The 144,179-nt window shown below is 40.1% G+C and overlaps 2 protein-coding genes across 4 annotated transcripts; one reads left to right on the top strand and one right to left on the bottom strand.

Moving 5' to 3' along the window:
* Positions 1-6,678: 6,678 nt before the first annotated feature.
* On the bottom strand, positions 6,679-49,249 carry SS18 (SS18 subunit of BAF chromatin remodeling complex). 3 transcript variants are annotated; one of them, XM_056484563.1, is made up of 11 exons: positions 48,891-49,249; positions 45,326-45,402; positions 43,981-44,065; positions 33,011-33,164; positions 26,559-26,780; positions 17,520-17,687; positions 16,721-16,825; positions 14,449-14,541; positions 13,598-13,720; positions 10,875-11,008; positions 6,679-8,758 (listed from the first exon to the last, which is right to left on the bottom strand). In XM_056484563.1, the coding sequence occupies exons 1-11, from the start codon at positions 48,957-48,959 to the stop codon at positions 8,732-8,734; spliced, it is 1,257 nt and encodes a 418-aa protein (XP_056340538.1). In that variant the 5' UTR covers positions 48,960-49,249; the 3' UTR covers positions 6,679-8,731. The 3 variants fall into 3 exon arrangements, with proteins under 3 accessions (XP_056340538.1, XP_056340539.1, XP_056340540.1); XM_056484564.1 differs by lacking the exon at positions 14,449-14,541; XM_056484565.1 differs by lacking the exons at positions 14,449-14,541; positions 16,721-16,825 and having other exon boundaries at positions 48,891-49,087.
* An 18,489-nt stretch (positions 49,250-67,738) lies between these two features.
* TAF4B (TATA-box binding protein associated factor 4b) lies at positions 67,739-138,618 on the top strand. Its single transcript, XM_056485466.1, is given in 16 exon segments — positions 67,739-68,176; positions 82,224-82,372; positions 83,098-83,202; positions 87,365-87,532; positions 87,636-87,758; positions 89,861-89,950; positions 93,064-93,642; positions 98,401-98,530; positions 99,115-99,247; positions 104,671-104,676; positions 104,803-104,939; positions 107,540-107,670; positions 112,060-112,185; positions 113,134-113,190; positions 125,764-125,883; positions 136,703-138,618. Coding segments are annotated over 16 exon segments (2,460 nt in total). The 5' UTR covers positions 67,739-67,935; the 3' UTR covers positions 136,868-138,618.
* Positions 138,619-144,179: the final 5,561 nt, after the last annotated feature.

The raw sequence follows: 144,179 nt of genomic DNA, 5'->3' as shown, positions 1-144,179 counted from the left end.
CAGGCTGGAGCACTTGCTGCTTGAGAGGAGGTCGTGGGCACAGGGCTTGTCCAGCTGAGATGGGATGGTTTGGGATGGGACCTAGAAGCATGTATAAAGGTAGGTTAGCAACAGACCAAGCCAGGAATGTCATGGCAGTGCCTGGTTGGAGAGCAAGCAACAACAGACATGAGCTGAAGCATAAGAGGTTCAGACTTGCTAAAAGAAGAAATACTTCACATGGCGGAGGAAAGTCAGTAAGAGGAACACAGTTCCAGGGAGGTTGTGCAGTATCTGTTCTCAGAAGATGGTCAGCCTGATCTGAACCTGATCTTTGAGCAGGAGGGTTGGATTAGAGATCTCCTTAGGTCCCTTCCAAAGTGTATCAGTTTATTATTTGACTTGTTGCCTTCTGAGAATGTCATCAGTCATCAAAATTGTTGTAAACTATCAAATTCTCCACCTTTCCCATCTGTATTGGCACCGGTGCTACAAGCCCTCCCTTGTCCTTGCAAGTCTCCTGGGTTACATTAAGGAACCCTTTATGATTATTGGTGTTGCTAAGTTTCACCATCTGTTCCTCCTCCTAAGCTTTCTATTGCCTCCTTTTACTAAAACTTTTTTTTTTTTTTTTTTTTTTGCTTTGAGAGCATACATAGTTTTCAGGTTCATCAGTGTGCAGTATGGTGGATAAATGGAATATTTTCATGACCCTATGCCACAACTGTGGCACAACTTCCTAGAGCACACTTAGGGAGCCACTCTCCTTGGATATTTATTTATCTGGAGAAAAGAGGAGCAGTGGTCCCTCCCACTATCAGGATCTTCTTGTGCAGAAGATGGTGGAAAGAAGAGGGGCCCAGTTTGAGACAGTGAGGTCAGACAGTAACATCTGTGAAAATCTACGAATCCTCATATAAAAGGAGTAGCAAACTCTTCTTGTTGACGGAATCACAGGTGCTCACATCACTAGAAACTGAGGATTCAGTGTTGCGAAAGGTTCCACACCTTACAGATTTTGCCCGGCAAAATTTTCCAAGGCAGATTTTGTTGTCCATCTTCCTTGCAGTAGACCTTCCCACTCCTAAATAATCAGTCAGTGAGCAACAGAACCAAATCTCTTGGGCACCCTTTCCCTCACATGCACTGCTGCTTGGAAGATGCTGTGATCTTTTAGAAACTAAGAGAGAAATTCACTAGAGATCTTCACCCAAAGGCTCCCAAATATAGTGTAAGTTCCACTAATCCACAGCTATCTCTTGGACTCAGAGCCTACTCACAGCAATGGAGAAAGCAGTCTCAAAACACACACCATGTCACAGATATCCCCCAGTTATCTTCAGCAGCACTTTTGCCTTTGCATCTTTGTCAGGAGAGTCTTGTCTGTTCACTTCTAGAAGATGAGCATGGTCAAAAGGTAAGCTGTTGTGGCTTACAACAACAAACAGATGGCCAACAAGGTTCCACTATGAGAAACAGCAGCAAAAAGGAAAGCTTCATAATATTCATCTCTATATACAAGCTGTCTGCACTACTGATGCCATAACATAGGGTAGGCTACAAGTTACAGAGTGACTTGTTCAACCTGTTCCAAAGACACTACCACACACTCACCAGCACCACAGCACGCTGCAGCATCCTCCTGCAACAACTCTCAGTGAAAAGCAGGCAGCCCAAAAGGTGCTTGGACCCACGAGCTCACTCTCACCAAACAGCTGATACAAGCTGGACGTGCAGCCAAGAGCCAAGTGACCAGCTGCTGTCAGTGGTCACTTAAACAGTGATAATGGGGCACAGTATCAAGAAATCCTTGACAGCTGGTCACCTCTATCGTGCTTGGCCTGCAGATCTCAGGTCTGCCACATTTTAAACTCCAGATTTCTGAACAGTAAAAAGAACTACTGAAGCAGTCAAATCAATTAGTCTCAAGTTCCTTGTCAGAGGAGTGAGTCTCATGTAAGACTCCTGCTTTTCTGCCTTCCTCTTTTGCAGCCAGGAGCCAGAAAGCATGAATCAATGTGAAACTGATGGGCAAATAACACAGGCAACTTAGAACTAAGCTTCTGAGGCAGTAGAGTATCAGTGCTGTCTTTACAGCAAGACCACAGCAACAGCTGTAACAAGCACCAATGAACACAGGCTCCATTACACGTTAGCATGTACACAGGTGCTTGTAGCCATGACAGATATCCTCGTACTCACCACACATCTATTTTGGTCCTAAAATCCACCTCTTGCCATCCACCAAAAACTCAGGGGGATACACAGAAACCTTCATGCTGCCTCAGGTTTGCCACATCCCTACCTTTTCTGAGCCTACATGGGCACTGAAGCAGGCAATAAATACTAAGCCAGTGTCATTCTAGCAAATATCTCATCATACTCAGATGGGCAGGATTTCTGTGCTTATGAAATCAGAAACTTTGGAGTTTACAGGCAGAACCCTTCTTACACACCAGTAAGCTTCTAAAGAAGGCATTCCATGATAGAAGGCAAACATTTTTTGCCAAGCTGGAAACAGTGTTGTGAGCAGATAGATATAGTTATCTAGGTGCTCAAATAAAAGCGACCTCGTTGGGGTAAAAAAAAAAAAACAAAAAGACAAAAAAAAAAAACCAAAACAACAACAACAACAACAAAACAACCAAAAAAACCCCAAAAGACAGAGATTCTGATTAACCTTTGAGACTGCATCAACTTGCCAAAAAACTATCTTAACAAGTAAGGCCATAATTAACATTTAGAAATAAACTCTTTAAGAGCTGTGGTGATTGTTTACACTGTAGCCCTGTGGAAAGAAAGTCTAAAGGCTCTGGGCTGAGAAAAGCTACTTGCAGAAAAATATCAGTGTGGGAACATAATACCAGAGACCAAAAATTCTTGACTTGAAATTTGCTAAAAGCGTCAGGAAGTCCAATTGATGGACCTTAATTTCATAAAAACAAAATGTGTTTCTACCAAGCCTGCCCTTGCAAATGGCATTTTTCTGTAAAAGTATCTGTAATGAACCTGTGTCAAGATGCCAGCGCACTTCTGGCAACACCAACTGCAGCAGGTGATTAGAATTTATGCTGTGTAAAATTAACTTTGAGATAAAATGAAAATTATGAACCAAAATGCAAAAGCATTCATATGGCAATTCACTTGCACCATTTGTTTAAAAAGTGCCAAGGCAAGTGAAAATAATGCAGTGCCCTGAAGAGTTTACAGACTATTGGGTCTGGCTATTCCAGCAGCTTCCTTTCCAGCCCCACAGTCCCTTCCACAGCTCTTCCCACCAAAAACCCAAGGTGTACCTATGTGAAGCCACTGATATACTGAACTACCTTCATTTCCTAAGACCAACAGGTGAATAATTAAGAGAAAATTAGAAAACTTTATCTACAGAAAACAGAAAAGTCTCTAGTAAAATCATTGGATCTCAAGCAGGGGAAAACAGACATTCTGCTGGACTAGACAGAATTTTTCCTGAAAAATTATGTCATGGAAAGCTTAAGAGAATGAAAGTACCCAGATAGCATCTTGCAAGACTGAAATACAAGTATTTCACTATTCACGTTATTTTGGAGCTATATTTCACCATAGCAAAACAAACAAACAAACAAACAAACAAACAAACAAAAAAAACCACCTTTCTGAATAGAACATTGCTACCAAAGTTCAGCTCCAGTTTGATTCTGGAACATACACCAAGTCTAATTCCAGGTATTACAGAGTGGCATGCTAAATGTGACAGTTTTACTCCCAACATTTACTATCAAGGCACCAACAGAAAAATACATTCTACATTCTAGAATGCAGCTTATTTCATAAAGCTGTGAAACATGAGATTTTAATATTCTTTCAAATTAAGCTTTTCATCTGCCCTAATTTAACTGTTCATGTGAAATGAGGTTGTAGCAGAGTGGGCTTTTCTCCCAAATAAGAGGTGATAGCACAAGAGCTCTATTCTCCCCTCACCAATTTATCAAATTGCACATGGGGAGATTGGATAAAGTTTCTCTTCCAAAAGGGTTGTCAAGCATTGGAACAAGCTGCTCAGTGAAGTGGTGGAGTTGGCATCCCTGGAGGTATTTAATAGAAGTGACACTTGGGGACATGGGCTACTGGTAGACTTGACTGTGCTGGCCTAATGGTTGCACTCACTGGTCTTAAAGGTCTTTTCCAACCAAACCAATTTTACATTATTGTACATCTATCCAATTCATTTTTTAATCCTACTAAACCCATGGGATTGAGTCTGCAGTTCTGCATGCTGTAAGAAGCATTTTATCAATTTCAAAGGTGTTGATTTTAATTTTCATCACGTTGTCTGTATCCTTACAAAAATTACACTGTTATTTACTGCTGGTTTACACATACTGACATTTGAAATAATGCCAAACATGCTTGGCCATTTGTTACCCACTTACCTTTCACCTGAGCTTTTTGATGTGGGAGAGACAAGGTTGACCACAGTAACTCTGAACTGAAAAAACCTCTTTGTCAGCATTATGGTATTTCATCAGGCATTCCTCAGCACAGCTTTTTGACTATTTTGGTAGCCCTATGACTCCTGACACCCACTGAACAGAACTTTTCCTGTGTTAGCTGCTGGACTACTCCTGACAGCTGAATAGCTGAGTAAAAAGGAGTAAAAAGGCATGAGTAAAAAGGAAGTACCTCACTCAGTACAGTATTTGTAAACATCAGTAATTTAAGTTCTGCTATGTATGTTCAATTGTATTTCTAGTTTTAAGTCCTGCATAATGTAAGTAGCACCACTTCTACCTCATGTTGCTATCAAAATACCTATTCTTTTCTCCACTTTATTTTTAAGTGTTAATCAGTGATCCCTAGAGAGCTCCAGCATAATTTCCTACCAATCTCCATGTCTTGTGACACTTGTCATTTATTCCTCTTCTCCCTTTGCTGTCTTGTCCCGTTCCTAGTGCTTCAGTCAACCTTACTCCATGCTTTATTTTTAGAACAGTAGGTTCTCAGAGAAATTTAGGCTTTGTGAATATAAAGATCAATTCCATCAAACTGTGCTTGAGTTGCTACTATAATTCTACCAGACTCAGGGTAAGCTTTTATTGTCTTTTTTTTATTTTAATTTAACTTAGGTTGTTTTTTAACTTACTACTTTATCCAGGTATCTATCTGCTCTTGTCCAAAGGTTTGTTTGACTTCATTTCACTCTTAGGCTTGTTTTATGATACAGCAATTGTTGTTCATGTAGGGAAAACCTGCTACTTTTTTCTTTAACTTCTTCAGGGCTTCTGGCAGATCTCCACCTAGACTTGCTGAAGTAACAATTTCTCTTTTGTAAATTTAAGTATTCTTTTTTTGAATCTAAAGTCTGACTTTTTTTATCACATTGTAGTCTTTCAGCATCCTCTGTGGCGAAAACTGTAGAAATGCAACAATATTTTTGCACTTAAGTCCTTGCCCCTCTTTAATCAGGGGCATTTCCTCAAAAAACCAAACAAAAAAACCAAAAAAAACAAAAAAAAAAAAAAAACAAAAAAAAAAAACAAAAAAAAAAAAAAAAAACAAAAAAAAAAAACCACTAATTACTTTGTACATTTTAGATAATTTAGGTATGAAAATGAAAGTGTGTCTTTTGCAAAATGATACATTTACTCTGCCTATAAAGCAGGACATTTGCTTCCTTATGGCCAACATTGTAAAGTCAATTTCAACTGAAACAGGGAGCCAGCTTCTCCCTTCAGCAAGTCATTCACAGAGCAGAAAAGGAAATAAAAGTCTGAATAGAGAAAAATACAACGGCAAAAATCATAACCCTATGATAACTAAAAGTCACTGAATGCATTAACCCCTCCTCTTTACTCTTCTAACATTTTTATCATTTCTGCTCCTCTATTTGACTTGCTGTGTCAGTCCCCCTCTTGTTTTTTATATTCTGAATGTAAAACACCAGTTGCAACACTTTTTTTACTAGTTTCCTGTTGGTTGGATTTTATTTAATAAGGAAGACTTACTAAAATGAACCTTGTATCTTGCCATTTCCTCCTGGTCCTGTCATGCACTCCTGCTTCTTCTTTTGTTCAGGGAATGCACGTTCCTTTTTAATATATAGTTTTAGTAGAAATACTTCTGCATGGAGCTATCTCCTCTCAAGTTGTTCTTTTGGCATAGTATCAGAGGAATAAGGTAATTTTTGTCACCACCAATTAAAAAGTTTTACGAAACAGGACTGTTATAAAACAATTAAACCTTGCAAATGCAGTAGTCTCTAGGAGGGAAACCCTGGAGGAAATTCTGCTTATTAAAACTGCAATTTTAGTTTCCATTAAAAAGGAGAATAAGACAACAGAAGATGGGTTGGCAAGACAAATTATTTCTTAATGTCAGTTGAGCCTATTTGAAATGAGATAACATATCTACACCAGGTTGGGTTCAACACATTTTTGCCTCGTCAACTCATTTATCTAATTCAGTCATCTTGATTATAGCCTCATGGACCTTCATTTTCAGAGGAAGAATTTCTTAACAAACAACCTACACAACATGCTGATTACTGAACAGTTAATTCTAATTAACTTGGCTATGGCAAGAGAATTTTGATAAAGTCCTAGACTGCAAATAAGGTTTGGTTATTCTGGCCAAACGTCTATAAAATCAAAACCCACAGCAGAGTCTCCAGATGAGACATCAGAGTGATATGGATCTAATTTAAAGAAACAAATGAGAAAATTAAAATCACAAATAATTTATTCTTCCGTTAGAATTGATGGAGTACAGTTTTAAATAGCAATGAAGTACACAGTGGTGGAAAATTGGCACAGAACCTACAGCTTTTAATTCATAATAATGTTCCTCATGCCATATCTGTTCAAACCTTGATGTGTATTTTCTATTGACTTTAAGAAAACTGTTTTCCCTTTAAAAAGGATGCACAAATTGAAAATCTTGTCTTCCATATATAATGTCATACTATGAACACATTTTTTTCTCCCTGAACATTGATTGCGAACTGAAAAAAACCCAAAATATTATTTTCCTCCTGGATTAATTTTAAGTTTTATAATTTATAGAAGTTCCCAGGGATTCTTGAATGCATATATGTCTGCAGAACAGAATATCCATTTATTTAATCTGATGCACAGTTGCAGGGCTGTTTCAAAACCAATTTTTTTATGTACTATTGTTATTGATCAAGGTGCTGCCTCTCTCTCTCACATGCAACACTATAAGCATTAATGCAGTTCAAAACAAAATTTGGCATTTGCCTCACCAACAGGTGTTATACTTGATGCTGTAAAATATCCCCTTGGCCTCATGTTAATCAGTAAGAAAAATGGGCACAAACAAAAATGCCCCTTTTCTGAAGTTACCAACTGCCAGTTAGGAAAGCTGTCCTGGTTCCGGCCAGGACAGGGTTAATTCCTGCAGTAGCCAGGAGGGGACACCTCGTTTTCCAGGGACCCTTCCAGGCTGTGCAGCATGGAGTGGAACTGGGCTCTTCCTGGTGAGCAATCAACGCGTGTGAAGCCTTCGCCTCTTTCTCACACCCTCTGGCACTGGCATTGTTGCTGCTACTTTCGTTTTCTTATTTCATTGCTGTTTCCAGTAAATTGTTTTCTCAAGCCATGATCTTTACCTTTTGTGCCTCTGATTCTCCTCTCCAGCCTGCCACAAGGGAAGGGGAGGGAGAGTGGGGAGCAAGCGAGCGGCACGTGGTTTGGAGTGTCAGCGGGAAGACTAAAATTGGGGAATATCATTCCTAAACCACAACAAAAGTTTAGATAGATTTTACAAAGTCCTCTAGGCTATTTTGATACATACAAATTATTCAACTAATGGTTAAAATACACTTATACAATACAGTCCTGTTCTCCATATTCTTTTTCAAGTTCTTTGCATATTCAAGCCAAGTAAAATTAACACTTGTCATTTTCTTTGTTATTGCAATTATTAAGAAGGATTACAGCTTGCTTATGCAAAGCTCTGACAAAACACTTGAGAAATAAAACCCAAACATTTATCTTGTTACCCAAAAAATGTTGCAGAAAATTGTCAAACTATGTTAGAAACAATTTTTACAAAACCGCTTCACTCAGAAAAATTGGAAAGCTTAAAAAATTCATCTTTGCACAAGACTATATTACACTGTCTTTAATTATGTTCCCATTTAGGTAACTGGGATTCTCAATCTTTGTATGTGAACCCGTCAGTGACAGAATGCTCTCCATCTTTTCACTGTTATCTTTATTGTACACCATTTCAAGACTAATACAATCAAGCATTTACCATGCCCCTACCCATTTTTAACAGTAGATTTGCTATCCTGCCCAGCGAGTAGTGTACTGTCTTGCATATTCACCACATGAAAAACATAATATACAAAATATTGCTGCTGTAAAAAGTGTGCATTTCCCCTTTCCCCCTACAAAAAAAATCTGTGGAAAAAATATTAAATTCCCATAACCTTCATAAACGTACAAAGCTGTTCGCACCTCTCAGTCTGTAACAGTATATTTGACATACAGTTCTCAACTAACTGCAAATTGTTGTGTCACAGATTTTCTGTCCAATATTGCCATCTAGAGTAGAGATGTGAAACTAGTTTCTGAGAATCTACAGTCTTTAACAATTAACCCATAAAGACTGTATACCATAAAACAGCCACAAGATTTTTCCAAAATCTAGATGGAATGGGAGGTTCTCATCTCGGGAAGATGTCCACAGTGCTGAGGAGACAATATGGCTGCAAATAAATTTTGCCTACTGGAATGTGAGTACTTTTTCACTGTTGATAATTTCCATATTGACCCTAAAAAAAAATTCAAAATACATAATTAGACCACAAGGCATATTTTCCTACATTTAAAGCTGTAATTGGAAGACCATCCAAATAAACTGTGATAGTAAAAGGTGGAAACAAGTAAAAGTAAATTATATACTGATACGAGTAACTAGTGTAGTTTCATCTCACTAAAAATACTATGTGCTTTAATGCAGAAGTAAGATCAGAGACATGAATTTAAGGCCAGGAACCTAATTTGGTCAAAAGAGTATACCTTTACATTCAACAGGCTGCTGTGAAATTAGCAGAACATCATCAAAAAACACAGGATGGGGATTACTTCCCACTTATCTTTGAAATTTATTTCTAGAAGTCAAGGTGACCTAAATTCAAAGTAATTTATGAAAATAACCATGACACAGAGGCATCTAAAATTATTAATCTATCAAGCATTACAGAATAATGGTACATGTATTTAAAAACCAAGGCACATCCCAGTGAACATGAAGAACTAGTCTACGGGAGGCAACTATTCCAAAGATCTGATACACAGAATTACCACCCTTGTTGATATTCTCTACTTCTTTTAAATTTCATGTACTGCAGAGGTGGGCAGAGGTGAGAGGATAAATGCTATAAGCTTACCATGACCCTTCACCACAGGGTTCAAGGCTTGCAGAAAGAAAGACTGTACTAGAAGTGAACATGCTCCAAACTGATCCTGCCACCATTCCATGTAAAGTACTACCACAAGGCAGCATTTTACATTTTAGTTTTATGTTGCAATGTCAGTTATGTTCCATTATAATGTAACAATCAGTCATGAAGAAGAGTTTCACAACAGCTGCCAGATGAGAATTTAAGCAGCACAATTCCTAAGGGAATGGCCAGAATGAAAGAGAGGTCTTCTATAATCGAGTTTCTCAGTGGAATTCAAGACTGCACAAACCGGAGGAGCACAGCCTATCAGCAAAGATTATCCACTTCTACTGTAAGGAAATCTGGAAAAAACTCAGCAAACTGTGATTAAGTTTGCTTGACCCTATGCTGGCCACAAGCAAAGAATTCTCCTGTAGCTTACTGTTTTCAGAGGAAGCTACTGGTTCAGTACATAAACACTTTATCTGTTAAATAATTAAAAGTAACTGCATCTCTAAACTACCACACTGAGAGTTTGCTCCTTCTTCCTTGTCTTCTCTAATTTCTGTAGAAAGCAACCCAACTGTTCTTTAAAACTGTGGGCAATTCTCACTTCCTCAGAAAAGTTTTTCTTGAAAGTCCAACTGATCTTCTACTGACATAGCAGAATTTTAGTTAAACATCAGAACCTCCACTTTATCATTTAGTAACCTTGACGTTATTGATACCAAGGAAAGTAATAGTGTACATTAGTGACATTTCTGAATGATTTATAGAGAAAAGTTTGGATTTTTACAAGTTAGTACCTCTTATAGGAACAAAACCTGTTTCATTGTTTAATTTTAAGCTTTTTACACGAGCCCTTCACTACAACTCCAACCTCAAGTTTTGGTGCTAATTGTTTGCTTGTTTTAATCTTGTCTTAGCAGTGACAGGAATGAAGCAGTTGATTTTCAAGTCACTTCTTTCCCATGTTCACTGCCCCCTTATACTGCTCAGAGAAAATCTGTGCAAAAACAGGTTTCATGTCTCCCCATAAGCTCTGCAGCCGAAGGACCTCAGCTGCACGCCTGAGGTGCTTTTGCAGCTGAAGAGGAAGATTTTGATTAGGATTTGTGTTTGTGGAAAATAAATTCAACCACTTCTACTGCAAAGAAGTAATGAAAAATGATCCACCATGAGATTTAGAAATCTCATCTTTCATATTAGTCATTCACCATAAGGCTATGAAACACATCACCTTAATTTTTAACATCCAAAAATACTGCTGGGAAGACCTCACTTTGCCAAATTGCATTAAAATTTAGCAAACTCAGGAGAGAATGACTAATCGCAATTCCATACAAATGACTCTTGGTAACTCACTAAGAAATAAACTCCATGAGAACTGTACGTACATACCTGAAAGACTATGTCCTAAAATTCATTAGTTTAAATGTCCAGAATCTGAGATTATCAAATGAGAGTGTAAGAATCACAACTTTCTCATCAAATGAAAGAATACCTGGTCATATCCATAAGGCCTCTGCTGTGGTGGTTGTGGTGGCCCAGGCTGTGTGGGTCTGTAGCCCCCATACTGCTGTCCTTGTCCTTGTGGATAATTGGGATACTGAGGCCCTGGACCACTTTGGGAAGGACCTGGGAATCATTAAATGGAAAAAAAAAAAAAAAAAGAAAAAGAAAGTGCTTAAGATGTTGGAAAGAAGAGAACAGGAAAAACACTGAATTTTACAGCTAACCAGGACTAAGAAACAGCACTACTGTGCAATTAGGTCTTTTGAGTGGCCCACCCCCTCCCCCTGGAAAGCACCTTTGCTGCCAGGGCCTGTGCTCCAACCAGAGAAACATTTACTTTTATTTACATATTCATGATCTAATATCAATGCATATAGCTCCACATAGGTCACAGGACAGAGAAGAACAAGGCAAGAAATGACAGACATGAGCCCTTTCCAGGATTTGGAAGGCAGTCCCCTCATGTATGCTGCTTCAGTTCCAGAATTTTCTAATGCCAAGAGCAGCCAGATAATCAGCTTTGTTTAACATTTGGTCTTTCTGAAGAGACCAGCAGTACTGTGCTGCCAGAAAGTGAAGTCTCACACCAGCAGACAATCCCAGACAGGGTGTCAGGCAAGCAAGTTATGTATGTATAAAATGTGAGATGTGACAAGCAGTAAAAGCTACTGTGAGATGTAAAAAGCACCCTCTACTCCATACTCCTTTGGTAATATTAACTTTCCAGAAAAAGGCTAGGAAAAAACCCAAAACTTGGACTCCAGTCTTTTTTGTCTGTAAAAGAAGTAGCTCTTTTGCAAGTATAACTTTCTGTTACTATTCACAGGGCCTTGGCCTGTCTAGCACTGGAAGCTGCATGTTACCACCATTAGGCACCGCAGCCATGTTCCAAACAAAAACATCTCCACCCCCTCCAGCACAGGGAGAGATGTACTCTGTATTTCAGTGGCACTCTCTATGAATCCTTTGCAGTGGATCTGTTAGCTTTTTCAACACCACCCCTTAAAAACTTTCAGAGCTGAAGATTTACAGCTCTTCAGAAGTGCTTTTTTTTAAACAAACCAACACTATTTTTCTCCTCAGAAGAAACAGATGTGTTTTAGCAATTGTGATTCAGTGCTACAGAGGGCTAGTTTTAGCTACAGACATTGGATATTAAGATGACATCAGCTGGTACCTCCTTCAGTAATTCTGGATCTATAAGACAGTGAAAAGAGGAAAACCTCTATAAGCTATTATCATTCTCCTCAGGCCTCAAATCCCCTTGAACTATGCAGTTTCAGCTTTCCACAGTGAAATAAAACCTTAAAGATTGATGACTGAGATATTGATTTATTTGTGAAAATTAGAAAACAATTAAATATTAAATTGAGCAAGAATACGACATCCTAGAAGTGCTGTGTTCATCTGACAAATGAGCATGGGTTTATTTATTCATGGTAGTTCTTTATAGCTGAATTCTAAATATTCATTGACACATTTCACAGAAAAAAATGGAACTTCAGTAACAATTTCTGCTAAAAAACAGAAACTGAAAAATATGTTATTCTGTTTTACAAATTATGTTGAGTAAGCGGCTCCAAAAGATTTCCTAATCCCTTCTTATAGTATTTCTTAACCTAAACTTTCAGAATAAATCAGATTATATTTCTTTACTTACAAAGTTAATCTACATGGACCTCCACTCTGATCTTCAGTCTGTTCCTATATAATGTTTAGCAGAATGCAGGTACAAGTACTACTTTAAAACTATCAATTCAGCCATAACCTCCAGAAGTCGAACACTTGGTAAATCTCAGTGGATCCTTTAAAAACTTAACTCTGTCTCAGCATAACTGGATTACATGTGAATCTGGCATTTATCTACATGGCAAACAAATTACCCATGCATTTCCACACATACACGATGCTGAAAGCTTTAGCATTGAAGCCTGCAAAAGAACTGAAAGCTAAAATACATGTAATTCATGGAATTTCAGAGATTCCTTCTTCTGTCATAAATATACATGACTTTATAGGTATGCAAGCAAGTAAAACTTAAAGAGCAGTAGTTGCAGTATGCTCTTCTGACATGAAGTTTTTTAGAACTAATGCAGCAAAATTACATTCTACTGCTTTAAGTTTCTTTTTTGGGAGTTCTTCCTTGAATCCAGGGACTTGTGGCAGAGGATTTCTCATTTCTACTGTTTATCAGAAGGTCTGGACTACTAGTGCAAATTTTTAAGGCACAGTTTCTTTAAAGCTGCACTGTCAATGCTTACAGTCATTTCTCTACTAATCAGTACAAGAATTTGAAAAGAATGATTCATATATATTGAATGAATTTTTAAACCAGTTTTTAAAAGACTGGTTTAATTGGCAAATCCACAGATGAAACGGGTTCTTTGTCATCTTTGTGAGTGCATTCATCTACAGAAGACAGAAAAGAGCAGAATCTTTCTGGGTCCTTCTAAATTACAGACACCCATTCCAATGCTGTTTAGTCACCTTCTGTTTTCTGTGCTACCACACTCTCCTAGACAGCCAACAGATCTAATTCCCAAAAGATGCTGCCTTCTACATTTTCTTGTCTGACCCCAGTGAAACTGCAGGCACAGAGCTGTTCTGTGCAAGCCTGGCCTCAGGACACAGTCAAACAGGGATGGTGTAACACACAACAAGGGTCTCTCTCAGTCCTTTCTGTGACAGCTGTCTGTGTCCTCAGGTTCTTACCATAACCCTGCTGTTGTCCTGGATAGCCTTGTTGGCCGGGATATTGCTGCTGTTGTGGTGGATAACCCTGCTGTTGGGGTGGTCCTTGATATGCATCTTGCTGCTGACCATATTGTGAGTTTCCTGTAAGATCATTGCAAGAAAGCAAAAACTCATAAAGATACCTATTTTATCATTTTTTTCCTTCTAAGATGCACAGCCAACAACACAAGAACAAAATGAAAATGCAATATTGATTTCAAAAACTGAACAAAACAAAGAAAACTCAAACCAAACAGAAGGAACTCGGCCAAACAAACTGCAGTTAAAGCCAATTTTGCAAAGTTGAACTGCAGCATTTTCAGCATCTCTGCCAAACGAGCATTACATTTACTGGAACATCACAGTCATAAGATCATGACTATGCTAAATAAAATAAAAAAAAAAAAAAAGACGAAATTAAGGACAGCTACAAGAGCACAGACTAGCTACACAAGATCAGCAAGCTGTTTCCTAACGGCACTATAATTTTACAAAATATATACACACACAAAAAGATATACAACTGAACCAACAAATTTATGTTAAAATAAAAATTTCCATTGAGGTAAAAAAAAAAAAAAAATTCTCTAGAGTGTTTTAGTCATTTTACTGTTGTTAGAATGGCAAATTGTGGTTATATATTTTAGGTGTTTGCAAGAAATTATTCTGAAGGCTTCAGGTTCCCTGCCATTTCCAAGACAGCCAGCAACTAGTATTCTACGAGAGCTTTGCATGGGTATAAGTTGTGTTGTGCAAGAGTCTCTGTTCCCGTTGAGGGTGGGGGAGGAAAGGGAATGTATGTGCGTATGTGTGTGAAGGTATATAGATACCTCCTTCGTAGTAATGTTGTGAGGAATCCTCATAAGGCCTATCGTAGCCTTGTTCAGGATACGACGGTTGCTGATAACCGTAATCATTATGACCTACATCAATTCGACAAGAGACAGGAAGAAACGTTAATGGCCTCTGAGTGAAAACCCTAAAAATATTTCATTTCTCAGAAAAATGAAAAAAAAAAAAAAAAAATTTCAACTGGATATACATGAAAAAGAATTTTCAATTGTATTAGCCAAAGACTTATTAATATGATTTTCTTTTATATTGAATTAACATGTGACAGGGGGAAAAAAAAAAACTTAATGCAGTAGCTCTAGAAACATCACAGCAAGGGATGGTCTTAACCTTCCGATAATCCTTGTTGGGGGAGTGGGGGGGGAAGTACTTCATCTTTCACTCAAAAAAAAAATGAAAGCATTTAGGCCTTTCACATGTAAATAACCTGAATTAAATTAGAATGAACAAAGAAAGCAATTATCATACTTTGTCTAACACCTGTTCTGCTGATCTCCAATTCAAAAGCATATGCTAAAAGCAGTGTGAAATATAACAAATAAAGCTCAATGAAGTTATGAACCATCATCTACATTAAATTCTGTTTTTGAATGACAGAAATCTAACACTCTCAATGTTTTCCCTACAAACAGAATTCCTACTCAAAGTCTTAAGAAAACTCTTCCTCTTATATTCCAGTCCTGAGCAGATTCATTACAAACAAACCTTTCTATTCAGATACTATAGGCATCTCTGATTAAGAAAACAATACATGCAGTAAGCACCCCACCTGTTGTTGGTTTTAGTACACATATATTTTGTCTTACAGATGATCAAAATATATCTTATTGCTACCTTGGTCAAGAATACGTGCCAAAACTTTGTTTACATTCGAAATTAAATAATATAAATTTGGAATAAAAATTTTAGATACAGTAAGGAAAGGAGGAAACAGTTCTGATACTCAGTGGTTTTGTTATCAGGTCTGCAACTGTACAATACATCACTGACTGAATCTTACATTCATACATAAAACCATCAAAACAAGTCTTAAAATATGTTCCTTGTATTATACGTAAGAGTAATAATGAGGCAATGATAAAGGTGACTGTTTAGAAGGAATAGATCTTAGAAGTAATCCGTGCTGCCACAGAGCTGTTGATAGTAACATAAAACTGCCCTTACTAGAGTAAATTAACAATTTAGTGTTCATGTGTGTACATAAATGTTCCAAAATTAAAGCTGAATAATTACCAGTTAACGCAACTTGTAAAATAACGCTGCACACACACCTCCAGAAACTAACACATTTAAGCTTATACAGATATAGCTTGATGTATTTTAAAATCAATTTGATGGAAATTAAATTCAAATAATTGACTTGCATCCCTTTACTTGTTATGAGTAGCTGCTTTGGCAATGACACAGCTTTGCTTTGTATACATTTTTTAAACATTAACATCTACCACATTTCTTGAGCTTCATAAGATACCATTAAGTTGCACACATGGTTATCACAGTAGTCAGGAGTCGGCATCTTTGCTCTCTCAGTCTCGGCTCAGCCTGAAAACAAGTTCATTTCAACTTTCTAACTTATAATACAATCCAATAGTCTTCAGCACTCCGTAGTACAAAAGGTAGGAGGACAGATTTTTGAAATTCAAAGTTTCAGTCTTGTCTTAAAAGCACTGAGGGGACATCTAAAGAGGATTCACATTTCCAGTATACTCAGGGCAGGGACCACTTTATTCCTATATATATGTTAAACTGAAGGCCCATACCACATCAGCAATAACACATTTGTGCGACTTACATGTAAACAAAACACTAAGTTAAAAAAGTATTTACAGAAAAAACTCACATCTTTTTAGCAAGTTTTTTCAGTTCAGTAAAATTCTTAATAAAAGGATATCGCCCCCTCTCTTATTGATAATAAAGTTATGACTGTTTAAATTCATCTCAATTATATTAGATATGCTAAGGAACTCTCCATTCTTTGAGAGAAACCAATTATTTCCATTGTTTTGAAATACTAAAACTGTCATTAAGAGTTTCAAATGGGAATTACACAAATTACATGTTTTAAGTTGTAAATTTAACTAGTCATAGTAACTTAAACTGTAGTAACAATTCTGAATTTGGAAAGTTTTGTAAATGTGAGGTATGATATCCAATTACTATTCTTGCCTCATCCCCTAATTTTGGGCATATGACTACATGAGTATTGGGCAGGTATAGAAAATGGGAAAGTTAACATTTATGAGAGATTACCATCAGGGTAATATTGCTGGTTCATGCCTTCTGGAGGACCTTGTCCACCATGACTGTATTGGTCCCCATAATAGTCTTCCTGGCCTGAGTACTGCTGTGGTGGGCCTGAAAAACCACAACCAGTCAATACGTAAATAACTTGTTTTCTCTGTTATAAAGCCTGCTAATTTCTGATTTTAGTATGAGAAATATTTCTCAAATGTATTCCCCACCCATATTTGTTGCATTACAGACAATGTATGTAATTTTAAAAAAATAAGTAAATGTATCTATCTACATATACAAACACACAGTTGTTTGGCTGCGACTATATATATCAAAATTCAGTTTTGAGCTCATTTTAGGAATATGTGTATAACAGACTAGGGTGTTAAAAATAAAATTATTCCGTGTTGGAAAGGACTAAAAAGAAAAAAGAGAACCAGTATCGTGGAACATAGTTCCTTTTTTGTAATTGAATGAGTTCAGAACCAAGTAGGTATTGTGTTCCTTTTCTGTACCTATCATTTAAATATCAAAACAAAACTCAGAATCAGCTTATCTGAGATGCATAATTTCAGAATGCATAATCTCAGAAAGAAACAAAAGAAAAAGAAAACAAACTTGTATTCACACTTCATGGTGATAGCAATAATCTCTTGCTGCAAGAACCACCCTTAAAAAGGGTAACAAAAAGAGTGTGCAAACAAAGTCTGTCACCAAATGACTTGACAGAAATTTGGTGTAAGCAAGAAAGTGATGTAAAATGGTTTTAAACATGGTTATTTAAAAATGTAAAAATACTGAAGTGAATTCCTACCTTGCTGTGGTGGTCTGTAGGGAGGAATCTGTCTCTGCCCCATCATGTGATTTCCTTGGTTCACTTGGCCCATCATGCCCATCGGTGGCTGCTGCCCCTGGTAATGCTGGCCACCTGCCTGTGGCATGTTGTATTGCTGGGAGGGAGGCTGCTGGTGCATCATTGGACCTGCAAAAGGAGAAGCAGAAAAAATGTCAAATATGCAAAAATGATTTGTGATTAAACTTTCACAAAAGAACGTTGAAAACCTAACCTTTAAAAATGGACCAAAAAAGGCTCTGTATATCCACCGCTCTGATAAGGGTTTGCTGTTTCTGGACCTATGCTAATGTAGGTGAACAATCCAGTAACCAAACTACAAAAGAGAAGTCAGCCTAAATAAGGTTGCTTTTTAGCTGATTTTTCTTAAAACCATAGGTATTAGTTTACACATACACAAAGATAATTGAAACACTTTTACAATTTTTTTGTTTTAAAAAATATCTTCAAAAAAATTGTGGGTGAAAACCTGATAGTGAAACCTTGGTAAGTGATAGAAAAATTATTTAATGTTTGTGATCTCCTTAGAGCACAGTTTCAATACACACATAGTTGCTGTCATATTCCATCAACAAACCACTAAGCTGTTATCACAAAATCAACAATTTTATTTAGCCTGTAAAGGCAAATCACGAGAATCAGACAGGCAATTATACAACAGGCATATATAGAAGACCCACAGAACACAGGCTCTGCCTGACACTGAACAGTCCCTAACAGTCTGTAACAAAAAACATCTTTCACAGCAAGTTGCACCAGGTTTCTATGAACCACAGGAAGAGACCAGGACGGATCAAGTACTGTCCATGTTTTATCAACTGACAAAATCTGATTAAGGCTGTACTTGGAGAAATGCAAATTTCAGTAATGAATACAGACCGTTAAAGAGCACCCTACTGACACCACACAGCAATGAAAACGATGATTACACCATTTCATTATATGAGATTGCAGGTTAGACTGATGCAACATTTAACAAAGAACAGCCTCTGTGCCTCCTCGTAGTACCACTTCAGAAAAGAGTTAGTCCAGTAACAAAAACATGAGGAGAAAGCTGTGACAAGGAGCTAAACTTTTTTAAACAACTGATTTTTGTAATGTATTAATTCAAACCACTTTACACATACTGCCCAGTCTATAATGGTGAAACCCAAAGACAACAAATAACTAGCAGTCTCACTAAAAAAAAATTAAAACAAACCATGACATCAAACATCAAACTAGCAGAGTCACTCCTAAGTGTCATCCAAGGAGCAAATGGAAAATACCACCTACTTTCGGTATGTTTAGATTTTTCCATTCCATTTAGTATTTTTAAATAAGCAGGTGCTGAAACACAAGCAGAAAGTCCTGTATGAAACTACAGTACTGGAAAAATGCCTAGATACAATCAAGTGACAATGGATTTATACAAGCAAAGGAATATGTAGTCATTTAGATCCTGTCTGTGCAGAGTTATGAGGGGAAGTTAAGACATATTAATTAATGGTATGAATTCAAAGTGCATTAGTTAAATCCCATAAAAAACCCTGTGTCAGATCTCTTCTTGAGAAGTAAAGTGGTCTAAGCTTTATTTTCCTCTAAAGATAAAACACTGGCCACTCTTAAGAAGATCCAGTTATGCTTCTATCCTTCAGTATGGCAAGCTTTGGTGTCCCAACTTTAAAGTTAAAAAAAAGGGTTAAAGATGTACTTATTTTAGTTATTGGCAAAATACATTTCCTTTTTTGATCTTCTAAACAAGCAGGTAATTTCGATTATTCCATTTCACTGCTCCTCTGTTTGGAGCTACTAAGAAACATTAGGCAGTCTTGAAAAAAAAAAAAAAAAGAAACTTGTTGCCATAATATTCCTAGATCTCAAGAAAGCTTGTTAATTAACAATATTAATATTAGTCACAATACAATGTGATAAAATGTGTTGGGTCCCCATGGTGCAATGTAGAGATTTTCTGTTTGCTTTTTAAATTAGAACTTCATTAACGCTTTGTAGAGCCACAATGAGAATTCACTACCCTGTATTAGGCTGTGTGTTGTGCTCATAGCAGACGGCCTGGCTTCCTTCCAGTTTGGTTCTTCTTATTAAGAAGATACCATGGTCTCTACTGCCTCATGGAACATAACTATTTTATGCAGCAGTTTTGAGGGATGAGGGAACTTTCAATTTATTCTTCCATTTGAAAAATCTAGCCTAGGAAAAAGCTACATTTATTCATCGTGTAATACTTAATATGACATAAAATCCCAAAACATAATAAAAATCTTAAGATTATTAATTCATTATCTACTTGAACAAGGACAAACTTGAGAAGCGGGCCCAAGAGAAGCTCATGAAGTTCAACAAGTCCAAGTGCAAGGTGCAGCACCTGGGTTGGGGGAAACCCAGACATGAGTTCAGAGTGGGAAACTCACTGAGAGCAGCACTGAGAAGAACATGAGGGTATGCATTGATGAAAAGCTTGGTCTAATCTGACAATGTGGGCTTGCAGGCCAAAAAACAACTGTATGCTGGACTGCATGAAAAAACATGGCCAGAAGGTCAAGAGAGGTGATTTTGCCCCTCTACTCTGCTCTGGTGAGATCCCACCCAGAGTGCTGTATCCAGCTCCAGGGTGTCCAGCATAGGAAAGACACAGACCTGCTGGAGCGAGTCTAGAGGAAGGCCACAAGGATTATCAGAGGGAGAGAGCACCTCTCCTATAAGGAAACACTGAGAGAACATGGAGAAGAGAAAGCTCCAGGGAGACCTCACTGCAGCCTTCCAGTATTTTGAGAGGGCTTTATAAAAGGGAGGGAGATGGACTTTTTATACAGGCAGATAGTGGCAGGACAAGGGGCAATGGTTTTAAGTAAGAGGGTAGGTATAGATTGGATAGTAGGAGGAAATTCTTCACTGTGAGGGTGGTGAGGCACTGGAAGAGGTTGCCCAAAGAAGTTGTGAATGCCCCATGTCTGGATGCGTTCAAGACCAGGATGGATGAGGCTCTGAGAAACCTGGGCTAGTTGTAGCACAGGCAGGGAGGCTGGAACTATATGATCCTTCATGTCCCTTCCCACCCAAGCCATTCAATGATTCTATAATGTTTTCTAGTATTTGTGGCATATATTTTTACAAGCACCCTAAAACACAGTTCTTGAATCTCCAATCAGGTAACAACAAATTACATTTGGTGGAAGCCACAATCTCTTCCAGACCTGGAGGTAAGACTAGCATATATAAAGCTCACACAACTGAGCTGCAAGAGAATGCTCATTGCTTTCAAAAACTCTCCATAGAAACCCTGTTTTTTGTGAGTTTCTAGAATTATTTAATCCAGAGAGGACAAAGCATCTTGTTTGTACACAGTTCAAAATGCATCAAAAGAAAAACTGTGCTAATATTATCTCTGCAAAATATGCAAGCACAGAATTTAACTGGCCTACATTATCAAGAACACACATTTTTGTTTAGTAGGTGTAGGCAACTTTGAGCAGTTACAGAAAAAAAATAACTTCTGCTACAGCCACTATCTCCTAAGGAGGCCTCATGTAGAAGGAAAAAAAGGTACGTGGATTATGGACTACTACCTGATCTTCTTGTAAGTACAGTGACACAGCAGAGATCTCCTGACAAGAAAGGACTTTTGGAAACTGACAATCTAGTCTTCACACAGGTAAGATAGAAAGAAACAGAAATACAAGCTGAAAGTAGGTCCCAGATAAAGCTTACAAATCTGAGACCAGAAGTGCAGAGGATGAAAGAGCTGCAGAAAAGTTTAGTGGTTTAAAAACATCTCCTTAGCATCGTCCCTTATGCTGAACTCAGACACTGGTGGTAATAGCTATGAGAAGACAAGAATAACCACTGATGTGGTTGAACCTTTTGAAGAAGCAGAAAAGTGAGGAGCCACACTCACAAATGAACTGGTGACTCTGCTGTTCTGACTGAAGAGGTGGGTATGACCAAAAAGCAAGAGAACAAGCTATTGATTCTTCAGTCTTCTAAACTATACTGGTTGTGTTGCCCAGGGGTCTATTCTTTAGGCATTTCACAATGCACACCTGCGTAGATGAAGCAACTGGATATCCATACCTAGAGTATCAGAAAAGCCCACCATTCCAGACCTACCATGGTCAATGTCATCACTGTGTCTACTGCTACAAAAATAACAAAATATAGATCACTGCAGCATTCTCAGCAAAACTTTTTTGCTGTTTTTCCATAATTAAAAAAAAAAAAAAAGCTTGTTTTTTCAATTATGGTTTTAAGCCTTGTGAGAGCTATCTCAGGAACTATAATGTAGAGTCAATTTAACTTGACAAACACTACAATTCAGATGTGCTTAGTCAAATGAGCCACCATCCGAAAGATGTTTTAACATCAGGAGCAGTTTAAACATTATCTCAAAAGACTTTGAGGATACAAAACTTTTGCTACTCCTAATGTATGATAAAGGCTGCAAACTGAAGACAGTAGACACTTCTCCACACTTTATTACTCCACAAACTTCTCATCTCAAAGTGAACCATAATTTCAGGTATGATTTAAAAAAACTAGAACATAAAATGTCATACAAAAAATTCCTTAGTTACCAACCTTGCCTTTCATATTTTACCCTAGGGAAAGAAGATGAAAGCACAAGCTCTGTGGCAGCTGTTTATATCTTTTGTTTTTTCATAACAACTACAGTGTCTTCCACAGTCGGACATCCTACACAATGCGGCTATAGCACGATGGTGTTTCAGAACATGGAGGCAATTTTATTTCTCTTTTAGTAGGTTAGATTTTAAAAAAAAATGAGACTGTCCGGCATTTTCCATAACATCTTGACTACTGTAAGCAGTCAAGGTACTGAAACCTAACAGTCTCAGCTTACATGGGAGTGAACAGATGGCAAGACATTCATAACAGGCAGTAAAACTCAGAAATCACTTTATCCTGGTCTGCCATACCCCAAATATGTTTATATTTTAGCTAACATTGGATGTTCCTATCTTTACATTCCATTCTATGTGCACAACAAAAGAACCAGAAGCTGCATCTGCCTCATCTCTACTCTTTCCATATCTTCATATTTGCTCATAAGTGAAAGAGGTCTGAAATGGAATTTTTCCAAGGTTATATAAATGAAACTATCATTTAAAAATTTCAGCACCAGATTTGACAACTGGTCTCCAAATTACCAACTCAACATGACACTGTCCTGTAGGAGCCACCTGAAAACTAGTTCCCTTCCCTTACCACAGGCAACATATAATGCTCATTCAACAGAGACTGAGAGTTTGGCAACTTTGTGTCAAGCTCTTCTAGCAAGGGAATGGAATCCCAGCAAAAGGATCTGACAAATAAGAAACACAGTCTGTGGGATGGCCACATATAACAAACAGAGTTTCTTAAATGACCAAGCTACAATTTCTTGGTTCTTACTTGTGAGATGTATTAATTTTACTATTAAATATTATTCCCTGAGTGTGAAAGATTTGTTCAACATAAAAAAAAAGAGGAATTTCCATGCAAGTTTCAGGTTTCAGAAAAATCATGCTTACATCTCCCCTCTGAAAAGTCAAAAACTGGTAACACTTGAAATTTTTTTTCAATACACAAGAAGAAATGCACCCACAAGAACATAGTTTCTTCCAATTCATTCAGTCCCTTCTGCCTTCTATCTTTTTCAAAAAGGTAGCCAATACTCCTTGCAGATGTCCCAGGCTGCTATATTAACTTTTCAATTATATCATCTACAGAATCTTCCACTTAGAACATTTTCTGCTTTTTCAGTCCAAAATTACTAGAATTCATTTTTTAAAATGGACTGACTATATAAAATCAATTCCCTGAAAACTTTGCTTCTCATTTAAAGTATTCCTCGGGACAGCATTTTGTAATAGCGCAAATCAATAATGAGTAGAGAGTGGATAAAGGAAGTAAATCCAGCAAACAGTTCTGTTACTATGCATTTTATTTCTTAATTAGTACTTTTTCCTTTTTTTCTTGCTAACATCATCTGCTTCACAAGGTGTATATACAGCAAGATGTTTTGGTAGCAAGTGCACATAAAGAGGTTATGCTCAAGCATAACCCAAGTGTTAGAGCAAACCTTTCTGAGTGTTATGGTGGTTTTATCTATTATATATGCTTTTTTTTTTTTTCCCCTAGAAGTATTGGCTTCATTCAGTACATGGTAGGTATTACTCACTGAAAAATTATTTCAGTATCTTGTTTCTTCCTAATAGATGCCTAGTCAAACACTGAAGACAGTATTAATTTATTCATAGGTTTTCTTATGGCACCCATAAGTAATTTGTCCAAATCTTCATAATGAATATACTTTCACAACTCTCCTGTGAAATCAGATGATATTATAATCTTACCACCAGATTTATTCCTCTACAGATGAGTAATCCATATAGAGAAAGACTAAGATCAAAAACATCTACTAATTTTTAACAGCCAACTTGAGATGCTAAGACCTCATCTTGCAGAATATTTAGCATTATATTTAGCTAGTGATGTTATTAACTGACAGATGTAGTAGGATCTCTCATTTTCAGTATGGATCACTCCTGTAAGACAAAGAAACAAAGCATACTTAAGGGTTCACAAATGTGTCCTGACAACAACACTGAGGTTCAGAAATTTTGGTTCACTTCTGTTCCTGAATTGTTGCACATGTGACTGGTTAAGAAATCTTAGAGTCACAATCCATTTATTCTCCTTTTGTTAAACTGCACTGAGTGCATTTCCTAGCAGCTCATTCTTGTTTCTTCACTTAGGTGAGAAGCCTGGAGTGGTCATGCCTGGCTGACACCTCTGCCCAGCCAACTTGGGCTTGGCTACCCACCTCTAAATTTCTCACAGATTACTCTGCTGTTCTATACCTAGCTGTCTTGGAGTCACAAGAGAGTAAAGATATAAAAACACTTCCTCTAATTCATCATCAAACTTCAATACATATGTAACAACTAAGAGTAGAAAATGGAGGAAATGCACTAAGCAGACCTGACTGGGAATAATCTTAGATCAAAATAACAAACAAGCTCATCTACAGACTTAAGACTTCCTCTCTCAAAGATATTTGGAACAGTATTTTCATTTAACAGCAAACAGAATTTGTTTGCATAATAGACAACTTTCAAAGCCTTGCTCTAAAGAAAGGGGCACCTGCACTTCTACATTTATAAATGAAGTGCTCTGTTTACTAATGTTTTTGTGAGACATTGAAACATTCTAAAGAATAAAATTTTTCACCCTACTGCCCTCTGCTTCTGTGAAACCTCTGCAAAAACCAGAACCAGCCTTGATGCAGACACTTGGAAAGGAAAAAGTCTCAGCCTAAAGGGTCAAAATTTGGCAGAATTAGTTACACAATGTGAAAGCTTGCTGTGGCCCTAATGGAAATGGTACCATTGTTCTAACTAAACATTTTGCTCTTGTTCTTGAACTTATTTGGTAATACTGTTTTATTCACTATTCCCCGAAGTCACTTCAGTACCATTATTTGATCAGAACAGAAACCTTTTAAGTCCCATTTCTGCTTGGTTTATAATGACCAATTTTCAAGTTTGACAGAGTACTGAAAACACAACAGGGGAATATTATGAGGAAGAATAAATAATGTTACTTTGAGATGGAATCATCTCCAAAATTTTAGGCCAGTCACAGAAAATTGTTTTTCTGTGGAGTGACTTGCTAGATGGCTCCCTCACACATACTCCTACATAATTATTCTTAACTCTGCAACTAAAAAATTTGAACTGAAATGGGATAGGGTTTTTACACAGCATCTTACAACATTCACAAAATTGCTACACTATGTATTGTCCAGCATAGAGAGATAACTTGCCAGTTCAGAGAGACAGTCAAAAATATTCCCACTTACGATTTCCTCTGCCATGTGCCTATCTTTTGTTTCTTCCACTGATATACTTTAAGAAAAACGCTATTAATAATGTGGATGTTGAAGGCCTCAGATTCCTGCTTTCTCTACTGGTAAGAAAAGTGCAGAAACAGCTTCTCTTGTCATGACTTTTTTTTTTAGCCTCTCATTAAGTTAGTCTTTCGTCTGTTTTGCACCTTTCTGTAACCATCAGTATGACCTGGTCTGTCTGTACACCTCAGGAACAGATGGCATCTACATATAAAAAAGTGGAGCTTTGGTTTGTCATATGTTTTCTAGCAGGTGCTATGTACAGATCCAATCCAGTAACAGACCTAACAGGTAAGCTTAAAATAGTGATCTGACTTGTAAAGCACCTCTATAAGAATATGCAGTACATATATACAGCTTAATAATTTGGTGTGCTGTTACTCTAATGCACATTTTAATTCCATAATGTCCTCACACTTAAACAAGGACATCAAAACACCAATGGAGATATCTTAGATACAAAACTGGTTTTGATTTTTACTATATATACAAGGACATCTCATGAAAAGAGAAGACAGTACTGGAACTGAATTTTGATTCTCTAAGACTAAATAGACATTCCATGCATACAGCAGAAAACAAAGACTAACTAGGTATAACAATCTGAGGGCTGTATGACTTTACTTTTTCAATTTAACCAAGAGACTTAAAAGAAGAGATTTCTTCAAGCAACTTGAATAACAATAACACTTAGCTAGAAGTGTAAAGTTTGAAAAAGACAAACAGTAGTTTCAGCTTATAACTGATAAAAGTAGATTCATTCCCAGATTCTCACATAATACCTGAAAATATTCAGTGTCTGCAAATCAACAAAGTCACACATACATGGGAGAAAAGAGATGTAGAATCCTCCAAACATAGGTAAAGAATATTCACAGGATATTCTGAGATGATCCTTCCATAAGGATGATTGAGTCCATGTGTTAGGTAAATAGCCCTCAGGGTGACTGAAGTCACAACCTTTGTGCTCTTAGCACAATACTCTAACCAACTGAGCAAATCTCAGGGTACAAATACATTTAGAAAAGGAAATCTACAAGATAAGACCTCTAAAAAAATCTGCACCCAAGATGTTTTCCTTTTACCTCACTTACCTTGGTTTGGTTGCATATTCATGTTTGGTCTGGGCCCATAGTTGCCCATTGGCTGACCCTGGCTCATTGTCATCTGATTCTGCACTGGCATGCTCTGTGATGATGGCACTGAGTGATTATAGCCACCCATGGACCCATGGCTACTTGAAGGCATATTCATGGAACTGTTCGTCATATTGAGTTGGTTAGGTCCAGGTCCTTGCATAGGCATATGGTTGGGTCCTTCAGAAAGAAAAACAGGGAAAAAGGTTGTACATTAAGCAGCATAAAAGCAAGTGAAAATAGTCATAGTGAATCACAAAACTGAACAGAAGTCATTAAACACAATTACATGAAGATACATTTAAAATACAGTTTGCATTATCACATAGCTAATCTTTTATCCATACTCTACACAAAACTAATCTTTTTAGTACTTGCATAACACAGCATGAATTTAATTCTGAATGGCACAAGACCAGTGTAACAGACAGCTTGGAAACTCCATCAAAGCTGTAATTGTTACAATGGCTGTAACATTTCTGTGTATTCAAACAACCCATGCTAGATAATTTTTTGAAACTAACAATTATTATTATTTTAAATGCAAGCAGTATTAACATGGCATAATTACATAGAATCACAGAAACACTTTGTTCGGAAAAGACCACTAAGATTGTCAAGTGCAACAGCAAATTTAACACTGCCAAGTCCACCACTAAATGCTAACTTAGACTAACTTTTATTCAAAGGATTATACAGTTAACCATAGAAGAAAGAGGTGACAGGCACTGACTGCATGGATCACTGATATAACAGCAAAGGCTTTTATAGAAAACCTGTGAGCCAAACTGATTCTTCTACAGAGCTGCTTTAATGCCCCTGTAGATAAAAATCCAACCAAAAGTTGTTCATGACAAGAAGACAACTCCTGAGTTTATCTCCTGAGATGAGAATGAGAACTAATCTTTGTGGTAAGATCAAGACTTTTTTTTTATACTTCAATCATGACTTTTTTATAAGAATGACATGTAAATGGAAAGCATTTAGTGACCAATGTTAGTAAACACATCACCTTTCTGTGCATACGTAAAAGAACAACCTTCGAAATCAGAGAAAGGTGTGAAAAAAGAAACAAAGGGAAAACATTACAATGTGCTGCATATTTTCTACTAGCAAATAAGGTGGAAAATCTCAACACAACAGAAAATCAATGCTTTTGATTTCTGATGGACCTAGCATTGCAGTGATTCAGATAGTATTAAACAACGTAGAATAAAAATTGCTGGCGAATTATTTAACATTTTTTATCATATACTATATAGCCAATATTCTGCGACTGTATTTGCAGATTACTGGAGTGGGGAATGATGACTTGATTATCAGTTCAACTTGTGAAGATGCAAAGGAAAAGCAACTTGTTCATACAACCACGAGCCAACAACATCTTTTCACCTTTTATTTCCCTTCTTCCTGACAACAAAGGTTGAATTTGGATTATTCTCTGAATTCAAGCTACTCTCAATGGGTATTTTAAAAAGTATGACATTACAATACTACCTGGGCAGTTTACTCATTACTTTAGGTAGAACAGGTGAACATCTATTAGAACTAAATTTAGTAAGAGGTGGGACTAGATATAATTATGACAAGTAAAAAAAGTAGATTAAATGCATGGATTATGCCCATGACAAGCACCACAGGAAGACCTCATGAAAATATGTACAACCAGAGGACATGACAGACCAGGTCAACTATAAACAAGGCAAATGTGGATATTGGTGCAGGTTTCACCAAGAAGATGCTGCTGTTGCTAAACATGCCACAGGTTTTTAGTTAAGCTACAAAGTCTAAGAAGAGGAATCTAAAGGAAACTGCACTAGTAGAGCTGTAGGAAGGTACTGATTTGTTTACATATTTCCCAGTGAAAATTTTAAAAAAACACACAGACACACACAGACACATACACATGCACACACACTCTCCTCTGCCTTCAGAAGTAAACAGCTCCTAAGTCCCTGGCTAATGAAAAAAAACTGCACTAATCTACAGTAGAATGAAGGCAGAAGCAAGGACACAGCTGCACACAAGGTCACAGAGACAATACTAACTGACTGAAACAAAAAGATGCAGAAGAAAAAGATAGCAATGATAAATGAACATGGCTACTAAAGCCAAAGTGAAGAAACAGAGAATAAGTTTAAAAACGTGTTTATCCTCTTGCCCTTTTTAAGACACCTTACTGAAATAAACACAAATCTACTTTGTCAAGGAAAGTGTAAAAGCTGAAAAAGATTATCAAACATGCAGTTCACCGTTCCTGCAAATCAAGGTGAGCAGAGATTGCTGAAATGTACAAAGGCAGGTCCACCAACAAACAAAGAAAAAGTAGTTCAGTGAATAGGATTATGCCCACAAGAGTACTACAAATGCCCATACTGCCCCTCTTCAACTCAGCACTGCCTAATCCTGTAATAATGAGAACATGCAGACAGTTTAATTATGAAAAAGTGAGCTTGTCTCTAACCATGAGCTCAGTCATGAATGTGCTCTTAGGTGAAGTAAAGCTTCCTACTGTAGTGCCAAGAAACTATTGCAGAGAAGCTAGAAGACTACTTTCCTAATGAAAGGAAGGAATACACAGGGCTAGTGTCAGTTAGAGCCTGGGAGTGGTTCTGTTTCTTTCTGATTAAAGGAAGACATTGTCAATGACAGATTTTTGAGTTAGGCAAGCACACAGGGGAGCAAGTTTTAAAAACTAGTAATGTAAGAAGCAAAATCAGGAAGGCAAAAATCATTGCAAGAGGTAACTTGAAAAAATAAAAAAAAACTTCTCTAAAAGGCTGGTTTACACATCATGTTTGGGGTAGCACTAAAACAGCAGAGAACACTCATAAGAAAAGCTGTCATATGAAATGCAAGGTGCATTTTTTATTTTCTGTGGTCAAAATCTGGGGGTTTGTTAGTGAGAAGCTAGAAAACAAAGACAGAGAAAAAGCTAAGACCACAGGATCAAAAACCTCGCAAATGAAAATTAATAAAACCACACTTTACATATAATTTTTTTTAGTTTGTCAAAACACTTCATGGAGTTCCCTTGCATATAAGGACAAAAAAATTGATTTTTTTTTTATATGGATAAATGAAATAGGAAGAAGAGAATATGAATGAACTGTGAGTGAATTAATGAGGCATGAAGTATGTATCTCCACTTTAAAATAACCACTTTAAATGCTGTACTTAGATATATATACTTATAATTAGATTCGTGTTATAATGAAGTTAGCAGAGTAACTATCTATCCTGAGTATAAACAGAAGCACTTTTTCCTCTTAACCACCTATGCACAGCACCTTACCTCCAAGAAGCTGTAATACAGACTAAATACATTTGAGACTACATTTGCAGACAGGAAGAAGATTCTGAGAGAACTTATTTGGAACACACAAACACCTGTGTTGTGGTTTAGAAATGCTATTCCCCCATTTACCATTTCCACTAAAACACTCCAAACCACACACCACTTTGCTTGCTCCCCTGTATCCCCTTTCCTGTGCTGGGCTGGAGAAGAGAACCAAAGGCACAAAAAGTAAAGATTACAAGTTGAGGTAAGAACAATTTACTGGAAACAGCAATGAAACAAGAAAAAGAACAGTAACAGCAACAGTATTAGTAACAGTGCACAAGATGCACAGGATTCACAGGTAATTGCTCACCACCCAGAACCAACAATATCCTGCAGGTCAGAATAACCTCCAGCTCTATTGCCTTCTCCTGCCTACTGCAAAAATTAACCTTGTTCTGGCTGGAACCAGGACAACTTGTTATTTAGGAAGGTCACCTACCAGTGCCTCGACAAAGGTCAGAGACCCCTACAGCTAGTCTTACATTTCAACTTTTTACATGTGAGAAAACAACCTCAAGAAATCAGGAAGACAACTTGCCTCCAGCACATCTTAGTTCATCATCTCCTTCCAAATCCAGATCACTCTTACTTTCCATCACATAAACTCAGTCAAAGTAACTCTTCAGACAGCAATTTTTTTCAGCTAAAAATCACAACCTGTCACAGGTACAGATAACACTCAAGTGCATCACCAGCTGAAGAAGGTTTGTCATGACTGTCATGACTGGCAAGAGAACACAGACACATATTTGTCAGGGGATGCAATTAAGGACCTCAGCAGCACTCAGGTTCTGTATTAACCAGGACATAGGTACAAGAAAAATCATGCTTTGCCCTTCAGGCAATGGGACAGATCTATAGCAGAACTTTAAAATTACTCATGGCCTGATGATCACTAGGCAGTTCTTCTAATCCTCTCGTCAACCCTTCTCATCTGGCCATACTCAGGTCTGTGGAAGCCCCTGCTCAGGTAATACCTGAAATCCTTAGCTGGCATATTTAAGAGCCTGCATTTTATTTTTTCCAGGCTGGTCAACTGATGTCAGACTTGGATTCTCTCAGTTTAAGATTAGTGACTTTACTCCTTTTGTCAGATCATCTCTACAGATATTTAAGATTTTGTATCTGGTTTTCAGAGTAAGGGCCCTAAAACCAGAAAGCAAATGCATACACTGCAGAAATTATTAGAAATACATCTCTGTGAAATAGAGAAAGGCCCACAAGCAGGTAAACTAACATACACTTGAAAAGATATGTGTAATTCAGCTTAACAAGATGATTCTGTTTCCCTTTTTCCAATGCCTACCTGTGAAAGGATTTTAGCATGCCTTTCTGATATTAAGAGATGCCCTCATCCTAAGCTGTTTATCTTTACATCCTCAGAGAAAACTTCAAACTGAGAGAGAAAGAACAGACATTCAAGAAAGGGAATATGTTGCAGGAAAGGCTAAATTAAAGCTTAGTTGGAAACTGTATTTAAGTATCTGTCTAGGTGAATACCAAAACAAAGCTATTTACCTTTCACATATTTTCCTAAGAGCTCTTTTCTTATTCTATCTAATTACAAAATATGTATGTTTAAGAAGTGACTTTTCTCCCCCGTGGCTCTGCGGTGAAGTCATTATGCTCACAATTGTGACTCAGTAATCCTTCTCCTTGGAAAAGATCACTACAATAACAATAATATGATTACACTTGAGGGTCAAAGAGACTGATTTTTGAGAGGCAATGCTACTCTCCATGGGAACTGATGGATTTTAGATGGATAAAGGACACCATAATCAGACTATCTCTGCCCTACTTAGGGAGCAGCATATATTGCTCTTTACACTTCCAAATGCAGACCATGACCAACATGTATGATGAAACTAACTTCTCTAGATCTTTTATTGCACTTCTTACACATGGCCTCTGGAGGCTATTCAAGCTACTCTTTCAGAAAAAAACGCAATTATCAGGTCCATTTTATCAAGATTTGCACAGAAATTAGAGACTACAGCACTTGTCATATTTTTTGTTTTGTATTAAGTTTTGTATAGTTATTACTGTGTTTGCTGTCAGGAAGGTTATCCTCAATACCAGTGAGAGATGAATTTTCAAAGATCCTCTGACAGTAGTTCCCTTTCTTGAAAGTATGAATACCTTGAGGAGCTTTTGTATGAAAAGTTCCTCCATAACAAAAAAAAAAAAAAAAAAAAAAAAAAAAAAAAAAGGGAGGGATTCTGAACAAAAGCAATCCTGGGAATGCAATTTTAAGCTGAAAGCCATTTCACATGAAATAGACAGTATGATTTTACAAGTGGAAATTCAGGAAAATAGCCTCTATATAAAGAAGCGTGCTCTTCCATTGCCTACTCTACTCTGATCCGACTGCTAAAGGGAATAGTTACCCAGAAGCCAGTATTGGTAGGTACAATGTGGAATTTTATCATCCCCTTTCTCTGCTTTCTTTTTGTCTTCCCAAGTACTTTTTTTTTTATTACAAAACAGGATGGCATAGAAACTGCCTTAAAATTTACACCTAGAACAATAATCTGGAGGCCATTTCTTTACAAATCCCTTACGATCCCTTACATCTTCAATAATAAAGAACACAGGAGATTAGTGGAAGCTGTATAAAAGCAATCCTTTTTTCTTTCAAACATTTACCCAAATCAGAAACAGCCTCTTTCATATGTATCTATTTTATTATTATCTAATTATTTAGCTACAATGATTTCACATTATCTTTTTATGGAAGGATTTGTGTTCGCTCAGCCACAGGCCAATACCTTTCCCCAGTAAGCCCTCTAAAGCCAGCTGTACTGCATGGTTTCAAACAGACTAAATTTAGCCAGTTCTGTTCATCAGAGGAATGCTGTGTGTCAGCTACATCAAAGCCCAAGGGCAGCCTGATAAACACTGAATACAGGTCACGTAGCTCTGTAGCTAACAAACTCTAAGAGAGCTTGTACTCGGGGGCATTCAAAGCAGTTTTGTCATCAACAATCTAGTATCCCTTGAGCCCCCATGTCGTTTCAGTTGCCAGGCAACGCTGGTGTTAATGTCTTAGAGGAGAAAAACTTACCAGGCATCTGGCCGTTCATCTGGTTCTGCATGTGTGGTGCAGGAGGGCCCCCACCTACCATACCATCTGAAGACATGTTGTGCGAGCGCGGCGGTGGGGGAGGGCCGCTCTGACTCATCCCGCCCGGACCCATAGGCATATTCTGTGTGGGTGGCTGAAAGGAGACACTTTAGTCAAACACCAGAAGCAGTTAGTCTGACAAATATATTATATGTACATACGGTACAGCACTTGCCTATATTGTTCAACGGCGTATGAAAGAAAGTGCTGAAACACATTTCTTTCTATATCTGATACGTTTAACTCCTCCCAACATTAATTCTGGCAAAATGTTTAACATTTTAATCAATTTTACATGAAGTATTACATGCAGACAACATCACAGCACCTTTGAGCACCACTTTAAAATAAAAAAGAACACAAATCAATGCCTCATTAAAAAATTACATCTGAACAGTTTATGACTGCTGAAGTCACTCCCTCACACACACACACAAAAGCTTTCATTCAACAGAGAAATAAGTCTTCACATCAACAATTTGTTGCTGTTAACAGACCTTGCACTGGGACAGAACAGGTACAACATGAGATGAAAGGCTCTGAATGCTCATAGACCAGCAAAAAATTTGCACCTGGGTGTGGTAAAATGCAAGCGATCTCTTCCCCACTCTCCCCCAAAGCGATGAAGGCCTAGTTCATAATTCTGTGCCAAACACCCCCTACAGACTGGAAGCACATTAGTGCTGGCCTCCAAAGGTCCAGAGACAGCTGCCTAGAAAGGATGTTTTTGGCAAATTTCCTAATGAAATTGTGAGGAAAATAACTGAATAACCTTGAGAGTTCAGAGAGGGAGAGCAAGAAAAACAATAAATACAAGGGGGAATTTACTGGTAGGTTCTACTCATGGCAATGTAAGGAGACACAGACACTGCTAGTAGCCAGCTTTGTTTTCCTACTAAAAACACCTGTGAGACTCCACGATCCTCCTCACATACCTTAGCCAAGCACTTTCAGGGGAGTAAAAACCATCTCAGTGAGAGCAAATTCCTGGCTCTCTGGCTTTTGAGGACTCTGTCTACAGGTTATAACTATTCATGAAAAACCCTCCCCATGAGACAACCACGTGTGTGTTTTCCAACATGCCTCATCACAGACAGAACCAAGCAGGTGAACCCTAAACTCCAGCCCAGTTCCCGCTTATGCCTACACTATTCATGAGGTTCATAAAGACAAAATAAAACACAGTAGTAAAGAGTAAGGCTTTCCCAGTGAGTCTAAAAACTAAGAACACACAAAAAGGTACCACCCAATAGGAGCTTCTGGATATGGAAACAGCCCAAAGACCTGTGCGAATCCATATCAGAGTCTTGAAAATAATGCAAGAAAAAGGTTCAAGCTGCCAAAAAAATTCAATCTTCCATTAAAAGAAACTATCCTATCATATGACTAGAAGGCAGACAAACACTGTACCTCTATTTATAAAAAAAGCAGTAGGACCAATTCTAGGAATTATGGACCTGTGAGCCTTGTTCTCAGAGCTACAGGTAAAATGATGAAAATAATTAAATATCATAAAATTCCAAGAGTGATAAAGCTGAGTTAGTAAAGTGTCAATATAGTCAAGTCAAACATTTCCAATTTACTAGAAATTTTCAAAAACATAAATTAAAACACCTATAGCTGCATAATTAACAAAAACTTCGCAACACAAAGCCTTTTGGAGCAATATACTATCCAGTGGCACTGATCAGAAACTGCCCAAAGGGAAGTTCATGAAGTTCAAAGAGTAAAGGAACATACAGAGGTCTCCTGAAAATATTTTAGCAAATGTAAACGTGTGCAGCTGCAGCAACACTACTGAAAATGTGGAAGAAAGAATAAGCAGAAAGTGTCAAATGATGTGAATAAATATATGGCAATTACACTGAACTGTAAACCACTTTCTTCGAAAGAGGAAGCTCCTACTGCCATTAATCCAAAAAAACTAACAAACAAAAAAGAATTGACCACAATCCAGACAGTTCGGTGGGGAAAAAAACCCAAACCAAAACAAAAAACCCAACAAAAGGAACAGAAAATTCAAAACCTCATAAAATCTATTCATAATACCTGTGGTCACTTTCTGATTATCCTCAGTAATATCCAAAGTGAGGTAGAATTTTAAAGAAAAAAATGCCAATGTATTTGATACCACAATACACATTCAATTCGGGCAAAGTAATCTCGAAAAGATACTGAAAAAATAGAAGGATTCTAAAGAGAGACAATCAGTGATTAAAAACTTTGAATGCTTGCACCTGAAACAGCAAAAAGGGCAATTTTTTTTTTTTTTTTTTTTGCATATAAAGGAATATAACATAAGAGGATATGACAGAAATACAATTGAATGTATGATACATACAAAAAGTAGATCATCCAATTTATGGCTTAACAAGAAAGAAAACCTCAAGAGAATAGTCAGCAAATTGAGGAATAACACTAAACATATAAGACACCCTATAAATCACATAAACCTGAGGTATTCATCAACACAGTACGCTAGAACTAAGTTTAAATAAGATTAAGAGATAATTACACATACATATATGCAATATAAACAGTTACATAGGATATTATAAAGGATATTTTAAAACAATATTACAAGCCTTTTTGTCAGATCATAAACCAATCACTACCTGATAGCAATTAAAATGAAATGTCTCCTGCAGATATAATTATTCCCCAGTGAAATTCCTCCAGAGTATTTTTCTAGTGGATGCAGACAGAACAAAACAAGAAAAAATTGTTTTTAAATGGCAACTTCCCGATTTCTATTGGACTTTATCCAGACTTTTACAGATAACAAACTTCTTTAAATTAACTTTAATGTAAAAACCCTGCAACAACAAAAAACCCCATTCAGCTACATAAACTAAATTATTTAACCTTTTCAGTTCTTTACAGAAGTTAAGAAAATTGACTATCCCCAGGAACACGCACTACATATAGAAAAGACTTTATAAAATGCAAAATGATCAAACAGTATTCAAAAGAAACAATCCACCCTTTGTGAAAGAAAACCCAAAATGAACCCTAGCCATTAAGCCTAATATATGAAGGGTAAAATTATGTCCTAACATAGTTAGGGAGGAAAGGAAAGGCTACTTCTTATTCTGCTGGATGTGTGACAAAAATCACTGCTGATTTTATTCCAATTATGTAATAGAAAATACATATTTCACTATCAGTAAAAAGTAAATTAAAGACTTAGAAAATCTTAGATATAGCTTCACTTGCTAAACACTAACTTCTGGCTCATTTCCCCAAACACACAGATTACACATATAGCTGCTAAGAGCATTTAAAATTTATCAGAGCATGAAAAAAAATAATTATAAGCTATTTAGTGAAACTCTGGAAATCTGAACTGGAAAAAGACTGAAATTGACCCAACAGTTGTGACAAGAAAAAGAGACAAGAAAAAAAAAAATTAAATTTTAACTGACAACCTCCGGAAAACAAAATCTGCTAAATCCAACTGTTATTTGAAAGCATGCATTAAAGACAACAGCTACATTGCACTTTTTAGAGGATTTTCTTTTAATTAATAAAATAATCAAATGCAAGACCCAACAATAAAATCTCCTAGGGTGGAAATGTGCACCTGAAGATGGTAAGATTTTTCTAACCGCCACCAGCAGGTTCAAAGATTTGTTTATGGAACATCAATTTTTATAAAAACTGAGGTTGAATAACAGCTCAGTCAGAAAAAAAGAAAAAAAAAAAAAAGGCAAAAAAACAGGAAATACTATTAAGCACATTAAAACACAATACAACTAGCAATAGATATTTAAACTAAACTATCAGAAGTACAGTTTTCTTGAAATTCCCTCAGAATAACAATGAAAAGCTACAGGAAATGCAAACATAAGCAGCCTTTTTTTCTTTCCAAGAGAAGCCCTAACTCAGGATTTAATCAACAATCTTTGTTTTGAATTCTAAATACCATTTTCTGCAAAGCAAAACACCCCTTCCCAGGGGGTACTCTGCCCTGCTCATATCACATTGCTAATATCATAGGACCTGTCCCAGTCTCAGAGAGCTGTACTCTGTTGATAGGTGCTGACGGCACCTGTGGAGTACTTACTGAGGTGTCAGACTGAGAAATAAGATTGTAAAGGAATATGGTTTTGAGACTTGAAAGAGCAGAGATTTAATTGGGTTACAACTCCTCTTCTGCAGAGTACAGGGTATTCCAGTACTGAGTACCTTAAATGAAAAAATATACACCCTATATCAATTCTCAGCTAGTGTAGTATTCGGGGGTAGGAAGGATTTCTACAGGAAAAGCATTTACAATCATGTCTAAATAGTGAAGTTAATTATAAATGTAATTTGTGCTCTCACCGTTGGATTACCTGTTGTGATGCTCAGAGTAAGGAATTCTAAGCTTAGAATGACAACCAGTTTATACATCTCGATTTACATCAATATTTTCAAAAATCAGATAAATTTTGACTTAATATTTGAACAAATGTCAAAATAGTGCATAATGTAACGCTTAAACATTCTATTTAAAGAAGAAATTGGAATCTTTAATTGTTTCAAATTGAGTATGTCACTGCATAAAAATGTTTCATTGTCCCAATATTCTTTAACAAACAAAATTTAACCCTAAAATATCTGATGTCCTCTTAGCAATAGCTACTCTGATACTTAAAAAAATAATCCCCCAAAAATTCTTTGGGGGGCTTTAGGAAAACTAGAAGTTATTTAAATCAGAAATTAAAAACTGTATTAATTCATATGGGTTTATTATAAGTGACCATGAATAAGTTAATTGTGGATGTTAACTCAGGGATTGCTGAATTATAGAAACTAGACAACTTCTGAGGTGTTCTATAACTCCCCCATAAAATGCAGCTCCTATCTGTCCTCAGAATCTTTGTGTTCCACGGCCCTTGCCTCTTTTGCTTTTAAGAAGGTTTAATGTTTGGTCTGATATTTACAGGTTTTGCTTGTATTTAGTAGCCCAAGAGAAAAAAAAAAAACACGTCTGTTCTAGGTAAAAGGCTTTATGTAAATTCAACTAAAGCAGAAAGAATCCTGCAGAACCCTCACAGCAAGGCATTTAGAAAAGAGCAAAACCATACAGACTCTGCACCTACATTAGCAAACTACTTGGTACAGCTCTCAGTAAACTGCCCACAGTTGAAAAGGTATTTATTATGCAGATACTGCACTACAGAGAGGCAAATCACATCTTTGAGTATGAAAGAATTACACTTTAGAGCACACTCCTCATTCAAACTGCCAGTGATTTTTACTGATTTCTAAATCAGCCACAGAAGTTCACAGGCAATAGAAGTAGTTTTTTGTGTACAGTGCACTAGCTCCCCATGTGGACACACCTGATTAACAATACATGCAAAGTAGCTTACAGAACTCAGAGCAACCCTCTGCTTTAAAGTGGTAGCTAGTGGGGTCTGAATTCACTCCTAACATCTATCAACTTGAATGCCTATACTAATTTTTTTTCTTGGTGTAGTTGCTGGGTTAAGAAGCTCCCTCCGTGACTCTCCATTTCCCACAGCATCCGTTCAGTTGTGCCAACACAGCCATCTTTCTCTCTTTTATAAGATCTTAAGAAATTATTACATTTTTTTCAAAACTACTTAACATTTAATCAAAGCAATTATTCTTCAAAATCCAAGCTCCAGTAATGACTAATACCTCCCTTGCCTCTTGACAGGAAACATTCGACCTTCCTTCTGCTCTGTTCTCTATTAATTCAGTCTACAAGTAGTTGAACTTGAACTGGGCACGGACTTGTATTCTGAAAGGCTAATGCAGAACTATGCACCATACTGCACATACCAGAAACAGGTTTTCTGCTATGCTGCTATCTGTCCTGATTTCTGCTAGGATAGAGTTGATTTTCTTCTTAGTAACCAGTGCAGCACTGGGTTTTGGATTCAGTAGAATAAGGCTGATAATACACTGATATTTTGGTTGCTGCTAAGCAGTGCTTACTCTAAGGTCAAAGATTTTTTGGTATCCCAGGCTCTGCCAGCAAGGTGTGTAAGAAGCCAGGAGGGAGCACAGCCAGGACAGCAGATCCACAGTGGCCAAAGGGATAATCCACACCACAGAGCATCAAACTCAGGCTGGGCACTGGTCTGTGGTTTTGCTGCCTCACTCTTCATTGTAATTATGATCTTCCTGTAGTATTTTATTTCAATTATTAAACTGTTCTTATTTCAACCCATACGATTCACCTTTTTTTCTGATTCTCCTGCCCAGCCCACAGGAAGGGGAAGGAAGGTGTGAGGGGTGACCAAGCAGCTGCATGGTACTTAGTTGCCAGCTGGGTTGATAGTTGAAAGCTATCAAACTTTCCCAGGCATTTGGTACAGAACTGGACAAGAATCTCATTAATTTAGGATTCCTCTCATCATCAGTAACAGAAGTTTTATTTCAAAATTTTATTTTGAAGTGTGAAAACTGAGCCATACTTTCATTCTCGTGATGCCACCTTGTTTTTTTTCAAGAAAAACCAAGTCAAGGTAACTCAACATATATTTTAGACAAGTTTTATGTTCAAAGTAAAGGTTACTAAAAAAAAAAAAAAAAAAAAAAAGAGTGCACAGCTCAGTTCTTAAGCCTTCAATTTTTTTCTACAACCACATCACAACTACATTAAAACCATAGATTGAACATTACCCCTTTGAAAAATAAAGTGTTCAAATTTATGAGTTTTCATTGTTTGAGTGAAACCATGCTTATATTGAAGATTCCTACTTAGCCTGCAGAGCCCCACAGCTTAGAACATTAAACATCATTACTAACACTTCATGAAAGCTTGTTTCAAGTTATTTTTTGGAAGTATTTTATTATTTTGTGTACTGGCAGTAGCTGTCTTCTGGGGTTTTTTTGTATTAGTTTGGTTTGTTGTGGTTTGGGTTTTTCCTATCTCTTGAAGTAATTGCTTTGGAAATAACCAGCATTTCAATGCTTGTTGATATTAGGTGTTTATCAAAAGCAATCATTATCTTACAGAGAAGTATTTTGTAACTAAAGTGTTATGGACATCTCTCTAATCTGTGTGACAAGTGTGGGAACAGCACAAAATAAAGGATTTCACAAGCCCTACAAAAAGCTTTCTTTTTGAAAGAAATAACTCAAGAAAAAAAAGACCTTTTTTTTTTTTTTTTTTTTTTTTTTTTATTTCTGTAAGTAGAAAGTTGATTAGTAACTTTTCCAATATTATGAAATTTAGAAAAACTATTTAATGCACTATCCAGATTCTTCTACGACTTGGATACAGTAAGTTTTCTTGGAAGTCATTACACATACAGACTGTAACTTAGTACTGGAAGAAACTGGCACTTTCAACATAAAAGAAAGCTCTATGTTACACAAGTGAGTAATAATCAGAAGCACTTATTTTCAACACCTCCCTGAAAGACACACTGAAATCCCATGCTCTGCATGCTGACAGAATGTAAGTAAGGAAAACTGAAAAAAAAAAAAAAATCACTTCCTATACTAAGAAAAAACAAAACAAAAAAACAACCCACCTCAAAAAAAAAAAAAAAAAAAAGAACCAAAAAAACAAAAAAAAACCACTAACAAAAACCCACAAACAAATGTTCCCAAGTAATTCCTGCAGACCTCAATATCCACCCATTATAATATGGAAAGTTTCCCCCTGCACACTAAAAAAAGTGATGATCATGGGTTATTTCCTTAAAAATATTTGGCAAAATGAAGACATATAAGAGACGGAAGATGTCCAAGAACAAAAGCTGAGGGTTTTTTATTCAGTAATCTTCAGTGATTTTTTAAGGGCACTAAACACTTCAGAAAACAAAAAAATACAAGTCAAGGAGGATAAGATGCTTGTTCTGCAGTTTGAAGTTTCATGTGTTTAGAAACACACACATAACACCTCACCACTACTTTAATTGCATCTTTGCTCTCTATAGTTCAAGGACATCCGTATCGGCTGTAGCCTCCCTCAAAAGCAGCACCAGTGAAAAAAATCACAAGAAAGTAAGTGTTGTGCTCCTCATGGTGCAAAAACCTTTTCTGGGAAGGTAGCTTTTCTCATAAGGTGATGGTAAAGAGACTCTTGACTGTGATCCAAGAAAGAGAATATCTGCCACAACTCAGAAAAAGAGAACAAAAAGTTGCATCAGTTCACACATGAACTTAGTCACTGCTCTTATCCAGCTGGGAAGACACCACATAACAGCCCTGTTCTTAGTAACGCTGCTGTTCACACAGCTGAGAAAAGACTGGTTGACTCAAGAACCTTGCACTTTGTCTTTTACTGTGAAAGAAGTCGTCTTACCCCAAAAGTAACAATTTAGTACTCTAGCAAGGCATAAAGACCACAGGAGCTTTGTTATGACACTGAATTTTCAAAGTTTTCCTAGTTCCCTTCACCCAGACCCTGCAGTGCTTGCTTCACTTGTTTCACCTTTCTGCACTTCCAGATCCCAGTTATATAAACATTTCCCTGCACAGCACCATTGGGTCACTATGCTTTTTGTTCCTAAGGCAATACCAGAGTTTCAGAAACGACATCAGTCATTTTGTTAGAACAGTGAATTTTGAAAGACAAGGGAAAAGGCACAACAGCCGACTACAAGCATTTTTCCTAACCATATAAAGCATTAAGTGAGAGGAATATTGCTAGAGGACAAAATGAAATTCTCATAAGCTTAGAATAATTTTTGCTTGTATTAAAATTTTCAACCTGGTCACTTATGTCTTTTGCTAAGTGTGAATGATACCTGAACAGGAGCATTCTCTTTCCAACCTCACTTTAACAAGTAACTATTACTTTTTATTAAATGCTTTAGAACTTGTGAAATTTCTTGAGAGCTTATTTACCTGATTAAAACAATAACAGGACAAAATTTAAACAAGAAAATATAGTTTACTGGGGGTAACAATCTTCCAGAAATTAATAGGTGAGACATAACCCAACTTCAGAAGCTATCCAAACTCAAGGTCTCTTAACTTCTAGGGAAAGAAACTGCAACAGAAACAGATGTATTTTAGTATTAAAAATAGATGTCTACACACACATTATCTTGGTCTGTATTTAACTGTTACCATCCATACCTTAAATTTAGAAAGACTGATCAACTGCTGATACACAAATATGGTAAAGAGAATCATACTACTTCCAAGTGAGCATGAGCCTCATCAGCTCCTACATGGAAAGTCAGTGGAGGAAAAGACTCTGAAGTAGTTCATCTTGCATTGAAAACAGAAAGATAACATGATAGCTCACACGTTCCAAAATTCTGTTAGCTAAAATTTACTGAGAAAAAGAATTCAAAGAATGTTTTCCTATAAACGCAAAAAAAAAAAATTGCCTTGTCAGATTATGCTACATTTTGGGACAATCTTCACAGACGTCAGAGCATCTACATTCAGGTAGGACTGAAAAATCTAAATTTCATTTAGTACTTTTGAAAGAAAACCCAAGAAGCTACCTTTATTCCCTTCCTCACCTGCCCAAAAGAGACTGTTTCTATCCATTCACGCACTATGCTATTTTTCTCAGTACCATGGAATATTCCTGACATTGAAGATCAGAAACATACTTCTGTCCAGATCTGCAAAAGCCTTTCCCAGCCCTATCTTCGTTGTCTTTTAAGAAGAGAATGTCATCACATTCAACTTTAACAACAGAGCTGTCTACCAGGGACTAGGATAAGGTCAAATTCATTTTCAGTTGTCATCAGAACCAGGACATGAATTAAGCCTCCAAAAATGTATTAGTTGAGGAACACACACAGCCCTCTTAAAGGTTTCTCTCCCTCCCCTCAGCTACAAGCATGGATTTATAAAAAGAGAAACCTCTACAGGCACAACAGGTTGGACATAATGAAGCACTGTTTCTATAGTCCTCTAGGTACCAACTTGAAAGGATGCTTCACTACTAGCAATGATTGGAGAACACTTCTCCAGAGACCAAAGAAAAAGTAATTCAATTTCAGTTGGTGAAAACTAGTATCTAGGAATGGCTGTTTTATAGGCATTCTTTTTAGCTTCATATTACAGAAATGAATCAAGACTATATTAATTCAAGAAAAGTCTTATTACCAAAAAACAAAGAACTTCCTTGTGTTACTCACAATGAACTCCCCAAGCTTTCTGATTAGCACAAAAAGCAAACAGATAGCAAGATTTTTAACACTGCTGTTTCTTTCCTTACTGCTGCATAAACAATGGAATAGGGGAAAAATCTGAGGCATCTTATAAAATACAGAGTTCAGGAATACAGACTTAGGAAAAATTCAGACTGCAAAAAGATAGCAAGTAATATCCAAGACATGTAAAGTGATGCAGTGTTTCAAGGGCCTAGGGGGTCTGTATTTCTTTCATACTATCATAATCCATCTTAAACAAAAAAGGCTGTTTTCCAATACAGGAGAAAGGCAAAGAATTTGAGACTCACCCAGAGGTGGAAAAGCAGAAAAAATTTACCCACTGGGTAAATTATTCCACTGGGGCAAGAGAATGGATGATATTCCAGTGAAAAATAAAAATGTAAGAAAAAAATCCCATTCCCTCACCATTCCCTAATCTAAGAGGAAAGAGAGTACTGCTGTAGGAGTTGACTAAGAACAATACCACTACAGTTCTCAGCTGAGGGGAAAAAAATTAAAAGGAAAAAAAAATTGTCTTTGTAGCAGACCAGATAGTTGAGCACTGCATATCTCATTCACAGTAAGAGCCTACAGTCAAACAAGTCAAATTTTAAGCAAGGCCTAAGCAGTGAGATTGCTCCAAATACAGCATGAAGAGACAGCATCATGTATTTACTTTACAGTAAATCAGATGCAAAGTGTTTAGTCATTATCACAAACATTTTGTTGTTGGTTTTTGGTTTGGTTTCTTTTTTTCTTTTTTCCCTTCAGGAATCCAAATGAAATATATTCCCTAATTTTACACTATTTTGTACTTACTGCTGGTAGTAGCGACTGCATGTTCTGGTTGGAGTCAGCTATAGTGGCTAGGTAAACCAAGTTTGTATGCAGCATCTGCTGGTATCTATCAAAATAAACAAAGCAAAACAAATCTTAATTCATAAATACAGTACATCAGAATTTACTCTAATTCCACAAATGTAAAGAAAGTTACTTATATAAAACGAGACTCAAGAGGCTTACAATACCATTACTAGGAATCTTAAGCCCTTTCCCTCACACTTATCTATTATCCAATCTTTCCCAGTATCTCCATCATATCTGTGCCCATGTGCACTGCTGTCTTGCTACAAAAAAAAACTCTAAAGCTGGGTGACACTGTTCCCACTTATTTCACTTTCTGCCTTAAACTAAATCACCAGAAGACATAGAGGGACTGTGTTTGTGTCTGGCATAACTTCTACCACAAACACTAGAGAAAAAAAGCCGTTTATTATGTCCCCATATTCAAGATATCATAGACTTATGTGAATTGTGACCACATTTCATCAGGACCCCAAGCTCTGGAAGTTTGCTATGGAATAATATTTTGATATAGAACCACAGTCCAAATTCTCAGTATCTACCCCACAGTCACAAAACTAACCTTGAAAACTGGAGCAGATTACAAGTACATAACTACAGGCTTGCAAACAAAAGTAGTCCCTTAAACCAAAAGCACCTGTTATTTATGATGTCCCTCCTATTCCCAGACTACCAGTTCTCTTGGCAAGAAAATAAGTTGTCCTATCTGTCCATATTTGTCTGATTATATGAGTGCCATCATCACCTAATGTCAGAAAAGAGTAATGGGAAATTAACACTCCTTAACAATTCACTCCTTCTACAGTTCTCTCAGATCACTCTCCAAAGGCCCCACTAGACAGCAAGTCCATGACGGATATTTCGGCAAGCCAAACTTCTAAGACAAGGCTTTTTGTTCTTGGGCAGGTGAAAAGCAGGTAGTTTTTAAACATACCATCAGGAATGTTCCATCAGGAAGCAGAAAGGTCCATTTTCCTATGAGATTCTGAGAATTCTTCAAACAAAACTACTTCTTTCTAACAATGTAATTACAATATGGAGGAAAAATATCCTTTTTGTACAGTCCTTATTTTTATGAGCATTATCACCACAACATCAACTTGCAGTAGGCAAGCTGCAACATTTCAGTGACAGAAGTGACACCCATAGAGTAAATAAAACCCACCCAGCCCCCACAAAAATTTCAAGTGAGCAATACTTTTCTTCACAGCACAGTTCTCCTGTAAGGTAAGATAAATAAAGAATGATGACCTAGACGGAAATTCACCCAGTCCACAGTAGATATGGATTAAGATCTTACTGAGAGCATTCAGAAGTCTTTCCCTTGTTCTGATAGTCCATTATACACTGGATAAGATGGTTGTTTTCATCCAACATCTGAAACAATAAAGAAGTTTGGAATAAACTGCATGTTCTTTGTAGAAAGAAACTGAAGATAAGTTTGAGTCTTGAGTAATGCTCCTCTTCTTAGTTTTAAAAAACAACAAAAAAAAGTTGTCATCCAGAAAGTTCTACTTCACCAATTACTTACCGAACACTGCTTTGTTCCCATTTCACCCCTCTGATTAATCTTACAGGTTTTGGCTTAAGGACTCCATAGCACCGCCATCAGCAGCTACATTTGTGAAGCATCCTGCTCAAATACCTATGCTGATTCTACACCAAGTTCTTTATAAAGTTTTAAAAATTTTCTGCATTCCTTCATCTGATTGCTAACAAGAAATTCAGTTAAAAGACTATGCCCCCAGTTTCCCTTCTCCTTCAAAAGCCTGTAACTGCTTATAAATTTAATTTGAAATTGTTATGGATGAAGACGCATCTGACCAGATTTGTTCAAAGCAAATGCACTGGAAAGCCAGGCGATATTTACATGAAGAATCTCTGCATTTCATAAATATTTGGTATAATGGCATATTATGATTTAGGAATGGTATTGTCCAATTTAGTGTTCCCACTGAAACACTCCAAGCCATACATCCCTCTCCCCCTCTGGTGGCGTGGAGGGGAGAACTGGAGGTACAAAAGCTTAAGATCACCAGTCGAGATAGCAAAAATTTAATGGAAATAGCACTCGGTGAGAAGAAACAGTAACAGCAAAAATACAATTAATGGAGAGTAGGGAGAGGCAAATGATTCACATACAAGCACTGAGCACAATGAGCCCCCAACACTACCTGACCACACCACACTATATGACCCCTACCCCTGGAAAATGAAGTGAGGTGCTACAGAATAACCTCCAGGTCCATGCCATGATCCCTCCTGGCTACTGCAAGATTTAATCCTGTGGTGGCAATAACCAGGACAAACAGTCACAATAAATCTATTACACTTCAGAAGTGTCCATGAAAATGAACACCTGTTAACTCACTTTCTAACAAAAAAAGAGAAGTCCTAAAAAATATGGGAAATGGCCAGTTTCACAACTTTCTACATAAAGTTCACAAAGTCAGAGTGTTCCAAGCACTGTATTACAGGAAAAAATACTACAACTTGGTCTCCTAGAGTGCATGTGCCCACACTCATCTTTCTAGCTCATGCTCTGCACTCTGATTGGGCAAGATTCAGCAGAACCATGGCTAATCTGAGCCACCAGCCAAGTTATCCAAGTCCAACTTAATGAAGTGGAAAATTTACTGCCAAATGCAAAATTTTGCATCAGTTTACTCCTTTGCTTTCTCTCACTAAGGAAAGGTAGTTTAGATCCTTTTACCCAGCTGCTAAATTTCACAAAACTAGCAGAACCTTAAACATCCCACAGATTCTTTCCTTTTTCCAAACATGGCTGAAATTAGCTGTGACTAGACTCATCCTTCCACAAGGAAAACACAAAATCATTACACAACCTTTACTTCCCTAACAAATTCTACAGGGAGAGAAAAAAAAGAAAAGAAGTAGTGACACTTTTTCCTACCTAATCCATCTCTACTATGAAAAGAGTGTGGAGTTAGAAACCTTATGCAGTTCACTCAGGACTTCTATCCACAAAAGAACCAGCCAGCCAGCCAAGCTTTCTTAAACTCTAGACAGTAATTCACCAGAATGGACTAGAATGATCCCAGTGCAAGTATTTTGCCTGAAACTGCTAGATCTGGAAAGATGCATTAAACACTAAACACAGACATAACTGCAGTATTTTCAGCTACTGTGTGAGCCTCAGAAAATGGGCAAAGCTACAACTACACTTTCTGAAGAGGCTCACAAACCCACTGTTACACTGGCATACAACACACGTACTAACTTTAAGTTTCATAGAAACGCAGTGGCTATTTTCACCAGAAAAAGAAGGAAAAAAGGAGATAATACCTTTGATATCAAAGTCTAATAGAGCACTTGCAAAGGAAGCTGTGAATCAAGGCTCTCCTCAGAGTATCTCCCACAGTCCTGAGGGAAGCAGCAGATTCTTAAGGCTTAGCAGACAAGCAGACCTTGAGATGCCCATTAGGTGCTTGCATTCTTCACTACAGCCATGTAAGCCAGACCTCTTGGGAGGAAAGGACCAGAGGGGGGCAGGAATGCTAGGGTTAAGAGGAAAGGGAACAAAAAGGAATATAACTGCATCCTAGGTGGGGCTGCAGACAATTGTTTTATACAAGTTTAATCCAGTGTTTGCAGATAGAAAATTGAAACAGTTATAAATATCTACTGTCGAAAGAAAATTTAGTTTCCAGCTGGATGAAGATACCTTCAGGGCTTCTGAGAACTTATCTACATTACAAAGATTTTACAACTTTAATACTAGGATTTTGCCAGCACACCACCATCAAGCTAATGGTTTGACTAAAGAACAAGAAAAACTTAATCGTCTGTATTCTCCATGTGCACCTCAGCATCCTGAAGTCTACTGATTAGCTTTGTGTGGCTTTCCACCCAGTGGATATGTACTTTTCATCTACAATTCCCAAGCACTGACTTCTCCTACAGTACCCTGGAGGTTCCCACTACAACTCTAGGGCCTTCTTTGAGGTCCATATCGCTGCAACATCTACTTTGTAGAGGTTCTAATTCTTTACTAAATCAGCGGCTAGCTCTATCTACCCAAAGGACTCCTTTACATAAGGAGCTGCTAGCAATCTGAAATCTGTTTGATCCATGGCCATCCACACCAACGATGGTACAAATCTTCAGTAAAGTTTCCAAACACCACACAGTGATCAGTGAACTTGAACATGCTCCTTTGTTGCTGCTAATACAAAACACTGTGGATTATTAGAAACTCTGTATGCGCTTTTCTTTCATCGCTTTAGCGGGTTAACTTGCTCCCTCCCACAAAAGCTTAGGTGGAGTCGTCCGGAGCCGCTGTCATTGGCTCCGACCGCGATACGCTCCTTCAATCACACCTAAGGTTTAGTGGGAGGCAGCCTTAACTACCAGGTCGACCAAGTTTGGGAACTGGAGCCGCCTCCTACCCCGCAGCGCCCGGAGTCATGCACAGGGTCTGGAACAACTCGCCTGGGTCCCACTGTCAGGGCCCCCCCGCAGGAAGGACTTACTCAACTCCTCCACTTTCAGGCCGAATCCTCTCGGGTTAATTCAGGCCCACGAGGGCGATCAGGGCAGCCCAGGCAGAGGAAGAAAAGTGAGGGCTGGAGAAGCCCAGGGACATCGCCCGCCTCCGCCCAGCACCTCCCGCCGGCCTCGGGACCCTCCAACAAGTGTCCAAGCGCAGAGAGAGGCACAAGCTCCAGCCGGGGCCGAGCCCCGGGCACAGCGAGCGCGGCCCGGCCGCCTCCCTTCCCCGCCGGGGCCTCGGCGCTCCGGGCCTGAGCCGCCGCCGCCCCCGTTCCCCGCGCGGCAGGAAGCGGCAGCTGCAGCCCCCGGGGCCGCCCGGCCGGGCCGGGCCCTCCTCCCCGCGCCCTCCTCACCTTCTGGATGGCGGCCGGCGTGATCTCGCCCTTGCCCCGCTGCCTCGGGGCCGCGAACGCCACCGACATGTCTGGCGGCTGCCGGGAGGCTCCGCGTCCGCTCCCGCCCGTTCGCGCGCGCGCCCCGCCGACCCAGCAGTGGCGGCGATCCGGGAAGAACGCGGCGCGCGGGGGGGCGGGGGCGCGCGCCCGGTGGGACGGCCCATCCCCATCCCGCCGGGGGAAGGGGTTAAGGAGGACCGGCGGCTCCTCCCTGCTTTTCCCCCTGGCGAGGGGGCGCCTCGATGAGACCGCGGCCGCCTCGCACGGCCCGGCCACAACAGCTAGAACGAGAGCCGACGCTGAGCCGCTTCGAAAGTGATTCCCCCCACAGTCTTGTCACGCGCGTTTCTTGGCTACCCCCTCTCCCTCCGCTTCGTTGGTACGTTCCGGCTCGATGCGCCTCATAGCAGGGAAGTGGTACGGCCGGCTGGAGGGGGGTGACGGCCCCGTGGCGTGCACGTTGCAGGGGACACGCTCGCGCTTTACGGGGCGGCAGTCTCTGCTCCCCCCTCTGCCCAGCGCCGCAGTTGGTTGCACCCAGGCAGCCCGCTCTGGCGGCAGCGCGGGGCGGAGCGGGACGGGACGGGACGGGAGAGGCTGAAGGGAGGCGCGGGGAGTTGGACGGGAATTGCTTTGGGGTCTGGAGTATCTCCCAGGAGGAGAGGCTGCGGGAGCTGACCCATTTAGTCTAGAGAAGAGACGATTCATTAATGCATGTAAACATCTCAGAGGAGGGTGCCAAGAGAGTGGTGCCCCGCGACTGGACATGGAGCAATGGCCATAAACTAAAACTCAAGGAGTTTCCATTTCAACACGAGGAAGGACTTTTTTGCATGGAGGGTGGCAGAGCAGTGGAAGAGGCTGCTCAGGAGCTTGGGGCAGCTCTCCCGATGAGTTGGGCCGCTGCGGGTTCCCTGCCGTGAAACGGAGCAAGAAGCAGCTCGGCTCCAAGATTAAAGGTGAAGTGCCAGCGCTGGAAGTGCTGAAACCAGCCTTGATTTGTTTCAGCGCAGCCACTGGAGGGAATCAGTGTCGCCAAAGAGCCTCATGAACGAGTTTGTAAGACGGTTCTTGGAAGAATGAAGATTTGCAAGGGGCTGTTGGTTGAGGGGCACTCAAAGGCCCCAGCCAAAGCTCTTTAAACGTGCCTTTTCCCGGGCACATCCGTAGCCCAGCCTGTGTGCAGTGCAGTGCCGCGCTGCAGGCTGTGCCTACAGAATTCCTGCCGCTGCCCGAGGTGTGTGTGTTCCGTGGCTGGCAGACACTGGACGCCGGTGACAGGATACCACAGCCACGCCACAAGATGAGAACCTCCATCCTGGCTTGGCTTGCTTGTTTCTGGGCTGTTGCTGGCAGCAGGCCTTGGCTCTTCCCTGCAGCCCTAGCCGGCCCTTTTGGTCACAGCACACATTTGTCAGTGGCATCCATGGCCATCCCGGCTGTGCAGCTGCTTCCCGACTGGCATGCTCTCTCCTCAGGCTGGGTCTGGGCTGGCTCCTGCCCCCAGCCCCATGACCGCTACTCGAGCTGGCTCTGTTGTCCGAGGATGTGCTGTGGCTGCCCATCACTCCCTGCCTCTTTCCCTTAACATCCAGTTCCCAGGCTGCTGGCTCCAAGCTGTTGCTGCACTCCCACAGCATCCCGCTCCCCAAGGGCTCGCCACCTGGCCCGATGCTCTCTGTTCCCAGAATGACACTTCTCCTGCCCCGTCTCTCCAGATTATACAGGACCCAGAGTTGGTGCGATGCTAATCTGCCTTGCTTTTCTGCAGGAAATATCTGTGGCTCAGTGCTTGCTCTGTACGTTCTGCTAAGATGGAGCAATGCCAGCATATCCATTACTTTGTGTTTCTAACCTTTTCACTCATCACTGTGGTCTATTTTTTGGACTATTTTGGTCCATTTTTTTTCTGTCTGCTACTTTATCATCATCATCATCGTCATCACTACTATAATACTTGTAGGGAACCAAAAATAAAAAAGGAAGATTTGAAGAAACAGTGTTTTTCTAAAGTTGATATGCTTCATGGTGATCTATATTTAGTGTTACATGGTCTTGGAGTGAGCTCAGCAAGTAACTGTTGTAGTAGCTGTGTGTTCAAATTGGTACTTTCTTAGTTACTACAAACAGCAGCAAAGAACCCTACAAATGAAGAATGCATGATGGCCATGGCCAAATCAGCATGTAATCAGAACTAACCATCTCCTACCCAGTTAGTAACAGAATTATGAACACCTTGTTTTTTTAGCACATACTTGTCCCTGGGGAACTGGTGAGGTGTCTGAAAGTGTCCCAAGGCTGCAGGCATAGCAAACGCATTTCCATGAAATACACTGGACACTTGGAATGCCACAATTTTTTTTTTTCTTTTTCCAGGCATAGCAAACATGTTTCCATGAAATACACAGAACACTGGGAATGCCACAAAATGTTTTTCTTTTTCCACAAGTGTTACTTCCAGATGTCATGCTCTGGTTACCCCACCCCTGTGTAAAAAGTCTTTTACACTGGAGTGTTTTGGTGATCGCAGTGTTTGAGATGATGTGGGTTAGTTGCCAGCTACATAAACACTGCTCCTAGGATCTGAATGTTCCATTTTGTTCTTCCACACTTTCAGGTTGGCTTTTGAGTTGAAGGGGAAAAAATAGGCTTGTGGAATGCTATAGGTGAGGAACCTTAAAATGAAAGGAGTAATCTCCCATTTTATTTCCCCAAATGGTCCAAACTAAATATGTGAATTTTTTTTCCATGCAAAATGCAGGAGAACAGTCTTTGAAATTCAATTCTGTCAGTTTCTAGAGGGAAGATATTAGATTATTCATTCATAGTCGTTAAGACTATCTCCTTTGCCTCACTTTGTCTGAGGATTAAATTTTTTTTTTTTTGCCATTTGTGATGTTTTTTCATTCATGCATTTAACATTTTGGACTTCCACATTTATAAATAGCAACAGATCTAAAGAAACGTAGAAAAAGCAAGTCTGAAGCTCTGGGGTTTTTACCATACAAAGGGAAATTCACGTTCAAAACCAACATTTAAACAATGGCACAGATGCATACAAGCAGGGAAACAGATAGTTACAATGGAAATGTGCCACATGTCTCAGAACACATAACCACAACAGGGTGTCTCTTTTATGACTTCCTTAATGCACTGTGATATGCCTAGATATCAAAGGACATATGGTATATTTTCCCTTTAATTGCACATTTCTTTGCTCTTGTGAGTTACTCACAACCTTAACATTATTTAATTTTAATTTAGATGCATAAATCTCAGTCATCATCAAGACTCAAATGCAAATGTTTCAATGAATTCTTGCTTCCACCTCTATTCCAGCTTTTGTCCGTGTAGTCTTTCTTTTTTGTTGATGTGCATTTGAGTATATTTTTTGGAGAGAGAATAATTCAGAGGAGGATCAGTCCTTTTCTGAAAGACTTTTTTCTATGTTTCTGACTCATATTTCTTAGTAACAAGTTGTTTTCTGCCACTTGTATTATGTGAATATCCACAGAGTCACAGACATTTCCATCCACAAGAAGGAAAATACAGAATGCTGATTCATTAGCACTTTCAAATGGACATTTAAAATTTAAAAAATTTAAACATAATGTTTATGAAGCTATATATGCAAGAAAAGGATAGCAAAGAATTTTATGGTAGTACCACTTGCTTTAAAACCTTCATGATTACAGGTCTTGGTATGAGAGTTGAGAATTCTTCCTATGAGCCAGGTGTTTCTTAGACATAGCTTTTAACATCTTTTTTGATGAGAGCATTTAATTTTGTGTACTCACTCCAGCTAACAGCAACCCACTTACTTTCTTTGGTATAGTAAGGATGATAACTCAGGATCTACTGCTAATAGGCAGGACAGTAGTGAATTTGAGCCTCTTTTTCAGAGTAGGCTACTTTTTCATCTTGAAATAAAATAAAAAATAAATTAAAAAAAAGAGGGTGTTTATGCTGGTGTTTTGTAACATCAACAATACCATCAGGTAACAGAGCAGATCCCAAGGAAAAAGAGTCTTTCAGTAGATTAAAAAGGAAGATGGCAAAAGGAAAAGAATGCTATTTTTTGGTGTAGTATTTCTTTACCAACTGAACTTGGTGATCTCATAACTTTTGGGGGATTTTCTACATGCCCAGTCTCCGTGTTAATTCATCTTGTGGCAAAATGAAACTTACACCTCAAGGTCTGCCTGTGTAAATGGCTGATGGTTCACATTCTGTTAATTTAAAACCCTGCGACTTGTTATCAAAATATACAACAATATCACAGAAGTTTTTAGGGTAAATGGTGCTTTTTGTTTCCCAAAAGGCATGATGCTAACAGAATAAATTTGTCTTTAATTTATTCTGCCAGCTTCTTGCCTGTTGTTTTTTGTTAGGTTTTGGTTTTTTATTTTTTGTTTGTTTGTTTGTTTGTTTGTTTTTGTTTTTGTTTTTTTATGTTTTGTTTTGTTTTGTTTTGTTTTTTTCGGGGGGGGGTGGCAGTTTCAGAATTTTTAAATTTCTATTCTGCATTGGCTATTGTATGGAATAGTAATAAAAAGTGGCACCTGAAATGCAAGCCTGTATATTCCACTATAAAATGAAGTACTCAAACACATTGCACGCTACAAGGATGGTGGTGGTTCTGCCACATTCCAGAGGGCCAATAACAAACCCAGAAAAAATCATTGGGATGCTAAATTTTTATTCTACTACCTGTCATTTTAGTCTGCAAATATAAATATTTAGAATAAAGAAGTTCACAGCAGGTTCAGCAGTTTGCACTAATGGGAGTAAGTGCAATGTCTGCAGTGAGAAAATCTTTTCATGTCCTGATTTTATTCTTCAAAAGCTACTAGGAAAAAATGCTATAAATAAAAAATAGCAGAACATCTAATCTAAACCTCCTTGGAGCTGAAAATTCCTCAAGTATTCTTAGAGGTTAATATTTTATTTTAGGGCACAGAAGCAAAGTGCTACAGTTCACTAACTTCTTCAATTTTTGAATGCTGAAAGCAAAGCAGGAAATACAAACATGAGAAGGCACTGCCAAGCCATGCTGAAGAAAAGTCAGCAGTGATCTTCATGATCACTGAACTTTCCTATCTGGTAAAAGACAGCACATTTGCAGTGGAGAGTCATACTGTTTTGGGAACTCTCACTTCTGCATCATCTCCAGTATCTGCATTCTGAAGACTCATGCCATTAAGGACAGAGGAGATGACTGAACAACTAGAGGGCAGTACTTCCACCTTGCCACAATTCCAGTCAACTTCCTGAGGGAAAATAGAAAGTGCAAATTATGTCGAGTGTGATTTCCTTTCAGAGAGTGATCCCATGAGGTAAAGAAGACCCCCCTCATCCTGCTGGCAGTGCTTTTTCCAATGCTGTCCAAGATGCTCTTGCCCTCTGTGTCAGGGGCACATTGCTGGCTTACAACCACCTCATCCACCAGGACTCCCAGGTATTTTTTGCAGTCATTCCTCAGCATGAGCTGGTGCATGGGCTTGGTTCTCCTAGGTAGAGGGTTTTGCTCTCCCCTTTGTTGAACTTCATATCTGTGTTGGGTTGATGTGACCAGAAATGTGTATTCTATCACCATCTGTTGAAGCTGGGTGGGGCAGTGATTCCTTATCTCAGTGGCACACACGATCTGCTAATGGGCCATCTTTAAGACAAGATGGGGCAATCATCTTTATCTTTTCCACAGCCCATCCTCCCTCCAGGAAGATATCATCTGCTGCTGGCCCATTCAGTCCCACTGTATGACTGATAAAATTACATCATCCCACTGGGAGATGCTCCAGACAGGGGGAGGAGCCAAGCCTTTCCTACCTAGATAAAAACTGTTGGACAGCAAGTCACCCTTCTTTCCACTGGATTCCAGAGGAGAAGCTGGACCTTTCCACATCATCCCTGGACTTTTGGAGGAAGGCTGCACCCTTCTACAGGAGCACTGCTTCAGCTGAACCACAACTGCCACTGCAGGAGGACTTTAGCCATCATTTAATGGCACTGCTAGCAACATCCTGACTGACAGGGTGTCAGGTTGTATTCTGACTCTGTCAGAGTTTTGAGATTGCTCTTTGTAGTACTGTATTTCTATTTTAATTTTCCCAGTAAAGAACTGTTATTCCTAATTCCCATATCTTTGCCTGAGAGCCCCTTAATTTCAAAATAATAATAATTTGGAGGGAGGGGGTTTACATTTTCCATTTCAAAGAGAAGCTTCTGCCTTTATTGGCAGATAACTGTCCTTCAAACCAGGACAATATCTGACTATTCATGACTGCTTCATGTCTGACTATTTCTTCAATCCACTGAGGCCATCCAAGAGCAATGGTCTATCAACAGCTCTCACTCTTGGAACATCTGTGAACTTGCTGAGGGTCCAGTTCCCTGCTGTCATCCAGGTCAGTAATGAAGAAGTTGAACAGCATGTGACCAGCAGTGACTCCTGAGATGCAGCACTGCTGACTGGCCCCCAGCTGGACTCCATTCTGCTGATCCCAGCTCTGTGAGACTGATGGCTCAGTTAATGCTCAGCACACCTCACTGTACACTCATTTGTCTGTACTTCATCAGCTTGCCTATGAGACTGTTGTGGGAGATAATGTCTAAAGACTTAACTGAAAATGAGTCTGTTGAAATACCCCTCTCTGCTCAGACAGTATTTCTGTATTATTCCTCTAGATCGTCTGTCCTTGCTTCCACCTCTGGTATGCTGCATTTTTATGTTTGGGTTTTGTCAGGAGCTCCTTGCTCATGTTCATCCATGCAGACTCCTTGCATCTATGCCTGTGTGCTTCTTTACAAGAAGGAGCAAAAAGGAGAAGAAGGAAGTGTGTGAAGAGGTCCCAAGGCAGAGAAGATGCTTTTTCTGCTGTGAAAAACAGGAGAAAACAGAAAATATAGTAACTATGTTGATTTCTAGTATTTATTTTAAGGATGTAGCAATGCTTTTTACCACTCTCATTTCCTTTTATTCAGCATGAAATTTTAAAGCATGCCTCTCATACAAAAAGATACTTTAAAAAAGTGTTATCCCATAATTGCAGTATATTATTTTCCAAGTAAAATAGCAATGTATCTTACTATTAAGTCAGTCTGAAAATCAAGCTGAGTTTGCTCTTGGTAGCAGTAAGAAAAATTCTAAGTTAAAAGACTAATTAGAAGCCTTGCTGATGGGAATGTGGGCCATAATAATATTTATTCCTCTTTTATGTTGATTGTATAGGAATAAGATTTTTTTTCCTAGACTTTAACCTTATTATTAAATACTACTAGTCTTTGAGTAATGACAAAATGCACTTTTGTGTAATTTTCTAAATACATTCACAGTCTAGCTATTAGTGTGTATATATTTTTGAAGGAATAAGGTACTATCGCTCAAAAAAATTCATTACACCATTTTCTAAATTCTTTCTTGGTCATTTCAAGTAGGCCTTTGATTCTGCCATCTATGATGTATCATTTTACCCTGTTGATTTAGCTAGTGAGAATAATTCAGTTTGGAATAATTATCTCTTGTAGGTTCAATGTTTATGTATTTTTTGAAAATACTGAGCATAGATTTTATTTTTCTTTATGTTTGTCTTTCTCAGAACTCCTCATAGTATTGGGTCGGCATCAACTTGGAAAGTAGCTTAGATACTGTCAAGGAAAATAAATTATAACCCAAGAATAAAGAATCAAAGTAACTTTGCTCTCTGGAGAAAGGAAACAAAAAAAATTGAATTAATCAGAAATTATGACAAAGAGAGCCAAGTGGAAGAGAGAGTGGTCAAATCTGGTGAGGAGAAGCAGACTAAACCTTCTATGTTTATTGATATTTACTGGCTTAGACCTTATTTTTCTAAGCAATGTAAAGAATTGTAAGGCTAAAACAAAGGACAAAATTTGTAGTGGACTGACAATGTAAAATGAAATTGTCCATGAAAACTTTTTGCTGGCGTATTTTTAAAAGGAAGTTTTATGAGCTCTAAAACAAGTAGAATTGATGGCTAGATTGTATGTACCTATTGGTTTGGACTTTTGAAAAGAGTAATCATTTCATATTAGAAGTATGAAATAATAGCCTTTTATTCTTCTTAAATGACCAAACAATCAGGTCATGTCTTTTAAAACAATATACCATTTTCTGCATTTATGCATGTAATATTTTACACTGTGTATACTTCATATAAAATAATCACAGAAACTGTAAAGTTTGATGTTGGTTGTGATAAATCAAAGCTCTGGTCTTAGGTAAATGATAAGGAGAATATTTATCATAAGAAACTTCTCTAACAAAGCTATGTGTTTTGTATGTAGTGTACCAAAAGAGCTTTTCTTTCTTGAGTTCTGAGTAAGAAGACACATTTCTGCAAGGAAAGAACTATGTGTGGTCCTGTAAGCCCTCTTTTACATCAGTTCATTAGTGTTAGTAGGAGAGCATCTTTGAGGAAGACTGACTAAGCAAGGGAGAGGTTGCTTATGTTGTTTTTCAATCATGTTTGAGATGTTCAGCTCAAAATCCTAGTTTATTTATCACTGATCTTATCATTATTTTAATTTCTTCAGTCCATTGTCAGATCTGACACAGTGCTGGTCAGTTTTCTTTTCTTTTTTTTTCATTTATTTGCATCTTCTAAGAAAAAGGTTTTATGAGGGGAAGTGCTGAGTTTCAAACAACTGAGAAAGCAACAAAGTTCTTACCTTCTCTTGAATTATTTACTGACATTCTTTGTATTAGTCTTAGAAATTTTCAAAGCAGCAGTTGTGAGCTTTCTTTCTTTCTTTCTTTCTTTCTTTCTTTCTTTCTTTCTTTCTTTCTTTCTTTCTTTCTTTCCTTCCTTCCTTCCTTCCTTCCTTCCTTCCTTCCTTCCTTCCTTCCTTCCTTCCTTCCTTCCTTCCTTCCTTCCTTCCTTCCTTCTTTTTCTCTAACTATAAAAGGAGCTTCTCATAAATCTCTGTAGTGCATCTGCCTTCAAAACTCATCCCCACCAAAATATGAAACCAGTGACAGTGTTTAAGTTGCAGTCTGGTATTACCTTACAGCTATGAAAACCTCACAGTGACCTGTTACCAAAATTAATGTTTTTCCTTCAGTCCCCTCTACACTCACTTGTGTTCCCACTCTGTCTTGTGTGGCATCACTTTTACTTGTCTGATCATGTAGTGAGATGTTTAAGGACGGTAAATTGGCAGAAAACCAATTGCCTTTCTTTAAAAGCACCTTTCTGCCTGATCAATTAATATCAAAGCAAGGGAAGATGATTCTTGGGGCAGAAGAGTGGAGCAGCTTTACCCTTCTTTGTCAGCAGTTAACTTTTAGAAGATCATAGCACCTATGACTGCTCCTACAAACAGTGAATATACTGAGAATACTACTCACCACATTGATTTGTGCTGACTTGCTATCTGCCTGGGCTCTCATATCTGTAACAACCTTATTTCCTTTCTTTTCTACTTGGTTATAAGTCTTTTGTCCAGTGACTGCCTATCTGTACTGTATTTGTAAACCACAAGTTTTGCCACTTCAAAACTTTTTGCTGTGATGTTTACCATACCTTAGAATTTTCCCTTCCTAACAGGTGTCAGATGTTATTATTATTTTTAATTTGAGGAGGATGACACAGCCTCCATATAACTGTTTGCCAATGTCCTTGTGAAAAGATTTATTATTACAACATCTCCTTTGCATTACATAAATAAATATTTGGGATAAGAAAAATTTGTCCTTACTTAACAGGATGGAATTTGAGGGCTGGATACAGTTGTGTTGGGTATATGAAAACAAAAATGTTACCAAGCTTCAAGAGGAATGAGCTGTGAGGAGAATGTATGCACTGTACCAGACCAGTTTGGCTTTTGCAGATATTCTTACCAGTTATTGCACCACAATATGTTGCCTTGCAAGTATGTGGTACATAGGAGGCTTTATGAAGATTGAATATATGAAGATAATTGAATAGCTATGAATCTATGAAGAATATTGTGAAGATGGACACTATGGTTTGGGAGATTGGTACTAGGACATGAAAGCTTCTACACAAACATTTTGAATATCGCCAAGGGATTCTTATGCGGCCAGTGGGAATAATTTTGATTTTGCAAAATTAGTGGTACATTTTTTTTTAATAAAAATTATCTTTTAGGCATTTTGTTACTAGGAACAAGCCACTTGGATAGCAGGAGTTGTTCTTTACTAATTCCAATGGCAACAGACAGACTGAAAGGGACAAGAAAGGTTAACCTACAGATAAAATTTATCAAAACAAATGGATAATATTGGAAATATTTCTGGAGACTTGGAACACAACTTTGGGCTTAAAACACTGCTGCTGTCCTCCTCCCCTGCCCTAGGTGCTGCCTCTTGACAAGTCCATCTCATAAAAGAGACCCCTCTTCCAAACATGTAAGCCAGCGCTTTAGAACATTTGCCTCCACAAGGAATATTTTTCTTCAGATGAGGACAGGATGAAGGCAAAACAGCATGGAACCTCAGCAGATGGTCAGCAGAACTGCCTAGAGCACACATATCATCACCCTGTACAGTTCCATGGGATCCCTTAACCAACTGGTCATTGCTACCTGGCACTCCAAGGCAAAGGTCTTACCCCAGGCTGTGCTGTCCCACTCCCACTTCTGTGCTGGCCTTGCTGCCTGGCTGGGGCAGGCTGGAAACCCTGCAGGGCAGAGAGATAAGCCAGGAAAACCAGAGAAGGTTTCTTGCAGTGTCTTGCAGGCCAGATGAGAGCCAGCAGACTCAGAAGAGGAAGCAATTCAAAGAGCAAAGCCACAGCACTGACTTAGATCAGTGTAAACTCTCACATTAGTGTGTGTGCTACTGGGTGGTGGCACTTCTTCCTCCTGCCTCTGCTGTGTCCTTCTCTGTCCTAAGCACTGTCATCTTCTCCCTGGTGCCCTTTCTGATACTGCTTTGAAGCCCTTGTGAGTTGATTCAGCTCACCAATCTCCCAGGAAAAAAAAAAAAAACTTCACTTCCTTGTTGCATTGATTCAGTGGGCAGCCATATGAATCCTATACCTGAGAGGGAAAGAGAGAGTGAAGGAAGAATTTGGGGGAGGAGGTGAAACTGTCCTTATCACTTCTATCTTGACCTATCTTTGTTTCTAAGTGGGTAGTTTTATTACATAAGTACTTCTCATTACCGTGTTGATACTGTAAATGTTAGTTTTATCAATTTAATATTTTTGCCAATTTTCTTTAACATCTTAATGCTATTGATGCTTTGATGTAGTTGCTAGAACTGGTAAGTAAGAGTAAGTACAAGCTTTGTGTTGTCTCTATATAAGAACTTTGGTGGGGAAAGTCAATTTTTTATAATTTGCCATTTAGCCATTCTTGCTATCTCCCTCACAATTCCCTTTTGCTTTTGATTTAAATGTCTGGAAAAAGTTTGGAATTCCATTTGAGAGAAAGCCTGTGCATGCCCTTTTTTTCTTCTCTGATGTAAAGAAGTATGTACCAAACCTTGGCAGTTCTTTCAAATGGAGCTTCTTGACTGTTTTTGCAAAAAAACCCTGCCTAACTCACCATGGCATTCCTAAAATGCTGAATATAGATTTACATGGGTTATTAAAATAGCGTACATCCCAGCTTACTCAGAATGCTTCTACTATGGACAGAATTTGAGTTCCTTCAACTGTTGCTCACAGGAGTGTGTTAAAGGATTGAAATTTCTGTGCTTTCTGTAGTCGTTGATCAGAAGAAGTTTTGGGAAACAAGAGTTGTCAGAGAATTAAAAAAAAAAGACATGTGGCATAAAAATAGCTGAGAACTGCTGCTCTCATGTATTTATGTCCCTAGATATCCTAAGATGAAGTACTGGAACATTAGCAGAGTCTAACTATGAGCTGCAAGGGGAAATGGTTGACCTGCAGACAGGAAAGTTGTGTAGTGCATGTTGCATAGTGACTGTGAGGGAGACCCTTTGTAAAATCAATTTATGCAGATAATTTCATGTGTGTTGTGGTGAGATTTGCAACTTCCTTTCTGTCATCTGCTATTGGTAGCAATGCTAAAACTGGGCAAGAGTTTTTGTAACAGAAATACCCAAAAATTGCTCCAGGAGCTCAAAGGACCACCATCAAATTAGGTAAGAAGTCATCCAGTACTAAGTGCATTCTAAAAGCTTTGAGAAAAGCCTGGGCCTCTTTCCTTTATGAAAATGCAAAATACTTGGTAAATATTTTTGTTTTAATTATTTCATTGTATGCTACACTGTGAAATCCGGTGGAAAAAACATTGAACTTCTTCTCAGGAGAAAGCAGCCATCCCAGGTATGTATTAATGACTCTATAGGAAACAATTATATAAATAGTATGCAAAATCTTGTCGCAAAAATTATTCCAGGTGACACCTGTGCATTCAACTTGATATATGAAATCTCCCCTAACATCTGGTGGTACAATGTTAGGTGACTTTTGCAGTGTCTCTGTAGATGGATAGTGCTGGGAGCAATAATGGTTGCTGCTGATTTATAATAGTGTAAGATACTGTTGGGAACATTTCATGCAGGAAGCAGTGTAGGAAGGTGTATGGCAACATGCTACTTGTGTGGGTTGTGTAAGACATTATCATTGTCTTTGAAAATGATGAAAATTATAGCAGTGCTTTATCCTGTAGTGATCCTTATCACAGTGTTTCTGACATGTTGTGTTCCCTTTGTAGCTTAACAGCTTCTTTTTCTATCACAATTGGAAGATACAGGCTTTAGAGTATATACAAAAATTTGCATTAAAAATATTACCAGAATGCAGTATTCTCATTTTTCATAATAGTTACTGTAATAGTACCTCTAGGAAAGTTAAAGGAAGGCAGTCTTTCCTCTCTGCTCAGCACTGGTGAGGCCACATCTGGAGTGTTGTGTTCAGTTCTGGGCTCCCCAGCACAAGAGAGACATGCATGTACTGGAGAGACTCCAGCAAAGGGCCTCAAGGATGATGAAAGGACTGGAGCATCTCATCTATGAGGAAAGGTTGAGGGTGTTGGGCCTGCTCAGCTTGAAGAAGAGAAGGCTCAGGGAGATAAAGTCAATGTCTATAAATACCTGACAGGAGGGTGAAAAGAGGACAGCGCCAGTGACAAGAACGAGGTAATGGGCTCAAAGTGAAACACAGCAAGTGATGTTGAACATTAAGATTTTTACATTTTTTAAAATTTTTTTAATTTTTTTTTTTTACAATGAGGGTGATGGAGCACCAGAGGGTATTGCCTGTCTCTAGGTATTCAGCTTGAATAATAAATTTTAACGAGTGTGTACTTGGAAATTCGGTACGCATTTCCTATGGTACCGTAAGTGACTGTGACTTGGAGGTTTCAGAAGCAGCACAGAAAAAGTAGGGGAGGGAAAAATATGTAAATGCATTTCCTCAAATGTTTACATAAGGCAAACAATTTGCTTTGCATTAGTGCTTTTGAAATTAGACTAATTTTTCAGCTTTAACATTTGTTCAAAGTTTAAAATACCCCTCTTTCCCCCTTCAAATATGAGAATAGTGTGAAGGAAGGAAGAGGAAGAGAAAAATATCTCAATCTTTTTATTAATGACCAAAAGAAAAAAAAAAGAAAATCCAGCTGTTCTTTCCAGGCACCTTTTGATCAAGTAAACCAATTTCTTTAAATTATCCATGGAACAACAATAAGGAGACAAGATTGCAGTTCCAGGTTCAGAAATCATTAGCTTCCTATGCTTTTATGCTCCTTGTGTATTAAGGGTGAATCAAATTATGAATTCCCAGTGGAAGACCAGTAGTTCAGCTAAGAAAAACATGAAGCTGCTTAATCTAAGACAATATGAAAGCATGGGGAGGTGGAAATTTAACACACCACTCCTGCAATAGTTTTCTACAATGTGATACTTCTGAGTATAAAGGAAAAAATAGATTGGAACATCACAATTGGAAATCTGTGGCAATAATAATTTTGTTTTACTCAGATTTTTAATGCAAAGATACTGAAATGCAAGTTACAGAAGCAGAGAAGGGAAAAATATTTAAGTCACAGACAATTAAGACAGCATAATGTTTTTGAAGCTATAAGAGGCAGTAATTGTCCAGAGTGCACAGAGCTGTTGAATGAACTTGTTTCTATCTAAGCTGAGTTTTGTGTTTTTCCTGAAACATGATGGAGCTAGAGTTGTGCTACTTCCAATATGCTTGAGCTGTGTAAAAAGAGGCCCTTTTTTTCCCCCTCACACATATATTTGCCATAAAAAATTACTGACGTGTTTTCCAGAAGCTGATGATTAGTCTGGGTTAGTGACAGTACAGGATATGTAAAATCTATCAGAACCTCTTTTTCCCTCCTTTTCAATTGTAATTTTTGCAAATAGGCTAATTACTGCTCAGTGGTACTATGAGTCCAGTAAAGATCTTATTTGTGTTCTGTTTCATTTACTAAGTGTTGCAATACTGTACATTATTCATGAGCAATATCAATAAATAAATAAAATAACAACGTCACTTTACCTAATGCAGTATTATTATAGGCCACTGCAGCTTCAGTGATAAAACTCTTTTCTTTTAGTGAGTGGTATCCAGTATAACTTCAGAGTATAGTTCTGTAATTCTTAACATATTAAGTCTGAGATCAATTGGTTTTATTTTCTGTATTCTGTTGAGAATATATTTGTGCCCAATGGCTAAGCTTTAATATTCTTCTGTAGAGGCATTTTTGCTGTACCTTTTTCCTGTATATTTTCAGCTACTTGTGGGTATTGCTTGTGCCCATTCCTCTCTTCTTTCTTCCTCTGTTCACTTAGTTTTCTGATCTATCTTTCTCACTTAGAGCCAAGCTTGTGAGGTGTGTGTGCTTTCCAGACCTTCCCACCTCACCAGGTCACTTCTAGCTGAACATGAGCCCAGGTGGCCAAGAAGGCCAGTGGCATCCTGGCCTGTATCAGCAACAGTGTGGCCAGCAGGACCAGGGCAGGGATTGCCCCCCCTGTAGTAAGCACTGGTGAGGCTGCACCTCAAATGCTGTGTTCAGTTCTGGGCCCCTCATGACAAGAAGGACATGGAGGTGCTGGAGCATGTCCAGAAAAGGGCAACGGAGCTGGGGAGCACACGTTGTTTGGGGAATGGCTCTGGGAGTTGGGGGTGTTTAGCTGGGAGAAGAGGAAGCTGAGGGATCCCTTATAGCCCTCTCCAACTACCTGAAAGGAGGCTGGAACAGGTGGGAGTTGGTCTCTTCTCCCAAGTAACAAGTGATGGGACAAGAGGAAGCAGCCTCAGATTGTGCCAGGGGAAGTTTAGATTGGAGATAAAGAAAAAGTCATTCATTGAAAGGGCTGCTGAGCATTGAACAGGCTTCCCAGTGAAGTGGTCAAGTCACAATCCCTGGAGGTATTGAAACAATCTGTATGTGTGGCACTGAGGGACAAGGTTTAGTGATGGACTTGGCAGTGCAGGATAATGGTTGAACTTGATGATCTTGGTGATATTCTCCAACATAAACATTTCTATGACTCTCTGATGTAGCTTGGGGTTCCTCAAATCAGCTGGCACTGCAGGTGCACAGCCAGACAGGAATTCCTCTGCTGGGACTTCACATGACTCACTGTTACCTCTCTTGCTATTAGTAGCTCAGTATAGTCAATCAAGCTTTATGTCACATAACAGTATGAAAGTATATGTCCAATTCTTTTATTATACCTTCCTATTGTACTTTTAAATGTTTTATAAGGTTTTAAAGCTGCAGGGTATTGTACCTCATGGAATACTTTGATTTATGCAAATATGTATATACATTGTGACCTGAATATCTGAAAGAAAGAGCCACCTCCATAAAAAGATGATCAGTCAAGACAGAAAAAACAGGGCAGACTGTATCTCTGACTATAAGCAAACAAACAAACAAAAAATGTACTGAAATTGCAACCAGAATGCAGGTATGTTTACTCTGATATTAAATAGCTCTCTGTGATTTCGTGTTATACTTGGTTGTTTTCATTAGTAAATAGATACACAGTTACAAGTTTGATTCCCATTACTTTAATCATTTTGCTCACGTATTCTATTCCTGCATTTCCAACTAAAAGAATATGAAACTTTTGTAAAAAGGATCATGGACAGATTAAAAATCCTTGAAGCATACTAGACAGATTTTACAGGATTATAGGAAGCTGAAACAAGTATGTGAAACTGCCTTAAGACCTAAGGACTTTAAAAGGTCCTTCTTTGGAAAAGTTAAGGCCTGATGTGTGGACAGAAATTTTGAAGGGCAAGTGACTTTATGGGGGGTGGTCTGTGTTTTAAATATGCTATTTGAAAGCCTCCAGAAATCTTAGAACAGCACAGACTGATTCAAGGCACACTGTGAAGGTCTCAGCTGTTGAAAACACATTATGCAGAGAAAACTATGGGCAGTCTCTATCTAATCTAATAGCTCCTGGAAAGGAAATCTGAGCTGCTGTTTGCTGTAATGCTTTCCCTGTGCCTAGATGGTAAAAAAGGGACTTCTATATCCATCTGTCAGATGTGCCCATTCATGGTTTATTTGAAGTAGCAGAACAGGTCAGTTTGCCCAGGCTGGGTGTTCATGGAAGGAACATGCTGAGATGCAAATTCACCTGACTTTGAAAAGCAATTACCATGTTTAGTAGTATCCCCTAGACAAAATCTTGGGGTAAAAAAGAGTGTAGACAAGAATGATTACTTAATTCAGAGTTTTTCAATGTATGGGGTTTGGGGTTTTTTTGTGGGGTTATTTGTTTGTTTGTTTGCTTGTTTGTTTGTTTGTTTTATGGTAGCATTTACCTAAGAGAACAGAGATTTTTAAAAACCCCAAAACTCTAGGTAATGAGTAAAAGTAACTTCCTTACGTGTTCTGTAACCTCTTCAGTTATGAAAATAGCTTTCAAGTTCCAGATGCCTTATTACTTTTTATTCTGAATGACTTTCTGTATTTCCCCTAACCTTGCTAATAAAGAGTGAGTACTGGGCCTCTATGATAACATATTTTTCCAGTGTGGGAAAAGGACTCTTGCTTTTATTTCCTGTGCAGATTCATACAATGATGACTGCCTCTGTTTTGTTTGGAGAAGACACTTACTGCACTTTAACTTTTTAATTTCTTTAAAGATACACATATTTCTAAATCTTCTGTTTATGATTTTTTCCTCTTTTTTTGTGCCATGCCTTTCTTTATAATGCATTTCATATTGCTTCCTTCACTCCTTGATTCATGCATTTCTTTCTCCCACTACGCTGTGTTTTATACTTCCCTTTTTCACACACTGCTTTGCAGCTTCCTCAAGACAACTTTTGTTGTCTTTAGCTGTTTCTTTTTGCCTTTCAGATATGCTTCCTGAGCATTTGCATGGGGGTCTCAGAGATTCCCTCTAAAGTTCAATGGCTGCAAGAAGATAAAAACTTGGCTTTAAGAAGCAAACTCCATTCTTCCTGAAGTCCAGGAATAATAAATATGATGCCTTGCTTTGCATCTTTGTCCCTTCTGCCATCAGTCACTGGTGGTCTTTGCTAAAACTGAGGCATCCTTCTTTCCTGGTCTCTGTGCATCCCTTGGCATGCAGGAGGTAACTCACTGTACCCTGGTTGTTACTTTATGTGAGTAGCACAGCTTCATATGCCTAAGAAGCGACGCATTTGGTCAGACTTGGCAGACCTGTAAAAGGTACAGAGGATGCTCCCTCTTGCATTACCACCTCTTCTCTTTCACCACCTTCTTAGCTTGCTCTGACACTTGGGAACTGTGACCATTGCTGCTGCCACCTCTCTGAGATTTTGGGCTGATTTGTTCTGGAATAGAATAGGCATGGCAAGAGGTGAGCAATTTCTCTTCTCTGTTTCTATTGCTGCTGACAGCAATATAAAGCACTAACACTGTGAAATCAACCACAGTTGTTACTTGAAATGGCCGAAAAGAGGAATGTTTCTTTTCTTGTCTACATTTCTATCTGAAAAACATAGTTGCAAGAGAAGTTTAATACAAGAGTAATTTTTTTTTTCTCCTAATATTTTCTGGACTTTGAGCTTTTTGTACCACTTTAATGGATCATACAACACACTCTGGATTTTGTAATTCTTTATGTTGTGCACAATTTGGGTAGCTATAAGCAATACCCCTTAAATTTTATGCACAAAATAAAGCACGTGCATCAACATGCTTCAGAACGCATTGAAATTTAAGCCGGACTTGGCTATGATACACAACGACCTCAAAGCAGAACCACTGAAGGTCATGAGCTCCCTATCACACGTGCAAAAACTTTCCATTATATTCTGAAATTTGTTTTTAGAGCTGTGTTTTGTGTATTCTGTCAGGATCACACTTGCTGCTTTAAGGGGGACCGAGTTCCACGTCTTCCCTCAGCCTTTCTTCAAGTCGAGCCCGGGGCATGAAGGTCAAACGGGACAACTTTGTCCCCGTCATCCTTCCAGCTCCGTGCTGCTTTGGCCGTGTCGCCTGTCAGCCAGCTGCCATCAGGACACGAGGAGCTCTCACACTCTGGTTTTGCGCGGAGGCCCCAAGGGCACCTGCAGCCCAGGTGCGGCCGGGGCGTGTGGCGCAGGTAGGCGGGCCGGAGCTGGCCCGGGGGAGGAGCAGCTCGGGGCTCTGCCGTGCCCACCCACGCCTCAGCCCGTCCCGGGGCTCCGGCGCGTTCCCCCCGCCCCAGGCTCAGCGCGGCACAGCCGCAGAGCCCGCTCGGCTCCCCACACACGCGGGCTCAGGGGGCGGCAGGGCCCGGCCGGGCGCCGCCGCAGTAGGACGCGCTGCCGGCGTTGGCCCGCCCTCCTTCCCGCCTCCCTGCTCCCTTCCCCACCCTCCCTCGGTCCCGCCGCCGGCACGGGAGGCCGGGCCGGCCGGGCCCACGTGCGCGGCGCCCGGGAGCCGCAGGAGCGGCGCTGCCATGTGTTTCCGCGGGCGAGCCGCCGGCCGCGGCGCCGCCTGAGCGCCCCCCGCCCGCGATGCTGCGGGGCGCCGCCGGGCTCTGCGCGACGCGGCCGCCCCCCGTGCCCTCGCCGCCGCCTCCTCCTCCATGAGCGCCTCGGCGGCCCCCGTCAGGCTGATGCCCGGCGGGCACCCCGAGCAGCCGGGCTCGGCGCCCGAGCGGGGCGGCCCCGCCGCCGCTGTGCCCGCCGGCCCCGCCGCCGCCCCGCTGTGCCCGGCGGGGACCCCGCTGGTGCGGGGCGCCGCTCCCGGGGTCCCGCGGCCGGTGGCGCCCAAGGGGCCGCCCACCGCCACCCTCCAGCTGCCGGCCAACTTGCAGCTGCCCCCAGGTGAGTGAGCCCTCCGGGGCTGCCCCAGCTGCGGGCACGTCCCGTGTCGCGACTCAGCCGGCGTGTCGCGGCCGGGGGCCGGTGGGCAGGACGGAGCCCGCCGCGCTGCCCTTGCTGCTGGGGACGAGCCGTGGCGAAGGGCGGGCAGGGCGGTGATGGTGATGGTAGTGGCGGTGTGTGTTTCGGGCTGCTTGTCTGCCCCGAACTTCTGGGAACCGCGTGTGCGCCTTGCAGGGCATTGGCAATGTGACTGGGTTCAGTCGGGGAGCGCTGGGGATGCTTACAGCCTGCTGTAGGATAAATCTGGAAGTCTCTGGATAAAGGCAACTTCTTTGCAGGATAGCACGAAGAGCAGGAGAAGTAACCAAAAACTCAGTGGCCAAGTTGCCCTTCTATGTGACTGGAAAAAGACTGCTCGGGGCTTTAGTGGCACTTGGATGAAGGAGTTATCTCGGGGCGGGCGGTGTGAGCGTGGGCTGGCGGCTGCAGAGCGCTCCGTGGCTCGGGGAGCGGGTCGGGCTGCCCGCACGCCCCTCCGACCCGGCGGTCCTGCGGGAATCCTTGTGGCTGCCACAACCGGGCCGATGCGGCTGTTCTGGAACAAAATACTGCCGTGCCTAGGGAGGGCAGAGTTGAAAGTTCACTACGTGTTGCTCCTTTTTTTTCTGTAAACCCCCTGTGGGAAGTATAAGGGTTCGGAGAGATACTGCCCTTACAGGTGTGCTTCCTATAGCAGCAGTGAAAATATTAACGTGGGAATTGCACAATGCTGATACAGATATCTTAATACTTTGGATAGCAACAGAGGATTAGCCAGGACTTCCACCTGCACTTTCTTTTAAGAGGAAGAAGGTGCTGTTGATTCTGAACATCCCACTTCTCCCCGTTCTGCTGTATTTAGATGTTTGGGTTTTTTTAAAGTGACTTTGCTTCCACTGGTTTTGGTCTTGCTCTGTTGAGACCCCAAGATATGTAATGACTTTATTGCTATTTGATCCTGTAATTATTTCCTGCCAGGACACTTCTGTTGGTGGAGCATCTGTTGCAATTACTTTCAGGTTGGATATTGCTGGAAAGGATGACTGGCTTTACAGTAATTCCTGTGCTGGTAGTGCGTATTTGCTTTTTTTTCCTTTCCTCTTTTTTTTTAAAACCCCAATGTCTTTATCAAAGACATGCACCTCCCAAGGAAATATATAATGCTAATTAAAAAAAAAGTCTTCAGTCAGTCAGTTTCACTGTACATTTCCCAGCACTCATGATGCTGTAATGTCTGGGTAGCCAGCAGTCAAGGATGAGTCTAAATCCTTGCCAGGTTTCCTCTGAAATGAACCATGATGGAAATATATTAACTTCTTGTAGCAGGGCTTCCTAGCTACTCAAGTTTTGTATCTAACACTTTCACTTTCTAGAATGTATTAGCATTCATTTAAACACCTTTCTGTGAAGGTGAATGCTCATGCAAGTTGCCCATGGTTTCGGAACTACAAGTTAGCAAAACTTACGGGTTTTTAGTAGTGGCTTAAGTTTGATTGCATCCAGGTATACTGTTGAATGTCATCTGACTTGTATTGTCGTAGGAGGCAGATGTCACAAAAGTAGTATTACCCCTCAATTGCATCAGCTTGTTTTCCTTGCTTCTGGGACAATGTAGTCTTTGTATCAGAAGCTCAGAAGTGCTGGTACTCTGCAGCATTGTAAATTTAAATAACTTTATGGACTTCAGTGATTCAGAAGAAACTAGACATTGTCAGATTTCAAGTGGATCAGTGTTTCAGGGAAACTTGTTTATGTAATTGTTTCAAGGTTATATAAAAATGCATTCCGTCTTGAAAAAATGTTAGTGTTTTGCCTCTCTCTCCTAGATGGATTCAATTTTTAATTAATAATAAAAAATGCAAGATGAATAGCATTAATGCTTCAAGTGTTAGCAGCATTAAAAAAAGAAAGTGGAATAAGCCACTAAATTTCTAGGCTTGAAAAGTTTTTAATTCAAAGAAACTGGCAGATCTAGCCATGCAGGATAAAATACAGAAAGGAGAATGCACTTAGGTTTAAAATCATGGCATTCAGCTTTTGTTGCATCTGTTAGGAAAAATGCATACAGAAAATATCCTTCCCTTGGGTTTCAAAGGGGAATATTTAAGGTGGCTTGTTCTGAGGAAGGCTGGACAGCACTGCCCTTGCTGGTCATGCTGAGTGACTCTGAACTGCTTGTGGCCTGGAGTGGGCATTGCTTCCACAGCGCTGCAGTCTGCAGAAGGAAGGGCACCAGCGTAGTTGTGTTTGCCTCTGTGACTTGGAGGGCAGTGGAGGTCCATGGAAATCTGGGATTTACGCTCTTCTTTCTCTTCCATCTCTACCTCTCTCTTGCTCAGAATAAAGCCAGGAGTTGGGAAAAGCAGATGACTTGATAATGACTGACTCCTCATGGGCACAGACTGCCCATCTGCCAAGTGCCTCTTCTTGTCTGGTTGCCCAGGGAAGATCACTGAGCTTTATGAGTTCTCCTGGTCTCGAAGGACTCAGACTTGCTCATGAGTAACAAGGGTTTTTCATCACCTTCCTGTGACTTCCTCTGCAAAGTGCTGGTTTTCAGCAGAGCAGTCAGAGCAGTGCTGCTGGTACCCAAGGCCATCCTCCTGCACCAGTCCATCCCTGGCTGACCACCACTGGAGGCTTTAGCACACAGCAGGACTCCAGCTGGTCTGACTCCAGGATTTTGGTTTGGTCTTCTTGTTGTGCATGCCATCAGCTCTTAAACTGAATGGTTGGGCTATGTCCTCCCAAATGAGGGGAATTTCATCTACCAAAGGGACCTTTCCTCAGTTGCCCCCTTTGTTGGCAAGGACAAGGCTAGCAGCATTTCAGAAGGCTTTGCACGTAGCAGTCTGGGTCTGCAGAGAGCAAAGTGGCATGGTGAGAGCTGTGCTGCTCAGTCCTGAGCTCCATGTGGCCTGTGCTGATGCGTACAAACCTGCAAAAGTCTCATGTCATGGACCATCTGCTTAACAAGAAATTGTGTCCTTGGTTAACCTGAGCTTAATGGAGGGGAGAAATGGATGGGCTGTGCTATTAAACAGGAGGAAATAATTGGGAAGGGGAAGGAGAAACAAGGGCCGTGACAAATGTCTATAGTTCACCTTAGTGTCTTTGAGCCCCACACTGCTTTGGAGAAGTGGAGGGTAGAAAAAGAGCATAAAACCAACAAAAAGAATGTTGTTTCTTGGTTTTTGTTTACTTGTCTTGAACTTCAGTTTTTGTTGCTTCTGTGTCTGTACTTTGACTCTATCCCTGGCCTTGGAATGCTTGTTACAAGCAGGTTTGAAAGGACAGTGAGTAGATAAACCTGCTTCTCTGCTGATGGGATGAAAAAGGACAGAACTGAACTGTATGCCAGGGATCCTCCATTGTTACCTTCAATCTGCTCAGAGCAGGGAAACTTTGAAAACCTCACCTCATGCCACTGCTGCTGGCTCTACAGGGCTGTGGCAGCAGCTGCCATCACTCTCCACTGTAGCATTGGCTGCCTCTGGTGTGTGTATTTCTGTTTCATGTTTGCCATTACTGCTAACACCAGTGGGCCTGAGCAAGCACGGTGTCAGCAAAGAGAAGTTGCCCTGAGTGTGCTGTAACCTCACTAGTAATGTGGTGCAAGACATGGTGTCCATGTAAGGTTTCTTTGCACCTGACTTAAGAGGGGAACAGCAGCAAGTACAGCTTCTTAGTTTCTGTGTGCATCTCAGTTGTCTTTGGATGTTTTTGCCTTGTCTGTGGCAGGTTTTCCACTGCCTGCAACTTATCTAGGCTGATAGTGGGTAACTTCAGAAAGCACAGCCGCTGTTTGTGTCAGGTGGCTGGACTGTGTGGCATGAAGCAGGCAGGCAGCATGGGTGGGAAGGAAGGAGAGAACCAGAGTGGGTATTCCAAAACTGCAATGTGATGGTATGGAGCCTGGTCTTGTTGAGTTTCTCTTAATTGTCTGTAGAACCTGAGGTAGGTAACCTGACGAGGTAAGGGCTGATAAACATCTGGATGCTGCTGCCTTCTGCTTTCAAAGCTGACCTAGTATGTCTCAATGCAGAGTGCTGTGAATCTCCCTCATCATGTTCTAGTTGGTGTTTTTCAAAGGTAAAACCATATGAGGAATTCAATATTTTCATATTTGCATCTGGTTTGTTGCTTTAGAATAGGAGGAAATGCTGATTTTAAAATACTTTTTAATTTACATTATGTTTGAGTAAGAGTAGGCTATCTAAGGATTTCTTGTTTCAACAGGCAGAAAACCGTAGAAATTCCTTTAAAGCGTGCAGTTTCTGGATGTCAATAATCCCATGAAGTCTGAGCATAGTACTTGTGCTTAGACCAGTAGGAGCTAAATAATTGGTGCTTTTATCTTTTTGCATCCCAATAACATTCTCTGTTTAGCAGGCTTCTGGGGATGGATTCTCTGCAAAGTTCTCTCTTCATATTAGGCGGCACTGATAACCTTTTTTCTTTTCCTGAAGAAGGGTGAACAAAGCTTTGGCGGGCTTGAAGGACTAAATCAAACTTAGATAATAGTGAGGAATTGTCTTGTGTTGTAAACAGTTGAAATTTCAGCTGCACTGTAGGACTTGATTTTGCTTTCAGGACTGACTGTGTCTAGCAAAATAATGCCTTAATATGATCAAATGCACAGCCACATGGGAATTAAGATTTACATCTTGGCAGAAGATGTGAAGCTAATGTCTAGATTTATGGTTTTCCAACACACTGAAAAAAAAAAAAAAAGATGCATTCTGAATACTGAAGCACAGAAATATGATGTTCAGTAAAATTAATGTTAAATGCTGTTCAGATTTTGCAGTCAATTGGAGTGTATTGCAAAGAGTTACAGCTACAGTTTGGTGAATAGTAAACTATTTTTTAATCCTTAGAAGAGAGAGAACATGAGCCTGACTTGTGTTGCTTTTGCAGTATTTAAAGGACCTTTCAGTTTGTAGCAGTAAAAATAGCATATTCCACACATAAGTGACAGCTGGAAGAAGCACTAATTATGTTTCAGTATTCTTTTTCCCAAAGATGCTGATAAAATCTAGGTAAGCTCATGTGTTGTTATTTTGAGTAGTTACTGTACCAGGTTTTTTAAGTCATTTTAGAGAACCAAGTATTTTTTATGCCACTTGATTGAAATCTATGCTGTGCCCAGTGGGTAGGATTGTATTTACACATATATGTGTATATGAGTTTTGATGTAAATTGCCACACTTCTGATAACTATCAAAGATGAATAATTAGTACTGCCCTAACCATTTAGACAAAAGCAAAAAGCAAATACTTTTTTTAGAATTCCCTTTGCATGAAGCGGCTTTTCTGAAAACTGATGATATCAGAAGGAAAGCAGGTATAATTTGCAAAATGGGAAAGATCAATCTAGATGTTCTAAGTGTCTTACTATTCAAATTGTTGGGATTAAGGTCTGTTCTGCCATCTGGATCACCTCTAGAACAAAGTCCACTAACAGATCTTTTCCACCAGTGTCTTGAGGAAATACTCTGATTACAACTGAAGTGGAGTAAAAATGGCAATATGTGGAAGATCCTTGTTGTAATGAGCAAATCTGGGGTCTGTAAAGGCTGGAGAACTGGTGAAGCTCAGTGATCTTACTGTGCTGTAAGAACAGCCTGATGATATGGTAACACTTAATTTTCATAGCTCATGTTTGCAGACTTCTTCCAGTTTGGTGGAGGCAGAGGAGATGCTTTCATTAGTGCCGGTGCTCCTAGGAGTTGTCTGGGAAATCAGAGTTCCTTGGGTGGATGTCCAGGCTGGATTAACAGCTGGGGGAAGCAGCATGCCCTGGTTGGCACAGCACCTGAAGACTTTCCTGGCAGCTTGCCTACTGGCAGTTGCCTCCTAGCCCCAGTGGAGCCCTGGAAGCCAGGTCCAGCTGACTGATGGGTGGTGCATTACCAGGCATTTTCAGTGGGGCAGCCAATGCTCTGTGTTGAAGGGGGTTAGTGCAGTCAGAACACCTTTATACATGGCTCACACACTAGACACCTGACAAATATCACACAGTTCTGGTGCCAGTTTCCACGATATCTGTGTAGACAGAAGTTAATGTTTCCCATGAAAGTTTTGCCATCTTCTGCAATAATTTTTGTTTGCTCCATCACACTTACAACAAGGAGGTGTGATTAATCTTAAAATTCAGTGTTGATCCCTTGTTTGCAAGTGAGAAGCCATCCAGCTGAGGAGTGAATTTGCACTTTTAGAAGAAATGAAGTGGAATTCAACTTTCTTCTGGTACCCAAGTGAGCAGTGAGGAAACAAGACTCCCATTGTAAAATGAATCTGAATTAACTGGCTTTATTCTCATCTTATTTAAGGGAGACAGAGATTTAAAGAAGGCTGATCTTGTCCTTTCTTAGAGGACTACCAAGACACTAATGATGTTTTCAGCAACTCTTGTTTTAAAGTTAAGATTTGTGGTTCAACATTTCAGCTTCAGATTTCTCCGTAACAGCTTACGGAATGGCTGTTTCAGAAATGGTAAGTGCAGGGTGTTGGCATAGCTTCTGGTCCTTAGAAAGCCGTGTGCTCTGTATATATGACTGCAGTGTGCTAAGCATATAACTGCTATTTAAGGAATTTCACTCCAGTGAATTCTAGGAGTACACAAGAGGATGTGATGTAGAGACTCAATGCTTCTTTCAGTGCAGTAGGAATTGTCTTGAGAGTAAGGAAGTGTCACTTTGCTCCTTTGAGGTACTATTTCACTGCCATAGCTGAAGACCCAGCAGATATTTGAAGCTCCTGTATGAGGAAATTTGTGTCCCGTAGAATGCTCGAATTGGATCATCTTAGCTGTAGACAATCCTAGAACTGTCTGATGACTCAGAAGGCAACCAAGCCTCAAGGTGCAAAGCTGGAAACCACAAAGATGCGATGGGGAAATGCTGATGGGAAATGATCCCAGTTGCTGAAAGGCATGGCCCAAGGACAAGAGCTAGATGTTATCACAATATTAAATAAGGCTCTGCCTTGTGGTACACAGCGTTGGCTGGGAATCCCTGATGCCTACACACAATAAAACAGCACCCTTGGGATTCAAGTGTAATAAATACACTCTAAATCCAAATGGAAGTGGTAATGCCATCTTGTAACTATGCCCAGAAGACCTATTGGTTATTTACATCCTCTCCAAGTACCAATGCAATGTCCAGATGTTCTTTAGATGGTTGGCATGGACATCTGTTGCTTATTATAAAAAAACAGGTTGGCTACCTTTCTAACTGGTACAGTTACTTTTGCTTAAGAGCTCTACTATAGCTGTAAAATTATGTGGATATAAATGTATTGTCAAGGAAAGAAGCTCAACCATATGTGCAGTTGAGGAGAACTGTTTTAACACTGAAATGTGGGCCTATATTCTGTGAAAAGGCATCAGAAAATGAAAACTATGGGGGCCCAGTTGCTAGACTGTTAAACAGATACTCATCTGGGCACCAAAATGCATTGATGAGCAGCTAGTCTCCAACAGCTTGGATAAAACTTGCTAGTTGATCAGTGTGTGAAACTTGGCTTCATATTTTTGCAGTTTTAGCACTTTGTGTCTAGTTCCTGGAAAAAGGGAGGGAGAGGGGACTTTGTTCACACTCTTGAGAAAGATGTATGGTGAACATTATTCTGGATTGTTTTAAACAATAGGATATCAGAGTCTGCTCCATCCTGCCTAGAAGAGATAGCATCATCCCTTTCCTGGATCCATGTGCTTGGAAAGCCTGTGTCTGTCCTGGGTGTCTCAGGAGCTGGTGCCCACTGTTAGCACAGAAAGGTGCTTAGCCAGAGAAAGGTCATCAGAGTTACTGGAGGCAGCAGCCTTTGCTGGGACTGTAAACCCCTTGAGCTGTTAGTGTGTGCATGGTGGTGGTTTAAAACACTGCTCACAGCAACCCAGCCAGTCTGGGAAACGCAGATGCTGTTGGAACTGTGCTGTCAGCTGGACAGTGGTGTCTGTGAGTAAAGCTGGTCACTGGCTTTGAAAAGGTGAGATGTCAAACATCAGCCTTGGAAGCTGTAGGCCAGAGTCTACATGAATCTGTAGTGCAGTTTGTGCTGCTGCGAAAGATGTCATCAACATCTTTAAAGAGCTTACAGATATAACATTGTGTTGTACTTTATACAGACTGTGTTCTGTTGTAGCATGAAAGAATATGGTGGTTATGCCCTTTGAATTTTTCTCCTGATATGGAAATTAATGATGTCCATATTCATGGGCAAAACAAGATGTCTTTCATTGGAATTCAAAATCTGACATTTCATTGTGACTCTGCAATATCTACATGCTGGTCACTGGTCCTGAGCCATTGCTATAAACACCCATTAGTTTAGAAGCTTCCCTGGAACAAAGGGAAAGAGCACAGAGGGTGATTTCTGAGATATGCAATTATTTAGTTTGTGAATCAAAATATGAATGGAATTAATTGGTTGAGGGCCTGGATGTGTGGTGGGTGATTCTGGTTGCTGCAATAGCAGTACTTGATTGCAGCAGTTGGGCATTGCTGAATTCTTACATCAACTAGAATCAACTTCTAAAGTTGGAAGGATTTGTTGTATGGAATAAAATGTTTTGTGGGTGTAGTGTAGATGCTAAACAACTTATCTTAACCCCATATAGTGTAGATGAGCCCTCTACCCTGCTTGTCTGGGAAATATGAGAACAATCACAGGTGCTTTTCTCAAGAAGAGCGTAAAACAGGCAATCTTTGTGACTTCACAAAAGATTTGTTGTCTGAAGTCAATTGGATTTAAAAATAGAAGTTAGAGGTCATTATTGGGAGCCCGTGGTAAGGTAACTTGGTGTAGCCTCTAGATCATTGTTGCAGCTTCATTCCTAGAACAGTGAAAAGCACAGCTAGGTGTTGCCTTCAAATTGGACTGTTGTCCTTGTTTCTTCATCTCCACTACAGAAATTTGCAGTAGGCATCTAGGAAAAGTCAAGTACCAAGTGAGGTTCATGGGGAGTGAAGTTCTCATGCATGCACTACAGACCATACTTCATCAGAGAACATTACAGCCCCATCATATTAGAAGGATTATATAAATCATGCAGAAGTTAAGTTACTGTCTTTCACAGTATTTTGTTAACACTTTGTGCCTCTTTATTTATTTTATTTATTTTACAGGTCTTACTCAGTCCTGTAATGTATTTTTTAAAACTTTTAAGTAACCTGTTCTGTGGGGCTCAATAAATGGAATTGAAGAGGAAATAACAGGTCTTTTTCATAAAGGATGTATTTAGAGAGAAAAACTGTATTCAAACCTGTTGCATGGATTAGTAGTGTTTAGTATTTTATTTTTCAAATTTTGAATGATCCTAAATAGTCCTAAATAGTCAAACTTAAAAGCAATATTCCTTTTTAATTGACACTTAGTTTCCTCTTAAAACATCCCCTTTAAAGCTTGATCTTAGCTTGAAATAACTGCCTTAAAAGCTATTGTTTTGTTTTGAGTAGCTCAGTGAAAGAATGGGATTTGTTTAGGAGCAGAGAGCTCTGACACATTACTGTTGTTTTAAAACATTTTTGTTGTTCAGTTACTGATTTGAGACCTGGAAGTCCCCATTTAGCCTTGTTTTTGTAATTGGGTTAAAGTGTACTTTACTAAGATTGGCTACATATCTGATGCAGGCACTCCGTGTTTTGAAATAAGCTAAATTTACCCTTCTTTGAAAGCAGCTTTTGTGACTTGTGTTCTCTTAAATGAGTTTGGTCTCATTGTGCAGCAGTTCCCAAGAGCTGTTTGGTTGAGCAGTTGGATTAAAAACTTGTAATCAAAGTGGTGGCTTAACCTGACAACCTCAGCTTCACATGTAGTAACAGCATAAGGTGTATCTCCACTGGAGCACAAATGCCAGCTGGTTCATCTCAGGAAATTCCTGGGTGAAGTTCTCCTTCAGAAATGGTCTCAGGCTTGTCTTACATGGTGAAAGTTGCCCTTATGGTGGGATGCTTTTAGCATACATTGTTGAGTGCTGCTGGATGAAGCCCAGAGCTTCAGTTGGCATTACAGATTTTATGTTAACAACATAGTGGTTTCCTTAACACTATTCCCTGAAATACAGTGAAGCCCATGCAGGTGGCATTATATATAGTGGCATAAACAGATCTCTGCTGTTATCCTACAGCTTCTTGCTCATGTCTCCAGTGAGGTTTTGGTGCTTTCTCGTTAAAATGCAGAGGTACCTGGAAGCTGCTCCTCCTGCTAATCTGTGTTTCTTGGTTCCTGGGTTGGGTGCTAAACCAAGTTCAGAATAAGTGGGTTTCCTTCACTGATGGTGTTGGGACAGTGAAAATTTGTAGTAGAGGGATCTCAAATTTGGAAAATGAAATGAAATTTCATTAGAAGGCCTCTGATTTTCCATTGCTCAGGGTGCTGGCATGTCTAGGTAGAGGCTGATCTGGGTGGTGACTGCCTGAGCTTTGCAGGACTGTTGCCAGGCACTCCTCCTGAAGGCAGGGTACCTGCAGCCCTGGTTCCAGGAGAAGGCAGGGCACTGGGTGTAGATCTCAGTGAGACCTCTTCCGGTAAGAAGGTATAGAGTGGCTCCTTCTGTGTAGCTTTGGAGGAGACTGAGTTGGGTTTTGATTGTCAGGCACTTTCCTCCAGCTCTTTTCACAGGGTTGCAGCTGAAGAAAGGTGTGTCGAGAACAAATGGCTGAAACAGCTGATGATGTTTAAACTGCCTTCTCTGCCAGTGTAGGAAAACCAAATAACTTTCCAACATGTTTTTGGCAGGACAGGCAGGATTTCTAAGGACAGAAGTCTCAATTCATTGCAAAAAAAATTTTTTTTTTTTTTTTTTAAATCTGCATGAGACATCTGATCCTCCAGTGATGCATGTAAGAAATAATCCCTGATGTTAACTGGTCACTTTGGTTTGAAAATAGGGACAGCTTTGTAGCCCCAAAGGGATTATGCCTTGCTTTTACTGTCAAAGTGCGTGAATAGTGAGAAAGTTGATCCTGTCCTCTGAAACAACTCCAGGAAAACTATCAAACAGAGTGTTCTTGGAAGTGCAGCCCAGAAGAGGGCATCTCTAGTGTTACAAGGATGCTTCATTGCTTTTCATTTACTACCATTGGTGCTGATATTTTGCTCAGATTGCCAATACCTTTTCTGTTTTTAAATGTAGTGCTGAGAGGTGTTAGCTGCAACTTCGTGCTTCTGCTGTTGACAGGTCCTGTGTTGTTTCAAGTGTTTTCTCATCCTTCTCCCCATTTTCTTGTGGAATTGTAGTGACTGCAAGATGTGATGTGTTTTCATATTTATCTTGTTAGTGTTTACCTTCTAGTGAATGTGGAAACAGCTCTTGATAAGAAGTACTATCTTCCCTCCCCCAGCAAATGAAGAGTTTGAATTCTTCACTTATCTTTGCACTTATCTGTATTTGTGACAGTAGCATCTTGGTAGCTGCACGAGTCTGTTTACATGACCTTTCGATTGAGAGCCTCAAGATTGCCATCACCTGCTGTTCCCTCATTTCACACTTTGCAGTTGTATAAAGTGTGTGAGACTTCAGGCATTGGTTTTGAGAGCCATGGAACCTCTTCTTCTGGCATGAGAGACCTCCTGTGCTGCTTCTTGGAGTCTGTGCTATTGGCTGCAGTATGGGGTTGTTGCTTTAGTTTCCAAGCAGAAAGGGAGTATCAAAGTTGTGAAAAACTGTAATTAAATTGTGGCAACCAGAGGTAAAAAATAAGTGCTGTTCACAACAGCTTTTGAAGTGTTTCAGGCAATTTATGTGTCAGTTTATTGTCCCTTTGTGACATTAGGTTGTAACTGCCCAGAATTGTCTCTTGTACTTGGACAAGATGTGGCTCTTCAGTGTCTGGAACTGTAGCTCTAACATCTGTTTCAAATTTGCCCTCAGCTTTATCTGTGCTAGCATCAGGCATCAATACCATTAAGTCTACAGAAACAGTAGTTAATAGATTACCATAATACTTGTTTGGAGTTACAAGTTTGCCAGTGTCACAAAGAGTTGCTGCCGTGAAAAGGTTACCATCTTATATTAAAAATTCTCCCAGATGGAACAAAGATATGGAAATAATTGTTTGTTCAAGGGGAATGATTTCTTACTCTAAATTCAATGCAAGTAACAGGCATTATCATAGTTGAATGTTCCAGTCAAGGCTGTCAACACTGGAGTGGCCTTAGGTAACAACTTCTGTGGATGCTCTTACCATGTTATTTTACATGTTCTGATTCAGTATGGATGTCCTTGTGTTGCCTAATCCTGTTGCTAGGGGGAAGGTTGCTTTATGTTTCGAGTTACATCCTTTTTGGGATCATTGCTATCCTGCTCAAATATAAAGGGCTACTTTGACTTGTTAATACTCCTGGTAGTTGTGTTTACCTTTTCTTTTTGGAGATGTTAATGAATTTACATATGAACTGTATTGTGTTTGCATAAACTTTCTAGTTCTGTCAGTCTTGAGGTAATTTCCTGTCAAGCAAGAAGATTGTGCTGCAAAGTCAGGCCTTTCAGGTGAACTTTTTCAGCAAGGTCTCCATGTCTGGTGAATGCCAATTGAAAATGCAGAATAGTAGTGCAAAACCAGTCCAAACACTGTAATCAGATTGACTAATTGGTATCAGTGTGGTTTCTCAAATGCAGAAGTAGAAAATGCACTTCTGATAATTTGACTTAACAGACACATATAATGAGTAATGACAAAATATACAAGTACATGAAAACTAACTCTTAATGTGTTCCGAATCTCTTAAGGAATGAAATTATAAGTTTATATGTGCCTTCTCAAATATTAGAGCTGTCAGTGATGTTTTAAAGGTTTATAGAAGAAAAGCCTAAAATCTCCAGTAGTAACACTTCTGCCATTCTGAATGTAGACCTAGAGCAGAGAGAAATGCTATTGCTAGCAAAATGTGGTCAGCTTTCTCTCTTTCAGTGAAATCTGCGTAAGCATGTGTGAACAAGGAAAAAAATGCCCTTTTCTGGCTGATGATAAATTGTTTGCCATGAATCACTGTCTAAAGATGTCATGAAAAGAAAATGAGAAATCTAATGTTTCCTATAATTCCCGGTATTCATTGATTAAATTAAATGATCCATCTGTACCTAAATATAATTATAGTCAAGTCATCAGTGGAGGAGGAGAAAGCTGAGTTGTCAGATGGAGTTAACAGTATTTTCTGAATATGCAACTGCCTTGTTCATCTGCCCCATGTAGTAAAAGCTGCTTGAGAAAGGAGGGGATCATGTAGATGCTGCTCTTGCAGTTCTCAGTTTGTGCCTGCTATGTAAATGGCAATATGTTGATGTTACAGAATTTTATACCAGGTTTTGTGTTGTCTTGCAATATCCTCTTATGCTTTTAGATGTGAAAGATGAAAAGCTGTTTCTAAACATGTGGTTGTAGCTTGATTGTTTTTTTTTTTAAAAACCACAAAACATACCCAACAAAACCCAGCTCCTGGAGCTTGTGGCTTTTTCTGTTGTATGCATTTAAACTCAGAGGCACTGTTTTAGGCTGTATTGTATGGTAGTATTTTGACAGCTTTTAGACTAACCAAGTAGTAAAAAGATTTTCATTGCAGTCTTGTTTTATACTAGGAATGATCATAAGTGTGCGTAGAAGATCTGGGTTTCAGATATTGCAAGAAAGTTTAATGCAGTCCTCCAGAAACATTGAGGTAGTCTTGTTTACCTAGCTGGATTTTCCTGCACCTCCTCCTTCCTTTTATTTGAAAGGTTGGTGCTCACTGAGGGTGTTTGAGGATGGGGTTTTTTAGTGGTGGGCTTTGCAGCAGCTGCTGTTGGAGGCACATTTCTTTTGAATTTAGGAATTCTTTTCTGTCATAAGATGCATAATAAAGTAGATGTGCACTTAATTCTTATATTTCTTGGCAGCTGTTACTTGGAGTAATAAACTCAATATTACATTATCAGTGTGGTCTAGTTATTTCTTCCATAGAAATATAGGAAAACCATAATATAACTTAATTTCTAACAGTCTGAATGTGTTTTTTCCAACAGGATCTGTTCTTATCAGAAGCAGTAATGGCCACCTAATGCTGGTATCTCAACAGGCAGTAGCACGAGCACAGAACCAGACACAAAATAACACGAGTGTGAGACCATCTGTGCCAACTAGCACACCTGCAATCAGAATATGTACTGTGCAGGTAACTTCTCTCATAACTTTAGTTGGACATGGCTGCATGCTCTGTAGTTATAACAGGGTTTGCACATAGGTTGTGGAGGGTTAAATAAGCATTTGAACCCTTTTTGAATGGGTGATGGTATTTGGTTTTGCATCAGCAAACATCACTATGTGCTTTGCTTTCTTGCTTGGGAAAAATCTTGTGAGCTATTACATATGATAAGGGTCAAATTAGTGACCTCCTCTCTGATGATGATGATGACATAAACAATTTTAAGAAAAAAAATGCCAGCCAAAACTGCCTAAATGGTTACTGCTAGTATCGAAAACTTTCTGATCCTCTGTTGACATATTTCTCTGAAGCTGAGTAAAGCTGAGGACCTTTCCCATGTCCCTAGGATGTTCTTCTTTCCCTTAACCCTGCTGGCTTTTTGCCTCCATCTCTTGTAGTGTGGTCAGCACACAAGAGTAAGGAGGTACATAAAAGTAGCAATTTATGTATTTCTTTAACCATTTTATTCTGATTATATATTATCTCAAAATGTCTCTGAATCTGTTACTGAATCCAAAGAGCTTTGCTGAGCAACTATATGGACTGTGTGAATGAATGATGCCTGTATTGTTACTGTAAGAGGATGTGTCTTGGTTTGTATCTGACCCCAACTTCAATGTCTGTTTTGTCGTTGACTTGTCTGACAACTGTTCTCTGCCCATGTGTAATTATTTTTTATTTTTACTTTTTCAAAGAATTCTGGCACTCAGTTAAAGAAAATAGCAGCTGCTCCTGTGAAAACGTTATCTCAAACAACAAATGCTGTGGTTTCTACTGTTCAGACACCTGCTGTAATACAGGTAATTTGCAAGCTTTATAGTATGGTGGAATAAGTGACAAAAAGAACTAGAGAAAATATGGATTTATTCTTGTTATTTCTATCTGTGATCTGGTTTTCAGTAAGCTTGGTAACCTTTGTCCTCATAACAAATTATTTCCCAAATCTGTTTTTAATAAATGCATAATTTAATTAGGCTTTTGTCAGTGGATCAGATAATCTTCTCACTACAGAAGAAGGCACATGAACAATTAATAAAATAAATAGTTCAGAGAGCCATTTCCAGTGCTTTTGTGCACTGTGACAGAGCTCCTTCAGTCTCTTGCTAAATCTTTTCTGGGAGATGTGCTGTTGGTGTTCCCTGATTCCTTAGTGGGGAAAAAGGTATACCTGAGATGATGTTGAGGGGAAAATGAGCTGTCTGCACCAATCAAGCTGTTTTTCATGTGTATGATTTTTTTTTCCCCCTCATTATAAACTGAAGGAAGGTCATAGCTGAAGACCTGTTCTCTAATTGAGTGTGGCAGATGGGTTCCACAGATACAACTGTAAATAGCAGTGGTTGAAAATGCCTCATTATTTATAGGTAGTATTTTTGTCTTATTTCCTAGGTCTTATTTTGCTTTTTCTAGGGATAAATGTTGTAGTCCTCTTCTGAAGAGGGTTTTATCCCTTGCAGAGTATGAGATTTTTTCCTACGTATGGTTCATCCTCTGTTCTTGGGGACCAGACTTCTGGATAAGTGTATGGAATGAAAACTACATTTTTCTGCAGATAATATGTTCTGTTCTCATAATCTGGAGGAGAAATTGTGAAGAAGTCTGGCTTGTATCTATATTTTGTGACAAGAGTTTGAAGGAGACTGAGCTGTAGCAGTTGACAAAACACTCAGTAAATGAGCAGGATCAGTCATTCAAAAAAACCATGCTGGATGTATGTTCTTGACCCTGAGGGTGTTTGAAGGACTGGGGAATGTGTTTGCTGACAGTGATAACAGTCTGACTAACAAGTTCATCGTTCTGCTGTTCTTCTGTATCAGCAACTGAACACTACTCACACTCTGTGCTCTTTTTTCACTTCCTTCTTACTACAGATGGATAATGTTGGGGCTAAAGTGGAAAACCCAGAGGCCTCTCTATTTTCTATTTTGCTTAGAATGGAAGCAATGTGTGCTCTGTGTCTAAATACAATAATGGATATTCCTTACTTTTATTTTGGAATACTGGCTTGCAAACCCTGTGTTTGTGTTCTCTGCATAGAGATCTTTAGGATATAAAAAATATAGTTATCTATACTACCCTTGCACTGGGGAAAAGAGATGAAGGTCATCCATCATCTGGTGGAAGAAGTCACATGCATCCTTACACTCTCATGTGGATAAACACTGAGATTCCTCATGCTATTAACTTCTCTTTTTTTAACTTATATCTGCCTTTGGCTTGGTTTTTCTGTACTTTAATTCAGTTTTGATGTAGTCTATTGAACTTGTGTTCCTCTGAGATATTTAGATGTAGATGTGGAGTATTTTTTGTAAGCTGTCTTTTTCCCCCCCACTGTAAAAAGTGGAACACTTGTAATGAGCTGTAGGGCTGGATTTAAACAGGAATGATGACGCTAGGAAAAATTAAAATATTTTAATATCTTAATCTTTTAAAAGATTTTAGTGTTTTGTGGCTTCCTTGAAGCCTCTCTGTTTTGCAGAGGATTGCAAAGCCCTATGTATGAGCTCCTTGGACAAGTTGGAGTAATGATGCAATGTGGATATATCTTGCCATCACATGGTCACGTTGCTCCTTGCCCTGGGGTGGTGCTGAAAATGGAGTCAGTGCAAGAAGTTGATGGAAGCATCTGGGGAAATGATGGCAGAGCCCTAGAGTGATTTCCTTGGCAGCAATTCATAAGTCTTAAAGTAACTTCCTGATCTTAGTCTCAACAATTTTTTGAGGTCACAGGAGAGAAGTATTGATGTGGAAATATGATGTCATCACAGAAAGTGGTAGAGAGTGGAGAGGAAATAATCCTTGGCTTGGTTGTGCATCTTCAATCTTGTATGAAAATCAGCTTGGGACACTGTCTGCAAAACTCTGTAGGTCCTGACTGCAGGATTATTCTCCTCATCAACAAAAATATTTCCCTTTTTTGTCATTCCCGAATGTTTAAGCTCTGAGGTTAGACAAAATTACCTGCACATTCTTATTTTTCACCTGTCTCCCAGGTGGGGTAATGAAGCTGCGAAGTGTCTAATTAGCATCATGCTGGGCCACTTTCATTTAGATGCAGAGCGCTTCTTCTCTTGAAATGACTTCAAAATATGCAGGATAAATGCCATTTTTTGTGGTGGTTGTTTCTCTGTTGCTCAAAGTGAGAATGAGAATTGTCAGTAGCGAAAAAGGTTGACGGCAGATGACAGAAGTTAATTCCCATATATTCATTTTCCTGGGAAAATGGTCCAGCAGACTTCCTGTTGTTTCCTCCCTCAGCTGATAAAATGCTGTGCTAGTCTTGATGTGTAAGCATGCTGAAATTTGCAAGAGATCAGCTCCTGTTTTCGACTTTTAAAAGCCCAGGGCATTGCAGCTTGGCAGATCTGCACTGTGTCCCTTCCGTCTTCCTCCTGCCCATCTGTTTGTGGGATTCTTGTGCCCAGTTTGCCTCCCTGTGGTCTTAGAGCTGTTGAGCCTCATCCTTGGAAGAGGCAGTGGTGGTGGCAAAGATCCTGCAGAGAGCTATTAAAGTGTTACCAACAGCGGGAGCCTAGGCTAGAAAGCTTTCTGGTAGCTGCCTGCTGCTTTCATGTCAAGCTGGCAGCAACTTGGGGAGGGGAAGACACACACCCAGGAAAAAAAAATTGTAAAAATGTAAAAATTGTAAAAATGACAAAAGCGTTAGGGTTGTTCTTCAGCTTTAAGTGTTTGTTCATTAATTTTCCCTATCCTGAAAGACTGACAGTCTAAATATGTCTGCCCCACTTTTGATTAGTTTTTGTTTTATCCATGGTAGGGTAAGTTAGACTCCTGTCTAACTGTCTTATGATTGATGCTATTAGCAAGTATTAGTTGTGCCTGTTTGACTGAGCTGGGGTGCTTAAATGTGCTAAGAGTCAATGAAAGCCATTACATTGTGCAGATCTGAACCTAAATTTTAGACTACAAAACCAGACTTTCCCTTCCTCTTCATAGGCTTGGAGGAAAAACTGCACCTAACTTTAGATTTAGTGTTAATCTGGAACTCTGCCTGTGGGTTCCCTCTGACTGTTCAGGTTTTAAGCTGAGAAATCAAATGTAGTGGTTTTTTGCATGGGCAGTCTTTTATTTGTATTGTATTCTGTTGTTTCAAACGAACTGTGTTGTTTTTTTGGGTGTGGTTGGTTGGTTGGTTTGTTCTCTTTAAAATCTGAAGTAGAAATACTTCAGTTTAGTGGGTTTTGGATTCAACTTAGTTTGCAAAGAGGGGAGATATTTTTTCCTAAACCTTAATTACTCTCCTGTTGCTGGAGCTTCTGTTGGTAAATTATAATGAGCTTTTAAAAAGAGGTCTCAAAGTAACTGAATTTTGTGAGAGTTTCTGTCAGGGCAGAGGAGAAGGAGATCCAAATTGCTGCCCATGAGGAAAAGACAGGAAGAACTTGTTAGGTCCATTTGCTGAGCTGGCTGCTTCTGCTGGCACTTCCATCCTTCCAAAGTGGACCTGATGTCTTTTGCCCATTCTGTGTCATAGGAAAAGCAAGGGGTGTTGCAATTGGGAGAGAAGCTTCAGGGCAGGACTGGAAGATAAATAATCACTTACAATTCTGCTTTTCTTCAGAACAGTGTTACCTGGCTTAGCATTGTCCAAAATCCACTAGACTGTAGGAGTCTGGCAAAGTTAATATATTGGTTTCTTCAAGACAACTTTACCTTTCTCTTTCTTCAAAGTTGTGGGCTGTGCTTTGGTCTGGATGTGCCTTTGTAATTTCTTTCCCACACCCTTGATTTATAAATAGAATTATGGCTGTGGCTGTCACTTATTGTATTAAACAGAACCTCTCAAAGCAAATTAATCTAAACTCTAAAAACAAAGAGAAGAATTGTTTCTTTGTGTTTCAAATAGCAGTGTGGTGGGAGGTTGCTACCTTATATGCTAGCAGAATCCAGTATGTTTGTCACGTTGTTCCTTGGTTAAAAAGTGTTAATTTTTCTCTTCAGCCAGCAGCTGCAACAGCTAGTGTTACTACAGTTACTGCTGTAAAGCCTTTGAGTACTGGAACACCTGTAAAACTTCCAGTTACAGGACCACCTGCACAAGCTATCTCCCAAAAGGCAGTCTCTGTGAAAGCAGAGGGCACAACAGTAGCACAGACCAGCGCTTCTACAGTAAGGAAAAAAAAATTTAATTAAAAATTAACATTCCGTATGTTCATCAGAGGTTGAAGAGACAGTGCAACATCTAACAGTCTTCTCTTTATTTCTGCACTAGGAGATGCTAGAGAATGTGAAGAAATGCAAGAATTTTCTTGCCACGCTAATAAAATTGGCGTCTAGTGGACCTCAAGCCCCTGAGATGGGGCAGAATGTGAAGAGTCTGGTGCAAAATTTACTGGTGAGACTTTTCTTTCCAAGCAAAATCAATGCCATTTACATATATTTTTGACATTTACTTTATCATTTTGTTCCTGTTATTTTGTAGTTTGTTATTTTGTTTGTTTCTTAACAGCTCAAGAGTTGGATTTGTGGCTGAGTACATCTGACCCTTGTTAAGTCTTACATTATAAATCTTACTTGAACTGAATCCCATGCTGTGTTATTTCCCCCCCTCACATTTCTGTTTCATTTAATGCACACAGGTAACTGATAGCAGGAGGAGCTGGAAGTGTTAACACAGCTTCTGGGTCTTTTTTTCATGTTGGTGTACTTTTGAGTCCTCAGTAGCAAGAATCAGATGTAGAGGTTGCAGTGCAACACTGAGTCCATACTACTGCTTTACTCCAAGGCAGAACTGAGCGGTGGAACAAGAATGACATTATCAATAGCTTAGGGCTGTAGGATGGAGCAGACAACGTGGTGGCTGCCAACCTCTCTCTCCTTGCAGGTGGCTTCCGTATGGTGCTTGGTGCTGTACCCCAGCACAGCTGGGTTTTCCTGGTAACGATTTCTCCTGCCACCTCTTGTCATGGCATTTGACCGCTGCTGCTGTGTTGTTGTTCCACTGTAGCAGAAGGCTGTGTGCTGGTGGTGGGAGGGTGGCTTTGCTAGGGTACCAAAGGGCTTTTCAGTCTAGGAAGGTGTGATGTAGGCAGGTGTAATTTCAGAGAGCAGATTGTTTGAGGATGCAGCCTTGCAAAAATTTCATTCCTTAGCCTCTGTCACTGCTGGATGATATACCTTTCTTCTGTGGGAAAAATAGAGTTGTTCTTTGTTGTGCGTAGACTACATTTTTTTTTTTTTTAAAGAGCAGTTAAGAGACATTAATACATTGTTAACTACACACTTGTTTGCTTTTTGTAGTAGTTTAAAAATCTGCCATTTGATATGTATATGATTTAAATGCAAAATAGAGTGACCCTTTTGTGTGTATGAGAGAAATTAGTAAATTGCAGCTGGGCAGCAAAATGATCCTTAAGGCAGCATTTCATGAAGTGGGTGTTGAGCACCCTGTGTGCCTCAGTGAGCCTCAGTGTGCCAAACCACTTGCATCAGTATCAGTGAGACCTCGGTGACCCATGTCTGCATCTCAGTGAGATCTAACCAGCAACAGATCAAGTGGCTAAATGGGAGAGCTGCTGGAAACTCTGCCTGTCTGCAAATACACAGTCTTTAAAATCCCTATTCTGGTTATGTAGCGACTTGGAACAGTTGCTCCAGAGGTGAATATGGGTGAGAGAAGTAATTTCTCAGCATTCAGCAGAAATGGAGATTAGTGCTGCTCTTTGTGTATCTCTACCTGTTTGGAGGAGGTAACGTTCTTGATGACTCTGGGAGGGTGAGGAAGGGCAGCAGAGTCTGGGGCTTGCCCTGTGTACATGTGAGAGGTCTCCAAAGTTTGCTGCAGCTTCCTAACCCTCCCAACCCCTTGAGTCAGGTTGTTGTTTGTGTTGGGACAGGGTGGAAAGCATTAAGAAAGGAAACAGTACTCTGCAATTCAGAGAACTGTTACTGTGGAGGTATGCAGAAATGTTTTGATTTTTGAAAGTCTTTTTTGAAAGACTCAAGTGTTCTGTTTTATGATCCTAATATGTGTATGCATTAGTCTAGAATTGTCTTACAGAAACTGCTAAGTTGTCATTAGTCTTGATGCCTCTACGTTTATTTTTATGCAGATAAACTACCTTTACTGAAAGAAGTACTAGTAGTTGATTTAAAATACATCTACATAACAAAGAGATACTCAAAAGGATCAGTGCTGCTTATAAACTTTTTTCTATCCTTTCACTTCATTGACTGGGTACGAACACCTATCCCTAATTGCCTATAGCTGAAGAAAGCATAAACAACTTGGGAAATACTATACGAACATTGCAACATTATTCTATCCTAACTCCCCCTTTTTTTTTTTTTAATAAAGCAGGGAAAAAAAGCATTTGAGTACTGAAGTTGAACAATGCCAAGATATTATAAGTTTCCATGACATTTTGATACATTTTGGGGAAAAAAGTGGAGTGGATTCAGTTATAACTTACTATTGTAATTATATTTTTCTCTTAGGAAGCAAAAATTGAGCCAGAAGAATTTACAAAAAAGCTGTACATAGAGCTTAAGTCATCTCCACAACCATATTTAGTTCCTTTTCTCAAGGTAAGTGTCTGATTAAGGATATGTAGTATTTAAAGAGGGAAGGGAGGAGTACCAGAAAAGGGAAGAGTTGAGACATTCTAATAGGTATTTCAGGTCAGGTGAAGAATGGTGCTTAGCATACCTCTGTGTGACTGTTGTGCTTGGAAAGGCAATTCTTAAGGGGAAGGGAAATTTTTGAGGGGTAATTTATGCTGTGTTCCTAATGTTGTAGAGTAATTGCCCTCTAGGTGTTAGTGGAGTGTTTTGGAAGCTGTGCATCTATCTACAGTAGAGCACTATGTTAAGATGACCTCTTACTTTCCCATCAAAATTGTAGCAATTCTGAGTTCTAGCTCAGAAGCTGACAGCAGTGGCAATGCACAGCTTATGTCATATTAAAGATCAATTAATCTGCATAAAGCGATTCATCTTCTGCTGGTTTATGTTTAACTGGAAGCAGAAAAAATCTCTACCCCTTTCTCCAGAAAGGGTCTGACAAGACTGCTGCAGCTTAGGAAAAGAATCCCAGGAACTCTACTTCTGTTCAAGCAAATAATCATATAAAGGAAAAAGTGCTTCCTTGAGACTTTTAATCATATTATAGGATGGTATTAACAAAATAAAAATTAATTATACAGCAAGCATTAAATCTCAGTGAAAACATGGAAAGCTGTGTTAAATTTACTAAATTTCAGTGTACACCATACTCTTGGGCTTGTTAGAGCTGTACATTCATTATAGGCATGATGGAGAATAAAGGAAGATTAGTTAAGTGGTAAAGCTGGGACAGAGTTTTTCTGGAGTTTGCCCTTTTCCTTCGTGCTTAACAGGCCATTTAACAATGCATGTGGTAATGTTGATATTGCTCTATATGGCTGATGCTAATATGTTCAAATGTGGATAAATTTTTTTCTTACAGTGGCAACTTTGAAATGCCTTGCTAGCAAGTTTGCTATGAGTCTGAAAGACTGCAATCATCTCTGCAGGACCTTAAGCTGAGATGGGAGATTCAGATTTGATATTAGGGAAAAAAAATTCACTGTTAGGATGGTCAGGCATTGGAGTAGGTTGCGCAGGGATGTGGAGCAGTCACCATCCCTGGGGGTGTTTAATAGGATCTGGATCTGGTGATGAGATTTAGCGGTTTAGGGGATACAGTGGTAGTGCTGGGCGGATGGTTGGATTTGATGATCTTAAAGGTATAAGGTCTCTTCCAATCTTGATGATTCTGTGATACATAAAATTTTCCACTTGGTCATTTATTACCTGTTTAATTTCCTGGAGGCTTCTTAAATGCCCAATGAAAAGGCAGAAGAATGGGTCTTCTGCGTCCAGTGTCGCTGCAGGAGACCAGGCATGAGTACAGAGTCAGTGTGACTGGCACTCACAGAAGTGCCCAGCTGTTAGAAGAAGCCATCCAGCAATGTGAAGAGCTGCTGCAGTTGGTGCAGAGAACTTAGGGCAGCTCTGCAGGGGTTAAGTTGGGTTCATCAGTGTGGGTCAGACTCTGACCTGTTGCAGCAGAGCCCTTAAGTGTTTCTTCTACAGCACACTGCCAGGTACTGGCATCATCTAGCCTTCTCTGATTTGGGCAGTGTTCATACCACATAATCCTTGGCATGGTGCTCTCTCCCTGTTGCATGCCATATTAACAAAGATATACTGTGACTCCAGAAGTGTTGTTCAGACATGGCCAGAGTTAGCTGACTTTGCAGCGTTGCCAATCCTTTAAAACATCTTGCACCCAGCTTGCCTTTTCCTGAAACACTGTAAGGATGTGCAGTTGATACACACAATTAGGATCATCTGTAACTATGAGCAGCTGTGACAGGACTGAGTGCCAAATGGAGGATGACTTCAGGAGCACTTCTCTAAGGTGCTAAGAGGATCAGTGCTGGCCTTGTTTGCGGGGAAAATGTTTGCAACTTGAGTCTGGAAAGAAATGTGATACGGCTTTTTGCCAATCCACTTTTAGCTAGTGAAGTGGAATTTTAGGGAGGACTCTCTGGAGTCAGCTCTTATCTTTGAGCTGCAGGTTTTTGATGAAGTTGTGCATGTGTTTTGTTTGGCCTGTTCTAAGAGGTGGAAAAAGTACAGGGGCTTTGGCTGTGAAGCCTGCTTGATTTTCAAGTCTGCTGGATGCTTTTGGTACATAAATTGCATCAGGAGCTAAGCAGCTTTTTAAAAGAAAAATAAGTGAATGTTAAAAAACAGATGGGCTGCAAAGGGTCTGGTTGTGCAAACAACATGATTACTTGGTACGCTAGCGTGTGAGACATGCACCTTTTGCATGAAGTCCAAAGCAGCAGCACTCTGTTAGGAGCTCTTAGAAACTTTAGCAACTGCTAAGAGAGGAGGAAAAACTACAAGGGTTTTCAAGAATGTAGAAGTAGCTGCAGAACTGATTTCCCCTGGTTCAGAGCCATAGCAGGTTATAAACAGCGAAGGAGAAAAATCTGTAGAGAGTTTGAAGATTATTCTGTCCATTAACCTTCTCAAACACAGCTGTAGTAAAAATGAGATGTTGCCAGATTCCTTTGCTTTTGTTCTCCTGTTGCAGAGAAGTAGCTGGCTGAAGCTGTGTTGCTGCAGCTCTACAAACATTATTAAAGTGGTATCCCCCCCTAGTGTAGATACAGCTGTATTGGTATAAAAGTGTTCTTGTCTTCAGAGCTTGTTTCTGACTTTATTGGATAATTCGCAGCTCCCTGTCAGGCTCCATGAAATAAACACAGCTGTTCCAATATAGCAGGGGGTTTTGGCAAAACAAAATTCTTTGAGGTAATAAAGCAGTTAAAATCATCTTACTCTGAAACATAAATTCCAAACTGAAAAATCTAAATAGAAGAACAAAGTTATGTGTGAGTTTCCCTGTAGATGGGATTTACTGTGTGTAGTGTAGCTGTGATGATGATTGACCTTTGCTTAGCTGGTGTTGGTGTTTCTTGTCATCTTCACTGAGCAGGATTGTCATCAATTTAAGGGTGCCTGAAATTTAGCAAAATTTGTTTGCCATTTATTGTCTCATGAAAAATTTAATTGGAAAATGAGAAAGAGGATTTAGTTACAAATGTATTACTATTGTGGAAAACTCTGCTGCAACTACATCCAGTGTTTTTTCATTTTTCTTTCAGAAAAGCATGCTTGCCTTGCGGCAGCTAATGCCTAATCCTCAGAGCTTTATCCAGCAGTGCATGGAGCAGCCAGCTCCAGCCCAAGAAGTGGTTCCAACTTGCACCTCTGCAGTACCAGCTCCTTCGACAGGAGCGGCAACCTCGGCTATAGCAGCAACTGCTCTTCCAGTAGTGAAACCCGTGCCTGCCTCTGTGGCAGCCCCAGCCCCTGTAGTTGTCACACCAGTCCTTGCCAGCACGTCAGCAGCAGCTTCTGTGCAGCCTGTGAAGGCCATTCCTTCCCCTGCAGCAGTGACAGCGTCGCTCTCACCTGCAGCTCCCATCCTCACCACGAGCACGGCATCGTCCAGGCTGACCACTGTCCAACCTGGCAAGCCAACTTTCACCTCTGCAGTGCCAGCACCCTCTCTGCAGGCTGCAAAGCCAGTGCTGGTCTCTACAGTGGCATCTTCAGCAGCAGCCCCTCTCCAGCCTCTGAAGCCAGTCATTGGAACCCCAGTTGGTATTAAAATCTCGCAGCCCAGCTCCATCCTTGCGCAGTCAGCGGGTGCTCAGCAGGTGGTTAAAGTGAAACAGCTGGTAAGATGGATTCTCTACTTCTCTGTAACTAACCAGGCTCCTTTACTTCGCTGTTTAGTAAAGAGGATACCAATGTGGACCTCTGGTTCTTTTTCTGTTTTTTCTTTCAATGTATAAAGCTAGTCTGCCTTGAGTTCATCAGTTACGTTTGTCATAGTTCAGAAAGACTGAGCCCTTGCTGGAAAGGTGAATCTAAACCCAAGCTGTCAGCTTGGTCTCTTGCAATGTCAACCACCATTTCACCTGACTGAGCATCCAGCTTGAGACACAAGGGGATACAAGCTCTAACCCCCACTGTGCACACAGCCAGGCTAGGTTGGCGCCTGGAAGAAAAGGTAGGAAATGGAAGTGTCAGAAACAGAAACTGCGAATGGGATCCGTACATTAATTGCTCTTGGATGCCCTGTTAGGGCTGTGCCTCAGCCAGCCCCCAGGAATGCCAGTCTCTCTGCCCTGCTAGTTCCTGCCCTGGGTACTTTGCAGGTGGCTCAGTGATGCTCAGTGATGTGTTATCTGAAATGTGCACACTACCTCAAGGAGCTTTTTTGAGCTGAGTTCTGACCTCCACATTTGCTAAGACATATTAATTACAAAGTCGTCCAAAAGTGAGGTTTTTTTCTATCAGGCCTCATTAGCTAACAAATTCCAGGAGGAAAACTGCCTTATTAAAACAATACCCTCAAAAGTGATGTGTTAACATTTTTATTCTTGGCACAGGTTAACTTCTTGCTAATGTTAATATTAAATACCAAGAAAATGTGGATCACAGGTATACCCGAAAGAGCAACTTAGTGAAATAAATTAGGTTTGGCTTATAGGTGTTTAAGATACCAAGTAGCATGGTGTCTAGCTGGTCTACCTGTAAGTAATGCTCTCAAGTATTTTGAGAGAATTAGTCTCCCTTTGGCAGATAAAGAACTCAATTCTTGCAAAGGAATTATTTGTAAAGATTATTTTTCTTCAGAAAGTGGGAAAACCATTAGACTTCCTGTGAAACTAGATTTAGTGTCCACAGATAGAGTAGGACATCTCCTGTGTGAGTTTTCTTTTTAGCTTGGAAGTTGTGTATACTTAATTTAACAGTATTCAGACCCCTAAAACATTTTGCTTTTTTAGTTTCCTTCCTTTCAAAGGGTGTAAGGTAGATATAATGCAAGAATCCTGCATTCTAAATAAAAAAATCATGCTATGATAGTGTAAGCTACCATAAGCATGAGCTTTGCACCTTTCCAGTCTTGATTAAAAAGAACAAAACACTCAACTGTATATAGTGGATGGGGAGTCCTTTCTCTGGATTTGTTTAAAAAAAAAGAAAGCAAAATACCCTCAACCCCAAAACTCCAAAGAAGAATTATTAAGCATATGCACTGACAATCTTGGCTACTAGTAGCTAAAGTCAAATTGGAAAAGGAGTTGGTTCTCATATTGTCTTTGAGGACTAAGTTTGAAATTCCAGCCAGAAGAAAAGGAGAATTTCTTAGGTAGTGCAAGGGCAGGAGAGCAGTTTGTTGGCTACACAGCAAGGCTTGTAATCCAGGGGAAAGGTTGACCATCTGTACAAATAGGCAAGGAAGCTTAGCTCCACACAGGGGAGTCAAAATACTTCTTGAATTTGATATTGGTGAGCTGAAGAAGGGCTTCTGCCTCTACACTGCTGCAGTGTGGCAGTCTGCTGCAATTGCTTTTCTTTGCTGTGCCTTATATATATTGAACTGCATACAAAACATGTTTTTATCCTCATCTGGGTAGATCCCAGGCCCAAAGATTAAAGTACTTGCTCTTCTCAGATCTAGTTGGAGGACTGAGTTGACTGCTTCACAGCTTAGCCATATCAGGAGCTTGGTGTTTGTTCAGACATCTTATTATCACAAAGGGCAAGTTAGTAGAAGTGGCTGTATCTGCTACGGCTTCCATGATGCCTTTTCTTGAAAGGGCAGAGGGTCTGTTTTCTCCCATAGGAAAACAAATCTGGACCTGCCCTCTCTAAACAGAAGGGTCCTACTGCCAGCTGAAAAAGGAAGCACAGTGCCAGCTGTGCAAATCTGTCTATACAAAGCTGCCAGCAACTTTTTCCCTTTTCAGCCCACAGGGATGCCTGATGCCATACACTCCCTCTGCATCCCCTTTCTAATTTTGGCCCCTTGTGCTTGAGAGAATTTGAACTTTCATGTGCCAGCTCCATTGTAATGTTGGTGGTGCTCAAGAATGCAGCACTGATGTATTTTAATATCAAATTTGTGACTGGAGTGATGAAACATGGAACATATTATTTCTGTAGCATTATTATCAAAACTCTGTGTGGGCACTGAGTGACCTGTTCTTCAGGAGTGCTGTTGGGATTGATTGCACTCCTGTGCTGTGAGAGTCACACAATTTTTCTCCTGTGACTTTCTTAACACCACCTCATTTTAAGAGTGTTGCCTTACAAAGAAGTTTCATCTTGGAAATAGTTTGTCTTGCTCTAGTATTGCTTTGTCTCTTGTTGAAGCACCATAAGTGAAAATTTACATTACCAGATGCTGGCATCCATTGGTGAGAAGGCTGCTGTGAGATTACAGCTAGGGGTTTATGGCATAGTCCCCACAGTTACCAGTGAGACATACTGCCTGGAGATTATTAATGATTGAACCAAGGAGTGAAGTGTTCATATTGTTGCAACTGCTTGTTCTTAGTGAGGTATTAGTGTCAAGTCCCCTCAGAGCTGAGCTTTCGTGAACAATCTTCTCCATTTTTTTTTGTCCTGGTTATTGCTTTTCCATTCAATTAGTGAGGCTTCCTTTGTGAAGCAATACTGCTTGTGTGTGATGATACTGATATTACCAGTGTTGGTAATACTTTGTTCTGGCATTGGTATTGTTGTTTTCTCCCATTGCAGCTCCCAAGATTTTCCAGCTTTTGTTAGTCTAGAGCTAGAATGGAAAGCAGAAAATGAGCTCTACTGCCAGCACACCCTTTCTGTTTCTTGGCAGTTACTGGACTTTCATCCCAGTCTCCACTCAGACCATTGCTGTAACATTGCTATCTCTGTTCTTTTGTGTCCTGTACTTCAGTCTGGAATGCTTATGTTTCTTCCTGTGCTGTTCCAGTGCTTTGCATGCTGAAGATGAAGCATCATTCTTCCTGGTGCTAAGGAGGATCTCTAGGTGTGTGTTAGTGCTAGTGGAGCCTGTGAGTAGTGTGTCCAAGCTGGTTGGCTCCTCATTGATTACCTGAACTCACAAAAGGCATTGCTAACATTATTCACAATTTGCAGTTTTTAGAAGCCGAATCTTTCAGAGAGATCAAACTGGGCTTTGGGAAAAACAAACAGAAGTAAATGTTATCATCTGTTCTACTCCATGATGAGAGTGCTGCATATGTGAGCCTCATCTCTGTCCACAGTCTGTCCCTGTATTCCTGTAGTTCTTTCCTCCTCTAAATCTTAGTGTTAACTATGTGTCAGGTTTTCAGATACCACTTTCAGATCAGCTATTGTATTACTGCTGCTATGCCAAACCTTAGTGCTACCAATATGGAGATGGTCAAGAGGATAATTTGACTCTTTGATACACAAAGTACCTATTTTTGTGAATGTGTGATGCTTATGTTGATGATATTTATTAATAGAGGAAAAGACAGGAGAGAGCCTAATTTCTGAAGTATTGTAAATGTCAGTTCTTTAATTACACTTGTGCTGTCTTGCTGTACAAGCACTCTTTAGACTTTCTGAAGTAAGAATAAAAGATATAGAGGAGAAAAATGGCTTCTTGACCCTGACATTTTCTTTGTTACTTTTTTGCTGCCAAAAAAATAGGATTCAGTCTGAAGATGTTGGTTTTATGCTTTGGTGAAGTAACATCTTCCTACTGCCTGTAATCTAGAACTTTTTTAAAGATGTATCAAAGCGAAGCCCACATTCTGCTAGCTAGGAGGCTTAGAAGTGAGATTTTTTTAGGGATGCTGCAATTTTATTACTTTCTTGCATTTTAATAGCTGCCCCTGAAGAGGAAGGATTAGTATTATGGGCTGTGCCTGTAGGTCTGTGTTGTGATGACATCCTGCTATCTGGTTTTGTTTCTTTGAAGAGTCTCTTTAAACAAAACTATGAACTGCCTTCCTTTTTACCCTTCAGCTCTGTACTGATGTCTTTGTGTAGAGGCTCTACTTGCTGTAGGTGTTGCTATTTAGTACACATTATGTTCCTGGTAACTGGTGTGTTCAAGTACTTTCACTTAACACTTTGAAACTCAGCGTCTCAATTTACAATTGATGCTGCAACTCCAAAAACACATCAGTAATTTTATAGCATGTACTCTTTAATTCTTAGCAGGTAAAGTATTTCAAGCAAGACTTCTGTTGTTTTGGTGTTCTCCCTTTTTGACTAGGTGTTTGTGATACTTACCTTTTGAAGTTACTGGCAGGCAGACTCACTCTTTAATAGTTAGCCTGCTGAGCAAGACTGAGAGGAAAGCCTCTCAGTGTAGTGGCTTGTGTGATAATTAGTGAAACTTGTCTAATAGAGTTATCAGTAGAGAATAGGAGTGAACTCTCTGTTAGAGCTCACTGAATGAGCTTAAAGCTCACTACAACTTGTTAAGATTTCTTGACATGAAGTTAAAAAAAAAAAAAGGCTTTTCTGAGCATTCTGTTTGCTTTAAACTGAAAACTAGACAAGCATACCTGCCCAGTGGCACTTTTGGCTAAATGGAAACATTGATACTGTTTAATTCTCTGTATTTTAGCTCTTCTCACTCTTGATATTGGATATTTCACTTCCAGGTAGTCCAACAGCCATCGAGAACCATTGTCAAGCAAGTATCCACACTCCCACAGCCCTCAGTGCTCACCCTACCTGCTGAGAAGAAGATGCCACTGAATACTCTTGTTCAAACCAGCCAGTTTCCTGCAGGTAAAGTTCAGGAACCTCTCTGATGGAGAAGGGGGAGGACTGCTGGGGTACAGAAGCAAGTGCAGACTGTTGGTAGATTGTAGGAATGCAAGAAGGTGGCTTTCTGTCGGGAGCAGCCAGCTCTGTGCATTAAGTTGAACATCTTCACAATCTGGAACTCTGATGAGAAAATCAGTGTCACATCTACTTCTGGCACTAGTTAAGAGCATGTCAATCAAATATTTGTACTTGTTAAAATACTATGACTGAACTCCTCTGAGCTTCCTCTAAGCTGATGATTTTGAGAGTTGTTTCATGAGACCTTGCTTTTTCCTTCAACAGGTTCAGGTTGGTGCACAAGAAGAGTTTGTCTCAGCCAGTCAGTTTTCACTGAAGCATTTCCCTGATCAGCACAGAAGGGAGGGTGTTTGCTGAGAGCATGTGAGGCTTTGGGCCGTACAGAGCTTACAGAGTGTCTGGTTTTCAGATGGACTCAATTAGTTGTTACTGAGTCTGCAGTAGCCTTACCTAGAAGAATGAACTGATTAAATAGTTATCTTTAGCATTTTACTTATGGCTGCAACGTGTTCTTTGTTTTGTATAAGGTTCCATTCTGAAGCAAATTACCTTGCCAAGAAATAAAATTCTGTCGCTTCAAGCATCTCCTGTTCAGAAAATGAAAGTGAAAGAGAATGGAGCAACATCCTTCAGGTAAAAATTAACAATATCAGAAGTTAAGTATAGAAAGGAACAAAAGGAAGAGACAACTATAGAGGTGGGAATGGAGCCCAAATAAAAGCAACTTTCTTCAAAAGCTTTTTTCTGGTACATGTTTATCACATTGTAATACTCATTGGCAATGGGTAACCTTAAAACTTCTACGCAGATGTTGATTACTCTTAGTGTAAGAAAAGTGTGCTGGTGAGGTTGGGTTTTGTGTTAATTTTTCACTGGCATATGAATACAATTACTAATTTAGTTATCTTGTATTAAAGTCTAAACAGGATTAAACCAGACAGAACCTTTGTTTTTTGCATATAGTCAGATAGCATTGAAATGTTACTTGGACTGGCTTGTAATCTGTCTAAAGCTCTGTCCTGCATTTCAGAATCTTTTATTAGCTCCTCTGACAAGCTTGTTTCTATTTGTATGGGTGAAAGTCTTCAACTGCATCTCTAATCGTGATTTCTAACATATTCTCTAGGCCTTTAGATGGCAAGAGTGCTTAAAACTTTTAGTTCTGGCTGTGGGAGTCCAGAGTATTCCTCTGGCTTCCCTGGAAGGTTTAAGACCCCCCTGGCGGAGTCCCCAAAGACCCTCGAATGAGACCCAGGTGTCTCAGGGGCTGGATTTAGCTCCTTGGAACAATTTACCAACATTGAGAGAAGAAAAACAGAGTGTAAATTAGACTGTTAGAATGTAGAATTAGCAGATTTCTAGAATGTTTGTGATAAGGGACATGTGGCCAAGATGGAGAATTGGGGGTGTGGATACCTCTTCCTCCTTCTTCTCCATGTCATCCATGCTGGGTGACATGCTGGCACTTTTAGATTGGATGAGAACAGATCTGGACCATGTAACAAGATTGTATTGCATTGGGGGTCATTTGTAAATAGTACATAATTTAGACTATAAAAGATAAGTCCTGCCTCTGCCAGGCAGATTCTGCCCTGGACATCTAGTGAGCAGACAGCTGTTCGCTGGACCAAGCATTCCTGAGATAAGGAAGAAAAACAATCATGAAAACCTCTAAGAACAGCCTCCTGCAGTCTCTCAGTGATGGGCATTGGAAAGAGCTGGGTTCCAGACCACCTGCATGTCCTCCAGAGGTGATCTCAAGTCTAAGGAGACACCTAGGGATGTGACACTGGCAACTGATTAATTTTTCAAAAGCAGAAATTATTTTTACAGCTATGAAGTGCAATGTTGGAACAAACAGATACAGACTGCCATAAGAATTATTAGTATTACCACTTCAGGGCAAGTTGACATTGCTCTTCCAAAGGAAAACCAGACACCTCTATCTTGTGGACCAGTTGACTTATCATCTCTTGAAAGTTGCAGCTTTAAATGCACTGGTATAGACAGAGAGCTGCTGCTGTTTACAGTAACGTACAGTATACAGTGAACACTTAAAAACAGTGGTTACCAGAAGTTGAGATGAAAAGCTCATATTAAAGCGATACCTCTGTTCATCTGCCTCAAGTCTTATGAAATATACTTTAGAATATAATGTGGGATGTAATTCTGGGTAGTGATGTTCAAAAAAAACCCTTCATAAATATTGTGATTAATAAAAAAGCAACAACAAACAAACTCATACACAAACAAAAAAAAAAAAAAAGAAAACCTTTTCTGTGATCTTCCAAATGGAATATATTAGCTGTCTTACATGAGAGATTTGAATTCTTGGAAGTTGTTCCTGGAATTGTTAAATTCATAGTGTAGGAAAAAACTGCTTTTACAATGTGATTCAATAGAGATTTCTCTTCTTGCTTTTGGATTGTGATCTTCAAAGATCCATGAGAATTTGGATAGAAAATCCAACTTACCTTCAGTTTTCTTTGTAGAGTCTCTTGTCTCTTAAGAATTTGTCTTTGGATACCCCCTTGGTGTTTCTTCTATTCACTGCTATCATAAAACTTTCTGGCCTATGATCCATCAATTGCTGATCATGTGTGAGGCAGAGAGAGGCACCATGGCCTGCTTTCAGGTTTTGTGATGAAGTTTGTCACGAGCAGAGCGTGTGTCTTGTAATTGATGTGATTGTACACATGCACTAACGGGAGTGCTCTTACTGTGCACTCCCACTGCAGCGTGTCCTGGAGCCTGACTCCCTCTGCCATCCTATGACTAGGCTAGGTTAGGATTTGAGGACATTCTGCTCACTAAGCTGTACTTAATTAGCTGCAATTGCACCTTGTCTGCTCTTTAACAGGCTGGTTTAGGTTGCCTGAGATAAGCAGTAAAAAGAGTGGTTATTTCCTGCCCCCCAGGCAAACAAACAGGAAAAAAACCCAACAAAACACAAAGCATTCCAACCTTCTAGATGTTGTTTCATGGACATTGCACCATGGTATGTCAAGAGATAGTCTGTTTTTAAAAAATCAAGATTTTTGTAAGCTGATCTACAGGTTTCTGTAAAGTATATGTTAGAGCACTCTGGAAAAAAAAAACCCACATATTTCATCTTCAAATATTTGTTTTGAATTTATTCTGTTTAATACAATTGTTCTCCAAAGCACATGCAGCTTTCTGCAATTGTTCTGGCCTGGGTAGTTGTTAGGGATGATGCACAGAGGTTTGGGTTCAGTGTGTCTTTCTCATTTTCCCTTTGACTCCTGGATAAAATGGAGTAAAGATAGGGGGATTCAGAAGACAAGTGTGGTGGTCAGACACCAGAGGGTGCCACAGACTCACTTTTCAGGCAGCAGGCAAATTCATAGATATGAGGAGCATCTGCATTGCTTCTTTGGCAGTGAATATCCAGCATAAACGTCAAACCTGACTTCATGTAGTGTATTGCTCAGAACTCTTGAGTTCTGTTTTCCACCTTGTCCTAGTAAGCTTAAATCCCTGGAGACTTAAAACTTTCTTCTGTTCATTTCTGAGTCTGATACCATCAAATGCAAAGGGCATTAAAGGAAGTGATGCAGAAAAGGGGCTTTATGGAGGGATTGCTGAAAGTGAAAGCAAGTCAATATCCATCAGAAACACCTTCATGTACACTCCATAATATTTTAAACTTATCACCTTAAAATGAGTTCTACAGCTTAATCAAAGTATGTGATACCTTACTTAAAATGAATGAAGTTTGTTTGAACAAATAAAAAAGAATAGTAAAAAGCATGAACTTACCATGGCTTCTGAAACTTCTATTAATCTTCAGTGAGCACTTTTCTAAGGAAATATAATGGCAATTTCTTTGGGTTAAGTAAATTAAGTGCACCAGTGTTTTCATATATTTTGTCAAAGCTAATGACTTGTTGACTTAATGAAAACTTAGTCTCACAATGAAAAAGTTAGAAGTGGTACTGAAGAACAGTTCAGGTAAGAGATGTGTGCTTTCATATAAACTCTTGTATGCTTGTACGCACTAGAGAGAGTGTGTGCATGGAAATAATCAAGAAAATAGTGACCTGGTCAAGGCAGGTTATAGAGAAATGAAACTTCTCTGTGTAGAAACATGAATAGATGTACGTTATAGAAGTTTATCTGTTCTTTGCTTGAGCATTTTGAGTATGCAACCAGATTAAAAGCAAGAATGATTTCCTGAAACTGCATGCTATGCAGTTGTACCTGCAAGCATCCTTCCTGGTATTCCATAAACAGTTCCACTGGAGTGATGTCAGGTTTCAGCATCCATAGCTTGTGATGTGTATTCCTGGTGCTGGTTGTGCTGATTTTGTCAGCAGATCTGTGTCAGTTGTTGTGCTTCAGTGGGATTCTTGTCTCTGCCATCAGCAAAGACTTCTCTGTAGTGGTCACTTGTGGAGTACTTGTGAAGATCAGTTAGCACTCAATTATCATCCCGTGAAGCTTCTTTGACACGCTTGTTGAAAGTTCAGGGTCTCTGTTAGGCTGATAGAGCCTGAGTATACACTTGGAGCTGCTCAGTTGCTGGTTGAGAAGGGGTAGGGAAGCTGTTCTGGGACTGTTGGCTTCAGCTTTAAATTGTAAATGTAGACAGCTAAGTGTTCTGACAATCCTGGGACTTAACACTTTTCTTAGAATGATGGATTAGGGGCACAATCCTAGTTGGGAAGCAATTGTGTCTAGTTAGACATAAAGAGCTGGAGCTGGCTTCAGAGTCTATTGGGTCTCCTTTTCCCTGAACACACACACATAGGAACTGCTTGCAATGAGGGCACAGATGGAAGGAGGGGTAGAAAAAGGCTGGATTCAAGGCTGGACTCCTTTTCTGGCTGGGTCTCTCACTGGAAGTTTGCAGAAGAATCGTGCCATAGAAACATCCTGGAACCCACAGGAGAAAATACATCTATAGTTTAAGAAAAAATCCTAACATTTTCTTCTGTCTTTTGAGTATTGCTTAACATTAAGCCCAACTCATGTTCTAATAACTTTAGCTTCTACCTCTAGTCAGTCAAGGATAGCCCCCAAGAAATATAATTTCACCTTAGAAAATTTCTGACTAACCCCTTGTTCAAAAGTTATTGAGGCCACACAGTGTTTTCTGAAGGTGAACTTTATCAAACCTTGCCAGAGAACACTTTTCAAGAGGGTTGTTTGTGTTGGTTTGGTTTTCTGTGCTTTCCAAATAAAAAGACGTTCAGATTGAGTGATTTTACTTAGCTGTCCTAATACTGCATATGTCTGTTTTGGATTGGTCCTAATTCCCTGAAGCCACCATTAGGGCCTTTGTCCCACTGTGAAGTAAAAATGCTTTCTCTTGATGATCTGAACTTCTTTGATAATAACTTGGATTGTTTTACTGCCAAGGTCACGCAAAAACTTCTTCCATGTAAGATTCACTCAGTATTTTAAATTAAATGGTCTCTAAAAAAACATTAGGCTGAAGCACACAGGCTGTTATAGCTAGTCTAAGTGATGTTCACCATAAATTTGAGATTTGAGTTTTTATTTTGAACGTAGAGTCCAAAGCTGCTCCATGAGAATCCAGCTAATGGTGTTACCAGCTAGAGCTCTGGCATGGTGTTTCAGAAGCAGTGGCATCTTCCCCACCATGTACATAATTATGGTAGGACTGATCCAAAGTACGAGGTCTGGATTGGTTCTAATATGTAATCCAGGAGTGTTTGTATCCTGTGTTTTAAGGGAGCTCACTAAAGAAAACAAGATCACTTCTGTGCTAGTAAGGTTGTGCTTTTAGCCTCAGTTTGCAAGATATGCATCTTGGTTAGAAAATGGGCTTGTTTATAGTCTAATGAGTCAACATTCAGCTTTATTCCATACTTGGTTCTACCTGGTGAATTACTTTTAGAACAAATTTCAAGCTGCGAGAGTGGTGGTGCAGGGTTAGGGGTTGTGGGAACATTTAATCTGTGTTTAACTCAGTCCTGGGTTTCCAGGCTGGCTCAAAATTTTGGTTTCATATAAAGGATTTGCATGCCTAGCAACTGGAGCATTAGCCAAATTAATGTTTCAGAGGCACTTTGCAGAAGTGTGAGAGCTTTTAGGAGCTCCCTGTCCACACCCACACTAAATGTCTGTTATATGTAGGATATGTGAATGTGGCTGCTTGATGATAGTTGAGATGTTTTCTTTGTGTCTGTTCTGAACAAAGCATAGAATGTTGGTGTCCTCTTTTGTAGAGATGGAGTTAATCTCAGTGAGGAGAATGCCTGCATTTTGGCAGCAAACTCTGAGCTCATTGGTACAGTGATTCACTCATGCACAGATGAACCATTTCTATCTTCGGAAGCTCTTCAGAATAAGATCTTGAACATAGGTGAGAACAAAGCACATATGTATGGATTTAGTGTTTTCTTGCCTCTTTCATCAGCCTTCTTCTTTAAAGAAGGACCTGAAACTATTAAGATCTGCCATCTCAATTCATGTGTTTCTACCAAACAATACTGAGTTTTTGCTTCCCCTTCTAGGAAACAATTGTGCTTTAAGGTTTTCTTTACACAGGAACAGTCTGAAGCACAACCAGAAAAAAAGAAACTGATGCCACTTTAACACATGAGAAGTGAGCAACTTCCTTTCTCTTAAACCTAATGCAACATGTAACAACCATAAAGGTGCCAGTGTCAAAACACTTAAATGTTCTTTTCTGTCTCAGCAGCTTCTAACTTGATGCATTACACTGACTTCCCTCACAGTTTTTGCTGAAGTTTCAAGCTTCCAATACATGCAACACAGACCTTTGTTTATGACTCCCTCCATGGGAAAAAAAAAGTCTGTTAATTTTATACAAAAGAGATGTCAAAGCTGTTTGTCTGTATTGTGAATAATACTGTGGGATCTACATTGAATGCTTGTGTTACAGGAAGTTTCTAGTGTAGGTATCATTTCAGCTGTTACCTTTTGAGTTAAAAATAGTAAGTGTTTCTAGCAATGTTGTATTATGCCAGAGCAGGGAGTAGCAGCACACTGGCTGGTCCCACTGCTGTAAACAGCAAACTCAATGCATGTTGCTCAGCTCCTTGTTTGTGCCCTCTGCCCAGTACTTGCTGTACTGGAACACTGAGTTCTACAGCTGAGCATCCAGGAAAGCCTGAATGTGCAGTCACAATTCTGTCTCAGTGGCTTAACCACATGTTCACAAAGTCTTTCTGTTTCCACACACAACTGGTTCTTAGTCCAAACTGAGCAGCTAGCTTGTGACAAGCACGTAGCCTGCAAGTGCTGCCTGTGACCTTGGTGCTCCTGCCCCGGTCAGCCAGGTGTCATCTCAAGCTGTATGGGGCATAGTGAATGCTGTGCTACTAGTGGCAAAGGGAAAATACACATCAGACCTGGTGCCTAGAAGATGTTCTCAAAATTCAGTAGAAGATTAATCAGTCATTAGTGGGAAGTGGATATAAGGGAAAATAAAGAGCTCTGCAAAAACAGAGAGAGTATTTCTAGAATAATTTGCTGGTTGTGGATATAAAGACAGTGTGTTAAAAGATGGAAAATAGAAGCCTGGCTGTTTCATAGCTAGAATGGTAGTTTTTCCAAGTTAATAAAAATATTAATAATAATAATAGCAATAATTCATGTCATAAATGATAAGTGCTTGTTTGCAAGGATGGGAATGCTTCCAGGGAGTAGAGCAATTCAGAAAGTTTAACAGTCTGCTTTTGAACTGCCATCTTTGGATTAAGAAATGTGTGAGTAAGGAGGTCTTGAGGTTTGGGGGGAGTTTACTTTGTCTTTAAGTTGGTGTTTCTGATAGTCTAGTGAGAAGCTGCAGGGGAAGTATTGGAAGGTGCTTGAGCAAAGTGAGCTTTGCACTCAGTTAAGTTACAGACCAGTGCTTACTGATCAAATAGAGGAATGCTTTGATTGTATCTGGGAAAACATTCTAGGTTCTTCCTGTCTTGTGGGATTGTCATTCGTTTTCTGTTACAGTAGCAAAAGCAAATGAAATAGGTGATTAGTTTTTTCACAGTGCTCTGTTTATCCATTCTTAACACTTCACTTGGCAGTAAATACTGAAATGGGTTTTGAAGGCGTGCTGTATATTGCATCATAAAGTATTACAGCTGCTGTAAATGCAGCGTAGGGCAAGGCAAAGTGCTTCTGACAGGTACAGCGCGTGAGGCATGTGCAAGTGCTGCCTGCCTGCCAGGGCAAAGCCGCTGCCGCCCAGGTGTCGGAGGGAGCCGCGCTGAGTGATGGACGGTGTCAGCCACGGGAAGGTCACAGAGGTGCTGCCCAGCTCTGGCTGCAGGGCCGGCACAGCCTTGCCCGGAGCTGCCACAGCCTCGGCCGCAGCTGTGAGACGCGGGGAATGGGCGGCAGCCCGAGAGGAGAGGTTGGAGGTGGTGGCAGGGTGACCCCGGCTGGGCTGCAGTCCGCGCTGTCCGAGCGCTGCTGTGGCTTGGCTGGCTCTGTCTGCCCCGTGTCCGTCTGTCAAGGCAGTTTGGAGGGTCTCCTGTGCCTGGAGTGCGCTGCAAAACCCATTCCTGCTCGTCAAATAAATGTCATGAGTTGTTAACAAGCACGGTGTCAAGCAGGGCAAAATGTAATTCTGTATTTTTTTAATTACTGGAATTAACAGAATATGGCACTAATTTCTACAGCTACTGCTTCTCCCCCTCCCTGAACATGAAGCTTGATTTGTGTTCTTATTAACTTTGTCCTATAAATGACCTTGCAAGGAGAGTGGTTCTGGAGGCTAAGTGAAACAATGTCTATATTTTCTGAAGCTCCAGGCTAAGTTTTATTAATGTAATGTCTAAGATCTTTGAAGTTGTGACTTTACCAGGAAAATCATAATCTCCAAACCTTTATTCATAATGGGTATGACTTCCAGGGGGAACAGAATACCTGCTGTGCTAATTATTTCAATTATCAGCTACTACTAAAACACGTAATGGATTTTCTCTGCTTCCACAGGTAAAAGGCATGACATTATGGAACTTAACTCTGATGTTGTGAACTTGATCTCCCACGCTACACAGGAGAGATTACGAGGGCTCCTGGAAAAACTAACTGTAATTGCTCGGCACAGAGTATCAACCCACAAGGTAAAGGAAATCATTAGCAAGTTCTGCACAAAGTTTTCCTGCTTTGCAGCCTTGAAGGTAAACCTCTTCCAAGTGTGGGCACATCACAGGCAACATTTGTGTTCTCAGTATCTACCAAAGGCTGGTTTTAGCTGTGTCTAGCCCAGCACATAACTGTTCCATTTAACTTGTTGGAGAGGTGCTCTTAAAGCTCAGCACAAGACTAAATGTAAGTGCTTCTTCTCTTCTGTAGCAGTGGTGGCTGTTATACAAAGTCTCTTAGGTGGTAAATGGAAAGCTAACTTTGAGTGCTCTTGATAGTGGGAGCTTGTGTTTTCCTTATGTGTTTACTGTTGGTAGAATTGCATTTGGTATTGGCTCAGTAAAAAGCCTTTGGAAACTTAATTGATTATTTACTTTTAGAAAGTGTTCCACGAAGGCAGAGGCCCTTTTCATCTTAGGATTTTTTTTCATCTAAAGAGTTTTTTAGCTTCATTCAATATAGAGTATATTGTGTCCCAGCGAGCTAGTATCCCTTAAGATGCTTATATGGTGTAAATGGGAAGTGATGATTTACTAGCCAAACCAGCTATTTCTTATTTCCTTTTGTCGTTGAATAGCAAGATACTAATCCTTACTTCTTTCAATGTAAAGCTGTTTTAGAAAAAAAAGAAGAGAGAAGCAAATGTAGCTGTCAACTCAGTTTCCTGTTTGTTCAAGTTTGAGTTTTTTTACAAGAACTTTATACTTAATGAAATTTAACAAGAGCGGCCAACTGATGGAATAAGAGTTATTTTTGTACTGAACACTTTTTATGGGTCTTTCAGCACCAGAGCAGCAATAGTAAAGAGGAGCAACTGTTTGGAAACTTCTGACTATTTACGGTGTTGTCTGGAGCAGTTGGAGTATTCTGTTCCTCGCCAGAAGAAGATGTAATAAAAAAGAAAATCAATACAGAACAAGTACAGAGTTTTGTATGAAAAGACTTCAGAAATCTGCACATTGTATGTTGTTTTCTCCAAAGTGGGAGGTATGACTGAGCTTGTCAGCAAAAGTGAGGAGGAAGCTGAAATCCTGAGTAACCAGTAGGACTTGGTGTCTTGCAGACACCAAGAACAGAAGGAAATGGTTTTGGACAGTAGGCTGGATCGGGCTAGTTTCTTTCTCATTGAACTAAAGCAATAGAAAAACAGGTTTTTGTCTGATTGAATTGCCAGAAGCAATGATAAGATTATAAGATTGCAATAAGCTGGCTTTCTTTTCCTCTTTTCTCAAAAGCAAAACAAACAAAAAAATCAAAAGTAACAGGCACAGTAATCTTAGAGGCACAGATACTCCCTTTTGTTAGGAAGAAGGTATTACGAGACAGAGGAGTGTCCTACAGGATTACCTTTGTGAGTAATGTTATTGTGAGAGATACTGACAGGCTTTTAGAAATCTTACATTCAAGAAGAGAACATTGCAGAGTTTTGGAGTCCCATTATGTATTAATGTAGGTATTTATACAGCCCTGTATTCCATCTGCTTGCCCCCGTTCTCTTTTCTGTCATGGCTTTTGATTGTGTAGGTTTCCTTGCACAATGTGGGCTACATTTATGTCAGATAAATTCCCAGAGCTTTTCCAGGAGGATTGGGTTGTTGCTCCATAAGGCTTTGTACTGGGCTGTCTTCATTACAGAAAGACAGTAATAGGGATAAGTGTGGTGAAACCAAAGCAACTGCTGTTAGGGTAGAAGTTGGTGTAAAAAGGCCAGTAATTCCCAATACTTGGGAAGCTCTTCTTCCCAGTTTGCTCAGCTCATGACTAGCGACTTTGATCTGATAGGTAGTCCTGCAGAGAGTGAATTTGGCAGGGTAAAAGCTTCATTCTATGCCGTCATCTAGACTTGTCAACTTTTGTCCTTTCTTTGCTAAATTTAAGAAAAAAGTTCTAATTAGAAGTCACTGACTTAATGAAGATAAAACTGTGATGGTGGTCTCTTTATGTGAAGCAGGAATAGCCTTTCAGATGGTTGGGAGCTGCTGTCTGTGATGCAGCTCTTGTTGCAGTGCTCATATAGAGCCTTTGGAAGACCATAAAGGGAAAGAGTTTTTGTGTGGATTCATCCCAGCATGAAACAGCTGCCATGCTCCTGTGGTTGGAGCCCTGAGCTCATGGCTCCAAAGGCATGGTGTGGTGCTGAGCTATAAGTGATGCTTCATGAAAACATTTTCACCTCATGCAGTAGCACTATACTAAACTGTATTATCTGTAGGGCTATATGATGTGGGTGATTATGCTTCATCATAACAGCACCAGCTACAAGTCATGAACAGGGGTACAATGTAAAGTTTTCTGTCTCAGCAATTCCCTGCTCAATGGCCACAGAGAAGTTTATTGAGTAGGACAAAATATAACTGCAGGTGTTCCTCTTTTAGTAATCCCTGAAATAAGGTGTCTTAAAACAGGTGATGAGCTGAAATACTGTTACAGATGCACCTATTTCTTGTCCCATATAAGCTCGTGGTAGTGCATTGGAGAGTTTCTGTTGGAGAGACTTACATTGCTGGTTGTTATAGGGTCATGGATTTGTCTTTAAATGTATAAGTATCTGGCAATTCCAAAGCGAAACACTTCTAAACTTCGGAAAAAATAATCTTCTGGTACTACAGCTTTCTTCTTTGTCCTTTTAAACGGATTGTGGCATGGTGGTGGATTATTATAAACTGCTGCTTCAAAACAAGTTGTACTGATGTACTGAGAGTGACTCAAAAATAATGTATGCTTTGTGGGGAGTGGTTAAAAAAAACTTGAGTAGTGACAGAAGGGCGGGGGGGAAAGGTTTGTTGGACTTTTTGCAGAGCCACAGGCACTGCTTGGGAATGTCTCTGGTTGCAGCATGCGGTGGGTTTTGAGCCACAGTTGGTAATATGTGACAATGAAGTGGCTCATTGAAAAGGACCAAATGTAATACCAGAGAAGGGATTGATTTCATGCTCTGACTCAGTTGTGAACATTCACATTAGGAGACAACAGTGTTCCACGAGGGAACTTTTATTTTCCTTCTTTCTTTTCATAGTGCATGACTGGGTGTGAGAAGAAGAGTCTGAGTGTAGTATCTTTGAAAACTAAAAACTGAGTAACTGAAGTCACTAATAGTCCATATACTTAACATATAACCTTGCCTAAAATTCAGCTGAAAAATATCCTGTGCTTCTTTTAGAATAGCTGTATGTCAGAGATGTTTCATTACAATGTGAGATTGGGGTAAGGTAGAACAAAGAGTTGTTGAAAATACATAGTGTTTTTGGCTGATAAAAGCCCCAGGATAAATTTCTCTGGAAAAAAACCCAAGTTCACAAAGTAACAGAGAAAGAAGACAACTGTAGGACATGCACTAAAAAGTGGTACAAACAGGTGGCACAGACATGCCTTATCTAGAATGGGCTCCTTGTCTTGTGTTGCCTAAATGCCCTCTGGCCAGTGCATGTCTCAAGAAGCCTGTCTGTGGAAGAGCAGAATAGTAAAACCAAGCTTTTTTCATTGCCAGTTGACCATGTTTTGGATTTTTCCTTTCTCTGTCTTTCTGAGTAAAGTAAATGTCAACTCAAGCTTTCCAATGGGGGCAAAAATAGAACGTAAAACAAACTACTTATTGCTATTCTTTAGACCAAAAGGACCTCAGTTCTGTTTCAATGCCTGTGTGTCCAGTCATTGTTGGACTAATACTATCACCAGTATTCACTGGCCCAGCTTTGTACAGGTGTCTGGACCAGATGACTTGCCTAGGTTACCTATCAACATAAACTATCCTGGGACTTGGAAAGCTTTCACTCAGGCAAAAATATGTATTCTTAAAACTATAATAAACCATATATAATATATTTCACCTTCTTAACCCCTAAGATTCATTATAACTGGTTCTAAACCAGCCCTCCAATACATAAAACATCTTTTTGGAAATAACAGGTGATGCTCATTTCAATTTCTGCATTAAATGGCTGAAACTAGGACACAAAGCACTAGAAAGTTAACATGACAAATTCTAGGGTTTTTTCTCTTCAAAGGAGAAAAGGTATTATACCCTGCTGCTTTACAATTCCTTTTTTTTTCTTAACACATTTACTGGATATGAAGTTGGTGGTTTAAAACAAAATTTCAGTCTTTAGTGTAAGGTTAGGGGAGACTTCTGTTATTATAGTCAGTATAGACTGGATGTTGTTAATGTCTCTTGTTCAATAACCTCTTACTAGTCACAGACACCTGGAAAAACGCTTCAGTGGAGAGGAGATGTGTAAATGACTACCTACCACCTGAAGTCTTTCTAAAACGGCCCACACTTTTCAGCTGAAAAACAGTGTTGTTCTTTTCAGATTGTTCCCATTAGATTTATTAGCTCCTGCTTGTCTATAACAAACTTCTGTTTTCAGGGGAGCGATAAGTACATCGTGTGTAGTGACACCAGAGCACAACTGAGATTTCTTGAGAAGCTCGATCACCTAGAAAAACAGAGAAAAGATGAAGAGGAACGTGAAATGTTGCTTCGAGCAGCCAAGGTAAGACTCTAGGTTTCCAAGGAAGTAGTCATGCTCTCTGGGTTGGTGACCATCATCAGATTTCTCCTACTTCTGCTTTAAATATAGTAATCATTCACCCTGTCACTGAAAATCTAATGTTTAGGACAATTGAAGGTACACAGAAAATGATTTAACCTATTGACATTTTCTAAAAAATCTACAAGACTTCTTTGAAATGTGTTGTGGGATAAACTGTTTTTTGAGATTATTCCTACTGGTCAAAATGAAGTAAAAATCTATAAATGTCCTTCCGGAATTTCTTTTTGCCTCTGAAACAGAAGCCTGGTGAGATTCACCACTCTTGCAGGTGGATTAGTCAAGTTCAGAGGGCTAGCCTTGGAGCTGGTACCACAGCATCCATGAACCTCTGATGGAGCTGTTGCGAGTACAGAATAAGTTTCTTCTCTCCTCCCTCCCCTCAAGAAGAGGAGGGGGAAAGAAACCCTACAACAGTAGATGTTGCTTCATCAGCTGTGACTTGACCATCTTTGTTGATTCTTTTCTTTTGGTTTTGTTTCAAGCCGAATATTGGAGCCTGTTGGGTGGAAGCCTAATCTAGAGTTGAACGAACTGTGTTGTGCTTGCATGAATATAACTCCCTTTCTTTCCTATACTTCCTGTCCTTTTTAAGTGTCTGCTGCTGACATGAACAACATCATGCCTAGACTGGACCTGACTGACAGTGTTAGCATCATTTTCAGCTTAATCTTGCCTCCGGCTAGAGCAGAGGCAGCCGGCCCAGATGAGGAGGGGTGCGCACGTATGTGCATGGAGGGGGATGGAAGCCAGTCTGGATTGAGGCATTCACCCCTGGAGCTAAATCTTTCAATCACCAGAGAAAACTGTCATTTATTAAATATTTAACGGATAGGATGGTGTTTGGATGCCAGTAATTTCTATTCAATCTTTTTCCTCTTCCTTTGGTAGAGCCGTTCCAATAAAGAAGATCCAGAGCAACTGCGGTTAAAGCAGAAAGCGAAAGAGGTAGGACTTTGCAGTTACCATGCTTGCCTTTGTGTGTTGAGAGAAGGTTGGCAGCCCTGTCCTGGCAATTAGGTCAGGGTTTATTTTGCTACTGCATACCATTTGCAGAGGCCTTGGGGAAGGACAGGAACTGCCACAGGCAAGGGCAGTGCTTCAAATGAGGTCAATGAATTATGAGCTCTCTTTTTTTTAACATTTTATTTTTGCAGTTTCAGTCCTGTCTCGAAACAGTCCTTTGTAAACTGCAGCAGTACACTTGGTAGGAATATAATGTGGGATTAAAAAAAAAAAAAAAAGAAAAAAAAGAAACTTTGAGATTTAGCATCTGGGACCGTACAATAGGCTACATTTTTCCAGGGTAATTGTTCGTTTTGTAAATCTGATACTGCTTATAATTCTTTGGCTGGGAGGCGGTACTGGGATTTAGTTTTAAATGGAAAACGCCTCTGGCTTTTAATTTTCTGGGCCCAGCAGTTTTCTGTTCTGGAATGGAGCCCTTGTTTCACACAGTTCATGTTTAGCTGCAGGGGTTTTAGTTTATAGCTTAGACTGGTTAAGCTTTTACTCCCAGAGGCCTCTGCATAGCAACTGTAGAAATCAACAAATAAGTTCATTTATGTCTGCAGCCTCCTCTCAGTAGCTGACTTTTTACATTTCCCAATATCCATTTCCTGACTTTTCTAGCCTGAGAGAAAAAAGCTCCACTAATTGGAGCTTATTTTAATTGAGCCTTAATATTGGATCTCACTGGAGTTGCCCCCAGAGCTACTGGGAACAGAATGAAATGAAAGTACCTAAGGTTGAAGATGTGTGCGTGTGTATGTGTGTGTGAAATTTTTCACTTGACCTACAGATTCTTGTCCCTGCTGAATAAATCATCAAGCCTGTTCACATTTCTGATTAAGGATCTGACAGCAGACGATAATAAAGACAATTGAGGTGTGAGACGTGTGATACAGAGCTGAAGAAATTGGTTTCTATAGTTACTTGACTGATTTCATGCAATTTTTAAGGATCTTTGTGCTAAATGAGAGTGATTTTCTGAGCAACCTTTTTCCTTAACTGTGCCTCTTGAACTATGAAATTTGTTGTTGCTTAACATTGCTGCACTTGGCTCCTAGGTGCCAGCAGCAGCAGCAGGTTATTTATGAATGCTTTAAAGGCCCTTATTGTTTGGATTAATGTAGGGGCCCAGGCAAAACAAATGGAAATCCAGTAAAATAGTATTTGAATCAATGCTCTGGATTTGCACCATAGTAGACAAAATTTGTAAAATGAGAGAGAAGGAACTTGCTTTACTATCTATCTTTTAATTCTTTGTTTCTGCCTAAAACTCTTTCTTCATTGCTATAATCTGAGTACAGAGTTGCCCTAAAGCCCTTCCCGGTTTGCCCTCTAGTGCCACCAGGATCAACAATCAGTGGGTGATGCTGATCTGTCTTGTTTTGTAGGTGACTACCTCTGCATCATCTGATCCTTTCTAGATGTACTTTCTTTTAATAAAGACTGCAAAGTAATTCATTTATGCAGCTCCTTTTCTTTTGTTTTCTGAACAACAATGTGTAAGATCATGAAAAATATTCTGCAGTTTGCATATTTAGACCACAAAGGAGGTTAGGTTTGATTGATATTTTTCCTGAGATCTCTTTTAAAAAATGGCATTGTGGTGTACAAGAAAAGGAGCCAACAGAGCAGAGAAGGCATCTGAGTTTAGTGCTTGGTGTTCTAATATGCCTTGAATTCCAGTCCTTCAGTGCATCTCCTTTTGTGCCAGACTAACACAACCTGCACCACTCTTTGTCCTGCGTGCTTCTCCGTGCTGTGCTGCTGCTGTTCCCAGTGTGAGTCTTCAACTGCTCCATCAAAAGAAGAGGCAGATGTGCCTCTTGGGGAAACACAGATCTTTGTGTTGATATTCATTTGCCCTCTGTCCTGCTGCTTTGCTCTCCAGAGAATGAGGCAGCCAGAAGCTTCTCCAAGCTTCACATGGAGAATGGGGACGCCCACCTTCTGTGGCAGTGGTGCTTTTTCATCTGAGACCATCTCAGGACTGAGTGGAAATGAGAGCAAATGCAGCTGGAAAAAATTAGCACTTCATTGACAGTTTGGAGAAAACTGGTCAGCACACATTCGCATTGAAAAAATGTGAGCATGAGTAGGACTGGAATAAGAGCAAAATAAAAACTAACAAATATCCCAATACTAAAACTGGTAACACAAAAGCATGGTGTACAGTGGGATGAAGGCTTGAAATGGCTTTCCCTTGTCTGTCTTGTCATGTTGTGGTTATAGTCTGCTGCTAAGGAACCAAACTTGGAAACTTTGATACCCCTGTCAGCTGAAATCAGATCCTTTCCAGGTCAGTCCAGTTGAGTATCTGCTGGAAAGCTTCATCTGATTGCCTGCTTATAGTTCTTTAAGAATTAATATGGACCTGCCTTCCTCAAAGCTGTCTTTTATATGTTGATGGTGACGCCCTGGGAGAAGGGAGAGGGTGTGGACTGATGGCACTGTAGCATGTTCTAAAGCAAAGTTTCCCAAAATGCAGGGTGTACATCCTGACAATGAATACATATAAATCCAGGATGTGCTGTCATCCAGTAGCTGGAAGCAACATCTTAACATTGCTGGAAGTACATCCAGAGACTCTGCAGTGGATTCTTTTATCCAAAAGGCTATACATAATTGCTGTGACCTTTTCATCCTTTTTGCATGACCTATTGCCTCAAACTTCCCCTATGCTAAGTCATTTACTTTCCTATATTCTTAGCCTATTTAGCCTGCCATGAAATAAGTCTGTATTTATTTCCCTCTTTCACCTGTTTCAGCAGATTTTAATACCTATGGAAAGTGCACAATCCTTCTGAGACAGCTGCAAGGCTTGCCCCAAGCTGCTGCTTTGTGCACTCAAGAATTTTGTCCTTGCTCTCCTCATGGACCAGCTCTTTGTGCAGTGGCGTTCCTGCAGTCTGGGTAAATTACCCCTGTTTTTCATTCTGCCTTATCTGCCTCTTCAAACTGAAAGGATGCACTCCTGTCATTGTCCCTGATGTTTGCACTATTAAACCATAACTTTTTTTAGGTGGTTTCTGCTATTTCCTGATCTACTTTCTACAGTGCTTCCAGTTACAAAGAAAATATTCAGTCAGTGTGATTCTTGTTGCTGTATTTATAGTTTATCTGTGGCTTCATCCCCTTTCCTAAAATGAGCTTTCCTAAATTGAGTAGGTGTAGGATACTGTCAAATGTGCAAGCCAGCTATGTGAACAGTGCACCCCAGAAGACCTGTAAAAATGTCAGTATTAAACAGTGTGTACTATAATTCAAAATATAAATGCTGATCCCTTAGAATTGTTTAGGCTGGAAAAGACCTCTGAGATCACTGAGCCCAACTGTTATCCCAGCACTGCCAAGTCTTGGACCATCACTAAACTGTGTCCCTAAGTGCCACATCTAGGTATATTTTTAATCCCTCCAAGAACGGTGGCTCAGTTATTTCCTAGCCTGTTCAAATGCTTGACAGCCCTTTCGGTGAAGGAATTTTTCCCAATTTCTTTGTACTTCTGTCCATCCTCTTCAAAAGTGAGTGTGCTTTTGTAGTACAGCTTTGGGAAGCTTAAGGCTGAGCCTGGGCAAACCTTTCAGAATGTATTTGGGCAAGATACCTGCTTGAGGCTGAGCTGGTGAACAGGTATTTTACTGAGCCCATCTTTGCTTATTTCCATGGTATCCACCTTTATCCCTGCTCTTCCCTGTGTTGCCTTGCGGCGTCTGTCAGTGCATAAAGGGAAGCAGCTGCATCTGGAGCTAGGGGAAGGAATGTGTGGAGCAAGCACCTGATGGACAGCAGATTTGCTTGCCCCACTCCCTGTTCTGTCAGCAGCTCTGTTCACTTTCATCTTGGCTTGCAAAGCAGGATGTAACCAAAAGTATGTATTCTGTCACCTCTGTTAAAACCAGGTGGGGCAGTGTTCTTTGTTTTCCACAACCCATCCTTCCTCCAGGAAGATATCTTCTGTTAATGGGCCATTGAGTCCCACTGCATGACTGATAAAATTACATCATCCCATTGTGAGATTCTCCCACAGGGGGAAGGAGCCAAACATTTCCTACCTAGATAAAATCTGATATTTGGAACACCAAAATAGCCTTCTTTCCACTGGATTCCAGAGGAAAACCAGACCCTTTTACATCATCCCTGGACCTTCAGAGGAAAACTTCACCCTTCTACAGGAGCACTGCTTCAGCTGAACCACATCTGCCCCTGCAGGAGGATGCAGCCACCATTTAATGGGACTGCTACCAACACCCTGACTGACTGACAGGGTGTCAGGCTGTATTCTGACTCTGTCAGTGTTTTGGGTTTTTTTCCTTTTTTTGTGTTACTGTTTTTATTTTTTATTTTTCCTAGTAAAAAAATGTTATTCCTATTCCCATATCTTTGCATGAAAGCTCCTTAATTTCAAAATTATAATAATTTGGAGGGAGAGGGTTTACATTGTCCATTTCAGGAGAGGCTCCTGCTTTTCTTAAACATCTGTCTTTCAAACTAAGACAACTTGCAACTGCACAGATGTTCCCACTCCCTTGTTCCTGCCTGCTTGACACACATGCATTTTTTGACACAGATACAAGATGGCAGTAGATGAGATGCTGAGAAAATTGAATACCTTTAGTAACAACTGACTGGGAGGAAAATTGCAAGCCCTAGGGTTTTTTATAGAGACAGAATAACCCCTATAGAAACATCAAACAAAGAGCCAGCATGATTCCAGTGTGTTCTGGGTCTTACATAGTAATGACTGAATTTTAGTTGTTCGTAGTATCTTCTAAACAGTTACCATCTTTTTTCCTGTCTCATATAACCTAACTCCCTTATTTCCTCTCACATTCTCAGGTAGCAAGTTACTGTAATTTGATTCTTTGCTGCTTCCCCTATTGCCTCCAACTCACATTTTCAAGCTGTTTGTTTTCTTTTTCCTCTTGTGCTGCTTCTCTATCTAGTCTTCTGGACCCAATGGTTCAAATTATTTAAGACCACTCTTGTGGCAGAGCAAAAGTTAACCATAACCTCTCAAAAAAGCAAGTACAGGATAACAAGACCTTGTTGTGATCAGTTGGCTTTTTTAAGCATCATCCTAAGAACTTCTGTTTAATTACCTGATTTATATTATCCATATTGTTCTGTAGTGTTTCTTACCTGCTTCTGCATGCTTTGAAAAGCAAAAAACGAACCATGATAATCAAAGAGACATAAATTTTATTAGCTGCAATGCAGCCTTACAAATTACAAAGGGCAATCATCAGGAATTTGGTGTGTTAAAAGACTTTACAGAAAGTCAGGAATAGAAATTCTACAATGTGTTAGATTATTGGGCGAGCTACAAAGCAAACTGAATGTGTGTTTGTGACACTCATATTGGTGTTTTGAAGGAATGTAAAAAAAGAGCAGATGAGACACTGCATCAAATACCCTAAAACCATCTGCCTGAAAGATGATAACAACTATCTTTAGTGAAAAACAGCCCCCCCCCCCCCCAAAACTCCATTAAGCATGTTTTTGGATTTGCAAATAGCCTTTTCTCAGTTTGTCTGAGAGACAGAGAATGGATGTGTAACCAGTTGTAACTGTGGCCTTGGATCAGAAATTTGCTAATAGAGGAAACTTTAGGTCTGAAAGTACAAAAAGAAAATTATAATGAAGATCCAGAGCATTGTCTGCCAAGAACTGTTGGATGGACTGCATGATGAGATGGTCATTGAACAGTCTCCTCCTAAGTGATAGCATCTGAAACAAAACCTGTGGAATACAGGTTGCATTGGTGTGGGGTGCTGTAGCCTGTTTCTTGTCCTTGCAGCAAAATTAGCCTAGGCAGTGTCTGAAAGCATACAGAGAGCTTGATGCTAGACACCCAAGAACTTCCCTGGGCCTCCAAGTAAGGCAAGCTGACAGGACTGCACAGAGGAAATCATGTTCCAAGTGTCCTAGAAGACAAAGAAATGTATCAATAATGGTTAAGCAAACAAAAAACATGGTAAAAGGCAATGCACACTCCAACACATAGGAACTTCTTATCAAGAATGAGCAAAATAAGGAGTCAGGAAGTTACTGTGCCCTGGATTTTTTTCCTTGTGCGGAGTTAATTATATATTAGAAAATGTGAAAATAATTTTTTTTCCCCTCCTCCTATTGGTAGATTACTTCATGGCTATCCTGGAAAAATGTTCTGTTGTTCTCCAAAACATTTTATTGCACCCTCTTAGACAGAGAAGCAGCTGGTCTTGGTGGACACAGCCACAGTAGGTCCTGTTGTGCCACTAAAGCAGGTATGTGGGATATTCACCTGAAAGAAATCTACAGTATTACATACAGCTCTGTTATAAGCAAGGACTGCATTTCAAACAGTGCATGCTATTCTGCCTTTATGCTGTTAAATCTAAATTACAACAGAGGGAAAAGTCAGTGGAAACTAATTGTATGGCTAATTAAAACAGTTTGAAAGGAAGCAATTGCAGGAACAGAAATTGCATTATAGGCAAGAGGAGAGGATGGTAAATGTTTAAATATGCAGCCTCCAAGTGTCAGTTTTCCTCAGAGAATGTCCCCCATATGAGAAGTCTGCTATTCAACCGTGTTCAACCTGTAGGGCAGAAAATTTTGTATAGGAAAGGTAGAGACTGGAGGCAGTAATGCTCATTGAGCTTTATGACAACCAGTGTGAGAGGCTTGGGATTGAAAGCAGATTTTAAGGTTTATTTTTCATTTTCTTCTCAAGTTCCTTAAAATGCTTAAAGGGAATGTGAAAAAAATTGCAGTTCTTTCTTCCAAAGACAATGAAGAGAGAAGTAACTGAAAGTAGTAGACAACTTTCAAGGCACTAAACTGAGGACATAATAAAACCCAGTGAAACCTTGCTTGAAAAAGCTGGTCAAAAAGAGACAATGCATACAAAAAAGAGAAGTCATTTCAGTGGGGTAAATGGACCCACTAAAAAGATACCTCAGTATTTAGTTCTTTAAAAATATGCAGTAAAGGGCAGTAAAAGGCTCAGATAGGTCTTTCACAGATGTGAGCTAGAAAAAGGTAGACATTGAAATTCAGTCACAGTTTCTTTGACTGACTTTGAATTTTACTATTTGCTAATTTGTTGTTTAGTTTCTTTATTGTGGAAGCTGATAGGATTGGGAGTTTCTGTCTCTTTTGTATGCCTATATTCCTTTCTTTTTTTTCCACCCTGCAAGTCTTATACAAATTCTTGTTCATCTACTTTAGTGCTTTTATTACTCCTGATGTACTTATTGCTGGATAGCACACATAACCCTTAGGCATACATTAAGTTGTCTTCAGCCTTGCCTGATTTCCTTTCCTGCCAGTTCTTCTGTTAGTTTAAATATTTATTTAATCTGTCCTGTACTCTATCTGCCTGTAATGTCATATGTGACATTTTTAAGTCTTTCTCTTATATTAATTATAGCCAAGTCCAGAATTGTTGTGTTAAGCCATATCTGTCTTGCCAGCATTTCTTTTGAACTCATTTACATCCATGGGGCTGTATTTATTTGTTATTGCATTGCCAAGACAATATCTTTTACTTTTTTTGTTTCTCAGGCATGAGTTCCTAGCATTCAAATGAAGAGAAATTTCTTTTCTCTGCTCCTCAGATTTGTTTCCTAGTACCTTGTATATGGAAGCATCTGCAGCAGCAGACAGTGGTATGAATTTCTCATGCCAGCCTGATTCTGGCGTATCATCTGCTGGACAAGGGCTGCCTGTCAGGCTTTTCTTTAACCTGTTGTTGCTCTGTGAACGCTGGCTAAGACAGGTGATCTCATCTCTACCTTTAGAAAAACCTTCCCTTGGTAAAACCATTTTTTGAGGATCTAGAGAGCAAATGTTTCATGTGCATTGTCTTCTGTGAAAACTTATATCAAATACCTGAATGCAAAGGCTTTCATTTACTCCTTTTCCAAGGTGAATTTGAATCTAGCCAGATAACACTCTTTTTTTTCCCCCCCACCTTTGATAATACAGCCACTCTCTGCTGTACACATCATGGATTAGCTGCTGTGAATTAGTTGCCTTTATTTGTAGCAGTGTATACTTCTCATCAGTTGTGTTTAAGGATTCTTCCTCTTTAGGGAAAGCCTCGAGATCTGCATAACTTGCGTTATTGGGGCTCTGATAAGGCAGGCAACCACATTATCATGTACTTCGTAACCAAAAGAGTTTAAAACCAATCTGCAGTATTGCTTTAAGTTAAAGTTTCAGCATCTCATAGCTGAAGTACTTCTTGTCTCCTTATACAACTTGAAATTTATTTTTTAATATTAAAGTGCTTCAAAAATGTCATTGGTGTAATAGTAAAAATAGATTTTGCGTATTTTCTGAAATGCGGGGTATGAGACATAAGTGAGAGAATTTCTGTGAGCAGGAAAGGAAATACTTTTCTCAGAGGATTGAGTGAAGAACAGAGAGGTCAATTTTTAAACCTTTCATTTTGTGTGATTACAGCCATGCTGCAAATGCCATTTCACTATAAGGAAGGACTTTAAAATGTACCTTATTTCCTGATTTCTGCTGCAGGTCAGATTAACTAAAATGGTTATTGTGTCACCCTAGAGATTCCTGCTTGCTGCAAGACCAGACTTTAAACCCTATTTTTATTATTAAAAAGGCCAGCAGCAACAAAGACTATTTTACAAGTTCTGAGACGTTTTCGTAGCAATTTGATCTTTATACACAGGTTTTAGAACTCTTTGTACTGCAATTCTTAGCATATGTGAAATCAGAAAGAGGGGGGAAAGAAGCATGAACATTCATTTGCCACTTGCCTGGAACCCATCCCCTCTTAATGCCCTTCTTGGGGAACAAATTTTGAATAGAGGATGCGTTGGGTTCTTGTGTTGTGATGGAAGAGCAGCATCTTCCAGCAGATTAAGGTCAGGTTGAGGGGCAGCCTGCTAGTTTGGGGGTCTGATGTACAGTGCAACTCCCCCCTGTCCCTCTGGAATTGCCATCACACACTTCAGTCTTCAAGGATAAAGATACATATGTTTTCAACATGGGTATGATGGTATGATTTCACCTTGGTGTGACAGTTCTCTTTGTATCCTGTTGTACTCAAGGACATCAATGAGAAGAAAACTGACCTCTAGAAGAGAAACTATGCAGCTTCTCTATGCCATATTTTAATAAAATGTATATACTACTTTTACTGTCCCTTACTGCAGTGATCTTTCTTCCCTAACTTACGTGCTACAAAACTAACCATTAAAGAAAGATTTGACTCCACATAGTCACCTCTTGCTCTTTCCTAATCTTGTTTAGGAAAATTTGGCAGTAGTTAGCCAGCCAGTATCCTTGGGTGTCTCTTGACATTATCTGCCTATCTTCTCCTTATCCTGTGCCTCTAACTGCTCACACTATGTTTAGACATTTAATCTGCAATTTTTAATGGAACAAAACTTGATGAAAAGATGATTTTGCTGGCTTCAGCAGGGCAATTTGGATGTCTGCCCATATCACTTAATGGGGATCTGTTGAGTCCATTATAGAAATTGAGTGTTTAAATTCATTTGTCTTAATTATGCTCCCAGAAAAATCCCTGAGATGTGTAGAACGTAACAAGACTATGATTTTTTTTTTCTTTTGCTCCAAACCCCCAGTGATATTCTGTATGATTTGAAAAGTCCTTTGACTATCTAGGAGGTGGAAAATGTATTGGAGAGAGCAGATGTTGGTGATGATGTGCGATTCCAGCATTGTCTTGGGAACTGCCTGGTCAAACATGCATCAGTTCTGTTTCTAGAAAGCACATCTTTTTTATACAGTCCCCCAAGTGTCATCCTCTCCTTTGTTACCTCTGCCAGCACTGCCCTCCTGCAGCATTGCTCCCTCCTGCAGTGTGTCTGTGCCAGCAGCACGCTTGGTCCTCTTGAATTCTGTGGGGTAAATGGTGATGGTGCCAGGGCAGTGCCCAGTCCTCAGCCACATCCTGATGCTCCACCATGAGAGCCTCAACCTGTCCAGTCTCCTCCACCCCATGCTGATGCCAGCCCAAAGCCCTCTTGGTACTTAATTTGTAGCTCTATTTGTCCTCACACTTGACCATGGCTGCCCATCAACAACAGCCGTAAAAAGGAGAGAGGGGCTTATTTCAGTGCTGCCTCAAGCCAGAGCTGTTCAGCAGCCACACATTTTTGACAAGTCTAACTGCAGTATAGCTGGTAGGTGTGTTTTGTAAGGTTGAGAGAGAAAGGGGATATGTTTTCCAGTGATTCCCAGGGATGGAAGCACACAGTAACACCAATAAAGGCTTTTGGTTTGTTTTGCTTTGTCTTAAGTTTAATGGTTTTAAAAGTTGTTTTACTTTGAGTGTAATGGTTCCTAAATTAAAGCAAATAATCTTTCCCCTTCTGGTGTTCTTTTGCACTGGAGCCTTTAGGAGTTTAATCTTTCCCCAGAGGGGTGCTGTGTCCATGGCATGCTGCAATGCCCCTTCTCATGGCAAGAAGACTGTGGTGTACATGTGACCACCATGATGACTGAGCTACACTGCTGGCAGGAAGGAGTGCTTGCTTCTGCTGGGATGCTCCTTAGCTGCTCTAAAGAAGAGTAGCTCCAGGTGTTGGAGACCTGGGCAGCTGAGGCTGGAAGTCAGCATCTTCCTCTGCCAAAAAATCTCAGCATTTTATTGCTGAGATTTAAAACTCTAAGCATTTTATTGATCCTGCTTAAGTAGCTTCTAAGCCTCAATCTTTCACACTTTGTGAAGTTTCAGTTTTTAAATCTTTTTGTACTTTCCCTCAGCTCTGATTGGAGTGTGTCACTGAATATAAAGATACGAGATTCAATCTATGTATGAGATTACAGGAAAGTTTATCTTAAACATTTTATGCTAGTAGGCTGGCAGGAGTTAACCTCCGTTGCAAAATCCTACTAGTTATAGTTTATAGTTTGTAAAGTATTCTTGAAAGCAATCCTGTATATTTGGATAAAAAACAAGCTGACTGAATTGAGTGAGTTTTGATAAATAAGGTTTTAATTGTGTACACTGCACACAAAAGCAAGAATAGTGTGTGTGGTAAGTGAATGATGGTACCTAGCACTGAAAAAGTATTACTGTGTGAAGAAATACTACTACAATAAAAGCCTACATAGGATGATCAAAGATGACTTGCAAATAGTGCTGTTTTCAAAACTGAAACATACAACCCCTCCAAAACTCTATTCTCAATATATTTGTTAAAATCTTGCTTTCCCTGATTTCTGCTGAAAAACCTTGAGCAGTTTGTCCTTCTAGGGATCTTGCCTTGAAATACTGTTTTTATTTAAGTAGCCTAGTTGCTGCAGTACTTGATGTGAAGCTGCTGCCATCACTAAAGCCTACTTATATGATGTAAATAAGGCTTGTAAAAACATCCACCCAGAATGCACCCAGCCAAAAGCTCCCTTCCCCAAAACACTCCCTCTGAGCCCCAAAGTATTTGTTGTGGATTCATCTTTATTTAAGTGGAAGCAAGTAGGGGACTTATTGTGGACCATGTAGGTGCTGCAAGCTCAGTTGTTATCAGCTGCTCTTCTCCTCTCCAAGTGGGATCTCTGAGAGCTGAAAGGCAAGCAAAATCATAGAGTGTTGCATGCTTGGTAAGCAGGATATCTGTACTGACTGGATGAGGAAGTCCAGGTAATTCATTGGGTTTATGATCGGGGAGAGGAAGAGATTTGGATACTTTCCTACCCATGGTGTGGTTGCACTTTAATTTTTTTAAGACATGCACACACATCCATGCTGAGAATCCCCATCTGAACAATATTCTAAGTCCAGGGAAAGGGGAGGATGTGGGCTACAAAGCTAGTTGAGGTCAGATCATCCTGGGGTTGACATCAAACAAGAGGTTTGTGTTTGGAAAGCCTTCCTTCTGCACCCATGCTCCAAGCTGGACAGCTGGTGGATCTGGAAGCAGTGTGGTTGTATTAGCAAGGTGGCTGATCTAAGTAAGTCTGTCAGCAGATTTCACTGGGTTCAGCTCCAGAGCAGCTAGCATCGATAATTATTGAATAGAATATATCTCAAAATACAAGAATAAGACTCATGTTAAATTGGGTAGTAGTACAATGTTTCACAATAGCAGTATTAAGTGCTGGGTTCGGGTGATAGAGGATATTTGGGATCTTGTTTGTGTAGTCAGGAATTGAGATTTTGAAATAAGAATAAATATATAATCTGGTAACTTCAATTTTTAATACTAATCCAGCTTTTTAAACCAAGATTTTCTGTTAACTAGAAACAAAAAACCTTATGATGTAAGGAAGCAGCTGCAAGGCTTGTGTTAAGGCTGCATTGATACTACAGTGTGGTCTCCATGAAAGGTGTTACTTACACAGTGCTGTCCATAAGGCTCCAAGCATTACTGAGTACTGAATTTGTCAAAAGTGAGCAGGAAAAGGGGAAAAATGCTGTGAAACACGTCATTTCTGTAGGAGCTACAGAGCTGTCTGAAACTTTTAAAAAGAAAACCTTTACCATAATGTGTATCATAATTAATGTAGATGTTTTCTTTTTAAATTAGATGCAACAGTTGGAATTAGCACAGATGCAACAAAGAGAAGCTAACCTCACAGCTTTGGCAGCCATTGGGCCAAGGAAGAAAAGACCATTGGATTCATCAAACGTTGGATCTGGGCTCGAGGTACAGACGTGGCTTGCAATGACTTGCATGGTGTTACATCTTCAAACTGAATTATATTTATCTTTCCCTGTAGGAAGAAGTGAGAATTCTCACACAAAATAATTTGTTGCATTCTGTAAAAAAGCTAGTTTGTGTCTTAGGTGCTTGAAAGGATTGTTTCTGGTAAATTTGATGGGAGTATGTAATTGTGTGTTAAAGGAAGGACTGTGCATAAGAGGGCTGTGTGTAAAGGACTGAATGAAATGATTTCCCATCTGTAGTGGAGGGTAGCTAAGCTGTGGTGGCCTTCCACAGCAGGTAGTTGTCATGGCCCCTTAGCTGAACTCACAATGCCTGGTTTAGATGGCTTTTGAAATGACTCTTGGTTTGACATTTGACTATGGACATTTATCCATGCACAATGCTCTTCTCAAATATTCTGTGAATTCACCTTGGCTAGGCTCTTCCAAAAAAGCAGTAAATAAGTCAGTAAGACTGTTTACTTCCTTCATGAGCCAGATTGTCTTCTATGGCTCACGTTGAATATTGAAAGTGCTTTTAACAAATCTTTTCTGGGCAAATCTCTTAATGTGCTGAAAAGTAACTGCTCCCAGTACCTGGGAAGCATTTGTGGCTGCAGAAGTCCTTTCTGAGGAGACTGGCTACTTCTGTTAGAGGTCATCATCTTTGCTGGAGATGGGAGAAATTAGTGTTACTGACAGTTTTGCCCCTTTATCAAAAAGTCTCAATATATGTCAGGCTGGTTGGCCTGATATAATCACAGTGAGCAGGAGTCTGGAAAGTAACTCTTGTGTGGAGGCAGTGGTGGTAAAGTTGTCCTGTCTGATGAACCTTAAGTCTTTTTCATTCTTGTTGTCTGGGAAGCTTAAATAGATGGTAGGATTGAAAATACCCTGCCATTTTTGCATAGTGGAGTCTGGGAGAACGCTGTCCTCAGTTATTTGCAGTGTAACTGAGACAGTGGTGGGATCTGTCCTGTAGGTTTTTTTCTTCATCTGGACTGTGACAAGAGGCCTCACTGAGCAGGTGAAATAGACTTGTTTCAGTGAATTTTTAACTTGTTTTTTCCCTGACATGAATACAGAATTAGGTCTTTGAATACTCCCTGTTAACCACAAGTGAAGGGAAGCAATCTGTCTCTAAACAAGCTGCAGAAAGCAGCATTCACATCTTTTGAGAAGCTTTTCTTCTCTTTGAAGTTTTTTAATGCACTTTCACATGAAGCTAAATGCATGGTTATTTTTTTCTTTATAATACCACTGGAAAAACTTGAAAAAATCAGTCTAGCACAAGAACAGTTTTCCCCATCCTTTTCTCATCTTCCCCCAAGCTTCTATCAGGTAACTATTCCTGTTCTTCGTAGTGGTTTTCTGTAATTATTGCCGGATTTGTTTCTGAATATTTAACAAGTCTGCCTGTTAAGTACTTTTCAGTTATTTCTCATCATCTGTGGTATGTCTGCTTTATTAAAAGCTTCATGAGATTATGCCAAATCGAGACAGATAACAGTGTCGCTGTTGAAAGCTGGTGATCCATTATTTACTTTGCCACTTCAAAAGAATGTGGACATGACACACCTAAAACTGACCATAGACCTTGATAACATTCCATTGTCACAAATTTGCCTGCTGTATTTTAAGCAGCTTCTCATATAGGTTGCCATACTAGACTGATTTGTAAGGGCAGTAGGTGAAACTAATTCTGACAGTGAAACTATTTCTGTTCCTTGCATGCAAGCTCACATTCCAGTGCCTAGTTCTTAGGCTTTGTGCTACCAGAAAGCATTTCTCTGCAGACCTTTTTTTTTTCTATTTTGTGAAATTACACAGGACAGCAATCCTTGAAACGGATGTTTAGATTTAAATGTTTTTAAGTGTCCAAATATATCTGAGCAGGATTTATAAAAGGCTTAAGACTTCTTATGTAGAATTAAGAAGGGTTTTGACAAACACTCTCTAGTTCAAGAAGCAGAACATTTGTAATACATTCATGATAACATGGCAAAACATCCTGAGCAGTAAACAACATTCCATTCTTCAGAGATGAAAGGAGGCCTTTGAAACTGAAAGCAAGTACAATATGGCCTTAGGCTGATACACATTTGGGCATCTTTAAAATCATCTTTTTGGGCAACCTGTCTGAGAATAATTTAAAAAGGCAGGATATGCTTTCTCATTTCAAATTGCAAATACAGACGAAATACAGACAGCTTTGCTCTCAAATAATCTTAAATGCCAGAACTTCTAGACTGTGCAATGGCAAATAAGTCTGTGCATAATACTCCTGTGACTTACTATTATTTTTTTAATTTTTTTTTTAAGCCTAATAACTTGGTAGACAGGTATGATGGAAGAAATTATTCTTAAATATGAATGATATTTAACATTATCGAGTGAAATCACTGATGCTAACTGGATTAAGATTTTTAACTACTACTTTAACTTTCTTTGGATAATGTTCTTTGTATAGTGTTTGTGTCTCCTATGGCCATGTCAGCTCTGTACAGCTTCTTTTTATGGTTGCCTACTGCAATAATTAAAGGAAAGGAATTGTTTCGAGCAATTATTGACGCAAACTAAAGCCCTAAGGTATTAGGGCAGACAGGGAAGAAACAGTCAGTTACAGTATGTATTAAAAAAGTGAAACTCTGTAAGCAAATTTGTCTATATTTGCCTTTCTTTATTCAGTACCAAAACACAGTGGATACTGGGAAAGTTCAGTTCAGCAGACTGGGTTGGTTGGATCTGCTGCCTACTGTTGCAGTAAATGTGAAGGGCTCACACCATCACTTTAGGAAGCATGGAACCTAACTTAGCCACATATGGTTATTTGTGTTTAACTGGGATGATTTTCAGCCCGAGGTTTTCTATCTCTCCACACTCCAGCACTGGGCTTTGCTGCTCTTCTGAAAAGTCTTTTTCCTGAGATAGCTGAGCACTGTAGTTCCTGCACGTTCATCTTATTTTGATGTCTGAAATTGTGCTTTACTTGGTCTTTCCAGGAGACCTATTATGGGTCATTTTAATGTGGTAATTAGAGCATGTGGTGACACAAGCATGTGCTTTCCAGCTTGAAGTCTGCTTGCCAGCAGCCTCATCACCTCATAGTGTAACAAGTACAGAAAGAAGCTCTTGTCCACAGGAGTGCCTGTCAACTAATTAGAACCTAAAAGCAATGTAAAAAGAATAATCTATATGTTGCCATGATGGCTTATGTATCTCTAAAGTTAAATAGCTGTAGGGACAAATCCATGATGATCATGGAATGAAAAAATAAGGCTAATGCTCTAGGCCTAATTAAAAAAATAAAAGAAAGAAAAGGCATTAGTATAATGGGAATTCTTTTTCCTTTCTTATTGGAAACACTAGTTTGGGTAGTTTTGCATGTTTTCTTCACTGCAACTTAACATTTGAATGGTATTGTTAAGAAAGAGTAATTTGAGAAAGCCCTAGTAAGAAAATCCCTCTATTGTGAAAATGTGTTAATTGGTACTACTTGTAATCCAGAGGTGGCAATATCTTCATCTCTCTCATTCTTATCCCTCTGGATGCTTTTGGATACAATGAAGGGGAGAGGCCTTTGGATTTGATTTATATGTGTCTTTGTGAGTTTGTTACCCACCTCTCCTCCTCCCCTAGTTTGAGGGCATGTGGTAAACAGTAATGAATTAAAGGGTAGGGCTAATTCGTCTTGGGAAGGGAGGACACTTCTAAAACAAATAAGAAAAAAGTAAACTTGAAACCACAGACTCATTTTCCCAATTATTTGTTCTGTTTCATAGCTTTTACTGGTTGGTAACACATCCCATAATGTTTTCAATGTTGATAAATAGTCAAGGATTTTTTGTATTTTTTATTAAGTTTTACTGTTTTTCTGTTGACAAAGCCATTTTGGAAACAGCTTTGTCTCATTCTCACTGTAACTGGAATCTTAGAAATTTGAAGACTACAGTTTCTTTCCTTCTATTCAGAGGTGTCTTGGGTGCAAGGTCATCTTTGACCTAGAACCATGAGCTGTGTATTTGTGCAGAATCATGCAACAGGGAGGAAAAAAGTCTACAGATGTTTCTGAAAGTAGGCTCAGAAGACTGGTTGTTACACTTATGGTTGCCTTGTGAGTACTGTGGTCGGGAAGGTCTTCTACTTTGTACAGGAAAACTTAGTTGGATACTTGTATTTCTGTGTAATTTTTTGGGGTAGACTACTTTGCATTACTTTTCTGGCTCCATAATAACACATTAAGTACTTAGTAGTGATGCAGTCTCTCCCACCCCAAAGTGCTATTGGTGCTGGGTTCTTCACTTGTTTTCTTCCAGGTTGGTTCCACTGACTGACATCTCGTACATCTCGTGTCTTTTCTTTTTGCCAGATCCAATGGCAAAGGAGATTCCTCCTTATAGATACTGATTGTGTCTGTTCTGTCCCCTGCTGAGACTGGCTGCTCTGTTAGTAAGTGTGGGTTTTGCCTTGTCACAGGTAGTCTGGCTTTGCTGTGGAAACTTAAGCTACTGCAAGTAGTTGCTACATAAGTACATCATGCAGCTGATATGCTGTGGTCAGTGCAGAGCCATTCTAGTACTTCCTTTCTGTCAGGCTCCTAGCCCTGGCCAACATACTTAAAATAATGTGCTACTTCCAGGGTTGTGCACATAATAGGGCAGTCCACACTTGCATTCTCCTTCTGCAAAGAAGTTTGGCGAGCAAAAATGGGAGAAATGCCTTGTTTACCACAGTGGTCATTGTGCCACTTTTAGTATTGACTGTGGGTGGAGGAAATGAACTTGTCATCTTCTCTTGTGTCTTCCACATCTGATCATTGTTAGCAGAACTTAAACTTACCCTTCTTGCTTTACAACTTTGGGATGCTGGTATGCATGTTGATTAAACATAATCTGTACACGGTGCTTGTTTAAGCTTTGGAAGTGTCCTTTAGGTTGACTGAGGAAGAACTAAGCCTTTGAGCAACAAGTTATTTCTGCAGAATGGAAGTAAACCCAACTCTTCCAAGTGACTGGGGAAGAGATGATTTGTTTTTCCTGGTGTGTGACAATCCAATGGCTTTTTATTTCCAGAAGGGGTTTATGCTCTTGTAAGTGGTAACTGTAGAAGCTACTGCCACTTTTTGGCCATAAGCTCTTCTGATGAGGGAACACCCTTACACAATTCATCAGCTTCAGTATTGGTGACTGTGTCCAAGTGTGAATTTAAAGGCATGAATTGGCTCTGTAGCAAATGATAACTCCCTGTGGAATGAGGCCACTGCCTGATCTTTGGCATGGGTACATGATAGTCTGCTACAGTAATTTCTTAGAAGCTGCATAAAATTAATTTAAAAGCAATCACTTCAAATTGGGCTACTTCTATATAAGTAGATGCTCATAACCAGGCTACAAAATCTTTCTACACTTCAGTGGTTTCTCTCACTTTCTCTGTGTCTCTTTCTCTCTCTGTCACCCCTTCCCTCAGCCCACAGTTATTAAGTGATACTGGAGGGTGAGGTTTTTCCTACTTTGCATATGCTTAATGTATGCAGACTCTTGATTTCAATTTCTGGTTTCTTATTTGAGCTCTTGGACAACTGAGGTCTCTACGATATGGTCATACCTTTGGGGAAGAAGGGACCTAAATTTACTGCAATTGTAAAATGTCTTCAGCATCTTAGTTATCTGTTTCAAGACCTAACAAAGCACAGCTCTGTCAGCTGAAGAGTTTCAGTTTCTGTGCTGAACTTCCTGGCGCCTGTCAGTCTAGGCCATACACTTGATCTGAATTTTTTCCCCATGTAAAAAGGCAAAAATATTCTCAACTGCCATTCACACACTTCAGAAATACAGTTCATTGGCCCATATCGTGCCTTCTCTGTGCTAGAGATGAACTTAATTCTTCTTATATGTGAAAGATATCTGCAATTTAAATGACTAATTGCATTGTAGCTTTAGGCTGAACATATTGGTAATGCACAAATGTTGATGACATGTGAAGGGTCAAGAGATTTATAATTTAGTTGACAATACATTGCATAAAATGATGTGGCAAAGAGCCAGGAAATTTCAGCTTAATAATTGTCTGTTAACTAACATGACATATTTGTATAGGATTCATTACCTCCAGGTACAGATTAAGCATCTGATGTACCCATACGAAGTGACATGCGTACATGAATCTTGGGCATAATAGTGAATAAACTGACACTGCATTCACAGTAATTTGTTTCAATATGTAAAACATGTTGTTGCCTACATTTGAAAGGACCTGTAGGAATGTTGCAATGAAATCTGAAGAAAAATGTGTAATTGAATGGAGTTTTCTATTATATAGATCTGACAGCTCTTTGAGGCTTTTTTGTAGGCTGCAGATAACATCATAAGTATACGTTTGTTTTCAGCTGCACAAGAAGCAGTCTGGATATAGAGATCTGAGTCTTTCAGCCATTGGTCTATACGGTCTATAAGGTTAAAAAAACAAATAAAATTCCCAACCTAACACAACCAACTTTATTTTTAAAAAAGAATCATATAAATACTGAGTCATGTAACATTTTAGTGTTGTGAATGTGGGAGTATTTCAGTCAGACCGAGGTTTGTTAGAATAGGCAGCATCAGTAGGCTGGCTTGCCACCAAACTGCTATCAACTTCTTTCACTGTGTTTTCTCTGGCCTAGATTAGACACTTGTGTGTACGAGCAAAAATGTCACAATTTTGACAGGGTCTGTTCCTTTCTCCCTGGCTGCTGAAGGAGACTCAGGTAAGTGCTTGAACACAATGTGCTAATGGTTTTTTAACCCTTGTTTCCTCCTATGAGACAGGAATGTGTTCTGTGTTTTACAGCTGGGAAACCAAGTACAGCATATGCTCGATATTACTGATCTCAGTGTGACCACAAGTGACAGAGATGGGGGTTGAACCTGGATGCTTCAATTCTAGCTCTTACCACCTTTCAGCAACATCTCTGCTGCACACAGCTGTCATTTTTCAGTGTTTGGAGATGTCATTGAAAAGTGTCTCATGACTTTACTTCCTTCTGCTGGTAGTATTTTTGTAATGTGCAGCAGAGCTGCAATCACAGTTTGCTCTCTTGAGATCTTGGCTCTGGAACTGTGATATGTTTATACCACACCAAAAATTGAAATGAGAACACTTGGCTTGACTTTTTAACATTTGACTGAACACTTTTCTCCCTTAAAGTGTCTCCTTCCCAAGAGTTTAAGCATTTTGGTTGGTGTGAAGTCATTGAATTTGGGAAGAGAGCATATACTCCACGAGGAGCAGCTCACTGAACCTGACTGGAACTTGGTGGGGAGGAAGGTGTCAGCAGACCTCTCTGAGCTTTGTGTCAGGGCCTGTAGAATAGCTCTGAGCAGTTTTGAAATCCTTGTATCCATGATCCAGACTTGCAGATGCCAAGTTCCAGATACCTCGCTGACTAGAAATAAGGTGCTAGTGGTGGCTCTGTATTAACTTCACTCTTGCCTTTTCAGAGAATTGGTATTTAATTCTCCATCCAGCCACTGGAGAGAGCTCTAGAGATCTTTAAACAGGTTTCCAGAGCAGCCTCTGAATGAAACTGGCTGTTCAACAGCTTGGGACTACAGCAGGAGCACCACAATGTGTTCTGCTGCCAAGACCAGTGAGTGTAATTGATCTCTGTCGGGTGTGCATAAAAGGCTCTAAGGGTGACTGACAGTGTGCTGCTGTGGAAAAGGTGCTGATTGAGCTCAATTCTGAGGATAGTTCAAAAGCAGGACTGCTGCTTTTGTGACTTCCTGGGGCTGATTTTAAGCTATCTGTGGTCTCAGTACTGGGAAGAGTGGTTTACAGTGGTGCAGTTACACTGCTGTAGTGCCTTACCTGGCTTACAAACAGTCTGTCAGCTGTGATACCCAGGCTGACTGGCAGAATCTACACTGGTAGTTGGCCCTCCTGGGCTGTTTGTCTGTGTGTCATTTCCCTTTTGGAAGGAAGGCAGGGTGGTGAGGGTTTACTGAAAGGCAACTTCAAGGTAACAAAACAAAGAAAAAGAAAAAAAAAAAGCAAGAAAAAAAGAAGCTGTGAGTTAAAGCGCTAATAATTAGATGTTGCAGAAGGGTGATGCAGGCTGATTGCCTGTACCCTTTGCTAGAATTGATTCCACAGGGATGCATTTTCTATTTACTTATCTTTGTACTTATATGTGACCTGGTTGAAATAGGCAGCACTTTTCCCCTAGAGACAGAGAAAGCTGTCTTGGGATATGCTGAAGACTGACAGTGAAGAATCCCCCAAAACAGCATGACACATGCCTGAATGGGAGGAGCATAATAGAGATGTCTGGAAGCAAGTAGTGGGCTGGTGTTCTTCAGGTCTCAAAAGCTTTGTGCTTTTGAGGAAGGGGTATGTGAGATCTAAAGGAGAGGATTATTGACTGTTGCCTAGGGCCAGACAAATTTGACTTCCTGCCCAATAGGAATTGGCTCAAGTGGAGAAGCAGAGGATCCTCCCCTAAAGTGTCCCTTGTGTCAGCTTGAGAGCTCAGAGTTGGGCATTCTTTAAGTAAAGTCTTGGACATGAACAAAGGTGTCTGTGATAGTTCTTTGGGATGTGCAGATCTTGGATCACTGCTTGATCCAAATTCCAAAACAAGGCCAGGAAAAACCAGTGTTTCAGTACAACTGTGGAAGACAGTAGCTAATGGGAGATACTGCTCAGCATTGTATAAATTCACTTAAAAGTGGGTTCTCCAGCATGTCTCTGTCTGGACTGGAATGACCTAGGCTGTCTGTTGGCTTCTTTAATTTTAAACCATCATGTATTTTGAGAGAAGGACACTTTCTTTTAACTTGTGGTAGGAGCTATTGGTTGCCAAAGAGCTCCCTGGCCCTTGAAATGCTGTGCTCAGTACCTTTGATAAGCCAGAGTGATGCTATGGAAAACTCAGAACTGTGAATGGCTGTGTTAGTAAACTGGGGTCCAGGATAAGATTTGACTTTGGATGTGGTATTACAGCATGATATTGCTCTGCACTGGGCATGATGGGTAAGAATTTAAGAATAAACAAATCCATAACTCTGTCTCAAACTCAGGCAGCTTGGTGTTTCTGCCCTGTTGTAGCATCTTGTAGCTATAACAGCTTCCAAAGCGGGTTGGGGGATTTGTGCTGTCTGTCTCCCTTCTGTAAGAGTGAACAGGACTGAGGTGGCTTTGTTTGGTGTCTTTTTAAAGATAAGACTTCTAGTCTAATGACTTATTTAGAGAGAAAATACTTTCACCTCAATAAAGTTCTTTGAATTATAAAGGACATTGCTGTTGGGTTACTGAAAACCCTTGGGGTTTGTTTCATTTATAACATTGCCTCGGGCCTTCTGCTGCATCCTGTTGGACTGACCTCCTTTTCAACCCGTGCTGGCAGCTGCATTGCGGAGCTATCTTTTCCCTGGGTCCTTCAGGGTTGTCATATGACAAACTTGAACTGTGACCCTTTTGTGTCTTACCAGGACAGCAGTGCCCTCTGTGCAATGTGGCCAGCAGTCTTCCCCACGCACGCATTTGTTCCAAGCCATTTAACAAACTGAAAGTTTCAAATGATGGCATTTCATAGTGTTTAATAGTATTGACTGTAAAGCAAATGAAATGGTGCTGAATACCCTGCGTGCTGCTTGTAAAAAATACAGCTTCCATTTCTGCAGTGTGCCCTGGGTTTTCTCTGGCTAGCATGTGCTCTCTGGTGAATCTCTTTATATTTTTAATAAATTTCAATGCTTCCACCCTACCAACAGTAGCATTTGCTGCTACATGTAGTCCAGCTCTGGTAGTCATTTCTAATAAATGGGGGGTTTAAACAGATTTCTCTAAGCAAAGTGGGCAAAGTCATTTTGCAGAAGTCTTGCAGAGAGTGTTAGGGTAAGAATTGATATAGTTAACACTGCATCCAAGCAACACCATCTCCAAGTGGTGTTGATGCTGGCAGGCATTGCCTTGCTGAAGTTACAGAGACTGAGCACTCGTATTTGTACAAATTACATTCATTACCAAGAACCCTCCAGTAGTGATAAGAGACTGGCTGTGCAGCACAGATTGGCTCCAAGATAAGTAGCCAGTCTATTGTGCAGCTCATGGTAATCTTCCTCTTCCCCACCCCTTATAATAAATCTTGGGGCATTTTGGAAAGCGTGGGGGTTGCTTGTTCCAGTAGCTTGAATGTAAAACTACTAAATGTCATCATCTCCTACCATTTGTATTTTCATAACCAAGGAAAGCAGCTGACTGAGATGTATGGGCTCAGATAAAGTGTTCTGAATATCTGGATGCTTTCGCTGAGTGTTTGTTGCCCCCTTAAAGGACAGATGATGGCTGGAATGAGAGTCTCTCCTGGCCATGTTCCAAAGCTAGGGTGCACTTTCACAGTGACAGTTTTCCTCATGAAGAGGTGGAAACCTCTGGAACAAGCAGTAGTAGGAGCTGTGCACAACCTGGGGCTCTGTATAGGTACTGTGTTAGTACCTTCTTCATAGCTTGCTGATCCTTTCTCATTGCAAGTCTGTTTAGCAGACTTCAGTGAAATGGCAGTCATTTATATTACCATATTAGTATAATTTCAAAGGAAGAAAGAACTTTGTGGTTGCTTTGACTGAAATAAGCCATCAGCTGGAAAGTGCTTGCTTTGTCTTTTTCAGTATCTAATGTGCAAGGATTTTTGGATTGCCGGTTTTCAACGTGGAAAGCTGAATATCAATGGGCTAGTTTTATACAAGTAGGCAGTATAATCCAACCAGTTTAGTTAAAACTTCTATTTACATAAAATTCTGATGTCTGATGGGTTTTTTCTTCCTCTCTCCCCCATTTAGGGTTTGAACGGCAATGGAATTGCTGGATCATCAGGTTTTAGCCTTACGAAGCAGATGCACTCTCCAAGGGTAACCCGTGTCTGTCTCAGGGACTTGATATTCTGCATGGAACAAGAGAGGGAGATGAAGCATTCTCTACACTTGTACCGTGCTCTTCTGAAGTGATTCGAATCTTGCATTTCACCGTGCTGTCTACTGCCAAAGAAAACACTGAAGCATTGTTGCACTGTCTCGAAATTCCAGTTTCTGGAAAACGATCCGTTGTAAGGATAACTCTTGTTTACAGATAAACATTTTTATTAAATACCTAACTTAGCACCTGTAAGGTTTTTAATAACAGTTGGCTTAAATCAGTCTGTAAACCAGTGAAAACACTGAGCTGCATACATAAGCACCTATCTGCTTGCATTTAACTGTCTTACAAGCTCTGAGGGCTTGATAAGTGTCCCTAGTTTATGTATGTCACTTGCTTCAGTACTCCAGAGTCTGCAACATCTGTTCTATGTGTAGTGCCACCTTACAACCCAGTCTTATTTAGGGGAACAAATATCACTATAATGGCACAGCATAGCATGGCAACTGTATTTAATCATGACCCAGCAGTCAGTAAACATGCTAATGTATTGCCTGTCTGACTCAACAGCTTCTGAAATTTTCTGGGTTTAGAATTACTACTGGGTGCTCATTTGTGGAGATTCAAGTAGCAAGGAAAAGGAATGAGGGGTTCTTTCTACCCCACACTTTGCCTCAATTGCCCTCAGCCTTTCCTCTGAGATAGTAACTGCGAGAAGGAGGAAAAATCAGTCATTCTTGTGATTGAAGTACATCACACAGTGTAGTTAGGGCATACTTGGATGGTCGTGGGAAATTTGGAGTTACTAAAAATACAAGGAGCAAAAGATTCTAAAAGTGGAGGGTAAACAGAAAAAATAGTTTATTTTGGGGATACAAAAAATAGCATTGAACTTGAGCATAGATGTGGAAAGATATTAACAAAACCTGATTGCAAAAAAAGGGAAGAGTTGAGATGCATTGAAACTCTGGAACTGAAGACTCTCCTTGAAGAGAAGCAATGTTTGCAAAGAATAGGATTCACTGCTTTAGAATATTGTTTGAATACTTTAATGTGGTGTAACAGGGAAGCTTCTCAAATAGAAAGTATTTAGACAGTTGCTTTGTTTCCATTCAGGGAAGAGGACTCTGGATTGTAAAGACTGTTAGAACAGATTCAAAGATTGCCTACTTGCTGGTAAAGACTGCCTTGTGGTGGAAGGAAAGACCTTGTGGGTCACCCTTCTCCCAGCCTCCAAACATGTTGCCTTCCATGACACAGTGCTGTATAGCATGGCTGTTTCCCAGGACTGACTGCATTCACGGAATCACAGAATATCCTGAGTTGGAAGGGACCCCCCAAGGATCATCAAGGCCAACTCTTAAGTGAACAGCCTGCACAGGGATCAAACACAGAACATTACTAGCACCATGCTCTAACCGACTACTGAATGGCTTCCTGCTGAATTCTTTTTCTTTGAAAGAGCAAGCTTCCTATGGTTACTTGGCATGCTGCTTCAAAACTTGAAGCAACTATTCACACAACTATTCTGCACCGTCAGAACCACTGCAGATGGTTACCAAATTCACAAAATTGTGAATCGGTTATGTTGGTTTTTGTTGGAACAGTAGTAAACAAATCTAGTAAATGAATGCTGTAAATTATTTATATATGTATATATAGCATATATATATAAGAAAAGCAGTACTTTGACGAAACTGTCATTTGCAAGATATTGATGGCATTGGGCAAAATTGTTTTGTATAATTAAATGCTTAGCTTTACTTTTTATGTAAAGTGCAGCATTTTCCATATTTGTGTACTGTTATTGATCAGATGTTAAAAATTATTTTAAATACTGCATTAAAGCAATTATTTTATTAAAAATAATTAATTGGTAACTTTGTTTCCTGGCGTGAGAAGTTCAGCATCTGAAGCTGTCAGCACCGTGACTAATGGTGTGACTCGGAGAGCGAGCCCCAGCTGTCTGCCCATCACAGGAGCTGGCACAGTTTCCTCACGTGACATATTAACTATGAACATCTCCGTTTGAAGGGGTCTGAAACAGAAGTAGGTGACAGAGAAAAGGATTGCTGGAAAGGGGAGAGGTGGGCAGGGAGAAAAAGCAATGTCCCATGTCTGATTTCCTCCTCTGAGTCAGCACAGAGACTGGGTTGTGGGGGTTTTGTTAACAGCTGGGCAGAGGTGAGAGCTTTGCACATGTTCTGGGAAGCGAAAGCATGAACTGTGTCATACTCCAGCAATGTGCTGTGGAAGCACTGTCCTAAATTATTTTTAAAGCAACTCACAATTAATTAAGTGTGGGCTGGAGAACCACAAAGAGCATCTGCATATGGCCTGCCTCTTTCTCTTGAAACCAGTGCAATACTGAAGTGAAATATGTTGGAGAAAATAATTGGTAAGTAGATATATCTAAAGGATTATGGATGATTCGGGTGTTTTTATGGCCTGCCTATGATGCAGATCACATGGGTTTTACTGCTGCTACAGCAAGTTGTCTCTCACCACTAGATTCTCCCTCTTCCCCCCATGTGTCATGTCCAGACCCACCCCACTCCCAAAAGACCTCTCAAATTCAAAAATTTTACACTGTAAGGTGTAGCAGATGTTTCAAAAAGGTTTTTCAGCAAGTCTTTAGGCCTAATTTCAGACAGAGACATCTTTGTTCTTGGTGCAAAAAACTGAAAATGCTTGTCCCCTTGCCAAGGGTTCATCCTGCCTCCCATTTGAGCTCAGCTTTGCTTCTGAGAAAAGCGTCCTCTAAAGTGGCATTTAGGAGATAACCTGAGCTTTGCTCAGCCACATCAGGAATTAAAGGAGAGATCACCAGGAGTTCACTTCCATGCTCTTCCTGCCCTTTATGGGAATACTGAAATCCTAGTCATAAGGTGATGAGGCCAAAACCTGTTATCATGCTCCCTTTACCTTTTAGTTCTCAGTGTGCTCATGTTCAGTCCTGGGAACTTAGGGGAACTGTCTGTGCCACTGGTGCTGGGAGGGCTCTAAAGCTTGCTCCAGGCACTTCCTGCTTTCCAGCTGGCCTGCCAGCCTAGTGGCTGTTTCTGATGCACTGAGCTGGCTGGGCAACCATCCCTGCCACTGAAGTGCTCAACCTTCAGAGAAAAAGGTATACAGCTAGGGGGGGAGAGTGAAACTGTTTTTACTTGCCCTTTACTATTATCTCATCAGCATTCTATGCCAAATTTTGTCTGTTACTTGGTGACAAAAGGGGGCTTGTACTGTTTCCCCTCCAACTGCTGATTTTTCCTTTTATTGCCATTTTCAAGTCTTAGCACTGAATCCAGCCCTTTGCACTGTCTTTGACTCCAGCTTTTCCCTTCTCCCCATGGGAAAGCCTAGCTGGAGTGCACTAACACACCCTGCAGCTTTGTTCGAGGTTTAATGAGGAAGGTAGCAGGGGATCGTGAGACATTGCTGGATGATTCCTCAAAGCCATTGCACTCTCTTGGACACTTTGACACAAGTAGCTTAAGGCTACTGTTTGCATCAAGTTGTTCTAGGCCCCCTCTCTTTGTAGGCACCTGTGTCCTGCCATGTGAGTGCACTGTGCTGAGCAAAAGTGCTGTCAGCTGTTCTCCAGGTTCATCTCTTTGCTCTGTTCTTTGCTTTCCTCTTCATTTGTAATCACTGGGCTGAAGAGAGAAAGACTAAAGCGAGTGAGGATGTCCTGAAGGGGCAGACAGTCCAAGTGATTGGACTTGGTGAAGCAGGCTTGTTCCCAGCAGCTTTTCAAATGAGGGCTGCTGGGTTTCTGAGGCCAAGTGCTGCACACTTCCCTGTGCACAGAGCACACGATGTCTGCACATGCTCTGAAAGCTGGATGCAGCCATTGTTATCACAGGTCCCACGGCTGTAGCTCTGGAAATAACTACACTATGCAGTGTAGGCTTTACTCCTTCGAGGGGTGCAAAGCTGAGTACCAAGACTGAAGAGCACAGCACATCCACCCTGTCTGTTTTGCCACTTCGGGTTCTGGGCTCATTACCACGTGTCAGTGGCTTGTCCCTCCCTCATCGCATACAAAGGCTGCTTGTCTGCAGCCAACAATGTCAGTGTTTCACTTGGTGCAGGCCTTCTGTAACCTAGAAATGCACCTCATTTGGCTTTGTAACACTGAAGGAATAAGCAATAAACTTTGTGTTTTCCTTTCAGCTACATCAGTCCTTGCTCCTATGGTCCCTTCTTTCCTCTTCTATTACAGGCATAAGCTGGTCACTCATTGCCTGCTCTCTGTAGCTATTCTGGCATGTTAGCTGATAACTTTGCTACCCAGCCTCTCCTCATGAGCCCCTGCCTCACAGTTTCCCTCCAGGGAGCCTGGTTTTGAAAGGGCTTTTTGCTGTGAAGAAGGAGACAAAAGGAGGGTGTTCATCCTGGACTTTAATGGTTATTTTGGAGTGGAAGGAGATGGTCAGCCCACAGCCCTGAGGCTGCTGGTTTCTGTGCCAGGAAGATCCTTGCAGGAAGTTGGTGTTTCATAGTGGCCAAGACTTCCACCATTAAGTCCTAATTCAGACAAAGGTTTTTCTACAAGGTCCTTGTAGCAGTAGGTATCGCCCAGCTTCCAAGGGATGTTTTCCTGGCAGAGCCATTCAAAGTTCCTGCTGGACACCGTGTCAGAGATGGTAATCCATTCTCCTCCCCAACCCTATCGCACAGTCCCACAGCTCTTCCATGTGTCTCATTGTCTGCCTGTGTCTGTCTCAGAACTAGCAAAGGGTGCAGAGCCTGTTTTGTGTGATTCAGGTGGACACTGAGGGGTGTCAGGACCCACACTGAGGCCCCAGAGTGTGACCAGTATGTGTTACACCAGAGTTCTGCCCGTTTGCAGTGTCACTGAAAGACTACCTCCCCTGGGGCTGCGTCCTGGTGGGAGGGAGCAAAGGTGGGGGTCTTCTGCACAGGTACTGCTAAGGCACAAAGTCCATCTTAGCAGCTTGGCATGCCACACTCCCACTTCATAGGCTTTGTCTGATAACTGCTCTGCAGTTATCAGTAAGCAGTTACTGTCTACCAGATCACAGGGAATAGTATTTTTAAATCTATTTGAAATGAAAAATTATCTGACAGATCATCTGTATCTGTTTTTGAGAGCTAATTCATAATTAGGTGTAGCTCCCCAAGCTTCTTGAGATATTTGCTCTTCCACTTTGAAGTGTTTAGCGTGACGGGGTTTCTTATTTACAGTTATTTTAAGGTGTTTCTTATTTCTGTTCTTAGAAGCTAAAAGGCAAGATGGAAGTATTTTTTTCAAGTAATTATGTGTGAATATACATGTACTCTGTGTGTATAAGGATGGCTAAGTAACTTCTAAAAAGAAAATACTCTACTTGATATAAAGACCGAATTATAACTGCTCCCAGGTGTGAAACTCCAGCAACAAGGATAGAGGGAGGAAGGAGATAAATTATCTTCTTTCTTTAAGAGGTTTCAAGTTTTAATGTGTTAAAATCCTTTGATACCTTTGTGCAAAATTGGGCAGAGAATAAAGACTCCCTTGAAGAGCTGATCAGCAGGAAGTCTCTAGAAGGAAGGGTAGGAAAAGGAGAATGCATGCAGAGGATCGAAAACAGAGCTTGCTCCTCTCTTCAGGAGCTTCAGTGATACATTTGCATTCATTCTGGTAGAGGCTTTCTTTTAGAGAAAAGGCAGAAAAGGACCTTCCTAGAAACAAATAGGTGAGTATGTGCAGGCAGGCTGTGTATTTAAAGAAACAGGCTTACTGAGGAAGAAATCCTTACGTTGTTGCTTCCTGCTCAATGCAATTCTCATTTTTACCTTCATATCTCTTAAAATTTGGAAAATCCCTCCATTATCAGCTCATCTCTCTTTGAAGGAGTAGCAAGAACTATCACCAGCACAGAACTGAGCTACTGTGGGCCACATGCTGTGCATGGGAATCTGTGGCCCAGTGCGGAAAGAAGAGTCTGGAGAAAGCAGAAGATGTGTAGCTACATACAGTCATACCAGGAGATGTGTCAATACAGCGAGGGCTACTCAACATGTTCTAGCTGAAGCGGTTTTCCTTCACTGATGTGAATAAACATCAGGAGGCTTATAGCCCATGTGAGCATCTGCCTTGCATCAAGCTGAGGTGGTAATCAGGCTTGTGCTACCTCTTGTCAGGCAGGGCCAGGTCTGTAATTTTCTGCACCCTGCCTTTCACCAACCCATTCCTTAGCGCTTTGCAGACCGGCTGGCGGGTGGTGCAAACTCAAAGAGACCTCATCTCACACAGCTCTCGTCTTTGCTTCTAATTTGAAAGCTTTAGCCTTCTTTATTACAGGGGAAAAAAAATTGAAAGTGACCCAAACTTCAGGTACAGAGGGCAAATATTAAAAATAAGCTTGTTTTTGCCTTTGAAATTCCACACTTCTTAGAAGTTGTTGGTGAGTGATGCCCCAGAGCTGGGGAGGATGGCTCCAGAAAAAGATCCCCTCAAGTGTGCAATCAGCCCTTCACAGCAGTCTGCTGGGGATGCTGAAACAGAAATCAGCGTTTCAAGTTGTTTTTTTTTTTTTTTTTCCCATGCGGTAAAAAACCTGTGGGAAGGTCCTGCCTATGTCCTTACACAAAACCAGGATATCCAGTAATTAGTGAGAGATACCTCCAGGGCAAGCTCAAATTTTGCAACACTTCCCAAGGCAGGGAAAATGCCCTGGGCTAGGGCAGTCTTGGGAAGAGAATGAGTCAGAAGCCTTATTTTTCTTTTTTTTTTTTTTTTTTTTTTTTTTTCTCCTCTAGTCCTGATCAAGTAAAAGCTTTATAGGGATAAAAACTTTGCAGAGACCCGACTCTTGCAGACCACCCTGTACCTGGGTGAAGCTCCTCCACCTCCTGAGCTAGACGTCTGCATTTTCGGGCTTTTTTCTCCTTAACAGGCTCCACTTTCTGCAGTCCTGAGCCACGTCTGGGAGCGGGGCAACCGAGCTGACTCCAAGGGAAAAAGGCACGGAGGTGCCAGCCAGCCCGCGCTGAGTGAAGGAGTAGGGTGCTGCCTCTTTGGTGATTGTTTCCCCTCCCCCAGAAACACACGGATGATTTAAAGAAGGGATCGAGAAGAGGTTTAAAATGCCTGCTTAGCTGTCACCCGCTTTGGGCGGCACGGACACGTGTGAGAAGCCGAACCGGCCCAGGGCAGGGTGGGTGGCACAGGGGCGATGGAAGGCGGGCGATGGCGCTGACCCGCCGGCAGCTCCTGCGCGGGGACCAGCCCGGGAAGGGCGGAGAGGCTGCGCTGGCGGAGGCAGCCTTGAGAAAGCTGCTGCTTGGCTCCGGGCCCAGAGGCGTCAGCACCGCCCTGCTGCCCCAGGGCGGCCGGGCCTGCCCTGCCCTGCCCTGCCCTGCCCTGCCAGCCCGGCCCGGCCCGGCCCCTGGGCAAGG

Source organism: Oenanthe melanoleuca, chromosome 2 (assembly GCF_029582105.1).
Source record: "Oenanthe melanoleuca isolate GR-GAL-2019-014 chromosome 2, OMel1.0, whole genome shotgun sequence".
Taxonomy (NCBI): domain Eukaryota; kingdom Metazoa; phylum Chordata; class Aves; order Passeriformes; family Muscicapidae; genus Oenanthe; species Oenanthe melanoleuca.
Note: the sequence above shows the minus strand (reverse complement) of the source record. Positions and strands in the feature narration are given on the sequence as shown.

What these genes read in the sequence shown, in the direction of transcription:
- SS18 (XM_056484563.1), bottom strand. Translation starts at nt 48,959, where the DNA reads ATGTCGGTGGCGTTCGCGGCCCCGAGGCAGCGGGGCAAGGGCGAGATC. An exon ending in AAGACTTCTGAATGCTCTCA is followed by an intron (nt 44,066 to 45,325) that starts GTAAGATCTTAA and finishes TTATTTTGATAG; the next exon opens with ATACCAGCAGATGCTGCATA. An exon ending in GAATATGCAACCAAACCAAG is followed by an intron (nt 17,688 to 26,558) that starts GTAAGTGAGGTA and finishes CTCCTTTTGCAG; the next exon opens with GTCCAATGATGCACCAGCAG.